At 41.9% G+C, this 120,090-nt stretch overlaps 2 protein-coding genes across 2 annotated transcripts in view; both read right to left on the bottom strand.

The window, feature by feature from the left end:
* Nucleotides 1-1,155, bottom strand: part of rdh14a (retinol dehydrogenase 14a) — a 4,207-nt gene extending 3,052 nt beyond the window's left edge. The window contains exon 1 of the mRNA XM_060853928.1: nt 739-1,155. Within this exon, the coding sequence (XP_060709911.1) occupies nt 739-1,095 (357 nt within the window). The 5' untranslated portion in view covers nt 1,096-1,155. The remainder of the gene's footprint in view (nt 1-738) is intronic.
* Nucleotides 1,156-38,234: 37,079 nt separating this feature from the next.
* LOC132836067 (cytosolic 5'-nucleotidase 1A-like) lies at nt 38,235-111,083 on the bottom strand. Its single transcript, XM_060855319.1, has 6 exons — nt 110,928-111,083; nt 110,677-110,844; nt 106,902-107,031; nt 103,820-103,942; nt 94,003-94,178; nt 38,235-38,534 (listed from the first exon to the last, which is right to left on the bottom strand). Exons 1-6 carry the CDS (start codon nt 111,081-111,083, stop codon nt 38,235-38,237), a joined length of 1,053 nt encoding a protein of 350 aa, XP_060711302.1.
* Between the last annotated feature and the right edge of the window lie 9,007 nt (nt 111,084-120,090).

Consider the following 120,090-nt stretch of genomic DNA (forward strand, 5'->3'; position numbering starts at 1 on the left):
TTCCCCCAGGTGTATTTATTTACCCTCCCCTGTATATTTACCCCCCCCAGGTATATATATTTACCCTCCCTGTATATTTACCCCCCGGGTGTATATATTTACCCTCCCCCTGTATATTTACCCCCCAAGGTATATATATTTACCCTCCCCTGTATATTTACCCCCCCGGGTGTATTTATTTACCCTCCCCTTGTATATTTACCCCCCCAGGTATATATATTTACCCTCCCTGTATATTTACCCCCCCAGGTATATATATTTACCCTCCCTGTATATTTACCCCCCCAGGTATATATATTTACCCTCCCCCTGTATATTTACCCCCCAAGGTATATATATTTACCCTCCCCTGTATATTTACCCCCCCGGGTGTATTTATTTACCCTCCCGGGTATATATATTTACCCTCCCCCTGTATATTTACCCCCCAAGGTATATATATTTACCCTCCCCTGTATATTTACCCCCCCGGGTGTATTTATTTACCCTCCCCCTGTATATTTACCCTCCCCTGTATATTTACCCCCCGGGTGTACATATTTACCATCCCCCTGTATATTTACCCCCTGGGGTATATATTTACCCTCCCCCTGTATATTTACCCCCCCCCGGGTGTGTATATTCCCCCCCGGGGGGGTATTCACTCACTCACCCGGGTGTATATATTACCCTCCCCCTCCCCCTGTCTATTTGCCCCCCCCCCCGGGGGTGGGGGGGGGTATTTACTGACTCACTTACCCGGGTGATCCTGTCACAGAAGCCCCTGACTGACCGCAGTGAGGACAGGTCCAGGGGCCGGACCAGCAGCTCCCCCCCGGCCCCGGCCCCGGCCCCGGCCCCGGCGATCTCCTGGCGGATCTGGCGGGCGGCCCGGGCCCCGGCCTTCTCATCGCGGCACGCCATGATCACCCGGGCGTGGAGCCGGGCGAGCGCCGCTGCTGTGGCCCGGCCGAGGCCGCTGTTCGCCCCGGTCACGATCACCGTGCGGCCCCGCATCGAGGGCCCAGGCTCCGGGGACTCACTGCCCATCAGCCAGCGGCCCAGCCACACGGCAGCGGCCAGGCCTGCAGCCACGGAGAGCCCGGTGATCAGCATCAGGCGGCCCCGCCGGCCCGAGGGCTCCGCTCCCGGGGACAGCGCTCCGCCTCCTCCCGCCTCCCGCCAGCAGCGATACCGCGGGACACCACCAGGGGCCAGTGCTGAGGCACCACACACACAGGGCACAGCTCACCCAAAGGTGCTCTCCCCCTCCCGCACCCAAAGGTGCTCTCCCCCTCCCGCACCCAAAGGTGATCTTCACATTGTACCCCACCCAAAGGTGCTCTCCCCCTCCCGCACCCAAAGGTGCTCTCCTGCTCCCGCACCCAAAGGTGCTCTTCACATTGTACCCCACCCAAAGGTGCTCTCCTGCTCCCGCACCCAAAGGTGCTCTTCACATTGTACCCCACCCAAAGGTGCTCTCCTGCTCCCGCACCCAAAGGTGATCTTCACATTGTACCCCACCCAAAGGTGCTCTCCCCCTCCCGCACCCAAAGGTGCTCTCCTCCTCCCGCACCCAAAGGTGCTCTTCACATTGTACCCCACCCAAAGGTGCTCTCCTGCTCCCGCACCCAAAGGTGATCTTCACATTGTACCCCACCCAAAGGTGCTCCTCCTCCCGCACCCAAAGGTGCTCTTCACATTGTACCCCACCCAAAGGTGCTCTCCCCCTCCCGCACCCAAAGGTGCTCTTCACATTGTACCCCACCCAAAGGTGCTCTCCTCCTCCCTCAGCCAAAGGTGCTCTCCTCCTCCCACACCCAAAGGTGCTCTTCACATTGTACCCCACCCAAAAGTGCTCTCCTCCTCCCTCAGCCAAAGGCGCTCTCCTCCTCCCGCACCCAAAGGTGCTTTTCCAATTGTACCCCACCCAAAGTGCTTTTCCAATTGTACCCCACCCAAAGGCGCTCTCCTCCTCCCCACCCAAAGGTGCTCTCCCCCTCCCTCACCCAAAGGTGCTCTCCCCCTCCCGCACCCAAAGGTGCTCTTCACATTGTACCCCACCCAAAGGTGCTCTCCCCCTCCCGCACCCAAAGGTGCTCTCCTGCTCCCGCACCCAAAGGTGATCTTCACATTGTACCCCACCCAAAGGTGCTCTCCTGCTCCCGCACCCAAAGGTGCTCTTCACATTGTACCCCACCCAAAGGTGCTCTCCTGCTCCCGCACCCAAAGGTGCTCTCCTCCTCCCGCACCCAAAGGTGCTCTTCACATTGTACCCCACCCAAAGGTGCTCTCCTGCTCCCGCACCCAAAGGTGCTCTTCACATTGTACCCCACCCAAAGGTGCTCTCCCCCTCCCGCACCCAAAGGTGCTCTCCTCCTCCCGCACCCAAAGGTGCTCTTCACATTGTACCCCACCCAAAGGTGCTCTCCTGCTCCCGCACCCAAAGGTGATCTTCACATTGTACCCCACCCAAAGGTGCTCTCCTCCTCCTGCACCCAAAGGTGCTCTTCACATTGTACCCCACCCAAAGGTGCTCTCCCCCTCCCGCACCCAAAGGTGCTCTTCACATTGTACCCCACCCAAAGGTGCTCTCCCCCTCCCGCACCCAAAGGTGCTCTCCTCCTCCCGCACCCAAAGGTGCTCTTCACATTGTACCCCACCCAAAAGTGCTCTCCTCCTCCCTCAGCCAAAGGCTCTCTCCTCCTCCCGCACCCAAAGGTGCTTTTCCAATTGTACCCCACCCAAAGGCGCTCTCCTCCTCCCCACCCAAAGGTGCTCCTCGCATTGTACCTCACCCAAAGGTGCTCTCCTCCTCCAGACTCTCTCTGGGACATGGTGTGGGCTGGTGTAGCCCGGAGTGGGACACTCTCTCTGTGGCATGGTGTGGGCTGGTGTAACCCGGAGCGGGACACTCTCTCTGTGGCATGGTGTAGGCTGGTGTAACCCGGAGTGGGACACTCTCTCTGTGGCATGGTGTGGGCTGGTGTAACCCGGAGTGGGACACTCTCTCTGGGACATGGTGTGGGCTGGTATAGCCCGGAGCGGGACACTCTCTCTGGGACATGGTGTAGGCTGGTGTAGCCCTGAGTGGGACACTCTCTCTGTGGCATGGTGTGGGCTGGTGTAACCCGGAGTGGGACACTCTCTCTGGGACATGGTGTGGGCTGGTATAGCCCGGAGCGGGACACTCTCTCTGGGACATGGTGTAGGCTGGTGTAGCCCTGAGTGGGACACTGACAGCGATATGGTGTAGCAGTGGTGAAGGAAAAGTTGGACTCTCTTTAAGTTTTCTTTCTTCATGCTATTTTGTGAATGGCGCTTATGTACGAGTGACAGTGCACACGTTTCATTGTATTTTAATGTATATGCACATGACAATAAAGGATATTCTCTTGGTTAAGAAGACAGAAGAAACTAAACATTGATCTTGTCTTTAATTAAACGCAACACAAATTAAGAAACAGTGGCAATTCGAACTCAGACCGACTCCGTGTTTGCTGGAATAAAACAGAACATGCAATCCTTTAATTTTCCCCCTTAACTCCAGCTCGCAAACTTTCTGAGCCCTGTGCTTCATCTCATACAACCATTCATATCGACCTCGAACAACAATGGGACCTGCAGTCCATTTCCTGAACCAACGGGATTAAGGGATTGCGATGTCGAGATAAACAATGAAGAAGTCAACAGGATGAAATGAAATCAGATTCAGGAAAATAAAGAAAAAAAAATTGTTTGAGAGAGAAAAAAGTAACAGAAAGAAAATGTAAGAGAAAAGGTGTTACAATTTTAAAATAAACTGTAGGAATGTCGTGTCACAGATGAGTTCCTGCTCAGGCCTGGACAGGAGTTGAGTGTTGCGAAAGCAGAAATGCCCTCATTATGAAGTGTCCTCATGTTGTGAATTTGATTTGATTTGTTGATTTGGTAGTTTTTACTCAAAGCGCAGCAGGTCAGGCAGCATCCAAGGAGCAGGAGATTCGACGTTTCGGGCATAAGCCCTTCATCAGGATTCCTGAAGAAGGGCTCATGCCCGAAACGTCGAATCTCCTGCTCCTTGGATGCTGCCTGACCTGCTGTGTTTTTCCAGCAACCCATTTTCAGCTCTGATCTCCAGCATCTGCAGACCTCACTTTCTCCTCGAAGTTTTTACTCAAAGACAACAATTTTAGGAAAGGCAAGCAGAGGCCAGAGTGAGCTGAGCAATGTTCTGCAAATTATTTCAATATTTGTGACAATTCACAATTCGCCGGTTACCTTCTCCTTGTCACAAATTGTTGGACATTTTATATATCCAAAACATTTAACTCCATGTCGTTTTTTGATAAGGGAAAATTGTTATTGTAGCAAACCATGTAAATGGGTTCACATTAAGAGCCTTGTTGAACGAATATAGTCAGAGGCCAAATTTCGCAATTTGTACACATCATTTTGTGGGCAGGACCTGATTTGGAGTGAAAGACATCACCCCAAGTGATTTTGGGAGTCGCTAATTTATGATTAAAATTAAATTACAATAAAAGGTCCCATGTCCTTTGTGCTGATTTGATCAATCCCTCTGAACATTGAGGTAATATTAAATAACATAACCAATTGGAAACCCAACCCCTTGATAGCTGAAATCTTGTCAATTACAGTCATACAGATGTACAGCATGGAAACAGACCCTTCAGTCCAACCCGTCCATGCCAACCAGATATCCCAACCCAATCTAATCCCACCGGCCAGCACTCGGCCCATATCCCTCCAAACCCTTCCTATTCATATACCCATCCAAATGCCTCTTAAATGTTGCAATTGTACCAGCCTCCACCACATCCTTTGGCAGCTCATTCCATACACGTACCACCCTCTGCGTGAAAAAGTTGCCCCTTAGGTCTCTTTTATATCTTTCCCCTCTCACCCTAATCCTATGCCCTCTAGTTCTGGGATCCCCCACGCCAGGGAAAAGACTTTGTCTATTTATCCTATCCATGCCCTTCATAATTTTGTAAACCTCTATAAGGTCACCCCTCAGCCTCTGATGCTCCAGGAAAAACAGCCCCAGCCTGTTCAGCCTCTCCCTATAGCTCAGATCCTCCAACCCTTGTAAATCTTTTCTGAACCCTTTCAAATTTCACATCTTTCCAATAGGAAGGAGACCAGAATTACATGCAGTATTCCAACAGTGGCCGAACCAATGTCCTGTACAGCCGCAACATGACCTCCCAACACCTGTACTCAACACTCTGACCAATAAAGGAAAGCATACCAAACGCCTTCTTCACTATCCTATCTACCTGCGACTCCACTTTCAAGGAGCTATAAACCTGCACTCCAAGGTCTCTTTGTTCAGCAACACTCCCTAGGACCTTACCAGTAAGTGTATAAGTCCTGCTAAGATTTGTTTTCCCAAAATGCAGCACCTCGCATTTATCTGAATTAAACTCCATCTGCCACTTCTCAGCCCATTGGCCCATCTGGTCCAGATCCTGTTGTAATCTGAGGTAACCCTCTTCATTGTCCACTACACCTCCAATTTTGGTGTCATCTGCAAACTTACTAACACTATCTCTTATTCTAACATCTAAATCATTTATGTAAATGACAAAAGATAGAGGACCCAGCACCGATCCTTGTGGCACTCCACTGGTCACAGGCCTCCAGTCTGAAAAACACCCTTCCACTACTACACTCTGTCTTCTACTTTTCAGCCAGTTCCGTATCCAAATGTCTAGTTCTCCCTGTATTCCATGAGACCTAACCTTGCTAATCAGTCTCCCATGGGGAACCTTGTCAAACGCATTACTGAAGTCCATATAAATCACGTCTACCACTCTGCCCTTGTCAATCCTCTTTGTTACTTCCTCAAAAAACTCAATCAAGTTTGTGAGACATGATTTCCCATGCACAAAGTCATGTTGACTATCCCAAATCAGTCCTTGCCTTTCCAAATACATGTACATCCTGTCCCTCAAGATTCCCTCCAACAACTTGCCCACCACCGAGGTCAGGCTCACTGGTCTAAACTACTTTCAGAGAGAACCTTTTTAATTTTCATGTTTCATCATTGAATTAGCTTTCCTTGTGCAATTTCTCATTTAATTTTAAATATTTTCCAATTTCATTAAAAATCTTTTTATTTCATGTTCTTTAGTATTTATCAAGTATTTTTTGCATTATATTTCTAGCAGCCAATGTTAAATTTGCAATACTGCCAATATATCCTCAAAAAAACATTTTTGCTGTTAATTTCCATGTCTAAAACCCTCAAATTCCTGCCATATTACCTAAACAGTTCTCTTCAAATTCCCAAAAGATGTCCGATGTGATTGTAACAAATAGAAACTATTCCTCTTGTCTTTTTCAACATGGGTGCAGCATTCATCATCCTCCAACAACCCTTTGCACTATCAGTGGCTGAGTGAAACTACACTTGTCTGGTTCCATTTATTTTAATATCAATCTCATTGTATCCAGAGCATCACATCCAATGGTGTCTTTTTGACTTTCACATTGTTACCTCTAACATCCGATGAGGATCCAGACATAGGCCTCATCTTATTTCTCATCCACATCCTACAGTTTGGTGAAATCATCCAACAGTTCATTGTTGATCCCTACAAGTGCCCTGTCAACAGTAAACATTCCTTCAAGTCCATCTCTCTCCAAACATCCATTGTCACAAAATTATCAGACTGTTTGTCAGCCTTTCAGTACTGCAGGAGCAGAAATTTCCTCAAAATACGTATTGGGAAGACAGAAGCTACAAACTCTGTTTTCTTCATTTCTACCCCTTGCTGCTCTGTGGGAACTGACTGAGGGTGAACCAGCCTTTTGCAATCTTACTGCCCTAATTTACGCCAAGCTGTGGTTTTGACCACATGAAGGTTGCAAGGCCAATATGAAATGTAATGGCCTAATCCATCAAGTACATTGATATAAAAGATAGATGAGGGTACTTTCTGGATGGTATGAAATTAAATACAGTGGAATTCCAAAGAGACTTGGGCGCTTAGATGCATGGATCACAGACAGGTATCGAAAATTGTCACAAAGGTTATGGGAATGGTGGCCTTTATATCTAGAACACTGGAATACAAGTCTGCAGAAGTTATGCCACAGTTATAGAAAGCCCTGGTTAGATCCTACCTAGATAGTTGTGAGTAGATCTGGACACCACACTAAGGAATGATATACTGGCTTTGGAGAAAGTACAAGAATGATACCTGGACTTCAGTGGTTATAAAGAGAGATTATACAAATAAAGCTTACTTATTTTAGTATTTAGAAGGATAAATGGTGAACTGATTGAAGTTTTCGAAAGATGTTAGGAAGCACTTGTACACACAAAGGGTAGCAGATGTTTGCAACTCTCTTCGACAGATGACAGTGGATGCCAGATACGCTATTAATTTAAAATCTAAGATAGTTTTTTTTTTGTTAAACTATTAAGGGATATGTGCCAAAAGCAGGTAAATGGACTTAAGTCATGGATCAGCCATGATCTTATTGTATGGTGGAACAGGGGCTGAAGAAACTTGTGCAGTGAAGAAATATGATACAATCAGCTTGTGTGTTGAGCCAACACATCTGTATCCTTCTCTAAAAAGATGCCCACACAAAATTCCAACAGTAGAGGAATTGAAACCCCAATTCACAGGAGTTAAATCATTTTCCAAGCTCCATGCCAAACATAGATTGGTTAGTTCACTTGGCAAATGAATCTCAAGAATCACTACTTTTAGAAGACAACTTGGAAGACAATCCTTCCAGAGACCACCTTTCACTCAGGATGCATTCCAGCAGCATGCGGAGAGAATTACTGATAATATTGCTGGATCTGTACATATTCCCAAATGATACTGAGAGCTGGGCAAAGTGAACCAAGAGCGTGACCAAAATCTAACTCAACAAATGGCTGTGGATCATTAGAAAGGACTTGTCTTCAACAGCAAGAAGTGCCAGGTGAATCAGGTCAGGTCAACTTTTTGACTGGTTATGGGACCAATAACAGTTCAGGCAAAGTCAAAGGTATAATACACACACCTACTTTCTAAGATAAGGTGAAATACAAGGGTCTTTTGCTTAGGGTGGGGGAGTTCAAAACTAGGGGGCATATTTTTCAGGTGAGAGAAGCAACATTTTTACACTCAGAGTGGTTTGTGTGCGGAATGAGAAAGTGGTGGATATAGGTACAGTTACAACATTTAAAAGATATTTGGATAAGTTCACAAATAGGAAAGGTTTAGAGGGATATGGGCCAAGTGCGGGCAGGTGGGATTAGTTTTGTTTGGGAACATAGTCAGCATGGACTGGTTGGATGGAAGGGTCTGTTTCTGTGCTGTATGGCCCTATGACTCTAAGATGAAGAAAACCTGCAGCAATGCCTTGGAATTTGTACCCTCCTGGCATCACATATACTAAACTGTTCCAACAAAGAATTAGCATTAAGAGAACTCTGATGGAAAGACATACCATATATATGGAAGAAAGATCACCAGTATGTGGTTCCAATCACAGCTAAACATTGTCAACAGAAACTTGTATCCTACAATATAATCAGCCCAGGGAAAACAACAATACTGAATGTCATGCTTTTCCAAAGGCTTGTCCAAAATGGGAAACAAATTGTATTTGGATCTGTAGTCGATAATATACACAGTCCAACACTGAATTGAATTGAATTGAACATATACTTCAACATAGGGCATGAAACCCTCTAATGCACAGTATCACATGATTCCATATGTACCTGATCTATAAGCAATTTGCTGTGGAAACTGATCACAAATCACTGGGAACGATTTGACAGGAACCAGTGACAAGTGTACCACATCGAGATAACAACTTCCGGTAATAGCACACAGATGTAGAGAGTCATAGAGTTCTACAGCATGGAGACAGGTCTTTTGTCCCAAAATGGTCCATGCCAACAAAATTGTCCATCCACTCTAACCCCATTTCCCTGCACTTGGCCCATATCCGTCTAAACCTTTCCTATCCACATATTTGTCCAAATGTCTTTTAAATATTGTATCTTCAGTCATGAATCATTAGCTACTTCTTCTTGCTTGTATTGGAGCCAATCCAAATTACTCAGTTTGACCCTGACGACATAGTCCAACTCAATGTAATCATGATGTCTTATAGGTGTAATGTCTCAACCACTTCTGCTGTCAGCCCATTCCATATGCGTACCGCCCTCTGTGTAAAAGATTTGCCCCTCAGGTTCCCTTTTATTCTTTCCCCTCCAACCCTAAACTGATGCCCTCTAGTCCTCAATCCCCAACCCTGGGAAAAAGACTGAGTGCATTCACCCTCTCCATGTCCCTCATGTTCTTATACACTTCTATAAGATGCCCCTCAGTCTCCCACACTCTAAAGAAAACATCCTAGCTTGTTCAACCTCTCCCCATAACTTAAGAGTCCTGGCAACATCCTTGTAAATTTCTTCTGCACTCTTTCCAGTTCAATGACATCCTTCCCATAACAAGGCACCAAAACTGAACACAATACTCCAAATGTGGTCTCACCAATGTCCTGTACAACTGCAACATAACTTCAATATATGACTTGACGTTTGCTTCAATCATGGTACCAAAATGGTTACATCACATACACTGAGTGATGACCAAATATGCATAAGAATATTAAAATTCCATTACACTTCTAAGACAACATGATGTACATCAAGTTGAAATATGTCCTCAGGGTCAAACTGACTAATTTAGATTGGCTCACCAACACAAGCACTGGATTGGCCCTCCTGAAGAAGGGCTCATGCCCGAAACGCCGATTCTCCTGCTCCTTGGATGCTGCCTGACCTGCTGCGCTTTTCCAGCAACACATTTTCAACACTAATTTCGATTGGCTCCAATACAACCAAGTAGAAGCAGTTAATGATTCATGGCTGAAGATACATTGAAATTCATGACTGAAGGATGGACTGGTATGTATAAAGTATGAAAAAAAAACAGAAATTGTGGTAAAACTCATCAGGTCTGGCAGCATCTGTTCAGAGAAAGCAGAGATAAAGTTTGAAGTCTGATGACTCTTCACCAGAATGCTCCAGTATTCTGTGAAAGAGTCACTGGATTCCATACATTAACTCTGTTACTCTCTCCACAGATGCAGCTAGAAATGTTGAGTCTCTCCTGCAATTTGTTTTTGTTTCAGATCTCCACAGTTCTTTGTTTCATGTTATGGTATAAGAGGTACCAGACACAAGTGTTTTAGGTCATACAGAGACTAACCAGCTATTTCAAGAGGCATTACTTGTAAAGAGTGAAATGTGCTTGTACCTCAGGGTCTTCACTAGGATGTATCTTCAGTTTCATCAAGGACCCAGGCACAAAGTGAAGAGGTTGCCTGGCACAGGGTACTGTACATTGGTGAGGGATAGACCATGGCATAAGACAGCAGTGAGAATGTGTGAAACACGCAGAGTCGTCAACCATAGCGAGACATCTCTGTCACGCTAATCTCAGCATGCAGCCCGCTCGTCAGACAAGTCAAACCGGTTTGGAAGCAGGTGAACACCCGGCCCGGCAGGGACCATTTCTGCTCCTCAAGGCTGTTTTGAGCGCACTCACTGGCACATGTTCGGGGAGGTGACAACCGAAGGCGATTCCATCAGCTTGGAGTACATGGTATCGGTGATTTGCTAGTGTACCGACGATGTCACTGTGTCTACGACCATCATCTCTTGTCCCAACCAGAAGCCGTGGATGACTGCAAAGGTGTGGGCGCTGCTGAAGTGCCGTGATTTTGACTTCAGAGTGGATGACAAGGTGGCCCTAGCAATAGCAAGAGCCAACTTGACCGAGGCCATCAAAGAGGCAAATAGTGCACATGCACAGAGAATATACAGCCACTTTCAGGACAGCAGCGATATGCTGAGCATGTGGAAGGGTATTCAGGCCATCATCGACCACTGAACAGCATCGCCTGCTTGTGCTGGTGATGCCTCCCTCCTAGAGGAGTTGAACAACTTCTACGCACGGGTTTGAGACACTAAATGACATGGCAGCGAGGAAGCGCATCCCCCCTCCCCATGGCAGATGTAAGGAAAATCCTATGCAGAGTCAACCCACATAAGACCGCTGGACCAGATAAAACATCCCTGGTAGAGCGCTCAGAGGATGCTCTGACGTACTGGCAGATGTTCTCACGGACATTTTCAACATCTTTCTGAGCTGTGCCATAGTTCCAATGTGCTTCAAGGTCGCTATCATCATGCCAGTGCCGAAGATGTCTTCAGCGTTCTGTCTCAATGACTCCCACCCTGTTGCACGTACACCCATCATCATGAAGCACTTCGAGAGGCTCATGATGAGGCAGATTAAGACCCTGCTACCCCCCTCTCTGGACACCCTGCAGTTCACATATTGACCCAACTGCTCAACAGATGATGCCATTTCCACCACCCTCCATCTGGCCCTCACCCACCTGGAGAAGAAGGACACCTATATCAGACTGCTATTCATAGACTTCAGTTTGGCATTTAACACTATCATTCCTCAGCACCTGATTGGAAAGCTGAGTCTGCTGGGCTTAAATATCTCCCTGTGTAACCGGATCCTGGACTTCCTGACAGGGAGCCCTCAGTCAGTCCAGATTGGGAACAGCATCTCCAACACCATCACACTGAGCATGAAGGCTCCCCAGGGCTGTGTGCTCAGTCCACTGCTGTTTGCCTATTGACACACAACTGTACAGCGATGCACAGGTCAAATCACATCATCAAGTTCACTGATGACACTCCTATAGTGGGCGTCGTCAGCAGGAACGACGAGTCAACATACAGAGAGGGGGTGCAGTGGCTAATGGACTGGTGAGAGCCAGCAACCTGTATCTGAACGTGGACAAGATGAAAGAAATGGCTGTTGACTTCAGGAGGTCATGGACCGACCACTCTATGCTGGACATTGACAGCTTATCCGTGGAGATTGTGAAGAGCACAAATGTTTTGGTGCACAACTGGCAGAGAATCTCACCTGGACCCTCAACACCAGCTCCATAGCCAAGAAACCCAGCATAATCTCCAATTTCTGCACAGACTGAGGAAAGCCCACCCCACTCCCCCATCCTCACCACATTCTACAGAGGGTTCATTGAGAGGACCCTGAGCTGCTGCATCACTGCCGGGTTCGGGAATTACACTACAACGGATAGTGAGGACAGCTGAGAGGATCATCGGGGCCTCTCTTCCTCCATTACAGACATTTACACCACACGCTACATCCAAAAGGCTAAGAACATTGTGTGAGACCCCATACGCCCCTCACTCAAACTCTTCTCCCTCCTGCCATCAGGCAGAAGATACCGGAGCACTCAGTCTCTCACAGCCAGACTGTGCAACAGTTTCTTCCCTCAAGCCATCAAGCCCCTTAACACAGTATAATCCGACTATTTTCTATTGCAGCTAGAAAAAAAAATCTATCATTCACCATTCTTCTGTTAGACAGTAACTTGCATTTCTTATGCACTGTATGCTGCGTACGATTGTGTAGTTTGTGCTGTCCATGCAGCACCCTCGGTCCTGGAGGAACTCGGCCCCATTTTTACTGTATCAGTTGTATATGGTAGGAATGACAAATAAAAACTACTCTACTCTCTACTGGCCAAACAAAGATCGTCTGCAGTGAAGTCAGAATTCACCAGTCCCTTAGTACAAAAAGACTACACATTTATTTACCAGACAGAATAACAATTTTCTTGAAATCACTGACTACTTTTCCTCGTATCTAATTGTTAGACAGTTAGAGGATATTTAAAGCATATCCACTGAAGACAAGAGAGTACAATATTCAGTCTTTTCGATCCAATTAAATAGATCATATCAGACAATAGGCCACTATATCCAGACTCTTAAATATTTTAATTATTGTTTCTGTTTAAGTAATTTTGCAATTACTCTAATGTGTACATACTTTTACTTAGTTAACTTTATCTTGTAAAATTGGGGCATGTATTATTGTTTTAAGTATGCTAACGAAGCCAATGACCAAGATGAAACCACATGGTTAACGGATATGCAATCCAGCAGATGCATACAAAAGAAAGCCGTATACATAGTTATCTTGTTTAAAAGACAATTGGTTAGGTTCATGAAGAGGAAAGGTTTGGAGGGGTATTGGTGAAGTGGGACAAGTCTAGTTTGGATGTTTCCATGCTGTACCACTCTATAATTGCAACTTTTCATATAATCCCTACAGTTTGGAAACAGGCCATTTGGCCCAACAAGCCCACAGCAACTCTCCAAAGAGCATTTCACTCAGACTCAACCCCCTCCGTTTTACACATGGCTGATCCATCTAACCCTGAACACTACGGGCAATTTAGCATGGCCAGTCCACCTAACCTGCACATCTTTGGACTGTGGGTGGAAACTAGAGCACCTGGAGGAAACCCACACAGACACGGGGAGAATGTGCAAACTCCACACAGTCAGTCACCCGAGGCTGGAATCGAACCCGGGTCTCTGGTGCAGTGAGGCAGCAGTGCTAACCATCATGTCACCTACAGTCTGAACTGTTTAATTAAACCTCTATGACATTTCAAATTGAATAGAATCCATACTACTAATGTGTTACTTATCAATAAGAAATGTGACAGCTAATTTATTTATTAAGAATATATACTTGCTATATTTGTGTTGAACCTTTGTCTTGCATTTCCTTCTTTATGCAGATAAGTAAATACCAAAGACTGCATACATAATTACATACTTCAATTTGGAATCTGTGAACCAGGACCTGGTACAGTATCTTGTTTCTTATACTCTTGTTTTCTAAATTAAATGTTTTTGTTAATTTCTGATAAATAAATCTCACACTCCATTTCCAACATAAAAATTCTACCTATATGGCATGAGGTAGCATAATGGCAAGAAATATCTCATTCATGGACCTTTTTAAATAATAATTAGAAGCAGTTCTCATTCTCCAACAGTCTTCCATTTGGTTCTCCCAGTTGCAAGTTTCTTTAGCCTCAGTAGCTTTGAAGTGAAAGGTGTAGAACACATGAGGGTTACAGACTGCCACATGTCCAAAGGTTCAGCAACTGGAGCAAGCAGAATTCACGTTGCAGCACCAGGCTGGCCAGCAGATAATGAATTACACCAAACCCAGACCTAGACCCAAACCTTCCCAAATTAACCAGCAAATATTCTCCATTTCTCACTTCTGTTCAAAATGACAGCCTATAAACTCATCTCGGTCTGTCACTGAAGATAGGTGAAACCAAGCACCTCGGTTTCTTACACAGGGATTACAGCTGGGACTGGGCTAGCAGCGGGCTGAATGTTGGCCACTTTTGGGACGTACTTTCAGCCTTACTGCTAAGTTTTCAGCCACCCACTCCCTTCTGTGATCTTGTTTTCCACAATATTACTGCATGCTCCTCTGTTACAGACACCGCTGAAAGTCTCCTGTACAGTAACTGTCCCAGCTTCTCTAATCACAGATTCCCTCCACCCCGTCCTTGAATTCTAAATACTCTCTCTGGAAGAGAGGGAAAGAGGGATTCTGTAGAGATTGATGGAGCTGGAACACCTAACGTGGAAGGGACAGAATCTACAATTAGAGTTGCAGATTCCTAGAGATTCAGCCTCTCTAACACTCACTGCTACTTGAATCAGAATAGAATTGAATTGAATTTTTCTACTCATTTTTGGGATGTGGGTGGCACTATCTAAACCAGCATTTCTTGTCCATAGTGAATTGTGCTGGGAAAGGTGGTGGTGAGCTGTCATCCTGAGGTTCTGTAGTCCTAAAGGTTTTGAGATACTCACAGAGCTGTTAGGAAGGAAATTCTAAGATTCTGACCAAGGGACAGTGAAGGAACAACAATATAGTTCAAAATCAGGATGCTGTGAGTTTGGAGGGAAACTTGCAAGCGATGGCGATCCTTGTGTCTGGGGCCTTTACCCTTCTATATGATAGATCTCATAGGGTACGAAAATGTTGTCCAGAGACCTTTAATGAGTTACTGCATCAATGGTGAAGGACATCAATATTGAAGCTGTGTTTGGGTTGACCATTAAGTGCTGTTAGAGCTGCACTCACCCAGGCAGGTTGAGAGTATTCTTCAGTCTCCTAACTTTGGACTTATAGCTGATGAGGCAAAAGTGAGAACCGCAGATGCTGGAGAGTCAAGAGTCGAGCATGTGGTGCTGGAAAAGCACAGCACGTCAGGCAGCTTCTGAGGAGCAGCAGAATCGATGTTTCAAACATCTGTAGTCCTCACTCTCTCACAGTCTTCATATGGCCTGCCTAGTTCAGGTGCTGGTCAATGATAAGACAAGGAATCAACCATGGGGGATGCAGTAATGGTATTGAATGTCAAGGAGCGATGCTTAGATTCTCTCTTGTTGGAGATGGTCATTGCTTTGCATTGTTCAGGTTCCTTGCATTATTAACCAGCTCCCAGGGATGATTGTTCTTTCAACTGATAAACTGGATGACAAAGACGCTAACACTTTGAACAGATCAATCTTTCTCTGATTTTCCTCTTTGTTGTTGAAATTTCGTGGTCATATTTTAAGGGTGAATTTGTTTGGCGCCTGTGTATTTTGAGCTCTGCAGGAAACTTCAGGCCAGGCCAATGTTGCTGTAACTGAGTCCTGATTGAATATATGGCCCTTCTGGTGCCCTCTGCTGGGTTACACTGGGAGTACACTAGAAAGGCCATCAATTTTCTTGGGCAGAAGTGGGTACTGCAGATGCTGGAGATTAGAGTCAAAATTAGAGTGTACAAAGTTAAAAATCACACAACACCTGGTTATAGTCCAACAGGTTTATTTGGAAGCACTAGCTTTCGGAGCAACGCTCCTTCATCAGGTGGTTGTGACACAACAACCCCCAACCACCTGATGAAGGAGCGTTGCTCCAAAAGCTAGTGCTTCCAAATAAACCTGTTGGACTATAACTTGGTTTTGTGTGATTTTTAACTTTATACACCCCAGTCTAACACCAGCGTCGCCAAATCAAGAGTAGAGTGGTGCTGGAAAAGCACAGCAGGTCAGGCAGCATCCGAGGAGCAGGAAAGTCGATGTTTCGGACAAAAGCCCTTCATCAGGAACCTGAAATGTCGATTTTCCTGCTCCTTGGATACTGCCTGACATCTTTTTTTTGGGTCCAAAGTTTCAGGAGGATGGGCACAGTATTAGGGCAATGTTCAATTTTTCAGTGATGATGGCATCAAATTTCCTACTCACTTCTAGTCTTTTCCAAGGGTAAGATTTTAAGTTTTATCTGTGATTATAAAACAGCTCACATTTTTGTTCGGCCACATTTTGCTTTCCATATTTCTGAATCAAAGGAAGAAAATCAGGATACTTGAGTAATAGTCAATTTTTTTGATTACTTTTTAAGGTTAAATTTATTGGGTGGACTATCACATGGATACTACTTTTGAGGGGCTGAAATTCATTCCTGTCAAAATTCACACTGCATCATTAGCAGAAGCCCAACTGATCTCCAAATAATGAAAAAGTTCGAATTATGTTAATTCTGAAAACCCAGAGTGGAACACAACGGCCAGTGGATTGGAATACCGGGAGCAGAGAGGAACAACTGGCAGACTGGAAATCTGGAGTGGGACATGATGGTCAGCGCACTGACTCATAAACGTTGATGTGTTATCTGCCATACCTCTTTGTATCTGAACTCTCAATTCACTTTAGATATCCACTGTATTTAACTTCATACCATTTACAAAACACCCTGATCTATCCTTTTTTCTTAGCTAAAATGGATAACCTTACACTTGTTTACATTTCACTCCAGCTGTCACAATTTTGCTCATTCACTTGGTCTAACGGTGTCCCTTTGTAACTTTCGTGTGGAGGTGCCGGTGTTGGACTGAGGTGGACATGGTCAGCTTCGCTAGGTGACGTAGGAGAGAAGCACACAGACACAGAATGTAAAGGCAGAGATATCATAGAATATAGAACATTACAGGTGCTTCCACTCTCGATGTTGCGCCGACCTGTGGAACCAATCTGAAGCCCATCTAATCTACACTGTTCCATTCTCGTCCATATGCCTATCCAAAGACCATTTAAATGCCCTTAAAGTGGCGAGTCTAGTACTGTTGCGGGCAGTGTGTTCCACACCCCTACTACTCTCTGAGTGAAGAAACTACCTCTGACATCTGTCCTATAACTATCACCCTTCAATTTAAAGCTATGTCCCCTCATGCTAGCCATCACCATCTGAGAAAAAAGGCTCTCACTGTCCACCCGATCTAACCCTCTGATTATCTTACATGTCTCAATTAAGTCATCTCACAACCTTCTTCTCTTGAATGAAAACAGCCTCAAGTCCCTCAGCCTTTCCATGTAAGACCTTCCCTTCATATCAGACAACACCCTAGTAAATCTCCTCTGAACCCTGTCCAAAGCTTCCACATCCTTCCTATAATGCGGTGACCAGAACTGTACCCAATACTCCGAGGTCAATGGGCGCAGAGTGCAAAAGATCATACAAATCGTTTGACTGAAGTGTTGATAGGCTGAATAATAGGTCTCTGCAGGTGATCGAGAGCATCAGATGATGTGAGTAAAATATGGATAGTTGCATTACAAGCAAAGGGATGACCTATAATCCGATAAAATGAGGCAGAGAGATAATTACAAATCATTAAAAATAAAGTGGTCCCAAAGACAAACCAAATGACTAGAATAACACGATAGGTATAAGAGTCCCATGCCGAGGTTTTAACCAAAGTAATAAGTAATTCAAAACTGTACAAACTAATTAAAGTAGAAAGATCATAACAATTCATCAAGGTGATGGTGTCAAAGCCGGACATTAAGGAAGGTTTTACAGATACAGAACAGTAAGGTGGGGTCACATATAGCGTGACATGAACTGAAAATGTGTTGCTGGAAAAGCGCAGCAGGTCAGGCAGCATCCAAGGAACAGGAGATTCGACGTTTCAGGCATAAGTTCCTGAAGAAGGGCTTATGCCCGAAACGTCGAATCTCCTGTTCCTTGGATGCTGCCTGACCTGCTGCGCTTTTCCAGCAACACATTTTCAGCTCTGATCTCCAGCATCTGCAGTCCTCACTTTTTCCTAGCGTGACATGAACCCAAGATCACTGTGGAGGTTGTCTTCATGGGTATGGAAGATGGCTGCCAGTTGTTGCTCGGCGATCCTGCATTGCTGTGTATCTCGAAGACTGCCTTGGAGAACTCTTACCCAAAGATCGGAGGTTGAATGTCCATGACCATTAACGTGTCGGGGCAGTAGGGGGCAGTGTTGTGTGGCAGCACTCAGCTGCTGAAGACCTTTTGTTCTCTGGGAATTTAATGAGAGGCCTGTTCTCCCCTATACCGCAGTGAACACATTGACAATGGTTTTAGGCTTGACCTTTCAGTGTGTGCATGCACAGGGGCCCCCTGCCTCCTGCAGCTCAATGACAGAAATTGGGGCATTCTTGGTTCTGGCCTGGAGGAGCCCAGGTGTGAATGGTTTCTGGCTCATTCTGTAGATTAACTCCACTGTGGCAGGGAGTGAGGACAGTGACCATGTATTTGTGCAAGTGTGAACTACCTCTTAGTAATATAGTTTCCATGACGTCCCTTCAAATCACTTTTGAGAAAATGGGATTCAAAGCAAGCAATCAAGCTAACAGAAATGAATCCATCCTCACCAAAATGGACACTAGATGGAGACTGTGACTAATTTATAAAGTATATTTTGAGTTTTGCTTTTAGCTTTACATTCAGCAGATAAGCAAACAATCCCTACAGTGTGGAATCAGCCATTCAGCCCAACAAGTCCACACCAACTTTCTGAAGGGCATCCCATCCAGACCAACCCCTCTGCCCTGTAAACCTGCATTTCCCATGGCTAACTCACCCAGCCTGCACATCCCTGAACACTAAGGGCAACTTAACATGGCCAATCCACCTAACATGTATTTGGACTGTGGGGGGGAAACCAGAGCATCCATGCAGACAAGGGGAGAATGTGCAAACTCCACACTGACAGTTGCCCGAGGCTGGTATTGAACCCGGGTCCCTGGCGCTGTGAGGCAGCAGCGCTAACCACTGAGCCACCATGCTGCCAGTTCTGCTGGATGCCCACATTGACAAGTGTAAAGTAAAACATTGAGCTCCATATTTTCATGGAGCACTTACTTACATCATTATTGAATTAAGTTATTTACAAGGGACTTTTGGGTGGAAATTTCCAAACTCCTGAACAATGTGGGTAATGGCGAGAAGGTTGAAAAAAATAAGGTGAGAAATAACAATAGAGGTTCTTGATGTTGATATTTCAGAGTTTCAGCAGCACGATGAGGCTTGCTTGAGACTGGTAACTGAACTATTTGCATTTACTAACATCTCATTATTAAGTTATCTCACTTCATGTGTTTGTAAGTAGTTGTTTTGCCAGGCAGCAGAGAGCAATTGGACTGCACCCAGTCCCAACAGAAAATATAAAGCCGTTATCAGACAGAGAGCTCACACACTTTGGATGCTCATGGTATCTTGGTGTTGCTTTGATTTGTTTTTTCCACTTTCCCACTTCACCCAGAACATACAGGCTCACAAAACGCCTGTCTTGCTTTGACTTTAGTGCAGACACAAAATCTGGTCGCTGGTTACTCCCATGAGCAGTCAAGGGAGTGGACATAGAGTCATAGAGACGTACAGCACAGAAACAGACACTTCAGTCCAACTCGTCCATGCCGACCAGATATCCTAAATTAATCTCGTCCCATTTGCCAGCCCTTAGCCCAGATCCCTCTAAACCCTTCTTATTCATATACCCATCCAGATGTCTTTTAAATGTAATTGTACCAGCCACCACACTTCCTCTGGCAGCTCATTCCATACACACACCACCCTCTGCGTGAAAAAGTTGCCCCTTATGTCTCTTTTAAATATTTCCCCTCTCCCCTTACACCTATGTCCTCTAGTTCTGGACTCCCCTATCCTGGGAAAAAAGATTTTGTATTTTCACCCTATCCATCCATCACCCTATAATTTATAAATCCCTATAAGGTCACCCCTCAGCCTCTGATGCTCCAGGGAAAACAGCCCCAGCCTGTTCAGCCTCTCCCTATAGCTCAAACTCACCAAATGCGGTAACTCACTTGCAAATCTATTCTGAACCCTTTCAAGTTTCACAACATCCGTCCTATAGCAGGGAGACCAGAATTGAGTGCAGTATTCCAGAAATGACCTAACCAAAGTCCTGTACAGCTGCAACATAACCTCCCAACTCAGCCAGCAAAGGAAACCAATGTCTAGGGCCAAAAAGAGAAAATGCTGGAAAATCTCAGCAGGTCTGGCAGCATCTGTAAGGAGAGAAAACAGCTGACGTTTCGAGTCAAACTGACCCTTTGTCAAAGCTCTTTTTTTTGCGGAGAAGGGTAGGAGAGGTGGAAGAGGAGAGGAAAAAGGTGATGAGAGAGTGGGGAGTGAGAGAAAGAGAGTCAATCAAAGAATAAAAGGTACAGAACAGTGAAAAAATATATTAAAACAATAAATAAAATAAAATTACAGAGCAGAATGAAAACAGAGGGAACAAGATGGGTTAATCATCTGAAGTTGGGGGCAATGAATGCAATAGACCAAATTGAAAGGAGTACAAGTGAAAAGCTGCTTAATCTGAAATGAGTGTTTGGGGCCTTGGGTGGTGAGCATGGAAGAGGTAAAGGGGCAGGTGTTGCACCTTCTGCGATTCCAGAACATTTCTGGAACAAGAAATGTTCCACATACCCCATGAAAGGGCAGGCACAGCTAGGACCCATGCGGGTACCCATTGCTACACCTTTGATTGGGAGAAAATGGGATGGGTTGAAGGAGAAGTTGTTGAGAGAGAACAAGTTCAGCCAGGCAGAGGAGAGTGGTGATGGAGGGCCTCTTTTCAAGAAAACAGCAAAGAGGTTTCAAGCCGTCTTGGTGTGGGATGGCGGTGTAAAGAGATTGCACATCCTTGGTGAATAGAAGGTGGTTAGGGCCTGCGAAGTGAAAGCTGTCAATGTGTCGCAGGGCATCAGAGGAATCCCGGATGTAGGTGGGGAAGGGGTAAACCAGAGGAGTAAGGAGGAAATAAGTTCAGTGGGGGAGGGGCATGCTGACACAATGGACCTGCTGGGACAGTCCTCCTTGTGGATTTTGGGGAGTAGGTAGAAATGGGGCTGTCCAGGGTTGGGAGACTATGAGGTTGGAAGCTATGGGGGGGAGGCATCCGGAGGAAATGATGTCAGTCACGGTGTTGGAGACAATGGCTTGATGCTCAGTGGTGTGGTCATACTCTAGGGGGAGGTAGGAGGAGGAATCTGAGAGTTGGCGCCCAGCCTCTGTGAGGTAGAGGTCAGCACGCCAGACAACAACCCCTTTGTCAGCAGGTTTGATGACAAGGTTGGGGTTGGACCTAAGGGAGGGAAGGGCAGAAAGTTCGGATGGAGAGAGGTTGGAATGGATATGAGGGGCAGAGAAACTAAGGTGGCCAATGTCCCGTCGACAATTGTCAATGAAAAGATTGAGGGCAGGAAATTGTCCTGGCGGGGGTGTCCAATGAGAGGTGGAATGTTGGAGGGATGTGAAAGGATCTGTGGAGCAGGGGGGAGGATTCTTGCCCAAAGAAATGAGCATGAAGGCGAAGGTGAAAGAAGAAGAGCTCAGCATCGTGTCGAGGCCGGAATTCATTGAGGTGGGGACGTAAGGGAACAAAGGTGAGTCCTTTGCTGAGAACAGCACGCTCAGCCTCAGAGAGGGGAAGGTCAGAGGGTATGGTGAGCACACGGCAAGGGCTGGGGCTGGAAGAGATGGGGTTCGAGGGATTGGGGCTGCTGCAAGGTGCAGGGTGGGCTGGGTGTGGATGAGAAGTTGAAGTTTGTGTTCCTTAACATTTGCAAGAAACAGAAGAAGTTTGGAGTTAAGGCACTGAATAATATGAAGGGTGAAATGAAACCATGGACCTGGACAGCTTTGAGAGAGAGTAAGTCGGTGCTGCTGGAGAGAGGTGTCGAGTGCTTTCATGTGGCGGCGCATGGACCTGAGTGTGGCTATTAGGATGCGGCGAGAACAGCAGTTGGAAAAATGTTGTATATCGTGCAAGTACCTGTAATCCTGGAGGCTGCATGCAGGGTGGGATTTGAGTTGAAATCCAAGTGGAGTAAGTCGGAGGCAAAGACAGTCACTGAGGAAGGAAATATGGCTGTGGAAGCGAGTCTTAATAAATACCTTGTCTAACACTGAGAGAGAAAAGGAAAGCAGTGAAGGTGGACGGGGGAGAGAGGAAAACAAAATCCTGTCGGAGAGAAGAGCAGTACTTCTTCAGGGTAGGCATTCCTGGGAGAGAGCTGAAAATGCGTTGCTGGAAAAGCGCAGCAGGTCAGGCAGCATCCAAGGATGCTGGAATCTGAAACCAAAAAAGTGAAAATGCTGGAAAATCTCAGCAAGTCTGGCAGCATCTGTAAGGAGAGAAAAGAGCTGACGTTTCGAGTCTAACTGACCCTTTTGTCAATGTTTATGCATTGGTCATTGTCTGTTGGTCACTCAAGGTGCTCAGGGTCAGGGGTTCCATATCATTTAGTCCAGGAATTAGACCAAAGCCAACCCTGCAGGTTCAAAGCAGTCAGCATCAGGTGAGAGAGTCAGGGATCTACCCAGATATCTGGCACAGCTGGAAGAGTCTACACCCAGAAGAAACAGTCTCAGAATAACAGGCTGCCCGTTGAAGGTGGGAGGGAGGTGGGCAACAGGCTAGTGGTATTACCACTGGTCTATTAATCCAATGACCTGGGTTTGAATCCCACCAGACCAGATGGTGAAATTTGAATTCAATAAAAGTCTGAAATTAAGAGTCTAATGATGATTGAGAATGCATTGTCACTTGTCAGGAGAAAACCCAAACATGTCCCTGAGGGATGGAAACTGCCATCCTTACCTGGTCTGGCCTACATGTGACTCCAGAGCCAGAGCAATGTGGTTGACTCTCAACTGCCCCCTGGGCAATTAGGGATGGACAATAAATCCTGCCCTTGGCAGTATGCCCTCATCCCGTGAATGAATTAAAAAAAAATGGGGCTGAGGAAGATTTTTTTTCTCTCAAAATGTGGAATTCATGAGCACATGATGGGTAATTAAATATATTCAAGGCTGAGATAGATTTTTAATCAATAAGGAAATCAGGAGTTATGGGATGGGAAAGTGGCATCGAAGATTATGAGATCAGTCACGATCTTATTGAGTGACAAAACAGACTCAGAAGGATAATATCTACTCTTGCATCTTATGGTCTATGGTTAGGACACAGTCACCAAAGCATTGTATCAATTTCCCTAGATTGATCATTTCCTTCTCAGTTCTTAACACACTGGGACTGCGAAGTCTGATTCTGGGCCTGTACTATTGGACTGTTCCACAACTGGGCTTTAAAGATGCTGCCAGGGGCAGAAAGACACTTGGAAGATCCATCACGATGAGTACCTCTGCCATGGGTATGCCAGCTCGTGTGAGATTGGCACTGGGGATACCTGGTGGATTCTACATGAGGTGAGCAATGTAAAATGGCATGACAAAGCTCACTAGATCTCCAGAAGGAAATCCTCCCTAAACCTCAACAAAGTTTGATGTGCTGTCAAAATTTGGGAAGGTTCAACTGAATATTTTTTATCTTTGAAAGGAAATAATCCAATCAGGAATTAGAAAAAAGACATTACATTTGTTTTTGTCTTTTTTTGACATGGAAAGAAGTGTAAAATGGAACAAGTGAATAAAACATTGACTTTGATATTTGACAAAAACTGAAAGAAGGTGAATGCGTCTAAGAAATCTTCAAAAAATAAGTGACACTTTACTGTCCATCCCTACTTGTTCTCGAAGATATTGGTGGGAATTTTTTCCTTGCACTGTTAAAGTCTTTGATGATCCCTCAGTACCTCAAGAGGTAATTAGGAACCTTAAACAATTAGAAATTTCCTTCAGGATTGCATCTGGGCTCCTAATGAGGAGGCCAATTAAAGTGGGAGCCAGGGCATTCACCTGCTATATGTTGGATGCAGCTTGGATTGAAGAAAGTTATTATGAGTCCCTGTTTCCTTCATGGGGCATATATCTAGAGTTTTTACAGCTGTTTCCCAGTGAATAAAACTGCCATCAAAATGGGACACCTGGAAAACAGTGTTCAATGAGTTGACAAGAAGGGAAATCCTCCAGGTATTGTCTCCTTGCCAATATTTACATATGGCAGGTCAGAGAAGGAGCAGCCAGTAGCAGTCCTAGTGGGAACAGAATGAACATCGTTCACGGTCAGAGCAGTGAGTCCTTTACAGATGGTCAAACGCTGCTGCAATTCAACTCGATTGTTTTGTTGGGAAAGTGAAATCCATGTATTGTTTATCACTCCTCTGATGGTTTTAAACATGGTAGAAAAATTCACATAAATGGAGAGTTCACGCATTAGTCAATTTTGGGGGCTTTGTATTATTATTAAGAACTCCATTTGAGTCCCAATCAATTAACAACTGAATATTGTCTTCCACGTAAGCTGAATTTTGGCTCAATAACAGAAATATTCAAATGATTATTAAAACTTGATGGGGGGGGGGAGTTTGTGCCAAAGCAATAAATTTAATGCCACAGGTGACGAAGACTGACAACAAAAATACAGCTATTAAAACACTTTAACATGGCTTCTAAACGAAGAAGCCTTACCTGTGTCCAGCTCATTCCACCATTTTATTTCTCCAAATTCGTTTCCATGGGCATCATCATTCTTTAATTGACAAGAACATCGTTCAGTGGCTGAAACCTGCAACCTGTCTAAGGCCAGGAGAGGAGCAACAACAATGAAAAATAAGGGGAAACTCAGGAAGAAAAGGGGACACTAAAAACAAAGCAAAGCCAGCAAAAAAAAATCAAACAAGCACTGCACTCAAGATCATGTGGATGGTCAAACACAATTTGTGCACTTGCACGGGAGATCTGTGTCCCACTAACCTCTTACATGACCCAATGATCCACAGGGAGGAGAAAGCGAGGACTGCAGATGCTGGAGATCAGAGTTGAGAGTGTGGTGCTGGAAAAACACAGCATGTCAGGCAGCATCTGAGGAACAGGAGGACTGAACCATAGCCCTATCACTTGGCCATCAACACTTCCTAGCACTGAGAAGTCATACCCGACATAGAGATTGATATGACAGGTCGTTGCAACATCGAGGGCTGAAGGGCCTTTACTGTGCTGTAATGTTCTATGTTCTATGTAGAGATAATCTGCCTCTCCCTTGCAGGTATACCAATGATGCCCACTTCATATACCTCACTGCTTGAATGTACTCTCAATCATTTGGTTGGAATGGGCAATGGCCCAATCACATTGCCAAAAAACTGACAATCTGCCGTCTCAGTTGCAGCACAAGCGTACAATAGAACTGGAACAAAGCAGAGCTGAATCTGTGGGGAACAAGGACATCTGAAACCTATGGAGAAGATGGCGGTTCACGTGATGGGATGAGTGGTAACAGGCACACAGCAACACTAGGGACATTGAGGGTCTGATGTCTCCCTGTTTTGTGTCCCTCCTGTACCCCCAGCTCACCACCATTCTACAATCTGGTATTGACCTGCAGGCTGCATGTGGTGCAACCATGGATTTCTCGCTTTCCACCCTAACTTGTATTCCCTCACTCCATCATTCCTCCTTTTGATATGCTGCGTTCAAACACCCACCAACATCAGCCACTGATCAACTGCTGGTCTCAGCAACTGATCTGCTACTGCCAGCCACTCACTCTGACACTGGCTCAGACATAGCCTGAAACTAGCCAATCAGGATGTGGTGAATCAGAGACAGGTCATCAAATCCTCTGGCCTCCAGGTGAAGGTGGAGCAATAGTCACTGCCAAATCCAGTGACACATCGCAATGTATTAAACAAAAAACACTCAGAGTACTAACCGATATTTAGCTCACTTTACCTGCAAAGTGAATGTCTGAACATTTCTATAGGAGTTGCGGTGGATCCCTGTTGCAGCTAAACACAAGTTCTGACTGACAAGTAAATACACTGAATCTTGTGAGGCTCTGCTTTTGGAATTCACGTCACATCAGTCAGAATGGCTGTTTGGCTTTGTGATCTTACCACCTGGGAGGCCTCTGGTGTATGTACAGCCAACATGGTTGAGGCATCATCCCAATATTGGGGAGGGGCACATGGTCTGAAGGTGCTTCGCAACCCATTCACGGGATGTCCAGCTCATGTTGGCTCCAACAATCACCTCACAGCACCAGGGACTCGGGTTCGATTCCAGCCTCGGTAACTGTGTGGAGCTTGCATATTCTCCTGCGCGGGTTCCCTCCAGGTGCTCTGGTTTCCTCCCATTGTCCAATGATATACAGGTGAGGTGGATTGGGTATGCTAAATTGTCCATAGTGTTCAGGGGTGTGTGGGTTAGGTGCATTAGTCAGGGGTAAATGTAGAGTCATAGGGTAAGGGAATAGGTCTGGGTGGGTTTCTCTTCGGAGGGTTGGTGTGGACTTGTTGGGCTGAATGGCCTGTTTCTACACTGTAGGGATGGTATGAATGCAATGGATTTACGTTTTGCATCCTATGTGTTTCATAACTAACCATAAACTTTATTCTCACTTTGTGGGAAACTACAAAACGAATAAACCCTCACAATATGCAACTTCTGTATCCAATGTTGCATGTTCCTCCAGTAAAGCATTGGACAAAGTATTCTACACCATATTGAAATGGTTGTTCATTAACTTTAGAAACAAGATTAAATGTAGGATATGAGAGATTGCAGATTCCATTATCTAAGGGAACTGCTGCTCAATTTTAGCCTGTCACTCGGTCCCACGATCCTAATCATTGGTCACCTTATATTATGCCTACAGTATGGAAGTGGCCCATTGGCCCATCCAGTCCACACTGACCTCCAAACAGCATCCCACTCAGACCCCCACTCCATCCCTATAACCCTGCATTTCCCATGGCTAATCCACTAGGCCTGCACATCCCTGGTCACTGTGGATAAGCTAGCAATGCCAATCCATCTAAACTGCGCATCATTGGACTGTGGGAAGAAACAGGAGGACCTGACGGAAACACACAGACACAGGGAAAAGGTGTAAACTCCACACAGACAGTCATCCAAGGCTGGAATCAAACTAGGGCCCCTGGCACTGTGAGGCAGCAGTGCTAACCACTGAGCCACCATGCTCCCTATGTGGAGGAAGGTGGATGATCTTGTAGGAATGCACTTAGCACAGGTCCAGGTAGCAGCAGTCAAGGGGTCACTCAACCTGGTGGCCTGTTTTTTACAAGAAAGGTGCATATTATGTAGACAGGCATGACTGAGGCCTCTCACTACCAGTGAGAGTGATTTGAATGTATCATCATATCATGGAATATAGTTTATGATTTGTTAAGTTTCCTTTAAGGGTTAGCTTTATTTCAACAATTCACTCACCTGTGCCCCTTCAAGAACGGGCTACTCATGACGCTTTTCATTAGTCAAAACATCCAACAATTCAAATAAATTAACAAGCAAGACGGGAGTTATGTTATTGCATCCATGTTACAGGTTTAGGCAATATTTCACAAACGTAGGTACAAATAAATAACTCAGTAACTGTTTCGGAAATAACCTCAATCTCTTTAGCAAACCCCCTCCAACATTCTCAAATATAAGTTCTTAACTCATTGGCCTAGTGGTTCTTCCTAATTGGCCCTCATCTTCACTTTGTGCCATTCCTCATCAAACAGCCCCGACTGTAGTCATAATAGTAGAGGCTTCCTATTGCTCTATTGTTAAAGCACTCGTGACAATCCCAGTTCTGTTGGCATCAGTTCCCGGCTTAAACTGTAGTCAACAACCAAACATGCTATTTAAATGTGCAATGACATTCAGCTTCCAGTTAATGAGCTGAGTTGACCTGTCGATACCAGCTTTGCTGCCCCTGCACCTGCATTGGAAACATCGGTTGTGATCCAGTGACCAAAACAAATGTACAATTTCTGGAGTTGGATCCACCAATCCCAAAGATCTTAGCACATGGAAACGTGCCCCCGATAGGTGTCATCCTCATAATGGAAACTGTGACATGTTTATTTTCTTTGAAGGGGAGGGCATGTCAATTTTTAAATCTTTTCAGAGTGGAATAGAAGTAATTTAACATGAAATTGTAAGAAGGCATTAAAACCAGAAAGTTTCACTGTCATTAATGCATTATTAACCTGACTACTAGCTTTCCTTGTTATAATGATGAATGAGCTTCAAAGTTATTAACAAAATATTTGACAAAATAGAATCGGTTAATAATTTTACCACAATAATCTCTTGTCTTGTTTCCTCATCCTGAATATAGAATTACTTCAGGTAGGTTCGTTTATGCTTATAAACTTCATCAATATTACAAATTCAAAAGAAGAAATACAGGACTAGACAAGAGATCAGGGTAACACAGGTATACACACTTCACATCACCTAAAACACTTCCCTTTTAAAATCTTCATAATGCAATTCATGGAAATGTAAACAGTTGCAATTCTACAGCAGTCATTACTTGTGCAGATTATTTAAAAACCAATAAAGTCCATTCAAACAAAATGCAGTGACAAAACACTGTTTTAAATTGCCCCCCAGAAGGTTAACAAAAAGTAAAATAAAATCAGTTCAGACTGATGATGGAGGAGACACATTGGTCTCTTATTGGCTCTCCATTTTGAAGTGTACAATATCAATGAGATCAGTGTGTCTCATTTACCAGTTTATCTGTTTTCTTTCCTTCCACGTGGAGAAGCTATTTTTCAGATCTTGATCATGAATGAATACTGGCCAGAACGCGAGCAGAACTCAGTGTAATTTGAAAAATGCTATACAATTAGGCAGGCTCTGGCTCAGTTATAATATCTCATCTAAACGACTGCACCCCCAACATTGCACGGTGAAGCTTAACGTTTGGAAGGTGGTTTTAACCAAGAGCCTTTTGACTGCTACTAACTCAGCTAATGTTTTGGATTTGGTGCACAAATAAAATCATAAGAACAACACATATCAATGTTAACACTTAAATGATATACAGGATGAACAAATAATGTTTTCTGTCACAATTTCTTACTCACAGGAAACCATCTGCAGCTATTTACAATAATAAATAGAGTTCTGGAGTTGTCAGTAGAATTCTTTTAATTATGATTTTGACATAGATATTGCATTGTTTCACAAGGGCCAGTATCTACAATGCAGTTAAAGTTAAACTTCAGTACAACTTGCGGTATTTTGAATGGAGAAACCATTTGAGTTCAGCTGACTGTCAAAGAAAATATGAGGCAATATGATGTCTAAGACTGCTTTTTTCGGGGAACCGGCAAGATAGAGAGTTTCGTCGATCTCCAGGCCATAGTTGCTAATTTTCTTTAAAACTCTTCCTACAGACTTTATGGGTTTTCTTCCTGTGATTAAGTATGTGCGGATAGGACATTCCAAGTGTTGATTTTTGGCAAAGAACTTTCTCTGGACTTTTCCCAGTAATTCTACAAATCCTTTGATATGGTTCTGTTTGTGAAATAGGCAAATTACAACTTCAGAGATAGTTGTTCTGTAATAATGTACACAATCAACATTCCATATTCTTTTATTTTAGCTAATTAAAGCCAATAGCAACTTCAAAGCAAAAAGCTGGCAATGAATAGCAAAGGTCTTTTCCCTAGGGTAGGAGGATCCAAAACGAGGGGGCATATTTTTAAGGTAAGAAGAGAGATTTAACAGTGATGTGAGGGCGAACCTTTTTACGCAGAGAATACTTCATATGTGGATGCAGGTACAGTTACAAAATTAAAAAAAATTTGGATAATTACATGAGTAAGAAATGTTTGGAGGGATAGAGGCCAAATGCAGGCAGGTAGGACCAGTTTAGTTTGGGAACATGGTCGGCATGGAATGGTTGGACCGAAGGGTCTGTTTCTGTGCTGAATGAGTAAAAAGTGAGGTCTGCAGATGCTGGAGATCAGAGCTGAAAATGTGTTGCTGGTTAAAGCACAGCAGGTTAGGCAGCATCCAAGGATCAGGAAATTCAACGTTTCGGGCCAGAACCCTTCACCAGCACAGCCCTGTACATATTTTACCACCATCATCTTAAGTAGTTGGTGAGTCATTCCTGATGAAGGGCTCTGCCCCGAAACGTTGAATTTTCTGTTCCTTGGATGCTGCCTAACATGCTGTGCTTTAACCAGCAACATATTTTCAGCTCTGTGCTGAATGACTCTATAACTTCAATCCCTATAACCACAGTTATGCTAAAATCAAAGCCCAATGACAGGACACACAAAGCTTTATTTAAACTTTTACTCGACTCATCTGTAAATCACAATTCAAGAATCTAAAAGTGTAATTTGCATTTATTCATGCCTGAGCGAAAATTAAAGGCCATATAAATTGAGCTCAAAGTTCAGATAGCATTTGAAAACAACTTTTGCGTTAAGACCACAAGGTTATAAAGAGTAATTTGTTGATTTTATGCTTGCAGTGGGGAAGCCTTCTCTGCCAGAATAAGATATCTGAATTTCCAGCACAGCCCTGTACATATTTTACCACCATCATCTTAAGTAGTTGGTGAGTCATATGTACTGTAGAGGCAATATTTCATTATCTGGGCTCAGCAGGTGATACACCACACCAAGAATTAGAAAATTATCCCTGCAGAGTCATTGAAGCCATGACAACATCCATTGGGTCTTCTGCTGTGAACATACAGCATTTTTGAATTATATACAGCATTCTTCCATGCTTAAAGCTGGAATGTCCCATTGCCTTAAGAGTAATTTTTGCTTTATAGTTTTTGATTAGACTGTCAATGAAGGAAATTATTTATAAAGGATCCAAATGTTAGTATACATAAATTATTCAATTAAAATACAAAAGCAATTTGAAAGCTGTTGGTTCAGTAGGAACTATGGATATGGATTTACAGCAGGGAAAAAACAGAATAAAAGGACAAATTAAATTTCTAAGTCTTGCCTTAGTAATGTGATGAGTTGTGAGGGTCAAATTACTGTTCATTTTCCAGTGCTTTTGTGTACTTAATTAAAGCACCTGAGTGTGTTGAGAAAGGAGCTGTATTTTCTCTGCAATATCCTTTCTATTATTGCTCAGATTGCTTATTTACCATTTAAAGATAGCTGCTCCCTCATAAAATTGGTTAGCACTGCTTCCTCACAGTGGCAGGGACCTGGGTTCGATGCTAGCATTGGGCAACTGTGTGGAGTTTGCGCATTCTCTTCATGTTTGCATAGGTTTCCTCCCATTGTCCAAAGATGTGCAGGTTAGTTGGATTGGCCATGCTGAATTATCCATCGTGTCCAGGGGTGTACAGGCTAGGTGGATTAGCCGTAGGAAATGTGGGATTACAGGGAGAGAGTTGGGAGGTGGATCTGCATGGGATGCTCTTCGGACGGTCAGTGGAAACTTGATGGACAGAATGGCCTGAATCCATGCTGTAGGGATTTTATGAAAATGACATAACCCTGACACACTGTGATAGCATCATTTTATCAAGAGGAAATGTGTTTACAGAATAAGCAATAAAAAATTTGTTGGTATCCCAGGTTCAAACGATGATCCTTCACATTCAGGTCTAACTATGGGTTGTGTTGTTATAGCATCATAGAGTCATAGAGATGTACAGCCCGAAAACAGACCCTTCAGTCCAACTCATTCACGCTAACCAGATATCCTAAATGAATCTAGTCCCACTTTCCAGCATTTGGCCCATATTCTTCTAAACCCTTTCTATTCATATACCCAAGCAGATGCCTTTTAAATGCTGTAATTGTACCAGCCTCCACCACTTCCTCTGGCAGCTCATTCCACACACGCACCACCCTCTGTGTGAAAACGTTGCCCCTTTGGCCCCTTTTAAATCTTTCCCCTCTCTCCTTAAACCTGTGCCTTTGAGTTTTGGACTCCCCGACCATGTAAAGGGATTTCTCCTCTGAATGTTTGGAGGCTAAATTGCAGAGGTTTTTAAAGGGGAGTCAGATAGATTTTTGTCATATTGATGCTTATGAGAAGCTGTTTTATCCTATACACAAAATGTACAATAGAATAAAACTTTTAAGCTGTTGACTAGCCAGCTTAACAACTATGTTGGGGTAGATTCCAGAATCTATAATTTAAGAAGGAATAGAAGAGTATCTGAGACATAAAACAGTAAAACAAAAGTCAGTGAGGCTTCAAACAGATCAAGTTATATGTAACTATCTGCAAGAACACTTTGAAAATGTAATGGAAAGAGCCCATAAGGGCAATTCAGCAGAAATTAGAACCTTAAATTTTCTGAAGATAAGACACCATAGATTATGTTAATGATTTAGATGAGGAAACTAAATGTAGTATCTCAACATTTGCAGCTGACACAAAGCTGGGTGGGAGGAGGATGCAGAGGTGTTGCAGGTGATTTGGACAGGCTGGCTGAGTGGACCAATGCATTGCAGATAGAATTGAATGTGGATAAAGGTAAGGTAATCCACTTTGGTAGCAAAAAAATAGGAAAGCTGATTATTATTTGAATGGCTGTAAATTGAGACAGGAGAATGTTCAACATGACCTGGGTGTCCTTATGCATGAGACGCTGAAACTAATTGTGAAGTTGCAGCAGGCAGTAACGAAGACAAACCGTATGCTGAGGGTTCGAGTACAGGAACAAGAATGTCTTGTTGCAATTATGTAATTAACTTTAACTCTTCTTTATTAAATGCTCAGTTTTAATATTTTTCTTTGCGGTTGAGTGGAGGGGGTGGGGGCAGTGGAATTTCGACTTTTGACAGCCTATGATCAACTCGAGGCCATCAGCTCCCCCAGTCACAGTATAGGCACATGGGAAAGGGTCATTGCTGAAATAGCTCAGTGCAGCAGGTCATGATACCTGCTCCTGAGAGTCTTCAATCGTTAGTGAATGGTTTCTTCTGTTGACGCGTCACCTATGTGGGACCACACAGCAGTCAGGCGGTTGCATGTAAATGACTCACAAGTCGACCGCTGAGTGTTCCAATGCACTGACTATTGTAATGAACACACTGCATACACCAAACAAAAGGAAAAATGGGTCATTGCTTCCACCCACTCAATATTTCCATTCAGCACAAGCATAATTTCTGCAAACTGCCTTCTCTCATATTTCCAAAAATGAATGAAGATTATTCACAGTGTGAGTATCTGCAACATACAAGACCCAACTAATCTCTATGTATTCCGAGATAAAATATATTTTCTTGCTTACTACATCATTGGCATTTTGCAATCTTTTGGAAGCTACTTTAGAACTTTCCCTTAGGAAAACAAATGAATACAATTCGCATTCAGATGATTCTTAATTCCTTAATAGATCGCATTCACAGCCGGTAATCTGAGCTCCGGTAATTCTGGGCTGCTTGACCATTTCCCAGTGTTCACTGCCTTCCGTCAGCTGCCAAAGTGCAAAGTTCTGCATTTCCCTCCCTAAGCTGTTCCACTTTTCTACTTAAGGCACTGTTAGGAAGCAAGCTCTTTCACCAACTTTGTACCCACCTGTCCTAATACTTCCTTGTGTGGTTTAGTGTCAAATTTAGTTCAATAATACTCATGTGAAGCTTTCATGACACTTTTCTCTGGCACCCAATAAATACAAGGTTAGACTATTCAGCTGATAAACCCGATCTAGTTGCATAGGGAATTTGTAGACATTTTCTTGAAAAAAATGTTGATACCCATTACATCAAGGAGGATGAGGCTTCAACTCTTTCGTTTGATTCCATAGAATCATACAGTACACAAGAGACCCTTTGGCTCAAGGAGTCTGTGCTGGCAAAGTTACAATCCTACCCAAACTAATCCCACTTTCCTGCACTTGGCTTATAGCCTTGAATGTTATGACACTTCAAGTGCTCATCCAGACCCCCCACCACACTCTGGATGAAGATAGCTTTCCTCACATTCCCTTTAAACCTCCTCCCTTTCAGTGTAATATTACGTGCTTTTGTTACTGACCCTTCAAATAAGGAGTACAGCTGCCTTCTATTCAGCCTGTTCGTGCCCCTCATAATCGTATACACCTCAATCAAATTGCCACCGCCCCTTAACCTTCTCTTTTCCAAAGAAAGCAACCCGAGCTTATCCAGCCTCTCTTCGTCACTGAAACGCTCCATTCTAAGCAACACCCTGGGGAATTTTCTCTGTACCCCCTCCAGTGCAACCACATCCTTCCTTTAGTGTGGTGATCAGAACTACACTCCGGCTGTGGCCTAACGGAAGTCCTGCACAGCTCCACCATAACCTCCTGCTCTTATCATCTCTGCCTTGACTGATAAATTCAAAGGTCCCATGTGTCTCCTGAACTGCCCGATGAACCTGTCCAGGGACCTGTGGATAGTACCCCAAGATCCCACTGTTCCTTTGAGGTTCTTAGTGTCCTGCCATTCACTGAGTACCCCTTTGTCTTGTTATAGCTTCCAAACCTCACATTTGTCAGGATTACATTTCATCCACTACCGATCTGCCCATCTGACAAATCTTATGATATCCTCCTCTACCCTAATACCTTCCTCCTCACTATCAACCTCTGAATCACATGTTAATTGTATTCCACTAAATTACTTTGCAACTTTACCAATAGGGAGATCATACATATCTTTTAAATTAAATGCTTGCTATTGGTTCTTGACAATTATAAATGTTTCGCACATTTGATAGTCCTGGACAAGAAATAAAAGAGTGCCAAACCGCTAATCTGTGAAATTATCAGGAATTACCTGCATTTTTTGTTGACAGATGTTGTCTGCAATCATTGGAACAGGATTTCTAAAGCCTGTACCAAATCAACTGCTTCAATTCACTAGTCAGGGGTAACATAGTCACCTCCCTACACTACAATATTGATTTTCAAAAACATGAGACGGATAATATAGGTACACAATCCTTTATCTGAAATTCTGAAACCTGAAAATCTCTGAAATCCGAAATGTTTATCGTGTAGTGTGGAGGGTTAATTTGGTATGTGAACAGGTGACCCAACTCCATACGCCCTGGACCCATGTGACTCAGGTGTGACGTGAGGACGGGGTCAGCACTGGCTGGCATTGAAAGTGTCTCAGCGCTTGCAATATTCACAAATTTGTCTGCTGTTAGGTAATTATTTTATTTCACTGTGAAAGTATCATTTATTCCAAAATCTGAAAAATTCCAAATTCCGAAAAACAATTGGCCCCAAGGATTTCGGATAAAGGATTATGTACCTGTATTAGCATTCAATTAAACTCTTGCTCAAATTTATGCTTCAACAAACGTTCCATTTTGCTGTCTATCTCTTGCTGTTTGTAGGATTGTCCCCTGTACAAATGGGCTGTCACATTTAGCTACATTATAACAATGTACATTTCAAATTACTGCATTAGCTGTGAAGTACTTTGAGACACTAACGTCCCAAAAAAACACCATATAAATGCAAGTTTTTCTTTCTTAAACAATCAGAAACAACACAAATGACAGCTTATTTGAAGCAGGCAGTTAGTTCAGCTGCTGGGTTTGGTACATATCTGTCAGGGTAATTGCATTGTATTTTGCCAGGTAAGACATGTGTGGGAGTTTTAGGATTTTAGATAGAACAAAGTGATGTGGACTTAGAGCTGAAAATGTGTTGCTGGAAAGGCGCAGCAGGTCAGACAGCATCCAAAGAGCAGGAGAATCGACGTTTCGGGCATCTGCAGTTCTCACTTTCTCCTGATATAGACTTAGGAAAAGGAAAGCTGAGATTCCTCCCTGACAGTGTGTCTGCCTCAGATCAGACAGTGACAAGTTTTGATTGGTTGTTCAAATAACTGCACAGAGGCCAGTAGCCCACACCAAATCACCTTTTATTTACAAGTGTACAGCCCATGTGCTCTGACCACCCAGTTTGGAGCCAATCCCTAGACTGGGAAAATTCTAAATCCCCTGTTTCTTTTTTCCCCCACACTACTGCCTAACTGCGGGAATGCTAAATCCCCTGTTTCTGTCAGCCAGGGCTCCCTGATTGACCCAGGTCAACAACCCCCAATCAAGGATCTTTGCAGGCTAACAATTATTTTGTTCTTGTGCAATGTTCAGGATAGCAAAAGATAGGGGTAGTTTACATTTGGTTAGTTCATAAGCAATTCTAATACTAATTCACTTTGATTTGCACAGTCATATTAAGAAAAGATGTTTTGTTCAAACGTTTACTTATTCTTGTTCACTCTGTAAATACAGATTTTACATATTTTGTGGAAACTGTTTGTTTTCAGTTTTTTAATGCACTTAAACATTTTGTTTGTGAATTCCATCTGGAAAACATTACTTGGAATGAAGATTTGAGATCTTAAGTCTCATTCAACTCAAATTATTTCGGACACGTTGAATGCTCTCTCCCAAATAAACCCTGAGCCATCACTGAGTATGCCGTCACTGACTGGCAGATATGTTTGCTGTGGCAAATTTCAAACTGATAGTCAACATATTTTGTAGGGACTTGCCCAAGCCTAGTGTGATGTGCAAACAGACCAAATTTATGGTAAAAATCTTATTTACATGGTGCATCATTTTTTGCATGCTTATAAAGGTAACTACATAATTCGTGAAAGGAGCTCTATATTTGGAAATAATAATTCCTTATAATTCAAATGAGAATGTTGTATGTTAGAAGATAACATAATTTGTTTTAACAGCACACAGCACTAGAATAAACCTTGCTCTTCCTTCCTGACACATTCAAACTCATAAAAGTATATAAAAAAAAACAAGCATTGATATTTGAGAAACTGCCTAATTTAAGAAAAATAAATACATAAAATTGACAATTACATAAAGGAGTTTAATATCACAGCCTTAGATTAAACAGACAGATTGATCTTTACAATTTGTAAGAGAATTTTTTTTTCAAACGTTTCAGAAAAAATGGCTTAACTAACATCTGGATCTCATAAAGATGTTGAGAATAAGACTCTCCCATGCTTTAAGAATAGCCATCCAAAAGATGAGAAATGCAAACGTACTGATTTAAAAAAATGATGTGGAGGAGCTGGTGTTGGACTGGGGTGGACAAAGTTAATACACACACAGCACCCAGTTATAGTCCAACAGGTTTATCTGGAAGTACAAGTTTTTAGAGTGGAAGTGGTGGAGGCCGGTACAATTGCAACATTTAAGAGACATTTGGATGGCTTTGGAGGGGTTTGGAGGGATATGGCCGGGTGTTGGCAGGTGGGACTAGATTGGGTTGGGATATCTGGTCGGCATGGACAGGTTGGACTGAAGGGCCTGTTTCCATGCTGTACATCTCTATGACTCTAGTGCACGCACGCACACATATAAGTCTATGGGGTGAATTTGCATTTGCAGAATTGTATTTGCAGATACATTCTATTTTGTTCAAAAAGCACACAATTTGTAGGCAGTTAATAGTTTTTATAATCCATGTAACATTTTATAAATTCCTACTTTGGAAACAGAACCAGTCTGACTCAATATTGGAATAGGAGAACGTGAGGACTGCAGACGCTGGAGATCAGAGCCGAAAATGTGTTGCTGGAAAAGCGCAGCAGGTCAGGCAGCATCCAAGGAGCAGGAGAATCAACGTTTCGGGGATTCCTGAAGATGGGCTCATGCCCAAAATGTCGATTCTCCTGTTCCTTGGACGCTGCCTGACCTGCTGCGCTTTTCCAGCAACACATTTTCAGCTCAATATTGGAATACACAAAGACTGCAACCTTACACCTTTAATGCATTATCTGAGCTGTTATATCACCTTTTTATAAAACCTGCAGTTATCTTGGGAATGTGACTTGAAAGAAGTTATTGGATCTAATGAGTCGAAACCTGCAACCCATTCTAAAAGATGAAAGATTTAACAACAATCCAGGTTTGTTCAATATATCGACACAATGATCTTTTGCTATAAATTCTGTGTCCTATGATCCTGCTCCACTGGCTACCTGATGAAGGAGCAGCACTCCGAAAGCTAGTGCTTCCAAATAAACCTGTTGGGCTATAATCTGGTGTCATGCGATTTTTAACTAAATACATATAGTAAGGATAATTCTTATTAAATTTGACATCATCCTGGGCAAATACTTGCTTCTTGCTGATAATTTCTTCTGAAGGATATCACTTTATCCAGATATAATTCACAATAAAACACACAACTTTGGAATGTTTCGGTAATGTAACTTTAATTTTCCTTGTAGTGTCCAGTTCATACTCTGAAAAACTGCAACATGACTTTTGCAAGGACCATGGCATCCTTTAATGGGCCTTGTACTGTGCAATGGCTGCAGCATTTGTTGACTGGAACATCTGGTCATCAAAGTAAATATGAGGGCCTATTTTGTTTAGAAGTTCTGCTGCTGACAAGCCAGAAAGGATGAATGCCTCATCAACATCCAGCCCCCAGGAACGAATCGTCTTCAAAGCTCTTAATCCAACAGCTGAACCACCTTTTTTTACGATCAAGTATATTCGGATTGGGCAATTCAAACGTTCATTTTTGGCATAAAACTTTTTCTGGAGTCTTCCGATTGATTCCAGAAATCCTACGAGGATGCCCTATTTGTGAAACAGGTGAATGATAACTTCAGAAACAGTTTGCGTGCAACATTTTCCAAAATCTGATCATACATTTAAGAGTTGCTAACGTTATACACTGGAATTTTAGATAATCAACCTCAAGGCCTATTGATCTTTTAGCTCATATTTTTGTGTTAGGATCACCCTTTCAAGTGAATCTAAATCATATATCACTTCCCCGGTCATACTTCTCAAAAGGGTTCTTCGTGGCTTTTTTGTATGCCAATCCAAACTGGCTTTCAATAGGAGTGTACAAAGGTCTCCAACAATCTCACTACAAAATATTTCCTTTTCCTTTTAACCTATTACAGAATACTTCCTCTCATGAACTTCTGATGGGGAATGGAAGCTGATTATGGAAAACCACCAGACTATAAAAGGCTTTTAGATCCCTTCTACATTGTAGAACCAACTCCTATGTTAATGTATCAGCATCAATGATGTGGCATATATTTTCTTGCTGGAAATCTCAGAATATTACCTGGCATTTACAGCAAAAGAAATGTTGGATTTGAACTCATTATATTTACATTTATTTTAAGCATTATATGTTCGCTATAGCCATTGACTTTTTCAAATGACACACCTTCAAGCTTTGAAAATATTACATAAATACAAATCTTTCATAAAATCATTTGTAGCACAAGAGTATTCTAAAACTGGCCTTTCAAAGACACAAAGAGGCTAAGGGTCTTGGGCATTTTTAAGATGCCAACTGTAGGATGCCAATGGACATGTGGAATTATGACAAGACTCAGGGATGTGAGTTTCCACTTGTAGTCCAACCCTCTGGGAAACTGAGCAAAGGCTCGATGAAAGGAAGAGGTGAGACTTCTGCTTGTCCTAAATGCGATCCCAGCAGAAAGAGGGGAATCTCTTTGTTTCTGAACTCAGCACTGTGCAGTTTCATTGGTGCAGCCAAAGTTGAGCCCATCTGTACAGCCAGGTCTACATTCTCCATCAATTTGTTGGCAAAATGAGATAAAACTTGCCCTTCACTTGACAGAATTGACAATGTACAGACACAAACCCATTAGTCAGAAGCTTTCCAAAATCACTTTTCATGATCTCCATCCAACTCTGCCTTCCAATTCATTCTCAAATGTGCCTACTCTGTCACACTGCTATCAGTGGAGTGATGCTCTGAAATCTTGATCTTGTCTATTAAATACTGCATTATTTTATAAATCTGACTAAATCAAGTATAGCAACTAAATATAATCAACTGAAACAACCTCACATTTATCTAAATTATTCACTGTGATTCACCATCTATATCTTACAAATATTTTTCAACAATTCTTTTTCAATATTGCTGAAGAGATAAAGTTAAAAATCACACAACACCAGGTTATAGTCCAACAGGTTTAATTGGAAGCACACTAGCTTCCTTCATCAAGTGGTAGTGGTAGCCACTATTACCTGATGAAGGAGTGACGCTCCAAAAGCTAGTGTGCTTCCAATTAAACCTGTTGGACTATAACCTGGTGTTGTGTGATTTTTAACTTTGCACACACCTGTCCAACACCAGCACCTCCAAATCAGGGAGAGAGATATGTTGTCAAAGATTTCATTTTGCATTCATTAAAACAATTAATACACACTTGCTAAATTTTGAATGATTGCAACAATTTCTGCCGTAAGAAGAAAAGGATGCTGATGATTTGGCAAGCCAACTCTTAGTTGGTTAATTAGGCATTACCACAGAAAAAGCAATGGGAAATATAGGCTCCCAGGGTCCCCGAGCAATTCAAGAGAAGGCACAATACTGGAACATATTCCTTTCTTTCATAGAAAACAAGTCCCACTTATCAATGTAGTTTGTTTCTTGTGAGTGTAAAAAAAAGAACATTACAACATCAACTGATTACCTTAAATTGGTAATTATGTAGCTATTCAAACATTCAAGAATGTTCAATAAATATTTGTTTGTTTGGGATTTGAAGCATGGGCATTTTGAGAACAATGTGCACTCAGTCAATTTTCAACAACTAAAGGAACAATTTTTTGATTCATTCAGCCAATTGCAGGATGTATTGTTCATGTACTTGACATCACACCGGCATTGAAAGCCATACATGTTTGCCATTGGATGTGATTCATTCAATTAGGCAGCACACACTGAACATTCTGAATGCATCAGTAGCTACCCATACAGCCAATTTGAGATAATCAGTGGAGCTCATAATGTGACTCATTTATGTTTGCTGGAAGCAACACATTTACGTAAACAGGGACCTATTCCTGGAAACAAAAGTAAAATGTTCAAACCTTTTGAACATTTTGAATTACCTGGGACATTGTTAGCTTATAAATCCAATTTTCTCTCTCAATAGCATTGCCTTAGCCCCACCAACGTTGACTGGACAACCCATGATGTGGAGATGCCGGTATTGGACTGGGGTGGACAAAGTCAGAAGTCAGATGGCACCAGGTTATAGTCCAACTGGTTTATTTGAAATCACCAGCTTTCGGAGCGCTGCTCCTTTATCAGGTTGAAGACTTCACCTAACGGAGGAGCAGCGCTCTGAAAGCTTGTGATTTCAAATAAACCTGTTGGGACTATAATCTGGTGCCATCTGACCTGACAACCAGTCAGCACTGTTGTGACTGATTGAATTTTGACATTCTTGTGTTTGCCCTGTGTGTAAAACAAAAGCTTTTGGCAACATGGTCCACTCTTCAGTAAAATTCAAAATATTTACCAATTTATAATTTAGCATATTGCTGTTCTAAACTGTACAAAAGGCATTGTGTTAGTGACATCTTTGAATCTTCAAAATGAAAAATAGAAATAGCAATACCGAAAGCCTCATGATCTACTGGTCCGGGTAGTGCTCAGTCACAACTGCTGATGGCAAGGGGGTGGTTTACAAACACTTCATGTTTTCATTGAACAGAAACCACTCTGCATTTAGTCAAACATTTCGGGGTTTCCTAAAATATGATAACTTAAGCCTGCAGTACCCCATCTCAAGTTTCAAATGGCAATATCAACAATATATAGAAAAGGAACGCTACCACCAGTTCAGGGGACATCTTACATCAGCTTATGACAAGAAAAATAGTGATCTGGAAACTATTCACACATTGAAGATAGAGTTAACATTATTCCTTCTGGACTCTACAAACATTATTAAAATGGAATCAACGATGGCATCTAGCGTTATGGAATGGAAGATGTAACTTTTGCTTGTTTCTGCTCCATGAAAACTTATTTAGGGCAGAGAACTGGCATTGTTTTGGCCTCTCTACTGAAATCCTGACTCTCACACACAAAGCCTTAATAATATTCATAAACATAATGAGCTCATGCTATCTATATGTGAGGAGGACTCGTTGTATTGGCTCAGATTTAGTGGTGAACAGTGTACACCTTTCAAAGCAGATGGCTATGCATAGACTTGCTATATGGTTTTGTACAGCAACTTATGGTATTTAAAAATCTATTTCAGTATGTTGCCCTCTACAGGGGAGTTTGGAACTGTGTGAATATGGTAAGCAAAAATATTTGTCTTCAACCAATAGCAGCAGAACCAGGAAATGTCAATTAAAATATTTAATTGAATGAGAAATTATGTGTGAAAAGCAAGATAAAAAGAGGAAAGAAAGATGGGGTTGAGAGAAAAGGTAAATGAGATTAACAGAAAAAAAACATAAATCTTCAATATAATTAATCTTGATGGTATTACAACCAGCATTTATAGAAATTAAGTTTCATGCCAGAGAGATTTTTTTGTCCTTAATTAAGACTTTTAACAAACTGCTACAATAAAGTATTTTATCCTTGCCCTAAGTCCTAAGGTTATGATAGTTTGTTGGTAACTATGCAATGGATCACTGCATGAACCTCAAGTCCTCCTTGAGTTATGTTAAATTTGTCACTATGGTACCAGTGTAGTAACGTTAGTGGAAGAGAAGGGTAACCAATGAACAACCTCATGGTTCTCTGCATTGAACTATTCAATTGCAAACATAGGAAGATGCTATCTGTTTGAACTCCTGTTGATGGTATGTGCTGATAGTCTCTACCCTGTTGTTCCAACTGCAAAATCCAAGCCAACATCCAATTTAAGTTAAACTTCTTTATCAAACTCCTGACTGAAGATGAAGGACTGACTCTTGCCAAGTTGAGGGTATCACAGAATGCATCTCAGGCCTCTTAGAGGTATGTTGATATGAAAGACATCTGAACAAACTTTTCTGTTTCACATAATGTGGTAAATGCTTCTGCATTTCATTCCATTTATTAGATACCTTTGGGGAATTCTGCCATTTTTATTTTTTGGTGCACTGAATTTCTTCAATATGCTTAGTTTATTGAAGGAATTTAAATTGCACATTCAAAATCATAGAAACACAGGCTGATGTTAGCAGGGAGGGAGGTAATTTGGCACAGCAGGTCTGTGCTGGCTGTCTGGAAGAGCAAATCAGTTAGATCTAGTCCCCTGCCCTTTCCCATAGTTATACAATTTTCTCGGATTGAATCTGTCTCCATCACATTCTCATTCAGTAGATGCCAGGTCCTAACCACTTGAGGCCTTGTGTCACCACGGTTTCTTTTGTCAAATGCCTTAAATCAACTTCCTCTTTTTCTCCACCCTTCTGCCAATGCAAACAGTTCTATCTATTCTGTCTAGACCCCTCATGGTTTTGAACACCTCTATTTACGCTGCTCTCAATCCTCTCTTCACTCAGGAGAACAATGCCAGCTTCACCAATTCTAATTAAGTAACTGAATTTCTTGTCCCTGGAACCATTCTTACAAATCTATTTTGCATTCTCTCTAAAACCTTCATATCTTTTCCAAAGTGCAGTGCAAAGAATTGAACACAATCCTGCTGAGGCCCAAGCAGTGTTTTACTTGCCAAGCTTCACTTCTTTTGTAGTCTTTATCAAGCCTAGGATTCCATAAGCTTGGTTAACAACTTTCTGCACTTCTCTTGCCACTTCAAACCTCAGTTGTGTCTGGGGCAGTACCCATTTTAGATTTGCACCCTTTGTATTTATTTTGTCTCTCCACACTAACTCTGCCAAAGTGGGTCACTTCCCCCTTTGAAATATACCCTGCCATGGGTACAATGCCTTCTTGATGTCTATTACTATTCTCCTCAAATTTCAAAATGCTTCCAAGTTTTATGTATTCTGTAAATTTTGTGTCCTCAAATCAAATCTTTAATAAGTATCAAGAAATGAAATGGTCCAGGTTCTGTCCCCTGGAAAACCCCATTGTACAACTACTTTTATTCATCAAGACAATGTTGCCATTATCCAGTTGAGTTGGGCATCAGATTTTCAGTAAATCTGAAATTGATTTTTCAGTAAATTACTTGACTTGCTTAACAACAAAAAGTGACTCTTAAGTAACAGAGTGGAGGATTGAAACATGTCTCTCTGTTTGGCAAGGGTATAAATGTGTCTATTTCAAAGCTGAAAATTTAAATTGACTCATAATCCACCACTCTATTACTTAAGAGAAAGCCAGATATCGACTTAAATTTGTATGGTCAAAATGCTTTCTTACATCCCTCCTAAATGGCCAACTCTAATTTTTAAGATTCTGCACTTCATTCTCAATTCCTCCACCAATGAAAACAGTTTCTCTTTACCTACTCGACTGAGTCACTTCTTATTGTTAAACAGGTCTAATAGGTCACAGTTCAAGCCTTTAAAGTCAAAGAAATGCAAGCCAAGTTCATGCCCCTCTGACCTGAAACATCGACTCTACTGCTCCTCGGACACTGCCTGACCTGCTGTGTTTTTCCAGAAACACACTCTGATCTCCAGCATCTGCAGATCTCACTTTCTCCTGATCTTTGAGGGGCCCTATTCTCTCCCTCGTTACCCTTGTATCCTTACCGTATTTGTAGAAACCCTTTGCATTCTCCTTCACTCGATTCGCCAAAGCTATCTCATATCCCGTTTTTGCCCTCCTGATTTCCCTCTTCAGTATACCCCTACTTCTTTTATACTCTTCTGAGGATTCTCAATCGATCTATTCTGTCTGTACCTGACATATGCTTCCTTCTTTTCCTTAATGAAACCCTCAATTTCTTTAGTCATCCAGCATTCCCTACACCTACCAGCCTTCCCTTTCACCCTAACAGGAATATACTGTCTCTGGACTCTCGTTATTTCATTTATGAAGGCTTCCAATTTTCCAGCCATCCCTTTACCTGAAAAATCTGCCCCAAATCAGCTTTTGAGAGTTCTTGCCTAATACTATCAAAATTAGCCTTCCTCCAATTTAGAACTTCATCTTTTAGATCTGGTCTATTCTTTTTCATCAATATTTTAAAACTAATAGAATTATGGTCACTGGCTCCAAAGTGCTCTGTTCTGTTCTTTCCCAAATGTACAGCACAGCATAACACCTTCTCATTTTTCAGTGTAGGAACGTCATGTTCTGGAAAGCCTTTAACATTCTAAGCTGGCAAAGCACAAAAAAGTAGAGGTGATGCGAGCATCCGAATAGGTGCAGAATGAATGAATCCTGAGAAAGCTGGTGAGGAGCATCTTTAGCCAGTGAGGGAGATGGCTGCCTACAAAGTGTTCTGGCAGCAGCATTTTCATGAAAGCCGCTGGTGTATTCCAAAATGCAGCACTGCGGTGGAGAACTGCATTCTAACTGGGTTGAGGACATGCCATGATGATGTGGGAAGGCTGCTGAATGGCTGATGCCAACCTCCACAGACTGGGGCTGTGGCAATCATTGCCAATGGAATGCCCTCTCTGATCTGAATGTCTGCCACCCAAGGTGGAGACCCGATGGGGGAATGATGTGCTCCAGTCACCAGGAACTTACTCTGACCTCCATGTTGGGAATTGTTCCTGTGCAGTTCTTCTCTGGCTCATGGGAGAAAAGGAAACTGTGTATCAATGGGGCCACACTAACGCATGTAAAGAGGTCTCTCGCTGCTCATTGATGAGATCCTCACCTCACCAGTCTAACCTTGGTGGCAGGATCAGATTTTTCTATCCCAACATCAAGGATCTAATTTTCTGATCGAACTCTATGTTCCTAACACACATCCTTACCCCAGTGGTCAGGGACTAGGAAGATTCGGTCCAAGAATGCTGGATTTCCATTTCTTTATGTTTTGAACTAGTAATGTCTTTTTTTTAAAAAAACAATTAACCTATTTTTCCTAATAAACCTGCTCAGAGATATTAATACACACCTCTGGACCAGGTACGATGTGAACCTGGGTCTCTCAGTCCAGGGGTAGGGACACTACCACTACACCACCAAAGTCTTTCACCTCATTTGTTGAGCACAGTAACTTAATTACACAAGAGACTTTGACTTTTGCACTGTTATACCAGTATTGTATCAAACTCATGGAGGCAGAGAGTGATATATAGTAAGGACTCTTCCCTTTACAAATTTTTCAACTTTATCTGTAGGTTTAGTATGACCAAATTATTACTCATCTGTTCAAAATATACCTTACTTAAACTCAAAACTCTGTGTGGGTCATCTTGCAACCTCTCAAACTATTATCAAAATAAATCATTTCATGGTGAGTGCATGCAAGATGTTCCCTTACCATTAGGCTGACAACTAAATCTATTATCTATTTCATTGTTAGTTATAAAACATGTATTTCCAGAAAATTGTTTTTAATATATTCTAGATCTATGTTGTCTGCACTTCGAGGTGTTCTGCTGCTCACAGTCAGTGAATGTATAATATTTTACATCGTCACCACTTTCTTTCAGCTGCCTGCTTCCCTGACTCTTTCATTCCTGATGAAGGGCTTTTGCCCGAAACACTGATTTTCCTGCTCCTCGGATGCTGCCTGACCTGCTGTGCTTTTCCAGCACCACTCTGATCTAATCCCTGACTTCTTTGTTCATTGATGCACAAAAGTATATGCTGCAACATATATATAAAAAATATATGTTGGAAAGACTAACATTTGGCTGGATGATTGGCAAGTTGTTTTGGAAACCAGGAAAAGGATGACTAAAAAGATAAGGAAGAGGAAGAAATTAGAATATGATAGAAAGCAAGCTGGAAAGAAAGAGAGACGACAGTAAAGACTTTTGCCATTTTGCAAAATGGAAATGTGTAGTGAAATTAATGTTGATTCCCTCGATAATGAGACTGGTGTGTACAGTAAAGAGGATAGCTTGCTCCTCTTCTCCAGTATCCTATTCACCAGGGCCTTGAGCACCCTGTCAGTAAAGCAACATGACAACTTAGTCCTGATAAGCCTTTCTGGGGCAGTTTTTCCCACACTGCAACTTGTGAAAGGCAATTCCTGGCATGCAGCATTTAAGTGGTGCACAACTGGGTTGTAAAGATGGTGTTGAAAATGTGTTGCTGGAAAAGCGCAGCAGGTCAGGCAGCATCCAAGGAGCAGGAGAGTCGACGTTTCGGGTATGTGTCCTTCAGGAATGAGTAAGGAGGGCTCATGCCCAAAACGTCGACTCTCCTGCTCCTTGGATGCTGCCTGACTTGCTGCGCTTTTCCAACAACACATTTTCAGCTCTGATCTCCAGCATCTGCAGTCCTCACTTTCTCCTGTAAAGATTGTATTGGCAGCATGGTTCTAGCAAGGTCCCAGCAGTGCTCTGTGAGTGAACACATGACAGTACATGTGCCAGAAAGACATGATGCATACACAATGAGGTGAGCAGCAGGGACCTGTGTGAAACTGCTCACTAAAAATCAGAATGAAACCCTCCATGAAATTCCTCCCAAAATCATAGTTAACCAATTTTGGATAAAATTCAGCCCTGTGTCATTTACAATGTTGTTGCAATTCTGTCTTACAGATTAGATTTAGATTACTTACAGTGTGGAAACAGGCCCTTCGGCCCAACAAGTCTACACCGACCCACCAAAGCTCACCCACCCAGACCCATTCCCCTACATTTACCCCTGCACCTAACACCTGGCCAATTCACCTAATCTGCACATTTTTGGACTGTGGGAGGAAACTGGAGCACCCGGAGGAAACCCATGCAGACACGGGGAGAATGTGCAAACTCCACACAGACAGTCGCTTATAAAGTTTCTACAGATGCTATAACCTGGAACTTTTTGTTTGTTAACTAGTCTCCAGGTATCTGCAATATCTACTGCACCCTATCCTTTAAACTGAACTCATCTATTTTATTTAATACCTACTGTACTTTTTTAACACTTAAAATTCATTATATTTTTTGTCGATGCTATGTAGCATATTCCTGTACAGCCAATATAATGAGGTAAATATGACTGAAATGCCACAAACTGTAACAGATTATAATTCGGTTTCCTTTTTAACCTCATCCTTAATATCAGATTATATTTAAATTCCTGGAAATTCAAACTCATATTGCCCTTGAGTTTCAATCACCACATTAACTAATAGTATAGTTACTCAACTGATGAAAGTGTAACATAGAGAAGGGGACTGATGGAGAAGGAAATAGAGTGAAGTACAATAGAATAAAATTAGATATAGAATAAGAGATAAAGAAAGGCGAAAATTATGAACTAAGAGAGAAAATTAACTGAATATAAAAATAAAAATAAAATAACAAATTGAAGAGAGCTATGTTGGACAGGTTTTGAAAATGAGTTAAATGTGTGAGATGAACAAACATTTGGCACCACGGTGGTTCAGCAATTAACATTGCTGCCTCAACATTTATTTCACTACACTTTTCCACTTTGCAAAATGGCAACTTCCTTTGTGTGTGTACTGCGAAAGCAACCACCCCAACACACACAAAAGAAGTTGCATCAAGACACTATTCAAAAGGGCCACAACACACTGCAGTACACCAGAACTGCAAAAAGAGGAAGAAGAACACCTATACAATGTATTCGCCAAAAATGGATACCCATGCAATTTCATCAACAGATGCCTAAGAGAAAGACAACGGAACGAGGACATGCCGCAACCCAAAGGACTAGCCACACTACCATACATCAAGAGCATTTCCGAACTGACAGCCAGACTACTGCGACTCTTAGGACTCATAACGGCACACAAACCAACAGCCACTCTCAGACAACAACTCACCAGAACAAAGGACCCGATACCCAGCATGAGCAAAACCAATGTAGCATACAAAATCTCATGCAAGGACTGCACAAAACACTGCACAAACAGAAAGACAGCTAACGATCCGCATTCATGAATACCAACTAGCCACGAAACAACATGACCAGCTATCCTTAGTAGCCACACACGCAGATGACAAGCAACATGAATTCGACTGGGACAACACTACTATTATAGGACAAGCCAAACAGAGAACAGCCAGGGAATTCCTAGAGGCATGGCACTCATCCACAGATTCAATCAATAAACACATCGACCTGGACCCAATATACCAACCACTGCAGCAGACAGCTGGAACTGACAACCGGAAGTGGCAGATTCAAACCACTATAAATGCCGGAGGAAAGATCACAGAAGCGCTTCACAGGAGGCTCCCAAGCACTGAGGATGTCACCTAGACAGGGGACGAAATGTCTGCAACACAAATTCCCAGCTCGGCGAACAGAACCACAACAATGAGCACCTGAGCTACAAATCTTCTCACAAACCTTGAGATTCAACAATTGCCACACTGCTACTTGAAGCTCTTCAGGGAATTAAAGCCTTGGGAAAGGTAAGGGTAAGCGGCAGTGTTAAGCTAGAAGTAGGTTAGGGGTTGCCTTGAGGGAACGTGATGTGCAAATCCTGGCATATTGATGTAGCGGTGGTCGACCTTGTTCAAGTTCCCTCAGAGTCTGATTGGAGGAGCAGGCAGTGAGAACATGGCCCAATCAGAACCACTCCCCACCTTTGTTACTAACCCCCTTCATCTTCCAAACTCCACGATTCACACTTCTTGCCACATCTGGGAACCTCCTCAATCCTAAGTGTCTGCAGTAGCCCCAATTCCTCACGGGTGTTGCTGAATATAGCAGCGGCTGGCCCTCAAGCAGGTTTAACGTTCCCCTCACTCCCCCACGCCTTCCCGCCCTCCCCTCCCACCTCCGACACAAGATTAGATTACTTTATTAGATTACTTACAGTATGGAAACAGGCCCTCCGGCCCAACAAGTTCACACCGACCCGCCGAAGCGTAACCCACCCATACCCCTACATATACCCCTTACTTAACACTACGGGCAATTTAGCATGGCCAATTCACCTGACCCGCACATCTTTGGACGGTGGGAGGAAACCAGAGCACCCGGAGGAAACCCACGCAGACACGGGGAGAACATGCAAACTCCACACAGTCAGTCGCCTGAGGCGGGAATTGAACCCAGGTCCCTGGCGCTGTGAGGCAGCAGTGCTAACCACTGTGCCACTGTGCCGCCTTCGGAACCCTTCTCAGAGTCAAGAAAGGAGTCTGTCCATCTCCCCAGCTGTTGCTTCCACAAGATTCATCCCACCTAAGTGAAGACTTAAGAGGGATGTTCAGAATTATATCTGTTCTGATTATAGTGTGCTCCCAGAGAAACTGCTACCACAGGCAGGTAGGCTGGTAACCATGTGAAAAATAATTCAATATAACAGACTTAAAAATCTTCAAGGGGAAATCGGGACTATGGATCAAATTATGATTTGTAATGTCCTGTCTAAAAGTGTAATGGAAGCAGATTCAGCAGTAACATTAGAAAGAGAATTAGATAATTGTTTGTGAAAGTGACCATTCCCAGGCTATGTAGCAAGAATAGAGATGTAGGATTGACTAACCATTTGACAAAGTCAGCGCAGGTACAATGGCATCAATGCCCTCTTTTCTGTGATGTTCCATGCCTATAATTAGATTAGATTAGATTACTTACAGTGTGGAAACAGGCCCTTCGGCCCAACAAGTCCACACCGACCCGCCGAAGCGCAACCCACCCATACCCCTACATTTACCCCTTACCTAATACTACGGTCAATTTAGCATGGCCAATTCACCTGACCCGCACATCTTTGGACGGTGGGAGGAAACCGGAGCACCCGGAGCAAACCCACGCAGACACGGGGAGAACGTGCAAACTCCACACAGTCAGTCGCCTGAGGCAGGAAATGAACCCGGATCTCTGGCGCTGTGAGGCAGCAGTGCTAACCAATTGTTTTTTTCCGAGTATCAAAGTTAACTTTGCAACCAGAAGTTTATTGCCTTTTTGCTCGAACAGGAATCTGGGTGTGAACTCTGGCATAAAAACATTGACAAGATCAATTCAAAAACAAATCAAGAGAAGCAACTTACTGCCAACTGACACTTCCTAGGCCTCCAACGTTAAAAAGGCCACAAAGCATATTAGTTACCAGATCCTTACAAAATAATGACTGGTCCTGAATCACTGTGGCGAGGTTCGCTCACATTTATGGTCTAGTTCCAGAAATTTCAGAATGATTGTCATGACATGATTGCAACGTTTTGTGCTTTGTCAAGGCTGTCAGCAAACAGCGGATTATTAATGGAGCAGAAAGCCCTCTTGTCATCCACAGGATGTTCTAATTGATGTCCTTGGGTTCAGTTTTCCCAGCCCCTGAGCAGCAAGGGTAATGGTAAAACAAATACAGAAATTGCTGGAGGAACGCAGCAGGTCTGGCAACATAGAGTCATAGAGTTGTACAGCATGGAAACAGGCCCTTCAGTCCAACCCGTCCATGCCGACCAGATATCCCAACCCAATCTAGTCCCACCTGCCAGCACCCGGCCCATATCCCTCCAAACCCTTCCTATTCATATACCCATTCAAATGCCTCTTAAATGTTGCAATTGTACCATTCTCCACCACTTCCTCTGGCAGCACATTTCGTACACGTACCACCCTCTGTGTGAAAAAGTTGCCCCCGAGATCTCTTTTATATTTTTCTCCTCTCACCCTAAACCTATGCCCTCCCCGACCCCAGGGAAAAGACTTTGCCTATTTATCCTATCCATGCCCCTCATAATTTTGTAAACCTCTATAAGGTCACCCCTCAGCCACCAATGCTTCAGGGAAAACAGCCCCAGCCTGTTCAGCCTCTCCCTATAGCTCAAATCCTCCAACACTGGCAACATTCTTGTAGATTTTTTCTGAGCCCTTTCAAGTTTCACAACATCTTTCCGATAGGAAGGAGACCAGAATTGCAAGCAATATTCCAACAGTGGCCTAACCAATGACTTATACAGCTGCAACATGACCTCCCAACTCCTGTACTCAATACTCTGACCAATAAAAGAAAGCATATCCAACACCTTCTTCACTATCCTATCTACCTGAGACTCCACTTTCAAGGAGCTATGAACCTGCACTCCAAGGTCTCTTTGTTCAGCAACATTCCCGAGGATCTTACCATTAAGTGTATAAGTCCTGCTAAGATTTGCTTTCCCATCTCACATTTATCTGAATTAAACTCCATCTGCCACTTCCCAGCTCATTGGCCCATCTGGTCAAGATCCTGGTATAATCTGAGGTAACCCTCTTTGCTGTCCACTACACCTCCAATTTTGGTGTCATCTGCAAACTTACTAACCATACCTCTTATGTTCTGGGGACCTGGGTTCAAATCCAGCCACAGTAAATGGTGGAATTTGAACTCAATAAAAATCTGGAATTAAGAGTCTCGTGATGACCATGAAACGACTGTTCCTTGTCCTTTAGCGAAGAAAACTACCATCCTCACTTGGTCTGGCCTATATGTGACTCCAGACTCACAACAACGTGTTTGACTGTTAACTGCCCTCTGGGCAATTAGGGATGGGTAATGATGCCACATCCTATAAAAAAGCAATTAGCATCTCATTAGCGCCTCTTGGCCACCTTATTGATATGCAGTTTGCTATCTTCCTATATGGTGGAGACAAACCTATTGAAACATCCAAAATTCTGAGAGGCTTGTGAGGGTAGATGGTGAGAAGATGCTTCCATGAGAGAGTAAATCTCAAACTAGGCACCACTGTTCGATAAAGAGGAGACACACATTTAAAACTAAGATGTAAAGGAATTTCTTCTCCGAGAGGAAAGTGAATGTCTGGAATTCTTTCTCCCATAATGCTGTGGGGGCTCGATCACAGAACGTTTTTCAAGAGGAGGGAGATAGCTTATGAAATATCAGGGAGTTAAGGACAATGCAGAACTGACACAAGAGATTCCTGATGAAGGGCTTATGCCCAGAATGTTGATTCTCCTGCTCCTTGGATGCTGCCTGACCTGCTGTGCGTTTGCAGTACTACACTCTTGATCCTGAATCAAGACAGCAGTTGAGGCCTGCAGTGGATCAGCCTGATCATGTCAAAAGGCAGTGCAGGCTTGAGAGGCTGAATGGCCTAATTTTCTTATCAGGAGCCACTGCTGTTGGGAGGTCAATTTTAGTGTCAGTATGCCAAGATGCAGAAGGGACATTAATATAGGCGTGGGGCAGTGGTGATCTCAAACAGCTAAAGGATAAGGGGGGGAAGAAACTGGATGATGTGGCTTACTATGGAGTGAGGGTGGGAGTACTAACATCACTGCAGCTTGGGCTTTAACAGAGGAAGAATGCAATATGGTGGTTGCCAGGACTAAGTTGTCAGGCAGGCCTCAGGAGGCAATGGTGGGAGTTAAATGAAAGAGTTGGGTGGGAACTTGTGAAAGCACAGAACTAATGCAGACAACAGTGCACGGAAGAAAGGCACATGAAGGTTTGAGGGATCAGCGAGATGAACGTGCTGATCCTGTAGGTCATGCTGTGAAGTGTAAGCTGTGTTCTCATCTGAATCGCTAATGTGTGTGGCAACTGAAAAATCACTACCAGCAAACTGGAACAGGCTACCTTCCAATCTCATACAAATCCTGAATATATAACCAAAAGGAAAACTCACTGCCACCATCTCGCAGCGAAATGTGAAATGTGTGGGTTAATCTTGTGAGTGCTGTGAGGCCCTTGAAGTGGCAATAGCACAAAGCAGGTCCCTACACAGGACAGGTCACCAGTGCAAGTCAGTGGGAGTGCAGCATCATGGAGGTGAGGTGCGTATACAATGAGGTGAACAAAAGGGAAAGACGAGATAATTTTCAAGAGTTCACAGAGAGTTATCTTGCCGGAAACAGTCATTGGTGATACTTGTTGGTAAAATTTGGCCCCATGTGTTTCTGGGCCCTGCCTAATTTTCTACCCTTGCAATTTTGGGTTCAGAAGTCCTTCTGAGACTACAAGTAAATTCGATCATTTAGCTTCTTTAGGAGTTGGTTGAGCGACAAGAATGCTGAGCATAATTTGGGAGTGTTACGGGGGCCTGCCAGCTGTTTACATGGAATGAGCTGCTATTGCTGAAGAAAGGAGCCACTGGCTTTAGTGTAGACCTGTTTTCTCTCATATGATGCAGGAATACCATTTCCTCAACAAACCAGAGTCTCAGGTAAGTAATAAATTGCAGCTTATTCCATGTTAGCAACTAGTCACAGATTGCACTGATTTGACAGATGATTAAAAATCACACAACATCAGGTTATAGTCCAACAGGGTACATTTGAAAGGACAAATTGAGGACTGCAAATTCTGGAGATCAGAGTCGAGAGTGTGTTGCTGGAAAAGCACAGCCCATCAGGCAGCATCCGAGAAGCAGGAAAGTCAATGTTTCAGGCATAAACCCTTCATCAGGTGGCTACCTGATGAAGCTGCAGTGCTCTGAAAGCCGGTACTTTAAAATAAACCTGTTGAACTATAACGTGGTGCTGTGTGATTTCTAACTTGGTCCACCCGAGTCCAACACCAGCAGCTCCACATTTTGACGGATAGTGTTACAGAGACTTTGAGGAGAACATGCATGTTATTTCTCACTCCTTTGAGATCCCAAGCTTTCTGTCCAGAGTTCATATATCAATATCCCAGTGGGTGGAAAATAAAGAAAGAAATCTCACTTCTGTGCTCTTGATTTCATGCCCAACTCGATCAATAGTGAGTGCATAGCCATTAGCAAAGTTTGACCTTACTGAATCTGTATTAGATTCATTGGGGTAAGTATGGTTGAATTGTTTGTTCAAACGCTGGTGAGGGTTTTGACTTGCAATGGTAATATTTAGAATTTCAAGCTAAACTAGAATTTTGCAGTCAATAATAAAACACAGGCACATGCTGTGAACCTTGTAGAAAAGTGCCGAGAACAGCAGAGTGATGCCAGTTTGAATGGGACATCATGTGACATTCAGGCATTCAGCAACAGCAATGCCACCAAGCAACATTTCTTTTTTTTTTATTCACTTATGGGATGTGGGTATCAGTGGCTGGCAAGTATTTATTGCCTGTTGCTAGTTGCCCCTTGAGAAGCCAGGGTGAGCTGCCTTCTTGAACTGCTGCAGTCCATGTGCTGCAGAGTGACCCCAAATGCTCTTGGGGAGGGAATTCCAGGGTTTCGACCCAGCGACAGTGAAGGTACAGCAGTATATTTCCAAGTCAGGGTGGTGAGTGGCTTGGAGGGGACCTTGCATGGGGTGGTGTGTTCTCATGTATCTGTTGCCTTTGTCTTTCTAGATGATAGCAGTTGTGCATTTGGAAGGTGCGGTCTAAGGATGTTTGATGAATTTCTGCAGTGCATCTTGGAGGTAGTACACACTGCTGTGACTGAGCGTTGGCGGTGAGGGGAGTGGATGCTTGCAGATCTTGATGGGCTGCTTGGTCCTGGATAGTGTCAAGCTTTTTGAGTGTTGTTGGGGCTGCCCCTGTCCTGGCAAATGGGAGTATTCCTTCATATTTCTTACTTATGCCTGAAAGATGGTGGGCAGGCTTTGGGAAGTCAGGAGGTAAGTTACCTGCTGCAGGATTCCTAACCTGCCCTCGTAGTCACTGTATTTGAATGACTAGTCAAATTCAAATAGTAACCCCAAGGTGGTATTATTGGGAGAATTCAGTGATGACAACACCATTGAATGTCAAGGAATGGTGTTAGATTATATCTTGTTGGCTATAGCCATTGTCTGCATGCATATATGCAAATATTGCCTGCTATTGTTTAGCGCAAACATGGATATTGTGCCAGTATGGACCACTAAGGAATTACAAATGGAGCTATACATTGCAGAGTCATCAGCAAAAATCCCCATTTTGGACTTTGCAATGGAGGGAAGATTATTGATGAAGCAGCTGACGATGGTTGGGCCAAGAACACTACCCTGAAGAACTCCTGCAGAGATGTCCTGAAGCTGAGTTGATTGACCTCCAACAACCAGAACCATCTCCGCATGGGGCAGGCTTGACTCCATCCAACAGATAGTTTCCTCCTGATTGCTACTGACTCCAGTTTTGCCAGGATCCTTGATGCCACATGGGGCCAAATGTGGATTTGGTGTCAAGAGCTGTCACTCTCACCTCACCTCAGGAATTCAGCTCTATTTCCATGTTTGAACCAAGACTGTAATAAGATCAGGAACCCAAACTGGATGTCACCGAGCACGTTATTGCTGACAGGTACTGCTTTATAACACTGTTGATAACACCTTCCATCAGTTTCCTGATGATTAAGAGTGGACTGAGGGGGCGGTAATTTGGCCAGGTTGGATTTAACTTGCTTTTTATGTACTAGACATACTTGGGGCAATTTTCCACATTGTTGGGTAGATCCCAGTGTTGTAACCATACTGGAACAGCTTGACTGGTTCTTGAGCACATTGCTTCAGAATATTGCCAGAATGTTGTCAGGTCCCATACCCAGCACTTCCAATCATTTCTTCGTATCACATGCAGTAAATCAAACTGGCTGAAGACTGGAATACTGGGGACCACTGGAAGAGGCCGAGATGAATCACCCACTTGGTACATCTGGATAAAGATTGCCATGAATTCTTCAGCCTGATCATTTGCTCTGATGTGCTTGGCTCTCTCATCATTGAGGATGGGGATATTTGTGGACCCCCGTCCTCCACTGTGTTGTTTAATCGTCCACCACCATTCACAACTGGATGTGACAACTACATGAGCAGCAAGTGATAGAGAGAGCTAAACAATTCCATAATCACTTGCTGCTCATGCTGTTTGCATGCAAGCAGTCCTGTTTGGTAACTGCCCCACAGTTGCTCCTGGTATGCCATCCTGCACTCACCATGGAACCAGAGTTAACCCCCTGGACTGAACAGTCACATTGAGGTATTCTCAAAGACACTAAATGTCTTCATCCAGAATTTTGGAAATTGGTAGATAGTGAAATACAGTGTGGACATACAGCAACAGCAGACAAAAAGAACAGCAGATGTTGGAAATCTGAAAGAGAAACAGAAATTGCTAGAGAAACTCAGCAGGCCTGCAGCTTCTGTGGAGAGAGACAGAGTTTCTGGTGCTATGACCCTTCTTCAGAATCCCACATACATCTGGGATTAAGGTAGAAGCTAAAATATCCTAAACACACTCTCAAAAATGTGATAACATGCCTTTTATTTTAAAATAAACCAGACATTTAGCATTCAACAACTATAAGAAATTCTTTAAAAAGTGACTAAGAACTTTGTACATGTGTACAATCCAGTGCAGTTGTATGCAACACGCGTAGAAATGGAAGCTCTTGTTAGCTCAATGCTTTCTAATTGTTTGCCTCAGTAATATATCCTCTGGAGAAGCATAGAATTGCTGACAGGGATTTCTGGATGTCAACATTTAAATGCTCATGCAGAGATGCTGGGGGTGGGGTGCCTGATTTTTATCTTAATGGCAGTGAATGAGTTTTGAGTGGGTGAAAATATGATCCCAGAAGTTGCTATCAGTTGCACTGTCATTAATATTGCAAAACCCATGTAAATGTTTGCAATTACTTTGCACCTTGCATACCAAGATGTCTCAAAGTTTTATGCATGACATATCTTCAGAGGTGGAGTGACAGTTTAGAAATAAAGATTGCTTGGTGGAAAACTCTAATCACATCATTGTTTTCAGCTGAGGGCCCTCAGCAGATTAGCACACTACTGATCTGTTCCAGGGAAATTACTGTAACAATAATCATATGCAATTTCTTCTCTGGGTTGGTGGCAAAGAACATAATTCTGGATTAGTGATGCTGGAAGAGCACAGTAGTTCAGGCAGCATCCAAGGAGCAGCAAAATCGAATGAAGAGCTTTTGCCCGAAATGTCGATTTCGCTGCTCGTTGGATGCTGCCTGAACTGCTGTGCTCTTCCAGCGCCACTGATCCAGAATCTGATTTCCAGCATCTGCAGTCATTGTTTTTACCTGGCAAAGAACACAAGTTTCGGTAATTTCAACAACGGAATGAGCTTAGGTACCTTCAACAATCTTCCAGAGAGGGTAAACCCATCAGCAAATCTATTGATGACCCAGCATAAACTGAAGGAAACCATAAAGATGCAGTGAGAAATCATTGCTGAAGCAAATTAAAGGGATCTTCCCTTGACTTCAAATTTGCTTTCCATCTAATCTGGAAATATTGATACTGGGGTCCAGATTTTTACTACCAAGGTGGGTAGCCTAAGTCAGAAAAATTCTTAACTCAGGGGCCCTTGTAATTTTCAGTCTGGAGAGACAGAAATACTGTTGAATCAAGCCGGTTCAGTTATCTGTGACTCTATCCTTGTTGTCTGAAAAGCTGACAAGCCCTCACCTTTCAAATTTTCTCACACCTAAATCTACACCTTGTGCCCTCTCCATGTCCTTGTCATACCAACACAACTGTACTTCCTCATATATCCCTGTTGCCCTCAACACATCATCCATATGACGTCCTATGCCTGTGCCACCTCCCCAGGCATTTATCCACCATGAGAAAACTTCAGGAGCCTGATGGAGATCAATGAAGTCAGCATCTAACTCTCACATAGCACGCTCACCTATACACACTCGATGTAAACAAACCTCCCATTTAAAGAAACTCATTGATAGATTTCAAATCCACTTGATTGAGTAAACAGTTATAAGATCAAATTTCTATTCAGTAACTCCATCAATACAGCTTATTTCATAACTGTTGTTAAACTGTCAAATAAAATGTGAACTCAGTCTGGCTGAAATAAATGTATTTTTGTTGCTTTTGAAACTCAGCTAAACATTCATAATAACCTCAGTTGTATTAATAGCCCTTGGGAAATAACAATCTCAAGTATGGATCAGATTCTCTTTTTGTTTCTATAAACGAGTAGCAATCAGCAGTTGGTTCCGTTTTTTTTCCATAAACAGAGTTTATCTTCATAAAAATGTAACTGTCTCGCAGAGTTAAGCGCATTGAAATTTGGGATCTGTTTTTTTTAATCTCAGCACTGATTTGAAAAGAAAATCTGAAATTCTTCAAAAGGGTCAGTGGACCTAAAACATTAACTCTGCTTTCTCTCTCTCCACAGATGCTGCCAGACCTGCTGAGTTTCTCCAGCAATTTCTGATTCTGTTTCAGGTTTCCAGCTTTGTTCACCAATTCCAAAAGGCCCCACTGAGGCTAGGTTTTCAGCATGGAGGTTTTACGCCCTCCCCTGCTATACCATACAGGAAAAATATGATCTGCAGCCAACAGTGATAAGACTTCCACTCTGAGAGTCAGCTTGACTTCACACATATCAGACCCTTGACATCAAGGTGTCCCTGTTGCCAGGAATTACTTTTCATCTTTTGATGGGTCAAATAATTCAATAAAAATCACGTTGAAATATCTAAACATCCATTGCCAGTGATACCAATCATACTTCGAACCAGAAATACATTCTGCATTGATTCCTTGTTGATAGTTTTGGGTCACTGTATTTATGTTAACAGTAGGGTATTAACTTGATTCAAAAACAGAAACTGATGGAAACACTCGGCAGGTCTGGCAGCATCTGTGGAGAGAAATCAGAGTTAATGTTTTGAGTCCGGTCCTGAAGGGTCACTGGACCTGAAACATTAACTCTGATTTCTCTCCACAGTTGCTGCCAGAGTTGCTGAGCATTTCTAGCAATTTCTGCTATTTATTTCTGAATTCCAGCATCCACAGTTTTTATTAATTTGACTCACTAACCTACATGCTAGAAAGCACTTAAATACACCATGATGCTGTAATTAATGCAAAACCAACAGACTGCTTACAGCATGGAAAATGTGACAATAATGGGCTGCAGTAATAATAGTTGAAAAATGTGGTGCTGGAAAAACACAGCAGGCCAGGCAGCATCCGAGAAGCTCCTCAGATGCTGCCTGGCCTGCTGTGTTTTTCCAGCACCACATTTTCAACTCTGGTCTCCAGCATCTGCAGTCCTCACTTTCTCCTGCAGTAATAATAGTCAACTTTTCATTAATTTTGGTGGATAATAATTAAAAGTAAAAGAAGTGGACATGGCTGACTATAAATTGGTTAAGGAGAAAGTGAGGACTGCAGATGCTGGAGATCAGAGCTGAAAATGTGTTGCTGGAAAAGTGCAGCAGGTCAGGCAGCATCCAAGGAGCAGGAGATTCGAAGTTTTGGGCATGAGCCCTTCTTCAGGAATGAGGAAAGTGTGTCCAGCAGGCTAAGATAAAAGGTAGGGAGGAGGGACTTGGGGGAGGGGCATTGGAAATGCGATAGGTCTAAGATAAAAGGTAGGGAGGAGTTGGTTAAATCATTAAGTCCTGAGATTGTGGATCAGTTGGTATGCAATATTGTTGTATTATTCAAAAAGAGTTCGGAACAATAATATTTTGTGTGTGTGTATCTGTAGGCTGAGTCTAAGTGTTGGTTGTGTTGTGATTTTGGGGGGTTTTTCACTGCAAGGCCGAGCAGGATTTCTTATTGTATCTTACCAAACCCATTGCACTGATTACATCCCATGCCCCCTACTGGTTCTTCCAATATCAACAGCACACCCTCAGTCACTCCATCATCTGCTCCAGCAGGCAGGGAGGTGACAGTGACAGCCCTTGACATCAAGGTTGCATGAGATATCAAGGAGCCCTGGCAAAACTGGAATCAATTGGTGTCAGGGAACGAATTCCCCTCTGGTTGGAGTCATACCTGACACACAGGAAGATGGTTGTGGTTATTGTAGGTCAGTCATCTCAGCTCCAAGACATCTCTGCAGGAGTTCCTCAGGGTAGTGTCCTAGGCCCAACCATCTTCAGCTGCTTCATCAATGACCGTCCCTCTGTCATAAGGTCAGAATTGGGGATGTTTGCTGATGATTGCACAATTATGTTAATAATACCCTATTATTAACATAAATTAACATTCACGACTCATGTTCAAATGCAACAAATTCTAGACAACATCCAGAAGGTGCAAACGACAGACTCTGACCATCACCAGTAAGAGACAATCTGATCCTACCCCTTGATATTTAATGTATTTACCAGTTTTGAATTCCCCACTATCAGCTCTGTACATATTGAGAGGGATCTAATATTTACTCCCTTCCCCTTCCTCTGCCCTATCTTCTGCATAAAATCCAACATTTCCGAGCTGCCATCAGTTCTGAGGAAGGGTTACTGGACCAGAAATGTTAACTCTGATTTCTCTCTACAGATGTTGTTAAACCTGCTGAGTTTTCTCAGTAACTTCTGTTGTTGTCGTTAATACTTAATGTGTGGCTACACGAGGAATGCAGTCCATTTTTTGAACGTGCTGCAGCTATTACTGTTGACCATAACAGTGACTGAACATTTAAAATGTTCAAAACTGCATTCCCTTATGTACTCTTTTAATTAAGGCATGATTACTTTTAACTTAAATGCAGTAGATAATTCTGCTTAAAAACTAGTGTGTACTCATTCAGCAATAATTTCCAGCTGTAAATTTTGAGGCAACGCCACTGAGTTATTTAAATCATGAATAGACTAATTTACACAGAGTTACATTGTGCTCCTGTAACACAATATAGCCAGTTAATTACTTGATCTGAAAATGTGTTGCTGGAAAAGGGCAGCAGGTCAGGCAGCATCCAAGGAACAGGAGATTCGACGTTTCGGGCATAAGCCCTTCTTCCTGAAGAAGGGCTTATGCCCGAAACGTCGAATCTCCTGTTCCTTGGATGCTGCCTGACCTGCTGCGCTTTTCCAGCAACACATTTTCAGCTCTGATCTCCAGCATCTGCAGACCTCACTTTCTCCTCCCAGTTAATTACTTGATGTCCAACTAACTATTCTAATTGAGACAGAAACACAGGCAATTGGAGTATAGCAAGCTCCCACAGACAACAATTAGATAATGAAACAAGAAATGTTGGAGATCACAGTGGGTCAGGTAACATCCATGGAGAGACAGCAAGCTCACATTTCAACTCTCGGTGACTGTCCATGGATGCTGCCTGACCTACTGTGATCTCCAGTACAGATTGCAGCATCTGCAGTAATTTACTCCAACAAGTCGATAATGTTGACTGAGAGATGAACATTAACCAGAACAATGGCAGAGCTCCTTATTCTTTTAAATGGTGCAACAGGATCTTATACAGTCAGCTGAGACGACAAAATTGGTCAACACGATCCAAAACACTTCTGTCCTCTCTTAGATCAAATACTAATGAGATAATATATACAAATCCTAGATGCAGGCAACTTAACCTTGAAAGATATTTCAATATCTGAACGAAATATGGAACATTTTGAAGGAAGCATTTCATTAAAAACAAAACACATACATTTTGCCCAAAAATCATTGTGATAAATTTATTTTCTCTACTTCCATTATTAAAGCAAGAATTTGTATACCTAATTATCCTGAAACATTATACGTTTAAGTTAATAAAAGTTCAGGTTAGATGCTTGAAGTGGGTTTTAAGTGTGGAGGATTGTATTATAAATATTATGAGATTAATGATTTCCTAAACATCAAATCTAATTCCTAAAATCCTGTATTTTTGCTATTTAAGAATTAGGAAACAGTTTGACCAAAAGACCATAAGACATAGAGTCATAGAGATGTACAGCATGGAAACAGACCCTTCCGTCCAACCCGTCCATGCCAACCAGATATCCCAACCCAATCTTGTCCCGCCTGCCAGCACCCGGCCCATATCCCTCCAAACCCTTCCTATTAATATACTCATCCAAATGCCTCTTAAATGTTCCAATTGTACCAGCCTCCACCACATCCTCTGGCGGCTCATTCCATACACGTACCACCCTCTGTGTGAAAAAGTTGCTCCCACGTCTCTTTTATATCTTTCCCCTCTCACCCTAAACCTATGCCGTCTAGTTCTGGACACCCCCACCCCAGGGAAAAGGCTTTTTCTATTTATCCTATCCATGCCCCTCATAATTTTGTAAATCTCTATAGAGTCACCCCTCAGCCTCCGATGCTCTAAGGAAAACAGCCCCAGCCTGTTCAGCCTCTCCCTGTAGCTCAAATCCTCTAACCCTGGCAACATCCTTGTAAATCTTTTCTGAACCCTTTCAAGTTTCACAACATCTTTCTGATAGGAAGGAGACCAGAATTGCACGCAATATTCCAACAGTGGCCTAACCAATGTCCTGTACAGCCACAACATGACCTCCCAACTCCTGTACTCAATACTCTGACCAAAAAAGGAAAGCATACCAAACGCCTTCTTCACTATCCTATCTACCTGCAACTCCACTTTCAAGGAGCTATGAACCTGCACTCCAAGGTCTCTTTGTTCAGCAACACTCCCTAGGACCTTACCATTAAGTGTATAATTCCTGCTAAGATTTGCTTTCCCAAAATCACCACACACTTATCTGAATTAAACTCCGTCTGCCACTTCTCAGCCCATTGGCCCATCTGATCAAGATCCCATTGTAATCTGAGGTAACCCTCTTCGCTGTCCACTACACCTCCAATTTGGTGTCATCTGCAAACTTACTAACCATACCTCTAATGCTCGCATCCAAATCACTTATATAAATGACAAAACAAGATTAGACCATTTGGCCCATCGAATCTGCTCTGCCATTTGACCATCACTGATATATTGTCAACCCGATTCCTGAGATGCTGCCTGGCCTGCTGTGCTTTGACCAGCAACACATTTGCAACCCGATTCTCCTGCCTTTTCCTTATAATCTCCTTCCCAAACAAAACTCTATCCAACTCCACCTTAAATACACTCAATGACTTGGCCTCAGCAGCCTTCTGCAGCAATGACTTGGCACCAATTAGCACCCTGAGGCTGAAGAAATTCCTCCTCATTTCAGTTCTGAAGGAAGCTGTGCCCTCAGATCCTAGTTTCTCCTACTAATAGAAACATCTCTTTGTCCACTCTATCCAGGCATCCCAGTATTTTGGAAGTTTCAATCAGATCCCACCTCATCCCTCTAAACTCCATCAAATGGAAGATAAAAATGGGGAGGCAGTGATGACCCTATCTTTTGCCTTCTCCTCAAACACATACTTTAAATACACTAGCCATGATGCTCTTATATTTGTCTTCCATCATTATCAGTCTCATGAGCAACATAAAAATATTGTCTTCTTCATTAGTTGAGGCTGACAAATCCACCTGAAAATTTGTCAGTTATGGCACATGACTTCCTAAATCCTTGATGTTGATCACGTGGCAAATAATTAATATTGCCCCGTATGTTGGCAGACTTACAAAAAAAATTAATTCGTTAAGTTGCAACATAATTAACTTCACAACTCATTTAAATGCACAAATTGTGTAGCTACTAACACTTGACTGAAATCCCAATGAATAATGCAGATTGTAGACAGAGTTGCATTTAACAAATGACGATTCAAATTTTGAGTTTCAAGTTATAAATCTGACCAATGTTTTTCTAAAAATACAAAATTTACCGTCAGAAAAAGCTGCCAATGGGATTGAATGTACTTTGTTGAGAATTAACTGCATTCACCTTAATATAAACTATGACTCCAATAATTTATCACTGACCTGTCTATTGGCCTTTTCTTTGAAGGTTGCAATCACATCTCAATTCATCAGAAACTACCAAATCCGGAAGAAGAAGGGATTATGAACTCAGAGATGACATTTTCTGGAACTAATCTGTCTTCATTTTCCTTGATATGGAGATGCCGGTGTTGGATAAAGCTAAAAATCACACAACATCAGGTTATAGTCAAACAGGGTTATTTGGAATTACAAGCTTTTGGAGGGCTGCACCTTCATCAGGTTGTCACTAGCTACCTGACGAAGGAGCAGCGCTCCGAAAGCTTGTACTTCCAAATCAATCTGTCGGACTATAACCTTACGTTGTGATTTTCAACTTGATTTTCCTTGCAGTTCTTTAATATCTCTCTGAAGAAAGGTCCTGCCATTCTCATGCCAGTGGATGGCATCTGACAGCTCTTCTTAGTCCTCTTGACCTTCACTTTACAGGCTGTCACCTCCCATTTCATCTTCCTCACTGTTCAGTGAGGGAATTCATGGAGTTTTTAATAATTTTCGTGATATAATTCAAAACATTGTCTATCAGAATGGTGATGCGTGCTTCATTAAGTCTGGACTTATATATCCAGCAGAATGTTCCTCTGCTTAATGTGCCATTTTCTTGCATTTGCGAAACATTTTGTTTTTAATAAGCATTTAAATGAGCTGATATATTTTGCTTGCAAGTGAATTCATTGCCTGCAACAAGTTGTGCTAAACAAATTTGTTCAAAGTCAAAGTGAAAAGTAACAGTTGATTCATTAAAACCAAAGCAATACTACTTTGTTTTGCTTGTGCATTAAGATTTTTATTGATACCATTTGTTAAAAATAATCACAATCCACCAATTCCCCAATTCCAATAATCTGGGCAACTGCAACATTACCAATGAACTAATTCAAACCTGCCTGAACTTGCTTAGTGTTGTGTAGGTTTGTCCACTTTTTATGTTAAAAAACAGTGGAAATTTCACAATCTAGTCTAATATCAGTCATGAAAAACATCTTTACCCAAGTGTAAAGTCATTTTTCACAGTAGGTACAGAGGAAAAGAAAAAAAGATGACAAAAAAACTGCATTTAAATAGCACTTTTCATGACCTCAGAGAGTCCCAAATCACCTTTAATGAAAATGAAGTACTTTCCAACCTACCTCCTGTAAAAATGCCATCCCCGTATTCTTAATTCCTCCACCTCCACTGTATCTGAATCTGTTCCCAGGAGGACCAGTTCCACCACAGAACACAACAGATGGCCTCCTTCTTTAGAGACCGCAATTTCCCTTCCTACGTGGTTGAAGATGCCTCCAACACATCTCATCCCCACCCTGCACCTCCGCCCTCAAACCTCACCCCTCCAACCATAACAAGGACAGAACGCCCCTGGTCCTCACCTTCCACCCTACCAACCTTCGCATTAACTGCATCATCCGCCAGCATTTCCGCCACCTCCAAACGGATCCCTCCCCACCCCTTTCCACCTTCTGCAAAGACCGTTCCCTCCGTGACTACCTGGTCAGGTCCACGCCCCCCTACAACCCACCCTCCCATCCTGGCACCCTCCCCTGCCACTGCAGGAATTACAAAACCTGTGCCCACACCTCCTCCCTCACCTCCATCCAAGACCCCAAAAGAGCCTTCCATATTCATCAAACTTTTACCTGCACTTCCACACACATCATTCACTGTATCCATTGCTCCCGATGCAGTCTCCTCTACATTGGGGAGACTGGATGCCTTCACTTCAAGGAACATCTCTGGAACACTGCCCCGTGGCCAAACATGTCACCCCCCCACACCCCGCACCCCATCCTCCCACTCTGCTGAGGACATGCAGGTCCTGGACCTCATCCACCACAACTCCCTCACCATCCGAAGCCTGGAGGAAGAACACCTCAGCTTCTGCCTTGAAACACTTCAACCCCAGGGCATCAATGTGGACTTCACCAGTTTCCTCATTTCCCCTCCTCCCACCTTACCCCAGATCCAACCTTCCAGCTCAGCACCATCCCCATGACCTGTCCTACCTGCCAATCTTCCTTCCCACCTATCCGTTCCACCCTCCTGTCTGACCTATCACCTTCATCCCCACCCCAGCCACCTATTGCACTCTTGGCTACCTTCTCCCCAGCCCCATCCCCTTCCATTTATCGCTCCACTCTGGAAACTCTCTGCCTTCATTCCTGATGAAGGGATTTTGCCCGAAATGTCGATTTTCCTGCTCCTCGGATGCTGCCTGACCTGCTGTGCTCTTCCAGCACCACTCTAATCTAGACTACTTTTGAAATGTAGACATTGTTGCAATGTTGGAAATGTGACAGTAAACTCGGCAATGTGATCATCATTAGACAATCTGATGGGCGATGTTGATTAGTTGATCATCATTGCACAGAACACCTCGAATAGCTCCACTGGTCTTTGAAACAAGGCCATGGGATATTTTCCATTCACTCAAGCAGCTAACTATGGTTTGGTTTAAGAGCTCATCCAGGGGATGATGCAGCATTCCCTCTATATTGCAATGGAGCATCATCCTCGAATTTGTGCTCAATCCTAGGACCTAGACTTTAATCTGAACCCTATGATGCAGAGGCTACAACGACCATCTCGAACGTGGTTTAGTTTCAATTTGAAAACAAAACTTTGGCTTAGATATTTGTGGAAATATGCCACTAATGATCTGTAAGTTGATAACATTACAATAATGTGGTTATATTTGAACACAATTTGAACGCACATAAATAATTTATACAAACATATTCACAGATCACTATTAAGTGTAGCAAGAGGCTGAATATCTTTCAGTACTTTTTGCCTCAATGTTTTCAGCTTTTTGCATACGGTAAGAGTTATGTTTAAGACTACTGCAAAGAAAAAGCTAAAGGTTATTTAGAGTTAAGTCAATACAGCAGGAGCCCATTCCCCAAATGGTATCATCTACAGCACCTGCAAATTCCTCAATGTTCTGGCAGGCTGGATGACCACATGTGCAGGGCGTGTGGCCAGTTCAAACAGCTCAAGCAATGAGCATTAGAATTGGAGTAATGGCTGGAAGCACAGAGATACATCACTTTTATGAAGATGTGGGTATACTTTTAAGAGAGTTAAAAGCAGCAGAACTACCAGACACACCACCAAGGGTACTCAAAAATGGTAACAATGTAACATTGAGTCAAATCATTCGATTAGTTCATTGTTTGGAGACAAAAAACAAATTTGAATTCGGCCAATCAGTTTAAATTATATCCGAAACATATCAAACTCCAGTCAAGATTGAATTGAGTATATTGACAATCTTAAAAGCCAATGACACAATTCAATGCTCTGGAGTATAAGATTGGGGAAAATTGAACAGTTGAGAGGAGAACAGCCACCTCCCAGCATGTAAACAGAATGCTCGAAAATAGCTCTCTCTTACAAGTACCTTTTTGATCAGTAACCTGTGACACAGAAATTCCTAACAAGGAGAAAGGAAGATCCAAAGACAAAGACCTCCAGCTGCCTAGTTTTGAGATAACAAGTGTTGTTTTGTAAATTTTAATTGGAGTTTTATCGGACTAGTATTATAAAAGGGAAGATAACAGATAGGTTAGAGAAAGAAATTGTAAATAGTGGTTGGTTAATTATTCTCTGTTATACTTTAAAAAATAAAGTTGTTAATTTTTACTTTAAATAGTTCTTAGCCACTTGAATCTTTACAAATTACTGCATGGGATAAATCTTTTCTGTGTTGCTGGTTTTAAATTAAGCAGGAGGGCTTACCCCATGTCGTAACATCACTGAGGCTGAAGGATAGCACAATTCCTAAAGTGCAAGCCACAAAGCTGCAGGCAGAGTGGGGATGGGAGAGCAACAGGTACAGGGAAGGTGCGAAGCAGGCATAGAACATAGAACATTACAGCGTGGTACAGACCCTACAGCCCTCGATTTTGCGTTGACCTGTGGATTCAATCTGAAGCCCTCTACCCGACACTAATCCATTTTCAGCCATATGTTTATCCAATGACCACTTAAATGCCCTGAAAGTTGGTGAGTCTACTACTGTGGCAGGCAGTGCATTCCACACTCCTAATACTGAGTAAAGAAACTACCTCTGACCTCTGGCCTATATCTATCACCCTTCAATTTAAAGCTACATCTCCTTGTGCAAGCCATCATCATCTGAGGAAAAAGGCTCTCATTGTCCATTCTAAGTAACTGTCTCAATTAAGTCACCTCTCAAGCTTCTTCTCTCTAACGAAAACAGCCTCATGTCCCTCAACCTTTCCTCATAAGACCTTCCCTCCATACCCAACAACAGCCCAGTAAATATCCTCCACTTGGAATATTGCGTCCAGTTCTGGTCACCCTACTAAAGGAAAAATACAGAGGCTTTGGAGAGGGTGCAAAGAAGGTTTACTGGAAGGCTTGCCATATGAAGAAAGGTAAAATAAGCTCGGACTTTTCTATCTGTAGAAGGAGGAAGAGAGGAGACCTGATTGAGGTGTACAAAGTGGAATAGATAGAATCAATAGCCAGAGACTTTTCCCCAGGGCAGGACTGGTATGAGAAGTTATAGTTTAAAGATATTAGGAGGAAGGTATAAAGGAGATGTCAGAGGTAGGTTCTTTACGCAGAGAGTTGTGAATGCATGGAATGCGTTGCCAGCTGTGGTGATGGAAACAGAGTCATTGGGGACATTTAAGTGACTGCTGGACATTCACATGGATAGCAGTGAGTTGAGGGGTGCAGAGGTTAAGTTACTATATTTTACATTACGATTAAGTCTCAGCACAACATCGTGGGCCAAAGGGTTTGTGCTGTGCTGTACTTTTCTATGTTCTATGTCCTATGTAACCCTTTCCAAAGCTTTCACATCCTTCCTATAATGCAGTGACCAAAACTGTACACAATACTCCAAGTGCAACTGCACCAGAATTTTGTACAGCTGCAGCATGGCCTCATGACTCTGAAACTCAATCCCTCTACCAATAACAGCTACCACACTGTATGTCTTCTTAACAACCTGGGTGGCAGCTTTCAGGAATCTATGCACATGGACACTGAGATCTCTCGACTCATCCACACTACTAAGAATCTTACCATTAGCCAAGTACTCTCTATTCCTGTTGCTCCTTCCAAAGTTAATCACTTCACACTTTTCCACATTAAACTCCATTTGCCACTTCTCAGCCCAGTTCTGCAGCTTATCTATGTCCCTCTGAAACCTACAACATCATTCGACACTATCCACAACTCCACCGACCTTAGTGTCATCCACAAATTTACTAACCCATCCTTCTCCTGTCCTCATCCAGGTCATTTATAAAAATGACAAACAGCAGTGGCCCCAAAACAGATCCTTGTGGTACACCACTAGCAACTGAACTCCAGGATGAACATTTCCCATCCATCACCACCCTCTGTCTTCTTTCAGCTAGCTCATTTCTAATCCAAACCGCCAAATCACTCTCAATTCCATGCCTCTCCTATGTATTTTCTACAATAGAAAAGTTCCCTGGGGAACTTTATCAAACGCCTTGCTGAAATCCATATACAAAACATCAACCGCTTTACCCTCACTCACCTGTTTGGTCATCATCTCAAAGAGCTCAATAAGGTTTGTGAGTCACGACTTACCCTTCACAAAACCATGTTGACAATCCCCAATCGACTTATTCCTTTCTAGACAATTATAAATCCTATCGCTTATAACCTTTTCTAACACTTTACCCACAACCGAAGTGAGGCTCACTGGTCTATAATTACCAGGTTGCCTCTACTCCCCTTCTTGAACAAGGGGACATCTGCTATCCTCCAGTCTTCTGGCACCATTCCTGTAGAAAATGGCAATGCAAAGATCAAAGTCAAAGGCTTGGAAATCTCCTCTCTGGCTTCCCAGAGAATCCTAGGATAAATCCTATCCACCTTAGGGAACTTAACTATCTTCACACATTCCAGAATTTCTAACACCTCCTCCTTGTGAACCTCAATCCCGTCCAATCTAGTAGCCTGTATCTCAATATTCCCCTTGACATCATTGTCTTTTTCCAGTGTGAATACTGAAGAAAAATAGTCATTTTGTACTTCCTCTATCTCCTCGGATTCCACACATAGCTTCCCACTACTATCCTTGATTGGCCCTAATAATTCTCTAGTCATTCTTTTAATCCTGATATACCTGTTTTCATTGATCCTATCCGCCAATGACTTCTCATGTCCCTCCTGGCTTTTCTTGGTTCTCTCTTTAGGTGTTTTCTGGCTAACTTACAAACTCTCAAGTGTCCTAACACATCACATTCTAACATAAGCCTTCTTCTTTCTCTAGACAAGAGATTCAACTGCCTTATTAAACCACAGCTCCCTCACTCAACCACTTCCTCCCTGCCTGATAGGTAAATAATTATCAAGGACATGTATTAGCTGTTCCTTGAATAAGCTCCACATTTCAATTGTGCCCATCCCCTGCAGTTTCCTTCTCCATCCTATGCATCCTAAATCTTGTTTAATTGCATCATAATTGCCTTTTCCCCCATCAATAACTCTTACCCTGCGGTATATATACATCGCTTTCCATCATCAAAGTAAACATAATCAAATTGTGGTCACAATCACTAAAGTGCTAACCTATCTCCAAATCTAACACCTGGCCAGGTACATTAGCCAGTACCAAATCAATGTGGCCTCACACCTTGTTGGCCTGCCCACATACTGTGCTAGGAAACATACATTGGACAAAAACTGACCCACCTAAAGTACTCGAACTACAGTATTTCCAGTCAATATTTGGAAAGTTAAAGTCCCCCATAACACCTACCCTGTTACTCTCGCTCCTATCCAGAATTATCTTTGTTATCCTTTCCTCCACATTTCTGGAACTCTTTGGAGGCCGATAGAACACTCCCAACAGGGTGACCTCTCCTTTCCTATTTCTAACCTCAGCCCATACTACCTCAATAGACAAGTCCTCAAATGTCCTTTCTGCCAACATAATATTGTCTTTGTCTAATAATGCCACACACCCCCTCTTTTACCATCTTCTCTTTATTTTACTGAAACATCTAAATCCCGGAACCTGCAACAACCATTCCTGTCCCTGCCTATCCATGTCTCAGAGACGGCCACAACATCGAAATCCCAGGTACCAACCTACACTGCACATACACGCACTTTATTCCGAATGCTTCTGGCATTGAAGTAGACATACTTCAAACCATCTTCCTGCCTACTGGTGAACTCTTGCAACCTTGAAACCTCATTTCTGACCTCACTACTCTCAACCGCCTAGACACCGGAACTACAGTTTAAGTTCCCATTCCTCTGCTGAATTAGTTTAAACCCTCCCGCGAGGAGGTTGAGCAATTCATCAACTTCACCAACACATTCCACCCTGACCTTAAATTTACCTGGACCATCTCTGACACCTCCCTCCCCTTCCTGGACCTCTCCATCTCATTAATGACGACCGACTTGACATTGACCTTTTTTACAAACCAGGCGACTCCCACAGCTACCTGGATTACACCTCTTCCCACCCTACCTCTTGCAAAAATGCCATTCTGTATTCCCAATTCCTCCGCCTCCGCTGTATCTGCTCCCAGGAGGACCAGTTCCACCACAGAACACACCAGATGGCCTTCTTCTTTAGAGACTGCAATTTCCCTTCCCACGTGGTTAAACATGCCCTCCAATGCATTTCATCCACATCCCGCACGTCTGCCCTCAGACCCCACCCCTCCAACCATAACGCCCCTGGTGCTCACCTTCTACCCTGCAAACCTTCGCATAAACCAAATCATCCGCCGACATTTCCGCCACCTCCAAAAAGACCCCACCACCAGGGATATATTTCCCTCCCCACCCCTTTCCGCCTTCCGCAAAGACCGTTCCCTCCATGACTACCTGGTCAGGTCCACGCACCCCTAGACCCACCCTCCCATCCTGGCACTTTCCCCTGCCACCGCAGGAACTGTAAAACCAGTGCCCACACCTCCTCCCTCACCTCTATCCAAGGCCCTAAAGGAGCCTTCCACATCCATCAAAATTTTACCTGCACATCCACTAATATCATTTATTGAATCCGTTGCTCCCAATGCGGTCTCCTCTGTATTGGGGAGACTGGGCACCTCCTAGCAGAGCGCTTTAGGGAACATCTCCGGGACACCCGCACCAATCAACCACACCGCCCCGTGGCCCAACATTTCAACTCCCCCTCCCACTCTGCCAAGGACATGGAGGTCCTGGGCCTCCTTTACCACCGCTCCCTCACCACCAGACTCCTGGAGGAAGAATGCCTCATCTTCTGCCTCGGAACACTTCAATCCCAGGGCATCAATGTGGACTTCAACAGTTTCCTCATTTCCCCTTCCCCACCTCACCCTAGTTCTAAACTTCCAGCTCAGCACTGTTCCCATGACTTGTCCTACCTGCCTATCTTCTTTTCCACCTATCCACTCCACCCTCCTCCCTGATCTATCACCGTCATCCCCTCCCCTACTCACCCATTGTACTCTATGCTACTTTCTCCCTACCCCTACCCTCCTCTAGCTTATCTCTCCACGCTTCAGGCTCACTGCCTTTATTCCTGATGAAGGGCATTTGCCCGAAACGACGATTTCGCTGCACGTTGGATGCTGCCTGAACTGCTGTGTTCTTCCAGCACCACTGATCCAGAAACTGGTTTCCAGCATCTGCAGTCATTGTTTTTACCTTGTTGGTTTTAACCCATAATTACAAAGGATACACCCAGACTGAATCTTTTGACTTCGCAAGTATAATTACTGATAAGTCAATGATGTTGAATGATGTCATTATTTAGGCTGCAGTTCAATTGTTAAGCAAGGAACACCAAGATGTGAAGAATTATGATATCCCTTGATTTCACAGAGCAGTCACCAGCTAATGAATTGATAGTATGTACTTCTGAGTACATATTGATCAGCACATGATGATACGTTGCATTTAAATGGATTACAGACCGGACCGAGGGAAAGGACAGCACAGCTCATTCGAGGGTAAGAATAGAGTCACTGAGATGTACAACATGGAAACAGACCCTTTGGTTCCATGCCGACCAGATATCTTACATAATCTAATCCCATTTGCCAGCACTTGGCCCATATCCCTCTAAACCCTTTCTATTCATAAACCCATTCAGATACCTTTTAAATGCTGTAATTGTGACATCCTCAGGATTTACAGCAAAGAACTCAGAAGAGTGCTTTTGTATACGGAAAACAAGAATTATTGACTTCTTTTTTAAAAACGCCATTTGCTAACGTTAGCAGAAATTTGAAAGGAAGAAATCATCAGCATAGAGATTGGCATTTCACAATCTTATCCAAAGTCAACGAAAGTTTTTTTTTAATTATTATAACATAATTAGACCACATACTATCACCCTATGACTGATGATTCTATTAATCACTGCCTTTCCCAAATACAATTATTTCCCTCCATTCACAGTTGGAAACTCAATGCAAAATGAATTGTTGAATTACACCCAGAGTTGTATCCCCAAGAAGCAATACAGACTTGGACTAGGTACAGATAATCACCTCGACTGTTGCCACTCTGCATTTGAAATGCTTTTCAGGTCAGCTTCATCACAATGATCCTGGTGCAGGGTCCAGACACAACCTGTTCCTATGGCCCTTCTAATGGTCCCTTCCACACACTAAAACATCCCATTGCTTACTACAACCCACATGCTACAATGCCACCACTGAAAGGAGAGATATGGAGAGTGGGCAGGAAAACGGAGTTAAAGGTCAAGATCAATACTGATGGTATTGAATAGTGGAACAAGTTGAATAGTTGGTATACTGCCAAGATTAGAGTGGTGCTGGAAAAGCACAAGAGGTCAGGCAGCATCCGAGGAGCTGGGAAATTGTCAATTTTCCTGCCCCTCAGATGCTGCCTGACCGGCTGTGCTTTTTCAGAACCATTCTAATCTTGACTCTGATCTCTAGCATCTACAGTCCTCACTTTCACCCAGTTAATACACTGCTCCTGTTTCTTGTATTCTTGTAATGGTTTCAATACTGAAGGAAACATTTACATATGAATATGGGCATTTTTATATTTGTATTGAAATTATCTAAAATAAGGACAGAATATGTGATGTTAAAAAAGGACTGAATGCTCCTGTATAACTGCAGAAATTGTCACTGACACTACTCTGTACTGTCACAAAGCTAGTCCTTTTCTTTCTAAAAGCTGTTTCTTGATTTTTTTCAGAAGGGTAATAAACCGGGCCGGGATCCGATCAGTCTGGTTTGGTCCAGAGATTAAAAAGATTTTGAGAGGCCTTTTGTTTATATGTAAACAGATGAGACTTCAGGCCAAAGTGATCATGTTTTAGAAGTGACCTGTATAAAGCTGAGCTGAGCAGTTTTAGTTCGGTCTTGAACTGGTTGGGAGATCAACAGGGAGCTGTATGGAAACTATCTCTCCTTCTAACTTCAACATGAAAGCATGTATTCCATTTAGACTGGATTTTAAAGGGAATTTGCTTATTGGGACTGTTGTGTATGTTTGGAACAGCATAATTAAGTCTAGTTTAGATAGACTGAATTCTATAGGGGTTCTGTATTCTGTTCTTTGTGTTTCACTGTGTAATTTTGTGAATACATTTCTGTCTGTTTTAATATCTAGTAGTCAACCTAGCTAACTTACTCTGGGTAATTTTCACTGTACACTTACTGAAACAAATTGCAAAGTTATGGTCTGGGACTGCCTGCTTAAGAATGTTTTGAGTGGCCTGGCTTAGTCCATAACTGTACCAGCCTGCAAAATTTGGTCAGCCAGAGGATTGGACAGATATCCAATAGCAGCAAAAAAAAAGAGAGATAATAAAGAGAAAGAAAGAAGTTTCGAAAGAAAACAAGTGATTGAGATTTTAAACAAAAACATAGTACAAGTTATTACAGGTATTTGAAAAGGAAAAGAATAACTAAAGCCAGTGTTGATTCTTTAGAGAATGAGTCTAATCGATTGATAATAGAAGACAAAGATGTGCGGGTCAGGTGAATTGGCCGTGTTAAATTGCCCGTAGTGTTAGGTAAGGGGTAAATGTAGGAGTATGGGTGGGTTGCGCTTTGGCGGGTCGGTGTGGACTAGTTGGGCCGAAGGGCCTGTTTCCACACTGTTAAAAAAAAGAAAAAAAAAAGAAAAAGAAAAAAGACAAGGAAATGGTGGAGGTATTGAACAGATATTGCTCCTGTCTTCACAGTAGAAGGCTTAGGAACAGCCCAAAGATAATTGGAAATCTTGAAGTGATTTGGAGGGATGAGCTTAGAAGATTAATCACTCCACTCGGAAAAAAGGTTCTGGGAAAACAACTGGATCAAATGTTGAAGAATCCTCAGGACCAGATGACCTCCATATTAAGGCCTGAAGAGAAGTAACATATAGATAAAAGCGGTTTTCTAAAATTCCTTTGATTCCGGAAGGGTCCCAGCAGATTGAAAATTGCAGGAATTATTGGCCAGTAAGCTTAGCACTTACCAGGAAAGGGGTTAGAATACATTATCATGGAGGTTACAGAGAGTCATAGAGTCCTCCAGCACAGAGACAGCCCTTTGGCCCAAACTGGTCCATGCCGACCAAAATGTCCATCCACTCTAACCCAATTTCCCTGCACTTGGCCCATATCCTTCTAAACCGTTCTGATCTATGTATTTGTCCAAATGCCTTTTAAGTGTTGTTAATGTACTTAATACTTAAAAAAAACCCAATGTCTTTTGGCAGGACCAAAACGGGCTTATGAAAGAGGAATCACAAATGGCAGGTCTCTTCGAGCAAAGCAACATTCACTTGGATCTGTTCATACCATGTGCATTAATGGGCAGCTGTAAATCTGGTATACTTGGACTCCAAAAGGCATGTAATAAATTGTCACATAGATTCTGCTCAAGGTCACAGCACAAAATGTAGGGGGCAAAATATTTGCATGGATTAAGGATTGGTTAGCTAATAAAAAGTATAGTATCAGGAAAAAATGGATAAATGGGGCTTATCTGACCTGTAAATGGTGATGTGCCACAGGAATCAGTACCTCTTGGACTTCAGCTATTCACAACCTATACCAGTAATAGGGATGAAGGGACTGAATATAATTTTGCCAGTGACACCAAAATTAATAGGAAAGTCAGTTGTCACCAGGAGGTAGGGAGACTGCAGAATGTGGTGGTAGAGACGGATCTGTACTTCCTGATACATAAATCACCATGTACTGCAAGTGATCAGGAAGGTCAATGCAATGTTGTTGTTGACTGGAAGGGCAATTGAATATAAAAATAAGCAAGTGTTACTGTAGCTGTGTATTACATTACTGAAAAATGTTGGCGATCACAATGTGTCGGTCAGCGTTCAGGGAGAGAGAACAAGCTAATGTTTCAAACCTAGATGACTCTTCATCAGAGTTGATGTGAAGTGTGGAGGACACAACATTTATACTAATGGGGGGGGAAGCAGGAGCAGGGAGTTATCGGGGAGAAAGGATAAGGATATCATTAGTTCAGTTTAAGTGATCAGAATGTGAGAATAGCAGAACAATGGTGTGCTTGACTGCCAGACTGGGAAGAACAGATAGTCCCAGTAGATTGGGTTGTGGGGGTGCGGGAATGGGAGAGAGGAGACAGAACTCACTTTACTCATCCCCTTTCATAAGCCCATTTTAGGAAGAAAAGTTGAACAAATTAGGCCAATATTACTGGAGTTTTGAAGAATGTGAAGTAATCTTATTGAAACAGACAAGATCCTGGGAAACTTAATAGACTGGATACCAGCAGATGTTTCCTCTTGTAAGGAGACTAAACCTGGGGACATATTTTGAAAATGAGAGAGTTCCCTTTCAAGACAAAGCATTTCTTTCTCAGAGTCAGAGGATCTTCCTCATAACACACTGAGGCTGGGCCATTGAACTGGAGTTGGGTCAACACCTGCTCCAAGGTATCTATTTTCCTGTGTATCCTCCAATTTTCATGGCTTCACCTGAAAGTTACCATTTGTTTTGACTTCGAGAAGCAGACTTTGACAATTTGAAATTGTTTACAATAGCTGACAGTGAATCGACAGTGCACTTAACATCGCTCTCAACATTTTATTTCCATTTTAATGAAAACTATAAAGAGTGTTGCAAACTGGGTTGAAAATTCTCTATCACTTGTTCCCCACTACCAGGCAAAGTCAAAGAAGGTTAAAAAGGAAAGACAGAAAACATCATTAGATTGTTAAGAATGATTTCCAGAAACCTTTCAATTTTGGATGTGAAACTGCTGCAAATAGACAAATCCACAAATAAGCATAAATATGTTTTATAAGGCATTGCCATATTTATTCATTTGTAACTACCTAATAAAAATCAGACTCAAATATTTCAAGTACAGTTAAATACTGATTTAACAGATAACAATTCATGACATTCAACAAATGAAACGATTTCACATACAAAATCAAGACTTAGCCCTTACAGTGACCCCAATAACTAGTTTAGCAGACCAAAGCCTTGTTTACCCTGATTGGTCTTGAAGGGATGTTTTTAACAAGAAAAATCTGGTTGCTTGCCACTGAATGTCAAAACATAGCAAATAGACCAGACCACCCGTGAACTAAAAATACCAACTATTGTAAAATCCCCTGTATCTCTGCAAATAAATCTCCATTAAAGTCATGTCATCCATCCAAGATTTTAAGGTGGTTTCTAAGGGATATTTCCAACAGAAAAGAAGTTGTTTGTTCCATTCTGGCAACTGAAGTAAAATCAGTAGATAAGACCACCCACAGAAGGAAAAATCCAAAAATGGGGAGAAGTGCTACTTTACCCCTGATGTACAGGTTTCTGACAGGCTGGAATCTACCCCTTTACATTGTCATTAGCAAAAACATACTACCAAAAACTTATTTTTATTAATGGTTAGCACAATACTCAGAGCTAGGAAATGCTGTAAACGTGTTTCTCAACTGAGGATTTTATCAGGTTTAATTTTGCTGAACATTCTTTCGAACTGATTTTTTAAATGTTATAGGAAGACTCAGGATGGGAGGGGAATATTCATTAATGACTTGCTGGATCAATGTTAACAGAGTGAAACAATTATTTTCAGATGGAACAGTGATTATTGTTATTAAAGTTAGGGTTACAGAGGCAGAGTACAAAATAATTCCAAGAGTCCGGATGTAGTGGGTGTGAGGAAGGGGGCTGATACCGGTTGGCTCAGCTGGCCAGATGACCAGTGTAGTGTTAGACTGAAGCCAGCAGTCTGAAGTTGATCCCCACTCCTGCTCATATGGACAATGGACATGTCTGTCCACTACCCTATCCGTCAGAGTGAAAGGCAAACATCACTGACAAATTAAGGTAAAGTCACCCTAGCCTTACCAGACCACAGGGGTCCTGCCTCACTGGAGAGAGAGCAGGGGTGGTTTAACATGGGGGTCACTATGCCTCTGGTGAGGGAAGAAGGTGAGGAGAGTCCTTCACAGTAACTTCAGCTGGTGCAGGAATTAAACCCACGCTGTTGCTATCACTCTGTCCCACAAGCCAGCTGTCCAGCCAAGTGAGCTAACCAACCCTCAAATCAAACTAATGCAGGGTCTCTTGATCAGAAACCTTTAATACACGAGTTTCACTGTTGTTACAGGTGCTCTGAACAGGAGGGAAAGACAAACTTCTAAATATATATCAACATCTCCATTGTAAAGAGATGACGATATCATGGGGGCTGTAAATTATCCAGATGTCAGTGGGAAATTAGAAGAAAATGTAAATATTCAGAAACAGTCAAGCAGAGTGAAATCAGTTAACATTTTTCTATATAAAGTTTGGGAGAAGTTTGCTGGATGGCTGTCAGGTAGCTTAAGAATTTTTAAAAATAGAAACAGTAGTGCACCACTGAGCCCATCGAGCCTGCTCCACCATTGAATATGATCATGGCTGGCCTTTTCATGGACATGGAGACTCATTGAATTTGGGAGAATCCCTGAGCCATCATTACATCCCGGTTAGTGCAAGGATAGCATTCTTTAAACCCTAACCTTGACCTAACCCTTTTAACTTTATAATTCTTTAATTAGCCATTGGGCAGGTTCCTCACATCAGTACATTCATGTTGCCGACTAAATTGAGGTCAGTTTCAGTTCCTGTGAGAATGGATCTCTCAGTCTCCCATCTTTACAATCCTGCAGGTCTACTCACCACCCCGCCTGTTCTACTGGGCTCCAGTGATACAAACAGGCTGAACAAAAATACTTAAAGCACAATATGTTTCAATAGAATTAACAAAGATAAACCACTACTTCAAACTGGGAGATTAAAATACTGGGACATATATAGCAAAGTACCAGGAGGGATAATGCATCCAGAAAAGAGTGATACAGAATAATCAATGTGGATTACCACTGAGGATTGGAAAGAGGGTTGTTGTTACAGGTGCTCTGAACAGGAGGGAAAGACAAACTTCTAAATATATATCAACATCTCCATTGTAAAGATGTGACGATATCATGGGGGCTGTAAATTAGCCAGATGTCAGTGGGAAATTAGAAGAAAATCTAAATATTCAGAAACAGTCAAGCAGAGTGAAATGATTTAACATTTTTCTATACAAAGTTTGGGAGAAGATTTGTAGCTCGGGTGCTCATTGTTGTGGTTCTGTTCGCCGATCTGGGAATTTGTGTTGCAGACATTTCGTCCCGTCTAGGTGACATCCTCAGTGCTTGGGAGCCTCCTGTGAAGCGCTTCTGTGATGTTTCCTCCGGCATTTATAGTGATTTGTATCTGCCGCTTCCAGTTGTCAGTTCCAGCTGTCCGCTGTTGTGGCCGGTATATTGGGTCCAGGTCAATGTGCTTATTGATTGAATCTGTGAATGAGTGTCATGCCTCTAGGAATTCCCAGGCTGTTCTTTGTTTGGCTTGCCCTATAATAGTAGTGTTGTCCTAGTCTAACTCGTGTTGCTTGTCATCTGAGTGTGTGGCTACTAAGGATAGCTGATCATGTCGTTTCGTGGCTAGTTGGTGTTCATGAATATGGATCATTAGCTGTCTTCCTGTTTGTCCTATGTAGTGTTTTGTGCAGTCCTTGCATGGGATTTTGTACACTACATTGGTTTTGCTCATGCTGGGTATTGGGCCCTTCGTTCTGGTGAGTAGTTGTCTGAGAGTGGCTGTTGGTTTGTGTGCTGTTATGAGTCCTAGTGGTGGCAGTAGTCTGGCTGTCAGTTCGGAAATGCTCTTGATGTATGGTAGTGTGGCTAGTCCTTTGGGTTGCGGCATGTCCTCATTCCGTTGCCTTTCCCTTAGGCATCTGTTGATGAAATTGCGCGGGTATCCGTTTTTGGCGAATACATTGTTTCAGCTCATTGTTTCTCATCAGCTCTTCCACCACATCCTGAAATTCCTACAAAAACCTGAAACATCGACTCTCCTGCTCCTCTGATGCTGCCTGACCTGCTGTGCTTTTTCAAACTCCACACTTTATCGACTTTGACGTTCTAGCAACTGCACACCTCATTATCTCCATGTTTCAGGTGGAATAGAGATAGCATAACATCGAGGAAGCTACTTATTGTCTGTTTCCATTACGTTCTGAGAGAGTGGGCAGCAAGAGTTCTTGGTGGAGAAATGAAATGCACTTCACATGAATTTGAACTTGTTCTGTCTCCATCTTACCAGCCTACTGCAAATGTCACATGACTTCACCTTCTGTATCAGTCTGCCATGATGGACCTTCTCAAAGGCCTTGCTGAAGTCCATATTGACATCATCCACCACCCTGCCCCCAGCAATTATCTTAGTTTTTTTGGGGAAGTGACAATCAAGTTTGTGAGACAAGACCTCCCCTACACAAAGCCATGTTGTCTATTGGAGTAAGTCCTATCCTAAGAATCTTCTCCAATAACTTCCCTGCCAATGATTGTAATTTTCTGGATTATCCCTTTCATTCTTCTTCAACAAAGGAACAACATTGGCCTGCTCTCTAGTCCTTTGTATCTTCTTTAGTCATAGGAGAGATCCCAAAGATTTCATATAAGGCCCAAGCAATTTCTTCCCTTTCCTCCCTCATTATTCTGGGACAGAACCCATCATGACCTGGGGAGTTGTCAATCTGAATACTTTTCAAAACATCAAACACCTCCTCCTTTTTATTTTACATTGACATGGTCTAGATTAAAGTGAACTGCATTAGCTTTATTGTCACATGTGCTCACGAGTACAGTAAAAAGTTTACAAGTCACCACTTACAGTGCCATTGTAAGTACAAAGGTACCTAGCTATGGATTCCTGAGTACAAATTCTTAGACAAAAATTAGAAAAACTAAGAAATAGGAAGTTCACAATAACAGCTCTTCCATGATAACATAATGAAGCAAGAAAAGAAAATTCAAGACAAAGCCCACTTAATCCATTTCATGGCTCTGTGATCAAGGACCCCACCTGCCACATCCATCCCCCACCCCACACCCCCAACCCCCCCTCCCACACACCCCCCTCCCCTCCGTGTGAATAAAGTGTTAAGAGCTGAATAAAAAGTGAATGGATGACTTATGAGCCAATTCATTATGGCAGACATAATGACAAATAATCAAAAATAAGACAAACCAAATGCCTAGAATAACTAGGTATCAGAGTTGAGTCTACTCACACTTTTTGTATGAATCTATTAACACGCTTGATCACCTGCAAGGACTCATTATTCAGCCCGTTGACACTCCACTTACTATTTGTACTTATCTGTTGATACTCTTTATTACCTGGAATTATCTTGCCATTATCTGTCCCCCTATTTATTCTGTGCCTGTGTATCTCCCTCCACTACACCTGATGAAGGAGCAGTGCTCTGAAAACTTGTGATTCTACACAAACCTGTTAGAGCATAACTTAATGTTGTGTGACTTCTGACTTCGCCCAATATAATTGGTTCAGTTAAACATTTGATCAATGGCAATCTCCGCAATGAGTGATTGTTGATGTAGTATTGGTGAAGCCATAAAGGTGGAGGCAATGCTTTGGACTCGAGTGTTGTCTGCTCTACTATAAGGAACAGTGAATGGATACACTGTTGAATCATCAGTTAACAGGTCCATCACTAAGTCTATGTTAGAAGGGAGGTCTTTGATGAAACAGTTGAAGACAACTGCTTTGACACACTTCACCAAACTCCTACATGACTCTGAAATTAACCTGCATGAACCACAATTATTTCTCTCAGTAACAAGTATGTTGCCTGTTAGTGGAGAAATTAAACTTCAGGTTTGCTATGGATCCTTGATACCAGTATCAACTGGACATTGCTTTGATAAAGAGGAATGCTGCTCTCACAATACCTCAAGTATTTAATTTATGTGCGTATATGAACTCAATCTTTGAAACAATATGCAACTTGGAGGGTTTACAGATTATTAAAAATAAGAATACTTTGATGGCAATATTAATAACTTATTGTTACATTATTGATCATTGAGTTTTTAGGCCAAGTTGACTGATAATTGGCTTTGCTAAAGCTACGCTTTTTGTGAATGGTACATATTTTACATTGGCAGGTATATACTAGTGCCATAGTGTGGGCGGCACGGTGGCACAGTGGTTAGCACTGCTGCCTCACAGCGCCTGTAGACCCGGGTTCAATTCCCGACTCAGGCGACTGACTGTGTGGAGTTTGCACATTCTCCCCGTGTCTGCGTGGGTTTCCTCCGGGTGCTCCGGTTTCCTCCCACAGTCACAAAGATGTGCGGGTCAAGTGAATTGGTCAAGCTAAATTGCCCGTAGTGTTAGGTAAGGGGTAAATGTAGGGGTATGGGTGGGTTGCGCTTCGGCGGGTCGGTGTGGGCTTGTTGGGCCGAAGGGCCTGTTTCCACACTGTAAGACTAATCTAATCTAATCATAACTAGAATGGAATGGTTTGGTTGGTAAGTGGACCATCCTAGTGGCCTGATAGTCTTCAGCATTACAGACAGGATGTGATCATAATACACTGCTTTTAGATTGTACTAAGTACTCCCAGAAACTATCTTACAAATGACGTATAGCAGCTTCCAGGGTCAGACGTAGGTGGTCTAACCATTTCAAATTACACTGCAATCCTCTCTTTCACCTAACTGACCTTAAGGCAAGTAAAGGGAGGATTGCAGATATTGGAGATCAGAGTTGAGACTGTAGTGCTAAAAAAGCACAGCAGGTCAGGCATCATCCGAGAAGGACAATAATCAACGTCTCGGGCAAAAGCGCTTGATCAGGAAAGTCAGTTAGCTCAGGTGACCGGATGGCTGTTTTGTGGACACATTGCCTGAGTTCAAATCCCATTCCAGCGAAGGTTACCATGAAGAACCCTCTTTCTCAACCTCTCCCATTACCTGTGCTGTGGTGACCCTCAAGTTAAACTGCTGCCAGTCACCTCTTGCACTCTCTCTAATGAGAGCACAACCTCATTGTCCGGCAGGACAAGAGTGACTTCCCATTTTTTTTAAATGAGTCACAAAGGTCAGACCATGAACAGCTGGGTGTCAGCAAGGAGTGTGATTTTTGAAGAGAGAACACTCAACAAAAAGGACGATTGAAAGGGAGTCAATATAAAGGTGACAAAGGAGCAGCAAGACATTAACCTGAAGAGCTGTTCCTGGCTGACCTTAGATATAAATGTGAGAACGGCTGCCACGCTTAACAGGAGCTACAGACACTTGGTTGCATAGAACTCAAATATCACTGAAACAAAGAGACACGCTGTCAAAGGTTTACAACTTGTACTCATCAGGATTGATGCAAGAATGCCAGATTTCAAAGGCAGCAACAATTTATGCTATATAACAAAAGGATGGGCTGATTGGTTGTTCAGTCAGCATCAATTGATCAGATGTTGCCTGGAGAATGCACCAGGGAGCTGCTGTTCCCCACATCAATGTAGCGAAAGTTTTACTTTTGAGGTACCATTCATCTCATGGTGTGTTAGACAGGAGTGTTAGCATGGATGAGTCTATTTCCTATATTTGTGTACGATTATTTGATTGCTTCACAGAGCTACATATGGACCAAGAGCAAAGCACATCTACAGATCACCCATCATCATAGAAGACCAATGTGTAGCTGCGAGTGTGCAGGGCTCCCACCTGCTGACGTGGGTCTTTGGCGATATTGACTAATACAGTCTCGTTATGTCGACTGTTCATGCATCCATAACACTTTGCTCTCCACTTTCCACATGCTGGAGTCAAAATAAGGATAAATAATGTTACTAACAAACTAGGATGCTGGTAGTTCGGTAATTAAGGTAGAAATCTTTCTGAGAATTCACTGGAACTGAACCCTTCACTGTTTCCAATAAAACAATGTGACGCTAGTAGGTACAGTGGTCATATCTAGGTTCTAAACCAGGAGTCCCACTTGCTTCAGAGTTTAGATTAGATTACTTACAGTGTGGAAACAGGCCCTTCGGCCCAACAAGTCCACACCGACCCGCCGAAGCGCAACCCACCCATACCCCTAACACTACAGGCAATTTAGTATGGCCAATTCACCTGACCTGCACATCTTTGTGACTGTGGGAGGAAACCGGAGCACCCGGAGGAAACCCACGCAGACACGGGGAGAACGTGCAAACTCCACACAGTCAGTCACCTGAGGCGGGAATTGAACCCAGGTCCCTGGCGCTGTGAGGCAGCAGTGCTAACCACTGTGCCACCGTGCCGCCCTGTTGTATCATAACATCTCTGAACAGACGGATTTGAAAATATCTGTACCTTAAAATTGGAAAAACAATTGAAGTGTTTTTATTCAAGCTGGTCTCTTTAGTCGGAGCATCACTGACCTCAGAAAAGCAATTAGTGTCTGCTCCCCCTACTGTTGGTTTTTATATTGCTTCTGTCACTATATTCTTTGTAAATAACAAGCACTCAATTCTCAAACCTGGTGTCCTCTAATGGAAAAGGATGGTTGCTCCTTGATTTACTATTCCATTTCCCGACAGCTACAGAGTTAAGGGATGTGATTAGAAGCAACCACGACACTGGACCAGAGACCAATTTCGGAGACTCTGGAATGCCTAACCCTCTGCAGTGCCACTGCACCCTCAATGATATCGGTCCTTTGCCAGATGAGATGTTAAACCAAGCTCACTCTTGCTCACTCAGGTGGGCAGAAAAGATCTTACTGTTTTGAGAAAAAGAGCTGTGGGTTATTCTAAGTGTCCTCACCAACATGTATCCCTCAATCAACCTCACAATAATAATTTATATTGTAACTTCTCTCCATGCTGATTGTCAAAGCACGCAGGAGACAAACTAGCTGCCATGTTTCACTGGCTTACAGCAGTCATTACACTGCAAAGTTTAATGAATGATTGTGCACCCTACTGGTTTCATGGGTAGCCGTGCCTCCGGAAAAGAAAAGGAAAACAAAGTCAAAAAACCTTCACTTACCTTTAAAGTGACTCTGATATCCAGGTATCAAAATTGAGGTTCATAATGGCCAAGAGTTATATGTTTCTTTGTGAAATTGAATGTATGCATACAGGTAGCTGTCCCAGTGAAGGACACTTTCAAGTACAGGTATAAGCTTCATAAGACCATAAGACATTGGAGCAGAAATTAGTCCATTCAGCCCATCGAGTTCTGCTCTGCCATTTAATGATGGCTAATAATTTTCAGAACACCATTCTCCTGCTTTCTCCCCATTACCCTTGATCCTCAAGAATCTATCCATCTCCGTCTTAAATATTTCAATGACCTGGCCTTCACAGCCTTCTGTGGCAATGTATTCCATAGATTTTCCCACTTTCTGGCTATGTTGGCACTGATCAGATGCAAGGATATTGTTTCAGTGGTGTGAAAGAAGATAGACTTGTTTAGTAAAATACATTCTTAAAAAGCAGAAATTAATTCTCTGTCTTATCTGATAGGATCATCACATTTCTTTCAATATTGAGTAGCAGTAAATAACCTGTGGGTGATGAACTGATCACCCAGACCAACTATCTATTCAGGATACAAGTTGGTCACTTTGAATTCCTCCATTTCAAACAAAAGTCCCCTCGTTTCTTTTGGGAGTAACCTAAGTGTCTATTAGGAAATAGACAGTAATGGGAGATAATGATTAAGGGAAACAGTAAGGTGTTCACTGCTTTAAATGTTATAAAATATGTTACAAAGCAAATAATTATGATTCACAAGTACTACATATCCTGCAAATATTCTGAACTTTAAAGGTGCTGTTGGTGTTTAAGGAAGGTGACAACTTTTACATTTATTTTCGATTGCGTTTGCAGCATATCCAAAATGTGACAGCCAACTTGTGCAAACGAGATTCCATAGATAATGAAATAATTTCCAAGCATAGCCATTTTGGCCAAGTTGACAAGGTGTTAGGACACAGAGATCCCTGACTCTGCTTCAAATAGTTTTGAAAATTCATTCACAGGATATGAATGTTGCTGTCTACTCCAGCAATACTGTCTACTCCAGCAATACTGGCTACTCCAGCAATACTGGCTACTCCAGCAATACTGTCTATTTCTATCTCAGAATGTCCCGGAGAAGGTGGTGATGAGCTGTCTCCTTGAACAGCTGCAGTCCGTAAGTTGTACAGAAAAAATTATCACTGCTAACATGGACTTGGAGAAGATTGGTGTTGGAAAGTTAGACATAACAATCAAAATGCAATGATTGCTGGACAGAGCAAAGGAGAAGTCTATAAGTGTGGTGCTGGAAAAGCACAGCAGGTCAGGCAGCATCCGAGCAGCAGGAGAATTGATATTTCAGACATAAGCCCTTCCCTGCCTGCTCCTCAGATGCTGCCTGACCTACTGGGCATTTCCTGTGCCACACTTTCCAACTCTGATCTCCAGCATCTGCAGTCCTCACTTTCTCTAGAGCATTATAAAAGTATCTAATCTGGTACTTGAGCACTAAAAGAGAAGGCACTCATGATTCTGAGCAGTAATTGCAGACAACTCAAACTACAGGAGTTATGGTCAGAATCCAACTTGTAAGCTCAGGCTATCTGGCTGGACATACTTGGAAGCCACTTCCACCCATTTCAGCCTGGTCCCTTTTGCTTTAAAGGTCACAAATGTCCTTGCCTTCAAAGCTTGACAAAAAGCAGAAGGCTGTAATTTTCAGCATCAGTGCCCACAACAGACAATGGTGTACCATTAATGGGGAAGGCATGAATTATGCTGCGAGAACTTTGGAATGAATTTGAGGGAAAAGCAAAGGACCGAGAATGAGATAGCAAGACCACAAATGATCTGAGGGAGGAAAAAAGCTGCCCACATCAAATTAGAGGATTTGGAGAGAACAGCCCAGTTTAAAGTAAGAACATCAATGGGAAAAGAGAACTACTTGGATTGAGGAAGGAGAAGGGTGAAGAACTGGAATGAATTGTGGCACAGGGAAAAGCATTCGTTTGACTTGGTGATGGGGGGGGTGGGGGGAGGGACAAGCATACCCACTAACTAGACAACAAAGACGAGAGAGGTAAAAACAATGACTGCAGATGCTGGAAACCAGATTCTGGATCAGTGCTGTGCTCTTCCAGCACCACTAATCCAGAACAAAGACTGTATGAATATTCAATTTGAATGTGTGGATGGAAGCAAGAGTGTCACATAGATGTATAGCAGAGAGGAGGATAAGAAAAGTGCCACAGCATCAAAAAGGCAGAAAAACTCCCTGAGACACGGTGATGGTATTCTTATCAATCTATGATTTACATGGCTTTAGCATTTATGGGATTTAAATCATTGGCCAAGATTTAAAATATTGAAAAACATCATTTCATAGGCAGAACACAGCAGCTTTAAAGATGATTGAACATTAGCATTGCAGAAATCTGCAAATTGTCAAGCCTCTGTAATAGAGCCAACCAGTCTGGAAGAATCCACCAGAGACAGAGGTACGTAAATGAGCCATTTTCTACCCATTCACAAATCATCTAGACAACCTGTGCCTTCATCTGGGTTTACAAGCCATTAGATGTAATCAATGTAGACAATGGGCTCTGGGTGAGAAAGGAACTCTTTCATCTCTAATCTAAACTTGTCTAAAACACCAACCTGGAATAAACTTGCTCTGGACATATTTGGAAGTCTGGTCAGTTGGTGAGAGGGGATCATGTGATGACCAAGTACCATTCTTTTCTGTGTTCTGCATTTTTTCATGCCATAAAGCTGAAGAGGAAAGATACAGAAGAAGCAGAACACTGATTCTCAGGACACTGACACTCTCTCTCTATCCAACAGATTTGAGCCCGACCTGATTAGTCACAATCCACACACTGGAGACAGTGTTTTAAGAACCAATCCAGCAGAGTCTGCTTCCAGAAACAAGACCTATAACTCCTTCATTAACACCTCTGAATTGTCTCATACAGAATTCAGAAGGACCAGCAGGCTCAATCCTAAGCTGCTCAACTCCTCAATCTATATTTGATCTGTATCCCACTGACTTTTATTTGACTTCTTACAAACTAGTTAATTGATCCTCCCACATTGTACTTTACGTGTGTGTATATACGTACTCTTGAATGCATGTGTGTGTATTGTGGTACTTTCATTTTTACAATTACATTGCGTCTTAAGTACAATAAATATTTTCTTTTTTTTTCCATAAATAAGCTGTGCATTTTTATAGTCAGAGCACTTGTACAGGGAAACACTCACAGTATTGTCAAGAACACTATTTTAAAAATACAAATTGTTTTGGCCAAATTAGAAGTGGGAGAAAGAGGATCGTAATTCTACCCCTTCTCCTCTCGTCTCAACACCATCAATAGCACTGGATATTTGTATGCAGCCCAAAGAGCGTTGTGGTCGTGAATATGTGTGTATTATGTCGATAACATATTTTGATTCCCCCAAGTTCAAGGCCTATCACAAAGGTTTATAGAAAATTATCAGCCGATGCTCACATTGTCAATTTGCCTTCTCCATGAAGGTCTACATGGACTGGTGTTGAAGCAAATTAAATTACCGAGGCGTCTACGCAGCTGCCCAATGCTAAGAGCCATGGAATATGTGATGTGGGAAAATATTTTTGAAAACGTTTGTTTGTTATGTCATAGAAATTAACTATAGAAATTCTCACGCTTAATCTAGAAATGATGCATTTTGTGGATGATAAGGCAGTATCTGAAATCCCTATCAATCTTGAACATATAAGAAGCCATGTTGCTGGATGGACAAAGGAGAGTTCAATCTATTTCACTTCCAGGCATCCCAATTATCCCATTATATCGAGTTAATGGAGTTGTTGACTAATATGTAATAGCAATCAATAAAGATTGGTAAATTATAGCCTCCTGCATTTTACAAGGAAGACACAGCAATTGAGAGCTGTGGAAACATTTTCCTTGATAACAATATTCTTTTTATCTCTTCCAGTCATTAGTATAACTATCAAAAGCCTTGGATACATTACTAGAATTATTTCTTTTCTCTTCATCTGAATAACAATATTCATCAGGGAGTTGAGCTGAACTATGCATTATGACAGCCACAGTTGTCTGTGTGCAATACATTGAAATGTAGAATGAAAAGCTGAATAAAGTATAAAAGTGAGCTTGAAGTCTCCCAATCTAACCTTCAATATATTGCAGATTATGTGATGAATTGAGTCCCCTTGCAAATATCTTTTAAAAAAAACTTACATTTCTTTTTTCTCTTCTCAAAATACAAGTCCAGCTTTTCTTGGGTCTACATCAGTGTTTAATAATTTTGGCTGTGCAGTATGAAAAACAGCAAACCAGCTTGGATAGATTACGCACCACTAAGGGAGTGTGCTTGATTACCTATGTAGGCATTGAAGAACATTTGGGGAAACTACGTAGAGCTTATGGAGCAAGTGCCAATTTGACAGCTGTCTGCAAAGGAGACATGGAGGCTTGAGGGGCCAGGAGCAGATGCAATGTTTTTGGATTGTACTGTCCACTGCTACAAGTATCTTCAGCTCTAATTTGTCCAAAATGATGAAACTTTAGACTCAAGAGGCTTTGAATATCAGATTTTTAGGCTCTCAATCCTTTCTATTGTTTCAGAGTGTATTCTTTCAGAGATAAGAGAGAGAAGTATTGAAATAGCTGGATCACAAAATTTTCATTGAAGAATTGCAGCATAGCATCACACTTGCTGTTCACACTGAAATATTATTTAGAACGGAAGAGTAAACACTTTTTGAGGATATTATAATGATCAGTAACAGACAGAAAAATCAGTTACCTCTTCTCAAACCATTTCTATTGGTGAGGAACACCCAATCATCATTTACATTTAATCTTTCCTGTTCCATGAAACTGTTCCCAAAAGTCATATTGGACTCAAAGCATTAGGTACATCGCCAGGGATGGGACAGGAATCCTGACGCGATATCTGAGCAGGCAGCATCCTGCTGCCTGACCTTCTGCACTTTTCCATCAACACATTTTCAGCTCTGATCTCCAACATCTGCAGTCCTCACTTTCTCCTAGATATCTGAGCAGCATAGCCAAAACACAATGTACCATCAGCTGCCTCCCTTCATAACCCTAGGAATTCCTTTTAGCACTTCTCTCTCTCCATAGATAATGCCAGATGTGATGAGTTTCTCCAGAACCTTGTTTTTATTTCAGAGCTTCAGCATTCACAGTATTTTGTTGCTATTAAAGGGAAATAAATTGGTTGTACCCCAATCCAGAATATAGAGATATACAACTAAAAGGGCTACGTGAATGTTTGAATTCAGGTGGAAGCTAAAGCACTGAGGTTTAGACCAGATATATCAGAAAGTGGATTTAAGTGCGAGAAAGAATTCCCAGGGTTATGAAGAGAGGCGGCTGATGGTGCATTGTGGCCAGGTACTTTTTCAGGATCCCTGTCCCATCTTTTAGTCTCCTGACTATGTACCTAAAATACTGAATAACAGCATGTTTTAAATTAACAGGAAAGGTTTACTTAAATGTCTTGTTAGCAACACTGACAAAAAACAAAAATATATGACAACCATATTGCCTGGACATTGAAAGTAATTTATTTAGCACAATGTGAGAATCTCTTGCTAAATCCTTGCATCCAATTTAGGCCCCATACTTTCAAAGAAAGTGGAATATGTATTCCACAGTATTTAAAACAATTTGTACTACATCAATCCAACAGCATCATTAACCAAAATCCTTGTGTAACCTTTTTTAGCTACATTGTCTGGTTCTACATGTTGTCACTATATAGGCAATTTCTTCAATATGGTATTTGGAATATATTTCGATGATCAGTAAAAGCCAGAAAAATAGGTAATCACATCTAAACTCTTTTCTGATATTGCTAAAGAATGCTCTGTCATCATGTACATTCTACGTTTCCTATTCCATTATGTAGTGCCCTACATATATCTGCGTCACAGCCCATTTTCTTCACCTCATGTTTAATTGGTCCAGATCATTTTTTTGGTGATGAATGTCTCATTTATTCACATCACGTTGCTGCATATCTTTATATCATTAGCAAAATGCTATAACCTTACAAAAGTATTATTCTCTAAAGCATGGAAGAAAAAGAAAAGACTTGCATTTATAGAGCATTTTCAATGGACTCAGAAGGTTTCAAAAAGTGCTTTACAGAAAATGAAACTTACTGTTTAAAAAGAGTGTAGTCACCATTACAGTGTCAAAAACACTCTAAACCATTTATGAGCACTGCACAGATAGCAGGGTCCCAGAACAAACTCAATGGGATTCTACATGTCTGTACTCCAACGATTATAAAATAATACTTCTCATTACCAAGCCAGATTTTCTAACTAGCTAAGTCTTTACAAGTTTTAAAGGCAAAACTTAATCACATATCAATACAATCAAATAAATAATATCTTAAAATCCAGCTAATCGATACTATCACTTACTGTTTTTAAGTACAGTCGAAACCTCAATTTGGTTTCCACGGTTTCAGTTATCCGCGGTTTACCACGGCCCGAAAATATTACATGGAACATTCCAGAAATAATTCTGGGGGCTGCAGGGGAGGGAAATTTCCCAGTTAAACGATAGGGTTCACTACTATCTGCGGTTTCAGGCATCCGCGATAGGTCTTGGAACATATCACCTGCGGACCCAGAAAGGGGGGGGGGGAGTGAGCCACCTGTATTTTACTCTTTGAATGAGAACCAATCCTGCAATAATACTGTGAAGTAATTATGCCAGAACAAATATATGGTTAATGGTGGCTAGTTTTAGATGACTACTCCTTCAATATTGAGATAACATTTGCTATTTCCGAGCAGGGAGGCCAATTGATTAAAAGTGATACCCAATGATATAACTTTGTGAATTTTCTTTAATTTGCTTGAGAAATCGATGACTACCCCAGCAAGAGAAAAATAAAATTTCTCCACGTCACCAAAATCTTATCTTCAGCAACAATGTTACAATTTAGGACATGGAAAAAAATATTTTTGTCTTTCCAATGTGCTTCCCTTTCATGACATTAACCTACCTCACTGGTACATTCAAGGTATTAGTCATAAGTAGCAAGTTAAGAGTTATTTTATCTCAAATTTCAAAGAGATTTTAAAACTACAACTAATTAAGAATGGTTTAAAAATTCCTGTGTTTTCAATTCAAAATGCTGTTTTAAAAATGCTGCAATCTTTGCCTCCCATTCCTTCTCCTAATGCACATGAGAGAAAGAGAGAGAAATGGTCCACATTGATAATACAGAAACAAATCAACTCAAGGTATAGAAGGGATTCAGAATGCAAGTAGAATTGACTTAAAATCATGAAAGGAATGTAATTTAATTGTTAATAAATAACTGAGCTTTGGTGTTAGTGACTATGAATAGGAGGCATAGTTTGCTCAGGAGGCCAGCAGAAAACAAATCAGATGGTTCGCACTTTGAAATAAAATAGAAAATATGAATAAAGAAAAATGCTCAATAGTTAATAGAAGCAATAAAAACAAGAAGTGAATGAAATAAAATTGTGATAAATCCCTTGGCTTTTAAATAATAATCCCTACAACTGATCAAATTTATTGCTAAGCTTTTGAAACAGTTCCGAGAACGTGCTTGGAGTTCAGTTTAGCTGCTAACCAAATTAATCATATTAACTGTTCAACCTCATATCTGATTGTAACTGATTCATTCTGATCTTAATGATCACTAAGATCATTATGATCAAGAGATAAGTTGAATCCTATTAACAAACCACCATTGTATTGCTCTGAAGTCATGCCATGGATTATAAACATTAAGCACAAGTCTTCTTTTTAATTAACTAGGTTCAAATAGTGGAGAAGAACTTCAAGGTAAGTGCTAAATTCTATTATCATCCCATTACCTCAAGAAATCTGCAACCAAATGTGATACAAGTGTTGAACACTGACAACAGAGTATAAATTACAATGTAAAAAGAAATGCTCTCACCAACCTTTCAATAAGAAATGATTATCTGGCTTAATCAGACATGTAACAGTCTAAACACGGAACAAGTCCTTGTTATGCAGGTAAAGAAAACTGTATTCAGATAATCACTTTTATAATGGAAATTTGGTTTCATTTTTTGATAGTTGAAAATCAATTTTTTGCGTTTGTAATCCTAATTGATGTTTTGACCCTCCACTAACATAGGAAGAATACTGTGTTGCTAACTTGTGAAATCTTAATATGTGCTCCATACAAGAAAATTGTCTGCCAGCACTAAGAAAAGAAACCTTTTTAGATATTTTTGAAATTGAAATGCCACAGATTATAAAATGTTCCTGTTTCATGTCAACCACCCAAATGTTACATTAACTAAAAACTTCTTTCAGGTTTAGTAGTAATCCATACCTGTGACGTTAACTTGGACTCATGGCTGTAGGGTGAATTTGATATCATACAACTCTGTGCATTTCTTTCATCCTGGTCTTGCTGCATAAAGGAGTCTCCGTCAAATGCCACTCTTAGTTGCTTCTCAGAAAGTTGCCCTTCTTTGTCAATGTGACACATTGTTGCTGCTGCAATTCCTGAAATGGCAGAAACAAAGCTGTCCGGCTTTGTAAATTTTGTTTCTCTCCACGACAAATTAACAATTCAAGCAAAACTCAAACTATTTCCCCGATTTTCATTTTGTGATTGCAATGTTTACCAAGATGAAAAATGAATTGATACTGAGTGAGAACAGAAGATTATCTGTATTCAGTTGCAACGTCCTACACCTTAATTTCTCTAGTTGCAATAGATCAGTGAAGACTCTGCTCCAGCCGCACACTTGAGCATTGACCTTAGCACTTTACCCCTTCCAAGTCAGCCTCCCAGTTTTCACTGTAGCCTGTAGCTTCCTTTATTTCTGGAAATATGCCAGAAGGTTGCCCATCAGCTCCCTTAACAAGTGTGCCAATAAAATCACAGACAACTCAAAATCTTCCAAGGCAGCAATCCAGACCTCAAACCCCTATGGAGTCCTGGCGTCATTCCTGCTACAGTTAATTTGTTCCTTCTCACGAGGCATACCAACCAGCAACTTATGAAAATTGACAATGAAAGCTAGAATCCAATTCCTAATCTCATTCTCAGGCCATCTCCACACACCAGTGTCAGAGAAGTTGTGGAATATTTGGCCCAGGGTCTTCCTTATTAAAGAAATTCAGCGATAATTGATTTTACCTATTTATTGTACATAGAATCTATGATCTCAAACTCAGGAGGGTTTGTCTGTAACGAATAGCAAGGCTTATTGTGGCAATGTCTGCCATGCAAAGATTGTAACAGGCCACAAGGTGGAAATGATTGATCATGTAATTTGTCAAAATATTTCCTTTACTGGGATTGACATTTTCTGTGTTACCTTCTTAAGATGTTCTTACTCATATTCCTGCGCTGTGTCAGAGTTAAGTTAATATTGGAAAAGGTTTTTTTCAATATCAACATGTAAAATGTAATTAAGATGTCCTGAATAATGATTAGGGAGGTGATGGCCCAGTAATATTAACACTAGACTAGTAATTCAGAGACACAGATAATGTTCTGGGACTTGGGCTCAAATCCGGTCATGGAAGATTTCAAATTCAACAGGAATTAGAGTCTAATGATGACCACAAAACCATTATTAATTGATGGGGAAAAACCATCTGGTTCGCTAACATCCCTAAGGAAGGAAATCAGCCTCTCTTACTTCATCTGGCCAATATTTGACTCTTAACTGCCCTGTGAGCAGTTAGGAATGGGCAAAACATTCTGACCTAGCCAACATGTGCCAACACGAATAAATAGAGTACTTCGAGTTCATTAAGTTTATAGAAAACTTTTGTTGCTTTGTGCTTTACTGACGTGAAGGAGGCTTAAAATCCTCAATCAAGAGACATGGTTCCAAATGCTGTGCATCCTCCTGAGTCACAAACCTTACTGTATCTCACTCACGGATGATAAAAGCATCAAATACTTGAAAGACAACATGAGGCTTGGGAACTTAACTGATGCTTTTTATGTGGAAAAAAAAACAATTAGTAGCAAATAAGTTTGAGATGAAAGACAATGTAGCTATGTTAAAGGGCTGGTATATTTCTGTTGCATAATAATTTTCTGTAAATGGAATACGATCATTAGACTACAAATAGAGAGCAGATGTAGAGACAGACTCACTGGTAGGGTATCCTAGTAGGGTATTTAGAAACTGGAAGTACTTGGAATGCACTGGTCAGTGAAGTCAGGTTATGTCATGTATACCTGATCTCCATGCTTCCTGTCCAGTGAACTCACCAATTCAGAACAGTTTACTCATAGTCATCAATCTCATCTCTAATTAGGACAAGATGGTACAGAAAACCTGAGAGAAAGACAGAGAGCTCAGCATGGCTCATGAGCCACCTTAATTCTAACAGTCACAAAGGAGGAGGCACTCAAGATAAGGTGAATGCTGGTGACCCTGGTAACAGAATGAAATACCAAACAGCCACATGATATTCAGTATTTTTAACCAAATGTGGGCAGCCAAATGAAGTATGATTATGTGCATGATGCTCAGGTAAGATCTTCTCATTTTTACAGTTCTTTTTACATTTTTACACTGTCTTTAATATCCTACAGACCCATTGAGTATCCCACAAGTGGTGGTGCAGGAGAAAGACAAAGACTCAATGTGAGAATGTACTATCAGACTCATGGAGATGATCAGCTCAGATACACACAAATCCACTCGGACATGTAGTTTTCCAATAGTGTTTCACACATCAGAAAATCGACAAGAGTAGATGATGCGGGTGACAGAAACAGCAGTGAGAAGTCCCATCTCAGATGACTCAGGATATTCCAAACTCAGCACAACTAGACCTAGGATCTGAGCCTCAATGACCAAAGACGATAAGTTTGAGGGACAAGTAGAAATATGTGAAATACTGTTAGACTCCTCAAATCCCTCTGTAAAAGTGCACAATGCTGCTGAAGATTCTGTCTCCAGCATGAATGATATAACATCTCAGGTCTTGGTAATGAGGTCTTTGCTCCTGGAAAGAGGGAACACAGATGTGGAGTGTCAAATGTGACAGCCTGATGAAGGCATGTACCATACCTTTAAGAGAGGGTGAATATTGTTCTGCACTGAAAGCTTACAAAAGCACCCTCAGAACGTACTGGAAAATTGAAAATAAAACATTTAGCTGTGAAATAGATACCTAAGTTGGTTGCTATTTTAGACAATTCAAATTTAAACAGTTTAAATTATGCGCCAGTACACTAAAGCCCAATCAAATCTGAATTTATTATTTTGCCAACATCAAACCAATGAGAGGATCCAATGTTGGGGATATAGAAAACAGGCATTTGGAAAGTCAGACTGAGCAACTGCCATTGAAATCCACCCCCCCCCAAACAAAAGGTATCTTTTCACACAAAACATATTTGCATAAAAATAAAGATGACAACCCAGAGAGATCTTCAGCCTGAAGAAGAAAAACACTGATGATGACAGCTGCTGTATGGTTATGAAATTAAGTTAATGCAACTTTAGTAAGTGTCTTATTGGAACAGTATATTGTTACAGAGTTGGAGGCAGATAATAAGCAGTTAAGAGAAGGGAGGACTTAGAGTTGCGAACAATTGTTGTTTAATGTTCACTTTTAGATTTAAAGAATAAATTGATATTATTTTCTTTAAATAGTGGAACTTGGGAGTTCTCTGTAACTCATTTTATCAGATTACAAGGCAAGGTGAGTTTTTTTGGGTGTGTTTTAGTTAACAGAAGGGTTCACCACTGTGTCATAACACTTAGTGTGAACAGCAGGTATTTTGAATGGTTTTCACACTCAGAATGTGACCTCGGACAGAACTGATCAAATCTCTGCCTTGGGACCTTCAGTATCTCGCTGATGCGCATCAGGGTGAGCTCCAGTTCAGGAGTATGTGTAGAGTGGGAGGATGGAAAAAAGAAGTTGAAGTGAGGGTCCTGCTGAGAGCATCTGAATGTCTTATCAGTGCCCCCACCTCACTCAGTGATCCATATGAGCTCAGACCTCCATTTTGTTTCACTGCCTTGCCCCACTCTTCCCCGCAACCCACAAGGGTCTGATTGTCTTTGTTTTGCTTTTACCAAAGCTGACCTTTATTCTGTCACTAACAGCTCATATGAGCATCTACACTGGGCATTGCATTTTTTTCTCCAATCATTGCTATTACTTTTGTTATTTGTTTTGCGATACATATGATCTCTAATCCCACTCATCCTCTGACCATCCTCGACCTACCTGCTCCAGGAAGTTCTCTCTCCCTTTTTCCTACATTGTAAACCCATCACTTCTCCACCTCTCACTTCAGTTCTGTAGAAGAGTCACATCAGAATCAGATTGTTCGTTCTATTTTTCTCTCCTCACAGATACTGCTGGAACTGCTGTGTTCCGTTGTCCTGCAATTCTCACTGGCTTGATTGGTGTCAAGTATCTCATTATCAGGATGTAAGTTTGCTCGCAGAGCTGGAAGGTTCATTTCAGATGTTTCGTCACCAGACTAGGTAACATCATCAGTGAACCTCCGGTGAAGCTCTGGTGGTATGACCTGCATTTTTATTTATATGTTTAGGTTTCCTTGGTGATGTCATTTCCTGTGGTGTCATTTTCTTTTTTTCTCAGGGGAGGGTAAATGGGATCAAAGTCATAGAGATGTACAGCATGGAAACAGACCCTTTGGTCCAACCTGTCCATGCCGACCAGATATCCCAACCCAATCTAGTCCCACCTGCCAGCACCCGGCCCATATCCCTCCAAACCCTTCCTATTCATTTTCCCATCCAAATGCCTTTTAAATGTTGCAATTGTACCAGCCTCCACCACATCCTCTGGCAGCTCATTCCATACACGTACCACCCTCTGTGTGAAAATGTTGCCCCTTAGGTTTCTTTTATATCTTTCCCCTCTCACCCTCAACCTATGCCCTCTGGTTCTGGACTCACTGACCCCAGGGAAAAGACTTTACCTATTTATCCTTTCTATGCTCCTCATAAATTTGTAAACCTCTATAAGGTCACCCCTCAGCCTCCGACGCTCCAGGGAAAGCAGCCCTAGCATGTTATCTGATCATAAGACTTTGAGAAGATTTATAGCTCAGGTTGAGCTTCTGGATGTAGGTTTGTTCGCTGAGCTGCAAGGTTCATTTTCAGATGTTTCGTCACCGTTTTAGGTAACGTCAACAGTGAGCTTCTGGTGAAGCACTATTAGTATGGCCTACGTTTGATCTATGTGCTATGTTTCCTTGTAGCAAGATACAACAACAAGCAAAATTAATGTAATTTACAAAATACCTTGCAACATCTGTAACAAACATGACATTGGACAAACAGATAGACAACTAGCCACCAGGATACGTGAACATCAACTAGCCACAAAAATACATGACCCACTCTCATTAGTATCTTTACATACATATGGGCGGCACAGTGACTCAGTGGTTAGCACTGTTACCTCACAGCCCCAGGTTCGCTTTCAGCCTTAGGTGACTGTCTGTGTGGAGTTTGCACATTCTCCCCGTGACTGTGTGGGTTTCCTCTGGGTACACCGGTTTCCTCCCACTGTATAAAGATGTGCAGGTCAGGTGAATTGGCCATGCTAAATTGCCCATAGTGTTAGGTGCATTAGTCAGAGGGAAATGGATCTGGGTGGGTTACTCTTTGGAGGGTCGGTGTGGACTTGTTGGACCAAATGGCCTGTTTCCACACTGTAGGAAATCTAATCTAATCTACAGATGAGGAAGGACAACATATCCATCTTCGGACAAGTCAAACAGAGGAATGCACAAGAATTCCTAGAATTATAGCACTCCAATCAGAATTCCATCAACAAACACACATTGTATGCGTACACACACGTGTGTTGCGTACGCATCCACACACGCATGTACGTGTACGCATACACACACGCGCATGTGTACGCATACACACACACACATACACACACATATACGTATACACACACACATATGTATGTGCACACGTACGTACGCGCGTGCGCACACACACACACACACACACACACGCGCACACAAGAAAGATGAAGATTTCAGAACCTCTTCGAAACTGGAATGCAACCAGAACAACAGAGTAATTCGTCAGTGTGTCACCAAGACTTACTGGGATTTAATCTGGGGATAGTGAACGTACCCACTCACTGGAAAGTACTGAGTGAGCTCACCTCTACCGGCAATGGAAGGCCAGTCTGAATTTGCAGTCCTCAGACAGTTAGTTGCCGACGTTGTGTGTGAGGGATATGCTGATAGTACAGGAAAATTGTGTTACCAAGTAGAAGGTCCGTCATGATCTCATTGAATGGTGGAGTGGATTCACAGGGCACAATGGCCTACTCCTGCTCATATTTATAACATTTCTGGGTTCTTAAGTAAATAAATACACTGTCATTGGAAAACCTCCTAAAAAAACATATTATAAGGTATCGTCATGTATTTGTCAAATACCATATATACTCATGGATAGGTTGACTGCATTGTCGGAGAAATTGAGCCCAATAAATCAGAGATGACAAAACGAGGATCACAGTGAAAGTGACAAGCAGTTTAATTAAACAAAATGATATTGTGGAAGAGACTGGTTGGCCAAGACTGTGGCACCTTGGGTAGTTCCTGTATATGTTGGCAGGACTGATTTCTGTGTTTTACAGGCCAGTTTCTATGTTTTTTATGTGGCCATGCTGTGGGTGGGCAGGGATATAGATCTTTCTCCCACACTCATGTATAAGTCAACCCTTTATCTTTGGCCAAAGAAGTCTGGTATTTTTCATGCACCTCGTGTGTAAGTTGACCCTAGCTTTTCAGGGGTCTCTTCCTGACCATTTATGCAGTCTTAAAGGGCATGATTGGCATATTTTTGATACAAAATGTATCACATGTAACACGCACCAGCATATATTTATACAATGCAATTTTCAAATCATTAAATTGAATGTTGATAACTATATATACTGTATATATTTATGTAATATTTACATATATACATTTGACCGGTGCATGCAAATATCTACGGTACCTTATGGCAGCCCTCAATCTTAATCTTCCTGCTGTTGCTTCAGTTTCTCAAAAGTAGGGGTCAGGTACAGTTGTGCTCTGAATTTATTGTACAACTCCCCCAATTCTTTCTGACAAAATGGTATCACGAAGAAACGAGTATACAGCACAGTTTAAACTAATAAAGTTATTGAAGTTGCAGCGAAGGACAACAATAGCATAGCTGCAAGGGAGTTCTGTGTTTCTGAAAAACTTGTTTGAGATTGAAGGAAATAAGCCACACAGTTAAAGGCTATGCCAAAACAGAAGAATGCCAACAGAGGAAAGATGAACAAATGGCCACAACTGAAAAAGATTGCTGACTGGGTAATAATTCAGTGCCATTGGAAGGGAAGCATAGTGACTCGACAGTGTGTAAGAATACGTGCTAAAAACGAAGCCAAAAAAAAATGGATTCAGTGATGTCAAAGCCAGTGCTGGATGGAGCAGTAGGTTTATGAAAAGGTCTGATTTGGTGTTTAGGCAGAAAGCCTAGATTGGCCAAGATTGTCTCCCCTCAGAACTTAATGACAAGTTAATTGGGTTCCATTGCTTTGTAATCAGAAGTCAGAAGAGAAACAGGTACAGGCTCTCGTGCATCGGCAATATGGACGAAACCCCAGTGAACTTTGATATGCTAAGGAACAGAACAGTGGACTAGATTGGAGCAAAAGCTGTTTTAGTTAAGACTACTGGCCATGAAAAGAGTCAATTTACTGTGGTATTTGGTTGTATGGCAGATGGAAAAAAGTTAAAGCCTATGGTGGTTTTTAAGCGGAAAACTCTGCCCAAACGGAAATTTCCAAAAGGCATTGTTGTCCTCGTCCATGAAAAGGGGTGGATGGATGAAGGTGGCTGGTAAGACTTGGATTAAGGAAGTCTGGAATAAGCGACCAGGTAGACTGAGAAAGGAAGAAAGCTTACTGGTTTGGGATGTGTTCAGATCACACTGAGTAAAAAGTATTATCAGTGAACTTCAAGCTAACAATACTGACATTGCAATGATTCCTGGAGGCCTTACGAGCATGGTGCAGCCACTGCACGTTAGCATCAATAAACCTTTTAAGGACTTAGTACTGAAGTAATAGGACACTTGGATTCAAGGGGGATATCTGATTGGTATGGATGGGTTGGACCGAAGGGTATGTTTCCATGCTGTATACATCTCTAATACTCTAAGGAGAAAAAAGCTTCACAAAGGGTTACAACATGCATGCTCCATTACTTACAACTGTCTATGATTGGATTGTTGAGTCCTGGAAGGGAATGAAAACTGAAATTATTGTGAAAAAAAATGTGGAATTTCTAATACTTCAAATGGTTTGGAGGCTGACTATTTATAGTCAGATGGAAGTGATGAAAACTTCAATTGACAATTCCCTTGAGAGTGAAGATGAAAATGGTCCATCCGACAATATGCTTGACTCAGACGACTGGAATGGATTATTCAGTGGTGCAAGAGATGAGGACAGTGAATTTGAAGGATTCAAATGGACCTTTGCATGTACCTGTAACTTTTGTTTTAAGCAGCTATCCCATAATATCACAACAAGGCCATGTCAACTGTAGCCATAGAAGCAGCTAGAACAGAATGCTTTTCTTTCTTTTTAAATATATATCCAGAGGTATTATCACACACAACCAAGTGGCTTTTTACCCATCACTAAGTTACCTGTGGTACTTTTCACCCATTATCCACCACCACCAAATCACCCATATTTCCAATTATTCAAACTATGTGAAACATCTGTGTAGGACAATGTAGACCACCAAAGGTGAGGGAGAGATAGAGAGAGAGGGAAGGGGACTAAATCAATTGGAGTTGGAAGGGGAGGTGACAGAATGCTTTTCCCAAATGGCCTTATTAATAAATATCGGTTGCTGCAGTGTTTGGGGAATGGGGCCATTAAAATAACTATAAATGGTCTACTTTAGGGCCTCAATTAGCCTGTAAGAGAAGGACTACTGATCTCAAACTTCTCCATCATTGTTTTAGTTGGGGGGCTGGTGGTATTAAGAAAACATAGGCTCTGCAACCAGATCTTCCCACCTGATTATCTCGCCTCTCAGCCTGGTCCTGGAGAGGGCAACAAATTCTACCCATTACCACCGAGGCAATCTTAAAAGGGGAGGGGTAAACGAGTGAGTTCAATGTTGCGGAGTTCACCATTTCTATATAGATTCTGAAATTCAGTATAAAAATTGATCAAATTTGTGGATGACATCAACAAAGAGAGGTCATCGAATCAGGGTCAAATGCAAACAATTTATGGAATGTTTCCAAGTACAATAATGGGAGTAAGAAAATCTGCTGAAGTTTAATCCCAACCATGTACCGTTCTGCAAGAATGCAGACAGCACTCATTAAAAGCTAAAATACAAGTCAGAAGAGGAATCAGTCACATTTTTATAGCTCTGTGGTCTGATCAGACCTAATTCTAGTTGTTCATTTAAAAGACATTTGGATAGGTATATGAATAGGAAAGGTTTAGAGGGACATGGATGAGATGCAGGCAAGTAGAACTCATTTAGTTAGGAAAACTTGGTCAGCTGTTTTTGTGCTGTCTGACCCTATGACAGATATTCTAGCTCTGCATATAGTGCAAGAAACCACAAGACCAGATCCATTGTGTTATGGACCTGTGTATGAAGATGGACTAGAGAAATTTATGTCGATTGTAAACCTGGAATATTATTTCAAACATGGAAAGTGAAAAATGGAAACAAATTCAGATTTATGAGAGATCAACTTAGGATGATTTACAAAACCTTCACATAGGGTGATGAGTATATGAGAAATGGATATTCAAATAGCAATGCAGGAATAAAACCTTGAACTATTTTAGAGATATTTGAATATTACAAACAAAACGCCACTAAGATTATCTAGCTGGAAACAGTAACGAATAATTTTTTGACTTGCTTGTTTTTTTTTACAATTTTGTAAAGTTTATTCTGCATGGCACTCCACCTGTAGCATGCATATTCTTTTTATCATTCTGATAAACAAGATCTAATAATCATAGTTGTGGTTCATAAACATCCAAGCTACAGGCTGCCTTTGCAGTGAAACTTTAAGATATATAAATACACTTTTACTTCTGTGGTACTTTGATTTCTTCATTCTTACCTTCATTTAGTGCATTTGCAACTTTCACAGGATCTGATGAAAGGTACAAGTTGGTATGATATGCCTTTAAATAATTGATAGGACTTGTTCCACCCGTCATACAAAACCTTTCAATTGCCAGGCCTAAAACAAAAGTTACAACATTGAAATAATTTAATGACGCCACTGTACTGTTTATTGCTGTGTGATCACCACATATTGGTAACAAAGAAATGAAATCTCTCCCTGTCCAATTCCTGCCATTAACATGCTGTAGATATGAAAATTAATTCTTCATGCAATGAAGTGGAAGATACAAGTCATGAGGTTATCCACAGCTGTAGAAAACGTGGAAAAGGAAATTATTACCTAAACAGAGAACAGCCCTCCACTATCACCTGATGAAGGAGCGTCGCTCCGAAAGCTAGTGTGCTTCCAATTAAACCTGTTGGACTATAACCTGGTGTTGTGTGATTTTTAACTTTAATCAGAGAAAGATTATAGAGTGAAATGATACAGATGGGATCTGGGTGTACACAGATGAAATCACAAAAAGTGATCATGAATGTACAGCAAGTAAGAAGGAAAGCAAATGGAATATTGCCCCTAATTGTATTTGTCTCTTTCATAACATTTCAATTAAATGTACTTTCATGTTTTTTCTGTTCTTCATAATATGTATTATCTCACACAACCAAATTCGACCACACCCACCTGCTGGTTCGCTGGTATATCCTCATTTCAGTTTTTGCAGTTCTCTTGACTGCTCACCGACTTCTGATTTTTCAGAAGATTTCAAAATTGTAATTCAAGACTCCACCTTTACACCCAAGCCCAAACATCTACACATACGGACAAGGTCCCAGCATTCACCTCTAGCGTGCATTACTTACACTAACTACTCCTGTTGTTAACCGATGTCACATTTTCATTAATACCACATAACTGAATCGTTTTGTTCTTCTGACATAGCCTTATTGAATGCTTTCCAAAACCCACAATTACAACATTTACAGCATCTACCAACCCAATAGTGACTATGATAACTGGCTATAGCAAACCTGTGTTGCTTAACATAGTGATTTCATACATTTCTATATTTATAAATTCTAAGAGCATTCTTACAACTACTAGAGATTCTTACCAGAAAAAGTCATGTTTTCTTTTACAATTTCACAGAGAAAAAAAACCTGAAGTGTCTACAAGAGCATTGTTGCATCTTAGCACATTATTCATTCCTTTATGGGGTGTGGACATCACTGGCTAGGCCAGCATTGTACTGCCTGTCACTAGTTGACCCGAGGATGTTGTAGTAAGCTGCCTTCTTGAACTGCTGCAGTCCACCTGCTGTGGCTAGACCCACAATGCCCTTAAGGGAGAGAATTTCAGGATTTTGACCCAGCAACAGTGAAGGAACGGTGATATATTTCCAAGTCAGGATGGTGAGTGGCTTGGAGGGGAACTTGCAAATGGCAGTGTTCCTATCTATCTGCCACCTTTGCACTTTGTGTTCAAGGAGTCATTTTTATTTTGCATGCGCCACAGACTTCTTGATTTGTGTGGTTTTATATTCCCTTAGCTGACGGATTAGGTCGTCTTGTGATGAAGAACATAGAAAATTGAAACAAAAGCAGGCAATATGGTGCCACAAGCCTGCTCCACCAGGTTTCCTGATTGATTTTACTTCAAATTTGACATTCCCACTAACTCCTTGAAATAACTCCATTGAGACTGATATTGCGTCACCAAGTTACCTTATATTGACACAGATCCAGCTCTCTCACAGCCAGCACTCAGAGTGAACAGAACCTCTGACACTACTATTCTTTTTTTAATCCAGACAGCACAGTCAGTCCCCTCCTGAACACAAAATGGAGAGTCCTTCATCACTGACCCAGCTCCCTCAGAGCCAGCTCTCAGAGTTGCAGTATCTCTGACACTCCACTTTTTCTTTTTTTAAAATGATTTTCCCCCACACTACCACCTAACAGCAGCAGTGTTTATTTTTCCCTAGCACCCTTGTAGTGTGAGTGCAGGTGGAGACACTCTTTTGTGTTAAGGATGTGTGACACTGCTGTTCTTTTTTTCTTATTATTTACATGTGCATTATACTTGATACTGATCCAGCTCCCTCACAGCCAGCTCTCAGAGTGAACAGGATGTCTGATACTCCTGTTTATTTATTTCCTCACTCACTGATCTAGCTCCCTCAGAGGCAGCTCTTAGAATGAACAGAACCTCTGACATTTCTATTCTCTTTCCCCCCCCACACTATCGCCTAACATTGGTAGTGTTTATTTTTCCCCAGCACCCATATTGTGTGTGTACAGATGTAGACACTACTTTTCTTATCTGTCATCCAGGGCTCCCTGATTGGATTAGATTAACACCCCCCAATCAGGAATGCATATTCTTTGAGGTCCACCTGGCTGGCATCGTTACAATCACTACACTCCTGATAATCTTGAATTGCCTTTCCCAATAGTGTGCACTTAGCTGCCGTATCAACAAGTTTAAATCTTCCAAAATGTGTTAAGTGAACCATCTGCTGCCTGAGAATTGGTTACTTGTTATGTCAAGAGCAGCTAAATATTTTCTTGTTGCTTTAAAAACAAGATTTTTGCTGGAATCTCACTTTTAAGTAATATATCCCTGTGCTTTTGGTAATTATGTTTTAGGTTGTCACATTTTCTTTCCTACCACATAACTGAATCTTTTTGTTCTTCGGACATACCCTTATTGAATGCCTTCCAAAACCCACAATTACACCATTTACAACAATCAAACAACCCCATCCATGATTATATTTGTCGACACTGATTATGATAACTGGCTATGACAAACCTGTGTTGCTTGATATAGTGAATTCATGCATTTTGACATTTTCATTAATTTTAACTTGAATTATAAATTCTAAGAGCATTCTTACAACTACTGGAGATTCTTACCAGAAAAAGTTACATTTTGAGAAAAGCCTTCATTCCATCAATTTATTACACAAAGTCAATACACAACCTTTCACCTCATTATATAGTTAGTAAAGACAAATCCATGGGTATTAATTGTTACTACTAGTTAAAAAGACAATTCACAGTATACATACCATAGTGATTGATGCTGTTTATCAGTCTCACTCCTACTTGGGCATGGTTGTTAGTCATCAGAACTATATCAAATACTTCATCACTGCCAGGGTAAAGTTCATGTAATCGAAAGTTAACTGTCTCCAGTGCCTGGAAATAAGACACAGGTTTCCAATTATAACAAAATCATTCAAATATTTTTTATACATATAGTCCAAGTCTTATGTTTACACACAACTCCTGTTCACAAAGACATCAACTTTTCACTGCACTGTTATATAACCTTTCCCTCACTGTATGTTCCTACATCCACATTATCTTTCAGTTCCTCTGGTTACTATTAAACGTACTTGTCACTAGGAGATGCTGAATTCTATTTTCTCTAAAATGCCACTATCCACTATTTTATCATTTGAATTACATTTTGAGTCCCTTAATACTTTTATTAAGGAATGAACAAAATGTTAAAGCTTCACTCAAAAACTTCATCTTGAACTAGATGTATCTGCTTTGAATGACAATTTTATCAGGTGAATTTAGAATGCACAATTTTTGAAAATTTGCAATTTAACTAAATTTGCAAACGTATGAGAAAGTTGAATAAACTGAGTATTTATATCTAACTTCCAGAAATTCTGCCAATATTTGAAAAATAATCTTATGGTCTCAGGATGCAGGCCTCATGTACGGTTATATTTATCTGACCTTTCCTGTTTGGGGGTGAGGGGGGAGGGGGCAGGCATTTCAATTGAACAGTTCTAGTCTAGAAGGCAAAACTCTCTTATTAATTAATCTGAAAGAAAGAGAGAGGCAAGTTTCAAAACATCTATATGCATGTCTGTATGTTTGAGCACCAATTACGTAACTATAGTATTTTTCTATACATGTTAAAAACATGCTTTCAGCCACCAGATAGAAGGGGAGAATAATTCAATTTGCACAAATTTCTGGCACAAAATGGTGGTTTAATTGAAATATACAGATGAAGGGGTTGGTTCATTTGAACTTTGGGCCTCATTTGTTTTAAAATAGAGAACTGTGGACGTTAATCAGCCACATTGTCATCAAATCAGCTTGCACTGTGCTAAGAAATTGTCATTCTGATGCTCTGAGAGTCCCTCTGCTGCAATGATCGCATTCCTACCACTAAGCCAGCAAATTTTTATAAAAGGGTTACGTTTTAAATTATCTCTTTGCTTTAAGTTGAAACCAAATAATGAATAGAGTGACACAATCTGAGACAATTATGCCAACAAAAAGCCAATATATCTTGATTTGGAGATGCCTGTGTTGGACTGGAGTGCACAAAGTTAAAAATGCAACTTTAAAAAGAAGGGTTTTGTGCTTTACACATGAAAGAAGTGAAACTATCACTGTATTCTAACAGATGGAAGGCTTAACAGTCAATCAATTTTTCAATGTGTAATTTCAGTTACATCACACTGCAAATCTTTGCTATAAATTCTGTTACGATCGAGCCCTCCACAATCACCTGATGAAGGAGCGTCGCTCCAAAAGCTAGTGTGCTTCCAATTAAACCTGTTGGACCATAACCTGGTGTTGTGTGATTTTTAACCAATATATCTTAACTACCATGGGGAACAGGTCAGATATTGTTATAACATATATGCTTGATTTAAAGTATTAAAAAATGCAAAATTGAGTGTTCTTATTACAGTCTTTGTCACAGAGATTCAAACAGATAGAGAGCAAGAGAGAGGGGAAGAGGGAGGTGGGGAAGCAGCAAAGCATTGAGATAAGGAGGGATATACTGCTAGGTAGATTAGATTACTTACAGTGTGGAAACAGGCCCTTCGGCCCAACAAGTCCACACCGACCCGCTGAAGCGCAACCCACCCAGACCCATTCCCTTAAATTTACCCCTTCATCTGACACTACGGGCAATTTAGCAGTGCCAATTCACCTAAACTTCACATTTTTGGACTGTGGGAGGAAACCGGAGCACCCGGAGGAAACCCATGCAGACACAGGGAGAATGTGCAAACTCCACACAGTCGCCTGAGGCGGGAAATGAACCACTGTGCCACCATGCTGTGTAGGATGCAAGTGCGTAGGGAGATGGAACCAAAAGAGATTTAAAATCACTACAAGTTTCATCCTTGTGAGGCCAGGGAAGGAATCACAGGAAATGAACGTCACTGCTGTAAGTCAGTAACAACATTCTCAGAAGAATGAGGGAAATGGTTTTTAATGGATGCGGGGCATTATGACACAGTGAAACAAGGAAAACTGAACCAAATGGAAACTAAAATCGACTGAAGACTGTTTCCTGACAACTCTAATTTGTGGAAATCATGCTATAAAAGATACACAAGGCTAGTGATGGTGTTATTGTTTGTGTGAAACATTAATAGTTCATTTTTCCATACAGTACCAGCTGCCGAAGAAGTAATTTCCAATTCATTTTGTTTCACAAAAACATAAACAGCTGGATAAACTCTGCAGGTCTGACAGCAGCTGCAGTGAGAAAGCAGAGTTAAAGTTTTGGGTCCAGTGATTCTTCCGCAGAACAAAGCAGACTGTTCACTAGATGATCAAGACTCTACCTCTGCCTTTAAATCACTTCAAAGGTTCTTCATTCACTGCCTTTCGTAAAAGTAATTGTTTCTGCATCCATCACTTCTTTGGACCCTCATTCAAAAAAAAAGTATATATAGATAAACTCAGTAACTACCAGAACACGAAGAAACAATTTCTGGGACAAAATTAGTAGTCTCAGACAAATGCAGGAAGGCCAGCATGGAGTTGTCAAGCGAGCATAGTGCTTAATCAACTTAGTGGTGCTTTTTGAAGAAATAACAAAAAACAGCGATTGGATGGACAAGTGGCTGAAGTTTAAAAGGTGAGAAATGTAAAGTGATTCACTTTTACAGGAAGAACGTGAGGAGATAGCCTAAACTAAAGGGTACAATTGTAAAGTGGATCCAGGGACAGAGAAACCTGGGCACAAGTGTGCATTTACCCTTGAAGATGATAGGATTGATTCAGTGAGTGGTTAATAATGTTATACTGTGTCCAAGGCTTTCATCAACAGGTGCATCAAGCACAACAGCAAGCAGCCACTAGCTTTCCCTCAGCTGGGACATTGCATCCAGATCCCTAGGAGAGATGTGAAGCCTTAAAGGGGGTCCAGGAGAAGTCACAAGGATGGTTCCAGGTATGAGGAACATCAGATACGAAGATAAATTGCTTCCACTCACCACAGGATGAAGGATGAGGGTACAGACTGAAGGTGATTTGCAAAAGGAAAACTAACCTGAGGAAAAACATTTTCACACAGCAAATGGTTAAGTCTGGACTGCACTGTGGAGGCAGATTGATTCAAAGGAAATTAGACTATTTGAAAAGGAAGAATATACAGAGATTTCAGTTTCAAGGTGGACAGATAGTACGTGATGAATTGCTCACTTCCAGACATGACCTGACTGACTGGGTTCTTTCTGCTCTGTCATGATTCTTTGAAATTAAGATCGAATCAATAAGGCAGTGGATCATTTTTAACATAGGGATGGATTTATGTTTGTTCATCCTGGCCCTCTCAATCAGCTTCCCCTGAAGATTACTCTTAATCCGGAAACTCTGAAAACACACTCAACCCGTTTCTAATGGGGCCCTCCCCTTGAGCTGAACTATGCAAGGCCTGGGGATGTGATCAGAGAGGTTTGTTCCAGAAACTCTATAACAGGTAATGTTTGCAAGTGATTCCGCAAACACTCGAACACTGTTGGAACTAACAGGTCCCCGGGGGTGTGCTTAAAGGTCTCCTGGTCCTACTTTCATCAGGGCGAACGCCAATCCTTTCTTGAGTGGCTCGTGTTCATGATCCAGCTGGTATTTCACATACGATTCCAACCCATCAGACTCATAGATAGCCCTTTCATCAGACATGTTGAAGAGGGTCCTGGAGGACACAGCGATGGTGATGGCTTGCTGGGATTTGCTCTGATAAATACACAAAGAAACACACGTTGAGATTGTTTTCCTTTTATTTTGTAGAGTGCACACCAGAACAAGTGACTCCCTACCTCTAACGGTACAGGGAGTTGATTCCTGTCCCGTTCGACAACTGGGGGAGTCCTGTTTGATGGTCCTCGGCTCTTCCTTGTTGACGAGGTTCTTTCTGGAACCGGGACAGCGCAGAGGTCCACCTCGTCCAGTAAGTACAGGCCGGTGTCACTCATCGTTCCTGGATCGCTGTGTCACTCCCCAACTCAGCGGGTTGCAGCTGCTAGGGTCGGAAAGGCTAACACCGAGCTGAGAGAGGCGCTGGGCTGGGCCACCCCACCCATTCAGCAGCTCACTCACACCACAGCGTCACAAACAGAGCAGCCTCTGTGACAAGCTCAGGGAGGGGGGGTGAAGTTACAAACACGTCTGTGCTTGGGGTCACTGACTGTTAACACTCCTCCAGAGCAGGTAACTGCATTTACCCAGGGACTGCCTGCCCAGAGAGAATGTTGGAACACTGCAACATGCCGACTATGTGAAAATATATTGGTGTAATTTCACTACTGTAGAGTAATGTGTTTTCACCACGGCCATTCTCTGTAATTAGCCCACACGTACTACAGAGACTGCACTGTAATTGACAGAGATGTCTCTGAACGAGAATCTATTAGCAACCCTATGTCAACTGCAGGGTGGCAGGTGGAGTCTAATTCAGGGCTGGACTTGTAAACTTAATGGGAATGTCCTGGGGAGAGACCTTGGAGTGCAGGTCCTTGAAAGGAGAGTCACAGATAGACAGGGTGGTGAAGAAAGTATATGGTACTCTTGCCTTTATTGGTCAGTGCACTGAGTGTAGGAGTTGGGAGGTCACGTTGTGGCTATACAGGACATTAGCAAGATCATAGAGATGTACAACACGGAAACAAACACTTCGGTCCAGCCCGTCCATGCCAATCAAATATCCCAACCCAATCTAATCCCACCTGCCAGCACCCAGCCATATCCCTCCAAACCCTTCCTATTCATATACCCATCCAGATGCCTTTCAAATGTTGCAATTGTACTCGCCTCCACCATTTCCTCTGGCAGCTCATTCATTCACGCACCACCCTCTGAGTGAAAACATTGCCCCTTACATCTCTTTTATATCTTTCCTCTCTCACCCTAAACCTATGTCCTCTAGTCCTGGACTCCCTGACCCCAGGAAAAAGACTATTTACCCTATCCATGCCCCTCATAATTTTATAAACCTCTATAAAGTCACCCCTCAGCCTCTGATGCTCCAGGGAAAACAGCCCTAACCTATTCAACCTCTCCCTGTAGCTCAAATCCTCCAACCCTCATACTGGGTTTGACCTATATATCTCAAAAGTTCCTTTTGAATATATATACTGATATATGTATATGAGCAAAGACTAATAAACTGAGAGTGAGATGAAAATCCTTATGTCAGAGTGCTACATGTCCCAAAGCCATCTTCAAATCTTTGTGCTGTTTTAAGATTTGTGCAACAAACAACATTCTTTTTTACCTTCTGAAGAATAGGAACTGCATTTTGATAAACATGTACATTCAGGTACATATCTTCATACATTAAGATAAACACATTTGCAGACATACAATCATCCCGACTAGCCTGTACAGTTTAATTCCACAGTGTGCTGATTGTCACTGTGGATGAGTGTATATGATGGGCTATAGGTGCGATACTTTCGGTATCTGAGCCATCATTTCTGAATGAGGAGATGATTAATCCCTGGTGGGACTGGGTGTCACTGACTGGCCAGCATTCATTCGACATGAGAAGATGGCGGTAGTGAGCTGCCTTCTTTGCTGTAGATCAACCCACAATGCCCTTAGGGAAGGAATTCTAATTTTGGAGGATTTTGACCCAGGAGCAGTGAAGGAAAAATATATTCCCAAGTCAGGATGGGAAGTGGCTTGGAGGGGAACATGCACGGAGTGCTGACAAAATGGATCTGCTGTCCTTTTCCTTTTCGATAGAATTGTTTGTGGATTTGGAAGGTGCTGTCTGAGGATTTTTGGTGAAATTCTGTAGTGCACCTTTTAGCGAGCACTCATCCAGGCAAGTGGGGAGTATTCCATCACACTCCTGACTGATTGAATGTGTTGTCTGTTTCGTTGTTGAACTTGAACATTGTTGTAAGACTTGGGTGTACAGATCATCATAGTATTTTCCGATGAACTCATATTTGTATGAAGATCTTGAACTCTGATCATTTGTCCTAATTTAGCTTGGATTAACTGGCTAAATGCTCATTAATCAAACTCTATTACCATTTTCTCCCTACTTTTCGACAATGCATCATGAACTTGTGTGTTGGATGGTAAGAGTGTTTGAGGAAAGCACTATGTGAATCTGTCTTCCAAACATTGGAGCTACCATTGAGAGTAAACCATTGGCTAAAGGAGCAGTGTGCATATTTAACATCGTTCTGTGAACATCAAAAACTCACTTCATACTGAATGATCATGGATTTTACTGAATGGGTTGTGCATTCTACAACACCAATACTCTGAAGGGAAGCAGCAAAGTGTTGAATTATCCTATCATACATATCCCTTGGAAGGGGGCAAAGTGTACCACAAACTGTTATCAATAGTTCAGTGCACAAAATGTACTGAAAATGGTGATTAATGTATCAACAACTGTTAGGGACATAAATCGGAGCAAGAGTTAACCATTCAACCCCTCAGTTCTGTTTTGCCATGTTATAAAATCATGGCTGATCTGTTCCAATCCTCAATTCCTTTTTCCTCACAGCCTTCAGCTCCTCCATTTTGAAAATCTATCCAACGCCCCCGCCCCCTCCCCCCCCTTTAAATATTTTCAGAAATACATCTTCCATTGCTTTCTGGGATAAAGAATTCTGGATGGTCCCTCTCCAGGAGAAGAAATTCCTTCACATCTCAGTTTTAAATCAGTGTCCCTGTAATCTGTAAATATGTCCCCATTAGTGGAAGCATCATCTCAATATCTACCTTGTCAAACCCCCTCTCAGTCTTGTATGTCTCAATACAATCACTCCCTCATTCTTCTGAACTCTAATGAATAAACACTTAACATCATTACTGTCCTTGATAAATTATCCACTAGAAATCAGCCGAGTGACGCCCTTTTGAATTGCAACCTATCTTAACATGCTCTCTCTTGGACACAGGACCAGAACTGTACTCCAGGTGCAGCCTCAGCAATACCCTTTACTATTGTAACAAAACTTCCTTTTTTCAATTTCAACCCTCTGCCTCCCCCGGCCCAACAATAAAGACTGACATTCCGTTTGTCTTCTTCATTACCTGCTGCACCTTCATGCTACCTTTTTGTGTTTCATACATAAGAACACAGATGTTCCTTTGAACTGAACGTTGTCGCTGTTTCTCTCCATTACTGTAATAATCTACCTTTTCATTCTTTCCAAAAAAATGTGTGACACCTCACCTTTTTCTACATTAAACTCCATTTGCCAAGATTTTGTCCACTCAACCTATTTGTATGTGCTCATCACAACATGTCATTGCATTTATTTTTGTATTATCACAATGTCATGACACAATGCACTCTACCCGTCCTCCAAGCCATTCAGACAGTTAGTAAGTATTTGACACCCTATGGCTGATCCTTGTGGCACTCCATTAGTTAGGTCCTTTTAATCGACCCAAAAAGAACCAATAATCTGGACTCTGTCTTCTCTGCTTGGCCAGAGAATCCTCAATTCATGCTAAGTCATTATTGCAAGCTCCTGTCTTCTACATTAAACTTTAATGTGGTACTTGATGAAATGCCTTTCACAAAACTATGTTCACTCTGTCTGATTGTGACTTGGAGGTGCCGGTGTTGGATTGGAATGGATAAAGTTAAAATTTAAAACAGCAGGTTATAGTCCAACAGGTTTATTTGGAAGTACTAATTTTCAGAGAACCACTCCTTCATCAGGCTGAATACGTTATCCTTTTGAAATGTCCTGCTATTTCTCCCTTAGTATTGCATTCTAGCATTTTCCAAACAACTCTAGCAGCACAATAGTATCTTACAGTCAGAGAGTCATCGAGATGTGCAGCATGGAAACAAACCCTTCAGTCCAACCTGTCCATGCCGACCAGATATCCCAACTCCATCTAGTCCCACCTGCCAGCACCCAGCCCACATCCCTCCAAATCTTTCCTATTCATATACCCATCCAAATGCCTCTTAAATATTGCAATTGTACCAGCCTCCACCACTTCCTCTGGCTGCTCATTCCATACACATACCACCCTCTGTGTGAAAAAGTTGCCCCTTAGGTCTCCTTTATATCTTTCCCCTCACATCCTAAACCTATGCCCTCTAGTTCTGGACTCCCCCACCCCAGAGAAAAGACTTCGCCTATTTACCCTATCCATGCCCCTCATGATTTTGTAAACCTCTATAAGGTCACCCCTCAACCTCCGACGCTGCAGGAAAAACAGCCCCAGCCTGTTCAGTCTCTCCCGAAAGCTCAAATCCTCCAACCTTGACAACATCCTTGTAAATCTTTTCTGAACCCTTTCAAGTTTCACAACATCTTTCCAATAGGAAGGAGACCAGAATTGCACGCAATATTCCAACAGTGTCCTGTACAGCCACAACATGACCTCCCAACCCCTGTACTCAATACTCTGACCAATAAGAGAAAGCATACCAAACGCCTTCTTCATTATCCTATCTACCTGCGATTCCACTTTCAAGGAGCTATGAACCTGCACCCAAGGTCTCTTTGTTCAGCAACACTCCCTAGGACCTTACCATTAAGTGTATAAGTCCTGCTAAGATTTGCTTTCCCAAAATGCAGCACCTTGCATTTATCTGAATTAAACTCCATCTGGTCCAATCCCCTTCTTGAGCCGGAGTATTATTTTGACAGTTTTCCAGGCCATTGGAAATGTGCAGATTCTAGTGAGTTCTGCAATATTTCAGGCAATGCCTCAACTCTGACACCATTTCCTTTGAAACCCTTGGATGCGGATCATCGATTTCTGATGACTTCTTTGCCTTCATTCCCACGAGTTTGTTGAGTATTTTGGCCCATGTGATACAAGCCTCTTTACGATGTTTAGGGTGACCTTCACAGTGGAGATAGATGGAAAATATCTGTTTAAATTATCTCTCATTTCCTTGTTTCCCATTATTAAATCCCCCATTCTATCCTCCAAGGGTTCCATCCTCACTATAACTATTCTCACTATCCTCACTAACTATCCCCACTATAACCATTCTCACTAACTATCCTCACTAATTATCCTCACTATAACTATTCTCACTCTCCTCACTATCTTCACTATAACTATTCTCACTATAACTATCCTCACTATAACTATCTTCACTATCCTCACTATAACTATTCTCACAATCCTCACTAACTATCCTCACTATAACTATTCTCTATAACTATTCTCACAATCCTCACTAACTATCCTCACTAGCTATCCTCACTATAACTATCCTCACCATCCTCACCATAACTATTCTCACTATCCTCACCATAACTATTCTCACTATCCTCACCATAACTATTCTCACTATCCTCACTATAACTATTCTCTTTCTCTTTAGAAGCACTTACTGTTTGTTTCTGTTTCTTGCCAACTTACTTTCATAATCGATTTTCTCCCTCTTTATTAGCATAATCCATGTTGCTTTCAAAATCCAACACTCTGACCTATCATTATGTTTTGCCACTTTGCATGCCTTAATTTTTATTTGGATTTTTTACTTGACTACTTTTGTTAACCTTCTCATCCTTCTCATTGAGTCCTTGTCTGACGAGAATAGTTTTTGCTAAGTGCTATGAAATATCTGTCTTATTGACTGCCATCTTCTGACTTCCCCCTTTGTCTATTTTCTCAGTGCACTTTAGACATCTAGAGAGAAAATACCCAAGATACTAATGGGACTAAAGACCTTCAGGTGCCCTAGATCTGATGGGACGCATCCTTGGATATTAAAGGAAGTAGCTACAGAGGTAGTGGATGCACTGGGAGTAATCTTCCAGGAATCCTTAGATTTTGAAAAAGTCCAAGAGGATTGGAGTGGCATGGTGGCTCAGTGGTTAGCACTGCTGCCTCATAGCTTCAGGGACCCAGGTTCAATTCCAGCCTCGGGCGACTGTATGTGTGGAGTTTGCATATTCTCCTCATGTCTGCTTGGTTTTCCTCAGGGTGCTTCAGTTTCCTCCCACAGTCTAAAGATGTGCAGGTTAGGTGAATTTGCTGTGCTGAATTGCCCATATTGTTCAAGGATGTGTAGGTTAGGTGCATTCATCAGGGGTGAATGTTGGGCGAATGTATCTGGGTGGGTTACTTTTCTGAGGGTTGGTATGGACTTGTTGGGCTGAAGGGCCTGTTTCTACACTGTAAGGATCCTTTGATTGGAAACTGCCAATGTAACACCTTTATTTCTAAAATTATCAATAACAGTAGGACAGTTAGCTTAATATCAATTACTGGGACAATGTTAGAATCTATTATGAAGGATATGACTATAATGAGCATTTAGAAATACATAATAAGATCAAGCAGAGTCAACTTGGCTTCATGAAAGGGAAATGACGCCTTATGAGTTTATTCAATTCTTTGAGAAGGTAATAAGCAGGGTCGATAAAAAGGGAGCAGTTGGATTTTCAAAAGGTGTTTGTTAACATTGAGCTATTAATATGATAAGGGCCCATGGTGTTGGAGGTCATAGACTACCGTGGATAGCGGATTGGCTAACTATTAGAAGACAGAATTGGGTTGAGTGAATGGACTGAAAATGTGTTGCTGGAAGAGCGCAGCAGGTCAGGCAGTGTCCAAAGAGTAGGAGATGCTCTTTGGATGCTGCCTGACCTGCTGCGCTTTTCCAACAACACATCTGCAGTCCTCACTTTCTCCTTGAGTGAATGGACAAAAACATACCAGATAGAAAATATTTGGGGAAATGTAAGGTTATGTACTTTGGCAGAGGAGCTGAATATTATTTGTATTTGTATAAATAAACCTATAGAACAGAGGGAGTTTTGGGAGTGCTTGCCCATGAATCACAAAAAACCTGGCATTCAAGTTCAGTAGGTTATAGGTAAGGCAAATGGGATTTGGCCCTTACTTCAAAGGGAATGAAATATAAAAGTTGTGAAGGTTATGCTAAAACTATACATTAGAAAAGATTAGAAAATGGCCCGTCAGGCTATGCTGTTATCTACGATTTTTCTGAATTTTTCTTTTTCACTTAGGAAACGTCTACACTGGGATCGGTGTCAGGATTCAATGTCGTCAAATAAAGATCCTTGTCCCTTAGCTCTTTCACTGTCTCTATTAGTCAGACCACCTGTGAAGTCATGCAAACAGTCCTCAGCATCTTATCTAAAGAACGATATACTGAGATTGGAGGCAGACCAGAGAGAGTCCACTAGGGTGCCAGCAAAGAAAACTCCGTCTTTCACAACCAAGGAAACAAAGCAAAGGAAGATGAAAAAAAACAGCTGAACGTAGGCCTTCTTCCCCAGAGATAGGGGCACTTCCATTGCACCACAAGGGCCTTCCGGTTCCTCAGAGTAGATATATATAATCAACCTGTTCAGAGATGTTATGGAATTCTTCTGGAGTAGATGGGGCTTGAACTGGACCCCTGGCTCAGAGGTAGGGACACTGCACCCCATGAGACCTGGCTTTTAGGTTCAGAATGAGATTGTCTCAGCGCAACCACCTTCAGCCCTTCGGTCAATGTCCTTCTCTCCATTACTTGCTGATGATTACCGAATGGTCAGCACTGTGTGTGACGCCTCAGCTACTGAATGCAGTCCCAATCTACATACAGCAGGAACTGGACAAATCCAGGTTGGAGCTGACAAATAGCAGAACATTTATGTCACAAATGCCAGGCAATGACCATCTCTAATGAGAGAGTTCAACAATCACTCCTTGACATTCAACAGTATTACTATTGTTTAATATCCAACTATCAAAATTCTGTGTGTTACCATTGACCAAAAACTAAATTGGATTAACCATATAAATTCTGTAACTGCAGGAGCAGATTATAGGCTAGGAAGCTGACAGTGAGTGACTCACCTACTGACATCCCAATGACTGTCCACCATCTAAAAGGCACAATTTGGGAATGTGATGGGAATACTCACCCTTTGCCTGCCTGAGTGCAACTCCAAGAACACTCAAACTTGTCACCGTCCAGGTGGTCTCACCATTACCTTGTAGAACTGCAGGGAAATCATATTTTATGTACTTAATTTCTCTTACAGTGAATGTCCTTGGTTTATTTGCCTTTCTAATCACTTGCTGCACCTACACACCAAAAATTTTTAAATTGTACATGACACCCAGAGCCCAGAAAGCACCATTACCCAATGGAAAAGATTCGAAAATGCCCCGTCAGGCTATGCTGTTATCTACGATTTTTCTGAATTTTTTTTTACTTAGGAAACATCTACACTGGGATCGGTGTCAGGATTCAATGGCGCCAAGTAAAGATCCATGTCCCTTAGCTCTTTCACTGATCTGGTCTACTGTGGGAGAAAAATAACCCACTCTGCCTACCCACTACCTGGTCACAGAAACTGTGTCAGTTCTTAGCTAAACAGAGCATACCCATAACACCTCAACTTTACCACAACCAGCTCAGGAACTAAACAGCAAAACAAGACGTTACTTGAACAGCTTCCAGACTGAAGGAATAGACTCCTTAGATGATCTGATTACAGACTTCCTACCTCACAATAGCACCACCGCTCCTGCAGCCCCGAGAGCATCACCAGTCTCCTCAGGTACTGAAGGACCACAAAGCCTACCTCGATTGAGTGGCACCCAGATAACCTGACAAGAATGCACACCACCCTGCAGACCCATTATAACCAGGATACTGGACATTAGCACCTGCTCTAGGAGAGGAACAGAACCTTCTGTTACAATTATTACCTGACTGCTACCACTGAACAACCGATTGTTTTACATTGAATGTAATGTAATTTATATTGTCTTGTAATTATCACTACACCACAGTAACACTATAAAACCTGTCTCTATCTGCAGCTTGGGGAAGAGAATCCTTGACTTCACTGTGCACAGTGTCTGTTCTGTACCAGTCTTGTCAATTTCTCTTCCCACAATATGATTAGATTAGATTCTCTACAGTGTGGAACAGGCCCTTCAGCCCAACAAGTCCACACCACCCCTCTGAAGAGAAACCCACCCAGACCCATTCCCCTACCCTAT

The sequence above is a fragment of the Hemiscyllium ocellatum genome, chromosome 3, assembly GCF_020745735.1.
Source record: "Hemiscyllium ocellatum isolate sHemOce1 chromosome 3, sHemOce1.pat.X.cur, whole genome shotgun sequence".
Lineage (NCBI taxonomy): Eukaryota > Metazoa > Chordata > Chondrichthyes > Orectolobiformes > Hemiscylliidae > Hemiscyllium > Hemiscyllium ocellatum.

Bases quoted from the DNA above. Each gene is read 5' to 3' on its own strand.
- LOC132836067 (XM_060855319.1), bottom strand. From the start codon at position 111,083: ATGAGTGACACCGGCCTGTACTTACTGGACGAGGTGGACCTCTGCGCT. The intron at 107,032-110,676 runs GTAGGACCAGGA...TCTTATTTCCAG, and splicing joins TGGCGTTCGCCCTGATGAAA to GCACTGGAGACAGTTAACTT. The intron at 103,943-106,901 runs GTATGTATACTG...CTTTTGTTTTAG, and splicing joins AAACAGCATCAATCACTATG to GCCTGGCAATTGAAAGGTTT.